Source organism: Notothenia rossii, assembly GCF_949606895.1.
Source record: "Notothenia rossii genome assembly, chromosome: 2".
Taxonomy (NCBI): Eukaryota; Metazoa; Chordata; class Actinopteri; order Perciformes; family Nototheniidae; genus Notothenia; species Notothenia rossii.
Genome location: NC_136904.1, coordinates 32869010 through 32987892, shown reverse-complemented (window position 1 = coordinate 32987892; position 118883 = coordinate 32869010). Strand labels below are relative to the sequence as shown.

The following is a 118883-nucleotide window of genomic DNA, read 5'->3' as shown; positions in this document are numbered from 1 at the left end:
TCAGAACTTTGCATGTCTTATATTATTGGTCTGCATTCTGTTTATTAATCAATACTTTCAGATATATTCAACTGGTGGGATTATGTTGACTGTATATGTATTACTAGACTCAACTAAATATTTTCTTTCCCTCCCTGCTGTTCTGTTCTTATGTATTGCATCACATTTTTACTTTAATGTTTTGTGTTTCTTTGATTTCTTGTTTGTATATTGTGTCTGTGTCGTGCTATGTGTCTCTGTGTTTGTGTGGCAGTTTGAATGTTTGGGTCCTTGTCAAATGTTCATCAGCTCTGCATCTGAGGTTGTACAGCCTCTGTTTCACTCGTTGTAATCACAGTCTTCAGCCTCTATGTTGTTTTTGGTTTGCTGTGCCAGTGCGCCGCCTCCACTCTGCTGTATGCATGCTAAACCCGGGGCAACATTTCTGGCACCATATGGGTGATCTCATCCTGTTGGAATTTGAATACTATACTTCTGCTGCAACTAACTACAGATTCAAACATAAACTTACTGCAGATATAATAATTATAATGTATTGTCTTGGAAGAGATCAAAACATATGTTGGATATATTTCAGCATGTTTCATCATTTGGTAACCTGAAAATAGAATTTATCAAAAACAGAGGAACATGGATTATAATTTTGTTTGCAGTAAGTAGTTTGCATCAGAGGTTGCAGCTGCCTACAGTATTGTTCAATAACTTGTCAGTCCTGAGGTGTGATATTCCTTTTATCACTGCTTTTACTCCCTTACCTTGCTGGGCAACTTCCCATCCCCACCCTACGCTTAAACAGTAGTTTCACCAGCCCCCTTTTTTGCAGAGGTAGATGTGTGCCATCCCAACCCTTGTGCCAATGGAGCAACCTGTGTGGAGAGTGCAGAATCTTACAAATGCTTATGCCTGCCAAGCTACGGAGGGGAAAGATGTGAGATCGGTATGAGATCAGCTTCTGCTTATAACTAAACTAACAACAGCCCCTCAAAAACAACTGAAGAAAGAGAGATACTAATCATCACCAGCATCATTACTGGCTGGGGCTCTATGAGGAGTCCTGGTGTCCAGAAGTCGAAAATGCCAACCTGCTGCAATGTCCTAAATTTGCCAGGAGACAGTGTTTTCTAAAGGGCAAAAAGCTATAAAAGAAACTAAAGGGTTGGTTCATCCAAATCCCAAAAAACCTGAGAAGCGTCTACTAATGCAGTATTAGTTACTGAACCATTGAGTCTTTGGGAAACCATTTTCTTGATTGTCATGCAGTAGCTACACACCTTTAAAGGAATGGCAGGTCTGTCAAGTTTGTCATCATTTGAATTTGCAAAAAATATAAACATGTGGTTCTAGTAAGAGCTAAACTTGAAATGGATTGTAGTGTTAATTCATTTAAAAAAAAAAAAATCAGGTGTAAAAAATTGATTGTTTGTCGAAAGAAAGAGGCTAACGATAGCATGTCTGGCTAACTAGTGCTAATGTCTACAGTAGTATCCAAGCATTACATCCAGTGGCGGAATGGCCATCGGGACGTTCGGGAGGAACGTACCCAAGTACCACTTGGCCCACTCCGATCAGGCCACTAGGTCCACCGTTTCCCCGCAGCGAGGTTTATCCATTAAATCTAAAATAGTCCACTGTAACAGACAAGCATGACATCTTTAAATAATGACATTTTGAGATGCAGATCTGCCTCTGTCGAAAAATTACCAAGTTTGAATGAAGAGAGACAATTACTTTTTAAAACCCAACTGCATGATGTATTTTATTAAAGAATGTCCTACCCACCATAAAACATTATACATGCTGTAAAACTGTAACAGGGATAATTTATTTGATATAAAATACTCCCTATGAAAACTGCTGTCAAGGTGTTCGGACAAAAGGTGGAAATATATCTTGTAATTTGGTTGAACTGATCCTTTAAGTAATTACGGCAAGAGAATGAATGAAGCCTTTGAATGCTACTGTAATAATAAAAACTCACTCCTGATTTACTGTTGGGCGGGGCTCCGCTTATGAATAAGTTTCCATTCTGCATTGAGACGTTTGTTCTGTCAGAATGGAAAACGCTGCCCATCGTCAGACTTGCACTGGATGCCAAAAGAAACTGAGGACATCATAATGGGAAAATATGCTTCTCACTGAACACAATTTCTGAATATGTATAACTGAAACACTACATGGGTTATGAAAAATATCAAGCACTTCATCAGCTGCTCCAATACTAATACCGCTTACATAGCAGAAATAATGATAAGAATACATAAGAGCTTCTCATCATCTGATACTGTGCTTTAGTTTTAAAACCCATTTGTGGATGTTAGTCTCGGCAGCCTACAAATTGAAAACATGTACTAAACTATACTGAATATTGAAATGAATATGCCATACATTAAATGAATGATGACTCTTGCGGCTGCAGATGAGCAGCAGTGTGAAGACCGTTGGACTAAGTTTCAGGGGAACTGCTACCGACACTTCTCTGACAGAAAGTTATGGCTGGATGCAGAGCAGCAGTGCAGGGACATGAACGCCCACCTGGCCAGCATCATCACCCCAGAGGAGCAGGACTTTGTCAACTGTGAGTGCACAATGTGCTGTGGTTTGTTTGTGTTCACAGAGATGTAGACAATTTAAAACCAAGATCTCAATATACTTTTTTCTCCCGCAGCAAACGGACAGGACTACCAGTGGATCGGGCTGAATGACAAGACCGTAGTGAATGACTTCCGCTGGACGGATGGCACTCCACTGGTGAGTGAGGACTAGATATAGTCAGAGCCAAATATAGTATAGTTTGGTGTTTAACCCCTTAAATGAAAGTCTACTTGTGACCTCTACTCTACATGACTCTACTTTGGTAGGAAATTCAATCAAAACAGCTAAAAAGAGACGTAACATGACCATGGATGCAAAACAACTACAGACAAGCAAAACAACTACAATAAGAAGTAAAACAACAAACATGCAAAACAACCAAGAAAGACAAGCTAACAACATTTTGTGTATCTTTTAGCATCTTGAAAATGGTGTCTCATAGTAATGTTTCAGCCTGAGCCTCTTGTCTACATTTCTTTCACAAAGGGCCCATTTTCTTAATAATATGTCTCTGCTTCAATGACTTAAATATGTTAAATGATCCAGTAATTATTTTTTATTTGCTTTACTTTCCTGTTAATTAAATCATATTCCTTATATACGTATTATTATTTATGCATTAATCCAACTTTAGAGTCTACATTTGAATTTCTGTTTGGTTCTATATTGACTTGCATTTGACTGTGTATTAGTTTAATAGAGACGTGCGTTTAAAATGAACAAAGCACTTGTGATAACATTTCTGAGCATTTGAATGCAAATTCACACACTTCATCATCAGGTCTGAAATAGAAACAACAGCTGCACCACGCTACCCACCTCACCTCAAGGTTTATCTGAAGGCACAAAATTACCAAACCAGTGCAAGCACAAAAACTAATTACTAATGTGTTCGGATATAACTCGGCACTGTTATTAAAACATGTTGCTGTGATGGTGGAAGCCTGTTGCTTCAGGACCAGTGGGATGATCTACAAACTGTTTGTATCACCATGAGCCAGGTTTTCCTTTGCTGCTGGCAACCTTGTATTTTTTTGCTGTAGCCCTCTGTATCAGAACACCTGTTTCCTCATCGAAATCAATTATAGATGATGCGTTGTAGCACAGTGTTACTGCGCCTTAAGGATAGAGGATCATGGAGAAGGAGAGAGATGCAACAATAGGGAAGAAGGGAAAGTCATGCACATATTTGGGACATTTTCTCTCTAAAGGCGTTGAAGTAGATTGGACATGTGGAACGTGAGAGAACAATGAAAAACAAGATCATATCCTGCTTACGTACAGAGTACAGTACAGAATATTTTTTCAAATTAAACGTTGTGGTCCTTCTTACCTATTCTCTGTGTCCGAGTTCACCTTGTAGTAATGGTTTCCTTCTCTTCTTAAGCAATACGAGAATTGGAAGCTGAACCAACCTGATAATTACTTCAACTCAGGAGAAGACTGTGTGGTGATGATCTGGCATCAGAACGGCCAGTGGAATGACGTGCCGTGCAACTACCGCCTGCCGTTCACCTGCAAGAAAGGCCCGGGTATGTTGGTTAGAGAAAAAAATAACATCTTTAATGAAGTTTTTTAAGCTGTTTTACTTTATTTTGTGCCATCAATAAATCAATCAATCAATCAATGTTTATTTATAGCCCAATATCACAAATGTTACATTTGTCTCAGTGGACTTCACAGTTTGTACAGAATATCAGTGACAATACGACACCCTCTGTCCTTAGACCCTCCCATCATACAAGGAAACACTTCCAAAGAAACCCCACAGTTTAACGGGGAAAATGGGAGAAACCTGCCCATACAGTATGCATTCATTTCATCTTTGTATAGAGTTTCTTTGGTACATTTGGTGGCATACTCTGTTTATCAAAGCGTGTTAGTTAGTTATCAAAGCGTGTTAGTTGAAAAAATTCCTTCTGGAAATGTGAGGTAAAACTAAAGAAAAAAGCTAAAAAAGGCTAAAGAAGTCCCAGAGCTCAAGAGTTGGTAATTCTCCATCATTTCAGCAGAGGTATGAGGGAACTCCTTCACACAGAGCACACAGAGTGGCGCAGGAATGAAAAACGTATAATTACTTGGCATTTAACAACTTCCTGTTCCCTAAATTTATAAGTTTTTTTAACTTGTTCTTGTGTACCTGCCTGAAATAAGGTCTGTGGTTAACACAAGCTAAAGGTATATTTTATTTTGTTATTGGACCTAAAAGATAAAATACCCCACTTGTAAATGTCCAAAGCTTTATATGGCATAAAAACATAAAAAGACAGTTGCGAAAAAGTGACAAAATGAGTCAACTATACTACTATCATCACGCTGAACATTAGCCGCTTTTAGCTTAAGGTTGCTGATGTGAAGTTATGCGAGACTGATATACTTCGCTTATAGCCTAATGTTGGCTTTAATTCTTGCATTTGCAGTTACGCTTCAAAATCAAAAAGTGTTGTCAATATGTAAAGACTATGCTTCTGAACAAAACGTTTTAAGTATCATAAATGTGTGTTATCTTATTTTGCGTTATATTCGTAAATTAAATGGCAAAAACCCATTGGATTTTGTTAAGCCCCAAGCCTGTTTTTCAGGTTTCAGGCTCGAAAATGACATGCCCAGAACAAATGACTATATCTCCACTTCTAAAAGGGGTAAATTAATAATTTATTTTCTCAAAGCAATGCTACACCTGTGAGTTGGATGAAGAAAAGTCAGAATCAATATAAATGTTTTAATTTTAAAGTAAATTCAGATTGAACATAGTAAAACAAATCAAATTATAGTTTCCGTCCAAAAAAACCCCATTACTTATAGTGCAAACCACCGTTGAATGATGGGATAGTAGACTAAAAGCTTTAGGAATCCAAACTATAATAATTACCCTGTATCAAGATTGATGCAAAACAAGTGAAATTTGACCTTATAAGAGAGGTTTAGAAAAAAACAAAACACTTCTGGGGTCACTTGGGTGTATTTGCCATAACTCTGGAACCCATCGGTAAACCGGAAGCTGGGTTACAGCTCTCATACACTCTATATGAAAACTACTCTTGTTGACAAAATGTTATGATGGATTATCAGTAATCATTTCAAAGTGACACAGAGACATTGGATTAACCTTCATTAGCGTTTATATGCGTTTTAATGCCATTGAACACAACTTTTGATCAGAAAACAGCAAATGTAAAACGTATTTGCCGTTTTGGCTCCGTAAAGTGAAGTTGTGTGTTTTCTTATCTTGCCTTCGCTGCCGCGAAGGTCGCACAGTGATGATACAGTGATGATACTTATACCATTGGAATTTGTGGAATCTCAGCTTTCATATGATATCTTGTTTGTGCAGATCTTTCGCTTAGTGCTAATTCAGAGGGTCGGCGTTAGAGTTGTGTTTTGTTTTGGTAATAATTGTTCATGTCGTCAGTTAGCTGAGTTTCTTGCCGTTAAGTGGGTATGACACATTAATAGCTTGTTAAATGTTAAGAAGCCCTAAGACACAGTTTCGTGAATATTGTTGTGTTTTGCCCCCGAGGGCGGGGGCATGGGGTTTAACAGATTTTAAGGGAGCTCATGTGTTGCTTTATGCCAAGGTCTGCCTACAATAATAGATTGTCCGTATTGATTGATATTGGTCTGATTACAACAGTATTGCCTACTATACTGAAAAAACTATTATACTGAAAAATACAAGATATACATCGCACAGGGTGTGACACCGTTACCTCTCACTCTGTCCTCAGTATCCTGTGGCGCCCCACCTGAGGTGGAGAATTCCCATATGTTTGGTAACAAGAGGGAAGAATACCCTGTCAACTCCATCATCCGCTATCAGTGCAACCCAGGGTTTTTACAGCGCCACCCTCCGGTGGTCCGATGTAAGGCTGACGGTCAGTGGGAGGAGCCCCAAGTGGAATGTACTGATGGTGAGTGCAGTCTGAGTTGATTCCCCTTTGTTCACCTTGGGACTAAATTGTAAGAAAACCTCTCCACAGGTAACGCAACTGTGTTGAATTATGTGAACTCACTCTTGTTGTTTTTCTCCTTCGCCACAGTTAAAGCCAGAAAACGAACACAGCCGAGCACCAACAGGATGGCAGCTGGTGGCAAGCTTCACTAGAAAAAAGAAAAAAGAGGACTTCATTATTTAAGAACGTTTGCAGCACAAATCCATTTTTTATTTTAGTGAAGATGACTTTAAAGGGTATAATAGTTGGAAGGCTACATCATTTTTTGATCCCCTGTCCCTCATAATATATTTTAATTATATATAATATTTTGATTGCTCTGAGTTTATTTGCATTGTGTGTTGTGATTTAGTTTTGTTTAGTGAATCTATTGCATACCCAGTTAGAGATTGTTGGTTCTAAATACATTCAGAGAATGATACCATTCATTGTTCTAGGAATGTTTTCAGCGGGAAGTTTTATTTTGGTTCCCAGAATGTTTTTCTGAAAGGTAGGATAACGTTCTCTAAAAACAATCTTAAAATGTTTGGTGATAACCTTCTTAAGATGTTTTTCATAAGCTTCTTAAGATGTTTTTGATAACATTGTTAGAACATTATGCCCTACTATTCTTAAAACATTTTCAGCTGGAAGTTTTATTTTTGGTTCCCAGAATGTTGTTCTGAAAGGTAGGATAACGTTCCCTAAAAACATTCTAAAAATGTTTTGTGATGACATTCTTCAAATGTTTTTGATAACATTGTTCGAACATTATGCCCTAATATTCTTAAAATGTTTTCAGCTGCAAGTGCTTTTGTGGTTCCCAGAATGTTCTTCTGAAAGGTAGGATAACGTTCTCTAAAAACATTCTTAAAATGCTTGGTAATAACCTTTTATAAATATTTTTGATAAAATTGTTAGAACATTATGCCCTACTATTCTTAAAACACTTTCAGCTGCAAGTTAGATTTGTTTATGTTGCCAGAATGTTATTATTTTAGAGTAGGATAACGTGCTTTATCGTTATGATTCATCAGCAGCTAGCACAAGTCACTGTCGGTGTCTCATGTATTGGAGGGGACCCAGAATCAGACTAGGAATCAGCTGGTGAGCGTAACATTTGTTTTTTAGAAAAGGGGAGCTGGGAGTGGAGGTTGGTTATGGCAGCAGTGGGAAACAGAGCAGTCCAGCAGGCAGGGGGGGGGGGGGGGGGGGGGGGTAGACACACAGTAGAAACAAACACATACAAACACTAACAGGGGTCTCAGGGACGGGCAGTGATAGTCGGTCCGTTCTTCTATATGTCTGTCGGTCTCAAATCTAAAGGGTGCAATAACGATTTTCATCCACTATGCATAAACAGCAGACACTGCTTATATGCAGCCCTAACAAACCACACACGGCCGGATAGCTTATCTAATGCCTCTTTCACACCAACGCGGTTCCAGGGCTGGTTCGGAGCTAGAGCCTGAGAAGCACTGTTTTTTCCTGTTCACACCGCAGCGGAGCCGGGTCTTTTCCCTGAAAACCGGTTCTTACCAAGCTCCAAAAAATTGTCGGTTTAGAAGCAAGAACCGCACATGTCACGCTTACGTCGGAGGCGGGGGCTGGGGCGGGATTAACCTGAGTAACAGTTTATGGCGAGTATGGCAAATAAAAGTTGTAACAAGCAGTAGTGCTGAGCAAAATGACTAGAACGCAACCACACACTTATAAAAAAACACACTTTATAAAGTCAGGCAACACTAACTTAGTGTGATTTTGTTTATGGGTACCCTTATTTGACCATCCATTCGCTGTTTTTGATCATTGTGGAGAGCAGGCAGATGTTTTGTTTTGTATTATAGCAGCTATCGGATGGAATCAATACATGGGCTGCACAGGTTGTCCTGTTCCGACTGTCACAAGTAGAATCATAATGAAAAATAAGCCGGTAAAATGTGCCTGTAGAAAACGGCTTATGCCACAATAGGATAGCAACAACAAGTAGTCAAGATAGTCAGTTTAGCTTCGGTTGCTATGCTAACATCCCCCATTTTATACCAGAGAAACTTTCATAACAGCGTCGTGATGCCAAACAGCGGGCAGCACTGCAGCGGTCGGTAAATGCCGCTAAAACACATTGATAAACAATGAACCACGGCACTCTGGAGAAAAGTATAAGCTACCAAGTTACGAACTTGGCTGCCGGAAGAGAGTACCAACGTTAATCGGCGATACTCCTGGCAACTAAAAGTGGCTTTTGTCATGATAAAAATAAACCTATTTGTTTTTTTAAGTATTATTCTATCAATATGACAATAGAGACTTGTTCATAAACAACAAAAACACTTGCAGCTGAAAACATTTTAAGAATAGTAGGGCATAATGTTCTAACAATGTTATCAAAAACATCTTAAGAAGTTTTAAGAATGTTTTTAGAGAGCGTTATCCTACCTTTCAGAAGAACATTCTGGGAACCAAAATAAAATCGCGCTGAAAAGGTTTTAAGAATAGTAGGGCACAATGTTCTAACAATGTTATCAAAAACATCTTAAGAAAGTTATCATCAAACATTTAAGAATGTTTTTAGAGAACATTATCCTACCTTTCAGAAGAACATTCTGGGAACCTAAATACAATGTCCAGCTGAATACATTCCTAGAACAATGAATGTTAACATTCTCAGAATGTTTTTAGAACCAAGAATGTCTAGCTAAGAACTCACACATGCCACCGCAAACATGCAATATCTGCTTACAGCTTATCATGAATTACGTGCTTGTTTGTTTTTTTATAAGAGGAAAATGTGGTGACATCAGATTTTTTTAAAACATCCTTTTCAAACAAATGCAACAACTTGTGTATTACGACAACTTCTGCTCAATTCGGTTTGTTGTAAAGCACTTTGGCACAAACCTGGATTGCTTTTTAAAGCGCTCTACAAATAAATCTGACCGTGTTAATATTTCGCATCACAGGAACGTTTTATAAAAAAATAATAACCTCCTGAAAACCTATAAAAAAAGGTCTGTCATCTTAGGCCTCAATAACCTCCTGAACACATTTTCTGAATGTTGCTTTGAAAATGTTCTTCTATTGTTATCATGTAACATTGAGGGAATGTTTTATAAAAGAATATCTTTAATGTGTTACCCCAACAACGTCCAAAAAACATCCTCAGAATGTTGCAGGCAAAACATTCCACCTTTGTTAACATATCACATTAAAGGAACGTTTTATAAAAAAACTTTCTGTCATCTCAGGCCTTAATAACATCCTCAAAACATCCTCTGAATGTTGCAGTTAAAACGTCATGTCTTAGCTAACCTTAAACCACATAGGAACATTATTTAAAATGATAAACATCCTCAAAAGGTTCTTTGAACATCAGATTAAAACGTTTTCTTTAAAACATTATTAGAACCTGTAGGTAACGTTAGCCAAAGTTGTGAGAACATTCCCTAGCTAGCTTGCTGGGTACTTTGTTCCATATAAGTTTGATTGAAGACAACATCTGTCTTGTCCAATGTCTGTCTGTTGGTTGGTGAAGCGTCAAGATTTGCTTTACAACTTGTTTATGGTGTGAGACATCAAAAAATAGATATATGTTTGTGTATCTCCTTGATACTCCTTGGGCAGAGTAAAGAAACACTGTACATGTGCTTTTAAAGTTTCCCAACGATTTCTGTCAGTCGTGCTCGTTCTTAAACAGAGAGAACTTGATCATCTAAAATTGCGCAGAGGTATACATTTTCAAGATGGATGCTATTGGGATTGTTAAACACTGCTAAAGTGTTTAAAATATCTGGTCAAAGTCAACCTATATAAATTGAAATAGAAAAAGAACATTATGATATTAAGACTGATATTAGCCAAACTAAATATAGCAAACTATTCCCACAAACCGTATAGTAAAACATTTGTTTAGAGCAGAGACTTGTGAATATGAACACGTGACCTTTTATTTATTGACTTCACACAGTGACTGAGTCTCTGCTGGACCGAGCCAGTGTTTGTTATTCATCTTATGAGACTACAGCAGCATCAGCAACACACAGAAAGGCTGTATGCACTACTGCTCATATTTAGTTGGCTGTTTTGAGTATTTTGTTTTCTGTATTTTTAGAGTTCATCATCTCCCACGATGCTGTGCAGTGCATAGTGTTGTGGAACAATTGTCAGTATAATGAACCTGCTATCTATTTCATGTTTGTAACCTCAGAGGAAATAACTTCAATGTAAACATCGCAGTGTGAAATGCCTGCTTTTTTCCACCTTTGACTGCTTCCATTTGCGTGCTTGTTTTGTGTCATTATTGCTGTATTTTGGGGGCTGTGCCTCTTGCAAACATACTGTCACCTGCTACCTGATGAACCAAAGACTGAGAATTCCATTTACAATCTGTACATGCGTCTGCTGTAGTGCGTTATATTCACTAATTTAAAAGATAACTGTTTATATTTTATGTTTTTCATGACAACAAATCACAATAAAACTCCAAAACCAACAGTGAATTTATCTACTAACACAAGTAATGTGTCTGTTTCAAGGTATACTTTATCTTCTTGTTTAGTGCCATAGAGCTCCATCAAAAACTATTGAAAACACATTAATGAGCAACAATGTTGAACTGGGTATTTAACTTTGGTTTATATTTCACACATGGTCAACTAACACCAGTAATATCAATTAAATTCTGCCTGTCAGTTTCAAATTCAAAAATAATGTTGCTTTGAGGACAATGCAGGTAAAACTGCAGCTGTGAAAACTGGTTCTCTGCACGAGGAACTGATATAGAAAATAGAAAAAGAATAGAAGAGAACTCAAATGTCTGAATATTTGTACTCACATGTATCAATTACAAATGAAAACTCTGTGGGTGGTACCTTCTGTAAATGATTCATGTTTTAATCACTCTGCTCCTACCTGAGGATGTTAGGTTTACAAGAGTTCAACTTATATAATTAACAGACTGTGGGGATCAGTCAGGCCTCCTTCATTCCAGAGGGGTCACCGCCCAGATATTCAGGTACAGACAACAAACACATCTTTCACCTGGCTCTCAGTGAGCGAAGTGTTTCTGTGGCAGCAGCCGAGGGCAAATAGAACATGGCGCTGACTCATAGGAATAATAAAATTACGGTACATTTCTATTTGCCCAACAGGGTTGGTTGCGCATGGCGTCAGCGTTCCCTTGTGACTGAATAGGGTTCTTTTAAGGATCTCTTGCACCCCACCCATAACACACACCGGTTCACCTCTCCGCCCCGGGCCTCAGGATGAATCGTTTCTCTCTGCTCTCAACATGTTTTGCACTTGCTAATTATTGGAAAACAGACAAATGTTGTAGCCTAAAACATATTGCTAAGTGTTTCCTGCTGTGAGCAGCAACATTAGAAAGACTAACATTATTGTCAAACTATGAGACTGAAGCACCTGAATCTCAACCCTTAAATAATTCAGAAAAAGGTTTATTCAAATAACTGAAATAAAAATTATAGCAATATGTCATACAGTATAATAACATGTACTGTATAGGGCAAAACTGCTGAATTTGTTATGATGATGAGAGAATCACTAGTCTGTCTGTTCACTAAATATGAACTATCGGTTCGCTTACCATCATTTTAAATGTAATTTTCTCCTCTCTGGAAACATATTTGTCTGACAGAAATGGCAGAAGTAATGTCACAGTGAAACAGCAGGTTGGAAATCTTCAACTTCATTAATGGCACATATTTGTATCATAATCTCTGATGTCCTGTCCATTGCAAATATCTTGCCATAAATACGCTTTACTACAAAAAAGCCGGAGCAAGCAAGTTTTTCTGAGAGTAAACCACACTCTAATTTTGTAGTTTCGCTATCTTAATTCAAATGAAACCCTTCCAAAAACTTTTGAATACATGTGAGCAATAGCACACATGCCAGAGGATAATTTAAAACCAACACCTTATTGTGATACAAAAAACATCGAATTTGAGTTTAGGAGTTACGTTTTGTGGGTTATATTTCTGTGTTAGTTATTTCATGGGAAGCAGGTTAGAAACAATTGTGTACTATATTTTCAATTTGTGGTGTTTATTTTGAGATTTTCTGAAACAAAAATTAAAACTATATCCCCAATTTTCACTGTACACACAAATAACTCACCAATGTCATCTTAATCCTCATGCTCTTCCTTCACAGTGATGAAGCTGGTCAAAGAGTCCACTATTCCTCCTTTTGTTGTTCCTTGGTTTGTGGCAGTGCTTGTTATAGGCATTTGTTTTATTATCCAAATGGATAGTAATTCTTACCCTCAACCTTTAAGAGAAAACAAAGCAGATTTATATTGTGTTTTTCGAATGGCAGATTGCCAGTGTCTGAATTGGCCCAACATACAATAATTTATATAGTTTACTTCAACTGAACTGAAACCTAATACTAAGATGTTATCCCACATGTTTTGGGGACAGCAGTGTGGTTTCTTTTAGCTTATTTCTCAGTAATTTGTCAATGCATTGATCTTGTTGACTGCTTGTATTTTTGCATGTATAACTCCATCTTATTCTCATATTATGTTTTTCCCGCTTTTATTAATGCTGTTTTACCTGTGTCATATTCTACTATATCACCAACGAAGAATTCTGCGACTGTGTGCGGAACCAAAATACACCATAACGCTGTTTCCGGTCGGACGATACACAAAGCAGGACAACCGTTGGACCTTTTTTCGCTGATGGCTTTCCCAGAGTTTACCTCGGATTGATTCAAGTGGTAGGCTAACATATAATCAATTCAAAACAACTGACTGGGCACGTCGGGAGCACAAAGTTACTATGATTAATAAAGCTACTGTCTTTAAGAACCAGAGCAAGTTAGCTTACCAATGCTAACTTAAACGTTGTTCGTAAAACATTATAAAACACTTATGTTAATGTTATGATACAACATGCTAGCGCAAATGTGTTGTCTGATGTTGGCCAGAAAAGCATTGCCCTGCGTTAGCTTACGTTAGACCTGAGACTGCCAGAAGACAGCTTCTTACACATGATGATATATTAATATGAGAGCTTATACCCTGCCTACTCAGAAATAGTGTCCTAACTTGACTTTCAAACTGTTGTAATACAACCGAACGTTAGCTAAATTAAACTGCATTTAAACATCAAGAAGTAGCACTAATATAAAACAATATTAATAATGTGATTTAGCTAGAGAAGGCCAGCCGTGTGCACAATATTGTATTTGATGTATTCAACAATGATGCACCCTAACTACTTACCTCTTTTACAGATAATGTATTCCCTCTGATGTTGTTGAAAGCAGGCTCTTTCATACATTAACTTACAAAACTTTTGAGAACACTGTTGCTTTTTTCTCTTTCATTTTGTAAATGACCTGCATTTGAGAGGTTAACTTTTCTTCTTCTTCTTCTTCTTCTTCTTCTTCTTCTTCTTCTTCTTCTTTTTCTTCATGCACTGGGTGATTTATGAATCAGTATAATAAATTCTTAATTCGTCCCACAGCGGCGTTACAGCGAAGGGCACATTGCAGATAAAAAATAAAATTAGTAGACTTGCAAACAGCAGCATTCAAAATAAGTAAGTCAACATATAAAGTACTAATAACATTAATAACTTGCAACAAAAAACGTAAAGCTGTTTAAGTATGGCTCAGACCTTGTGGTAGTGTATGGCACACGTGCTGAGCATAGTAGTTGAAAGTAATCATGTAACTCATGTTGTACTTCTGCCTGTAACCTGCTTTTTATTTTTCTGTACAGGTCGATGGACTATCCCGCTCCGTCTGCTCTCGCCACACTTCTTTCCACGTTGCTCCCCTGCGGCTTTGCTGTGGGGCCCTCGCGGCTCTGTGGAAGCAGCATGGGGCTGTGGTGGGTCGGCCGCTCGCTGGAGGCTGGGTCCCTGCTGGGAAGGGAGGGGGACACAGAGTGGGCCTCCAGCTATCACACTGACCTGATGACTCACAGGCAGGAGGGTGAACTCGTGATGAACTCCAAAACATGTCAGACCATCGGCAAGGAGGCAGACAAGGTATATTGAATGCATATTCCTTAAAACAAAGACTATTAATAAAGGTGTTAAATCTATTGTATATTATATCTATATTCTTTCATCACATTTTTAATATTAATATGTGTTTGTTTTGTGAATTTCCTCAGTATAAAAAAACATAAACCCAATCTAAAAAAAACATAAAAGGACAATTGAACACTAGTTTTCTTCTAGATTAATGATACATCGTTATGCCTATAACCCTTTCTAAAACATCTAAAAGTGTCCAATGTGATATAGTTGTCTTGTTTTGTCAGTCCAATACCTCAAGATATTCCCTTTTTAATATGAAAAAAACACAGACAAACGGAAACTGTAACAATAATAATAAGAAAAATATTAAATAGCCCTATTATGCTTTTGGGGATTTTCCCTTTCCTGCAGTGTGTTATATAGGTTTTTGTAAATATCCTGTAAATGCGGAAATCCCAAAGTTTCCTCCAGCGGGAGTTTCTCTCTCAGACAGAGGGTGAAAAGAGGTTCTGCAGCACAGGCAGCATGAGGAAAAAATACCTTTTTTGAACATTAAAGCATGTCAACATGTCACATTAGAGGCACAATATACAGCTATGGAGCTGAAAGTGAGCAGAATATAGCCCCTTTAAGTGTCATTGTGTGCAAACTTGTTTGCAATGTTTGGGCCTGATTCATGGCTGCATTTAAGCAAGAAAATCAGTGGTGCATTACAAAAACACACGGTAAATAAGCACTCTGCCACAAAAATATGAATACAAGTGTGACTGTGAAAATACATTTATTTAAGTTCATCCTGTTATGATCTGTTTTTCTGTCCTATTTGCATTCAAAATGTCTCTTAACTTTACATTCACCAGTACCTGAACTGTTGAAGCTAAATCTGTTAAACACCTGAACTGTTGAAACAACATCCCTAATATTCATCTGGCTGCTACTTAAAAATTATTTTAAAATTATTTATCTATTTACCTAATATATCATATTTCAATGACTTGCATATAGACTCTTATTGCACTATTTCACTTTTTAAAACTATTTTTGTATTACTATTTACTATTTACTTATACCACTATATTTTTTCTGTTTATCTGTGTTTTGTGTTGCTCTGTTGGAGAAGCCTGTGACACAAGATTTTCATCGTCATAACTACACTGTAGCTATGAACATAGGTGTAGGTTCAAGGTTATTCATTTATGACTAAATAAAGAATCTTGAACCAGTACTTTGGTCTAGTTTTAAACCATTGTATCTCAGTTGCTGACAGAAAGGTAGAGTGAGGATAAATGCATGCCTTTATTCTCAATTTATGCTGACCTCCGTGGGAAGGTAATGAATCAGACCTTTCAAAAACAAGAGGAGGAAGAGCAGCTTCAAAGATAAAAAGATCAAACCATGCTAACTTGCAAGGGCACAGAATTCAATACATATTCAAATCACGACCTACCTATCCTTTTCTTTTTCTTTATACTACTGTAAGTGGGGCTGAGTCAGACATGGCAGTAATCACCACCATTATGAACATGAGTGTAACTTACCTGTCAGCTGTCAAACAATAACTGTTAGCCGGTGGGGTCATGTTCATTCATGAAGCGTGATGTAATCCAAAGCAATTGAGTGTCAGCTCAGGACGAGTCTCAGTTCATTATTGAAAGTTGCCTTCAGGGGTTTTGTCTTAAGGCTTCGCTTGGACATCTAGGCTAGGAACTTTAAGCTTCATTTACAGAGACTCCTAGCAAATAATAAAATTATTTGTCAATGAAAACCTCATAATATACTGCAGCGAATATGAATTGTTTCCATCAAATTTTAGATACAGGCTCCCAGGGTTTAATAAGGTTAGACTAAATCTCTTTTGTGCATCAGTCAATCCTAAATCAAATCCCAGATCAACTGTATATTTAAGTCTTTTCCACATATGTTCTTAAGTTATTGTTATGTTAAATGTTTTGTTTCCTTGATTCTTGTCTTAAATATTAGTCCTTGTGGATGTTGAAATGGACATGCTGTGATGCAAGAAAGATTTCAGACTTGATTTGACAACAAAGTATTATTCTATGATGTTATCGTATAAGTGTTCTCTTTATTTAAGTACAATAATTTACACAAAATAAATGTATGTTTTGTAGGAACTGATGGAGAAAGCTGCAAATAAAGATGAAAGTATGCTACAAACAGGCGTCTGGATCAAGTAAGTTGACACACTGCTTCACAAGAAGTTAACTTAGGCTTTTTATCCTCATAACCTGATTGTTTTGATATATTTGTATTCATTTTTTAGCGAGAATCAACCGATAATTTATTTGATTTGTTTGAAACTCATACATCTCTATATCAACTCTGGACTTTCCGTTGGAATCTAAAGCGAAATATAGTCTCACAGGCTTTGTGAGCCTCTTGTGCCTTGAACTCACTGTTAATATCAGTTTGCTTACAATGATAATGCTAACATGCTAAGGTTTCGCTGATATAATGTTAACCAGTTCTTCATCCTGGTTAAGATGTTTGTTGTTTATTTTTTCAAATCGGGGCAACAGCCTACAATACATAAGAAAATCCAAAAAATGTAAGAATCATTTGATTATATTTAGTTTAAATATTTATTTCTAATATGAATATTATAATTGCTCATCTCAGAATTCAAAGCTGACTTACTGAAGAGCTTTCTATTACCTGTTCTTCTCGCTCTCCCTTCATATTTGAGGTTTAGCTATATTGATTTAGTGTTCTGTGGTTTCTGTGTCTTCTGCTTCTGGCTGTGTACACAGTATAGTGGCAACAATTTCTCCTGCCTCTGGCTGTGTGCTGGGTCCTGATTAAACATTGCCATATTTTTCTCCCCCAGGGAGCTGAACTAGATCATCATTGCACAATCCTCCGCTGCAACCAAGTTACCTGTGACGGGTCACAGACAGTGGATAGATTTAACTGTACCACCCATACTGATATTACAAATAAGCGTATATGAAGTTTTATTATTATTCCAAATATCTGTATCTCAGACTGTGTTCCATACATACCGTTGCTGAGACACCCACAGGGGTAAAACGGCATCCTTCCCTTCATATCCTTCCCTATTCAATGAAATACAAACACTCAATCCTGATTAAATCCAACTAAGCATGTAAATCCACATTGAGGTTTTGTTTAACATATTTTTGTTTGCATTCATTTGTTGTTTAATTTCCCACAGATTTGTCTGCCAGGCGCAGAGCAGAAGACAGCAGAACGTGTCGGTGCAGTGTGCCTGTGGAGAGGTGTGTTCAGGCGAGTGTGTGGACGTGTGTCTGCGTGTGTGTCGGGATATCCAGCCAGGAACAGAGCTGCTGTTGGGCGGAGAAACCCTAGGAAAATGTCAGACCACGAAAAACTCCATGGCACAGGACAACCTCCCAGGTAGTGGATACAGACCAACAGTTGATTATAAGTCAATCAGACAAAAACATCCATTCATTTTGTTTGTTTTCGTTTTTAGGATAAATGAGGTCATAACCAGCCTTATTCTCCAGGAAGGTGTAGGGTTGGCTTTATCTTACTCCCTTTGGTTATTCAAATCTGTCATGCAGCTTGATTAAACTAAAATCAAAATATCGACTAATCAATTTGTTCCATATCTCTAGCAGGTGCAAATGTATTCAAATGTAAATGAGAGGCCACAGTTTTAATTTGTTGTTGTATATCATCTACCTAAGTTACATCTCTATTAAGCTGGCACTCAGGTCCAATTTGCCTCCATTTTAGCTCTGTTTTTGGTTTCCACCACCTCCATTTTCTTTTGATGCTTCTTTATACTTTTACTCCACCACATTTTGGAAGCCAACATTGTAATTTTTACCAAGTAATAAATAAACATTGAAACATAGTCATAGGTTATAAATATTAATCACCTTTACCAGCTATGACATAATTTCATATGTATGATTTTGAAACACGCCATTATGCTTAACAAGTACTTTCAATTTCGCTTCTTAAGTATATTATCATGCAAATACTCACACTTACTCACTGAGCTTTCTAATTCAGAAATGATTATTTTGTAGAATTGCTACTTTTACTTAAGTAAACAATCTTATTACTTCTTCTACCACTGCATATTATCCCTTTTTAGGTCAACAAAGACAATGTGCAATATAATTATTACAGTTAAGTGGTACCAAACAGCATTAAATGGCCTTGATTAATGTAATCAGAATGAATATTCATTCACTGTGTCCACCTGAAGGAGCTAGAGGGACATTTAACTCCAGAGCTAAGTGGACAACACCATTGACCCTTGAAAAAACCTCACTTACCAACACATAATCATAATCACATTCTGGGTTAAATTAAATAACCTTTGTAATCACAAAGGTCTTAGTAGATGAATTAGCATCAACTCCACTGATGAAAGCAGAATTTCCACAAAATCATTATTTAACAGCCATTGTTTTCATTTGAGTGCTTTGTGAAAAAAAGACTAAAAGCTGAATATTATTATATTGGAATTAATGATTACTGCAGCAAGAAAACCAAGTAATTAAAGCGCATTTGTTTTGTAGTAATAAACCCTGGCTCTTCTCAGCCTTTAGCAGCATCCGTGTGCAGTGATTGATTCGACATCAAGGAGGGCCTCGATGCAGAAAGCCCCCAGCAGGCTGTGGCTCCACTGGGGTTATCTTATTAAAACTCTGGCTCTTACAGCACTGATGGAAACAGAGCGAGCCTGTGAATCAGGAATACATCTCCAAAATAATTATGAATACTAAATAAAAGGCAGCGGGAAAAGAAACAATTCATCTCTCTGCAGGGAAATAACATTGTAGTGGTAGAACATATTGATTTGATTGTTGGGGAGAAAGAAAGGTGTTATATCTGTTGGCTGGATGTAGAGTTACGAGTTAATGAGGAAACTTATTGAAGAAAATATATTGAAGAAATAAATTAAAAGCTAATTAATTTTAATGGGAATAAGTAAAAAATGAACAGAAGTACATTTATAATAAATATTGTACATACATGTGAATATACAGGTACAAGGTGTACATACCGAACATGTTCTGTACATATTTATAAGTCACTCAGAGATGGTAACTTAAAGGGGCCCTATTATTCTTTTGGTGGGTTTTCCCTTCCTGTAGTGTGTTGTATACGTTTTTGTGCATGTAACATAATGACATCATTATGTAACACTCCCACTTCTATTGGCTAGCGCTTCAACACATTGTACGTGACTCTAGTTTCAGACAGAGGGTGAAAAAAGGTGCTGCAGCACATGTAATCTAAGCAAAATGAAGTCCTTTTTGAAAGTAAACACGTCACAGTAGAGGCACAAAATATATTTATGTAAATAAGAATGAGCACAATAGGGCTCCTTTAATACGTTCACTTACTCTATACTTGACTATAATTTAGAGAGAGGAATTTGATTAATTTGTATAAAAATGTCACTTCATATTTCACGCATACAGTCACTAGATAGTTTTTAGATGGACATTACAAAATGTAAATAAAAATTTGTAAAAGTAGCAAAATGCATTGCATTGTTTTTTCCATACAGTACTAACCTGTAAGTATGCAAAGTCTTTACATTACCAGCAAAAAACTTTACACAGCGGCTTACAACGTCATCAGTGCTGATAATCCAGTAGTGCAATAGATACAACTTTAACAGTGATGCTGTTCTGCAAAGCTAGTGTTTTGCATTTTGCAGCTAACTTGCTGGCACTTTTATCCAAGAAATAGTTTGATAAACAGGAAAATGTACTGATTGAAATGGAATTATGTTTTTTGTTGTTGATGATTCACATCAAATCCTATTTGAATCATCAAACACATCTACAGAGCAGTGCAATGTTAAAATGTAACCCATCCAAGTTTTAGGAGGGATTATATATCATTGTTTCAGACACATTTTCTCCCAACCGAGTCACCATTTACAATGTTTACTGTCTTTTTTTCCGTACAGATAACAAAGTAGAAGACAGAAAAGATGCAGAGACTGTTGTACCCGACATACAGATCATTCAAGAGAAAACAGAGGAGAAAGAGGACAAGCAGGAGGAAGTGCTGCTCAGAGTCCCGCGCAGGTGCATCAAGAGGAGTCAGACAACCGTTCCACTGAGGAAGAGGAGAGTCCAGAAAACCCTTGAGAGTTTCACTGATGCTCACATAGAGAACAACAACGTCCCAACAGCAGGAGGAAACACAGACAGCACATGTAGTGAGGACAGACAGTCACACAGTAAACATACAGATGGTGGGACAGACTCTGGAGGCTTCTATCAACCTCCTCTGGTCCGCTGCAGCTCCCGCCTGGCAGCTAAACCGCGACGCGTTCACTGTCCGATCGGCCGTGGGAAGCACCCTCCCGGAGGCCCTGTTCAATCCAAACAGACGGAGGAACAGAGCTCCAATAAAGACACCACCCCCGTCACAGAGAAGGAGCTTTCGGAAAGTATCTCGCTCCCTGATGTCGAGGCCGCTGCAGCAGCATCGTGTGTTGCCAAGGCGACCCCTTCGTGGCCTGCAGGGATCAGAGAGAGGCGGTACAGGTGCTCCAGCTGCGGGAAGAAGTTCTACCAGATCGGTCACTTGAAGAAACACCAGTTCATCCACACAGAGGAGAAACCCTTCAGCTGCCAGGAGTGTGGGAAGAACTACACCTCTGCAGAGAGCTTCAGAGCCCATCAGGTGTGGAGGGGATACAACTCTTTATTTTCTTAGTCTGCAAGTCCTGTTATGCTTTTGGGGGTTTTCTTTTTCCTGCCTGAAAGGACTCATTTGTTAACTTCTTTTCTTCAGAGCAGACTGGGCTCTGGTTTCAGACAGAGGGTGAAAAGAGGTGCTGGTGCTACAGGCAGTGTTAAAAGTATGAAGACCTTTTTGAACATTAAGGCATGTAAAAATGTCACATGAGAGGCACGATATACAAATATAAACTTGAAAATGTGAATAATATGTCATCTTTAAGCACTAAAACAGGTTTTGTTTTTTTCGTTATTCAAGAGTTGCGATCAATTACGAACAATATTAAAAATGCAACACAATGTATTTGAAGACAAAACAAATATGTCAGGTCCCTGATAAACTATGCTGAATGTATTTCATATATACAAATTGATTTGGAGTAACTTATTATGTCTAAAAGCAACTTTTTGCTCCTTCCCCTAGTTGAAAGTTTTAAGTCTGTAAATTGACTGCATTTATTTGGCGCTTTTCATGGCTTGCTTTGCCTTCTGTATCCACCCATTTGTACAGAAGCTTACAATAGGGCTATCATTCACACACATTAACGCACAGTTGGCCATGATATCTGGTGTAAGGTTAAGTATCTTGTGTTGTATCAAAATGTTTAATGCAGAGGCTGGGGATTAAACCACCAACCTTCTAATTGGTGTATGACCATCTGCTAAAACCAATCTTGTTCGCCTCTGCCCACAGCCAGCGTCACTGATACATGGGTGGGTGGTGGCCTAAGTGTGCAGAGTTATATTTACCTAATTTAACAGTGGTTTGTTAGACTTAAATGACTCAAAATGCTCTGAATGTCTTCACGCTTTCCAGGAAACTATGCACCATTTAACGCATTTGAACTCTCCAATCTGAATATAATTTATGGTGAAATCAACTTAAATGCAGCTTTGTTCTGGCTCTATTCATAAACGGTCCCTTTATAAATAGAGCCGGATTTAGACTGTTGGGAATAAGGATCTCTTAAATGTGGTACAATAAGCAAGACATTTCAGAAAAAGAAATTGTCAAAACAACACAGTAAAATAAATGTCTCTATAGTAATAGGAACATTATCTTTTGCATTTTTTACTAACATTCCTTTTTATTAATGAAAGAAATGAACAGCAAACATACTAATATATGCAATAGATAGATAATAACACTTTCTTCCTTCCTCACATACTTCCTTCCCTCTGTATTTCTTTATTGTTTTCTAAGGATGTCTTCCTGTAGCCTATTATTTATTCCTCTTTGCTCGGTTATCCATTGAACAAACACTTGACAGCTAAATGGCCTCAGAAAAACAAGCACCGTCACCTGTGGATGTATTTTAATCGGCGTGCGTGTGTGTGGGGGTTTTGGGGAGAAATATTCAATGCTTCCTTGATAGGGATGAGCTCATCAAGCAAGGTAGCAATTTCCTCCTGTCAGTGAAGAGTAACAATAGCAGCAGTAATAATACATTTCCTTAGAAATAATGACGGTATTATTTGCAGATGAGTCATCGCGGGGAGCGTCCCTTCTCCTGCCCTCACTGTGAGAAGAGCTACGGGCTGAAGCGGGACCTGAAGGAGCACATGGTGCTGCACACCGGGGAGAAGCCCTACGCCTGCGAGCACTGTGGCAAGGCGTTCGCTCGCCGGCCCTCTCTACGCATCCACCGCCTCCTCCACTGCAGCAAAAAGGTTTACGCACAGCCTCCGAAGGTAAGGAGGCGTGATTCTCTTAAACTGCTCTGTGAAGGTTCCCTGATGAGATTTAGAACTAGTGTGTTTTTGTTTATCTTGGAAGCACGTCAAGATAAGATAAGATACACCTTTATGATCCTTTGGAGTGTTACAGCACCACAAGGGAAGACCAAAGTACAGAAACATACAGAAAACTCAAATAAATAAATACAAGATAAATGTATATTTTTTCAGATTCTTATTCTTATTATCCATCTCTTTTCTTTTTTATTCAAGAGCTTTTAGAGACAATACATATGAGGTAAAGTCAGTATGTCTGTATCAATATTGAGATAATTCTAAATATATTCACAATAGATCAAAAATACATTATTCTTGATGATACAGTTTATATACAGTTCAAGGTAAAAGATGGTCAAACAGCATAATATATTATATAGAAATTGTACAAAAGAACAAAGAATAGAAAACATGGTTGTATCAAAGCATAGAGTATTATTATAATTAAACATGGATGTAAACAATGCTACTTTTCAGATACTTTTAAAATCAGCTTTATACAAGGAACATGTTCAACACAAAGCTGGAGGATCTACACAATCAGTACTGCGACAAGTACACTCCACAGATTCCCCCGTTAAGCACTTCTTCACTTGTGTTGTGAAATTTTCAGATGTTTCTGTTTTTAATAAGGACAGTGAGCATCTTTCTCTCGTGTATGGAATGTTTCTTGAAATCTGCAAAGACCAAGGAGGAGCATCATTTTTGCATAATAATTGCTGTTTCTTGCTGCTTCACCTTCCCCTCAAACAAAAGTTGTATTCCTGCACCACTAGGCCACATTTTTGTATCTGTCCAGTAATATCTTAAAATGTCCATGCATGCCGTGTTTTTCCTCCTGAGCTTTTATTATTGAAAAGTAGGATAAATCATGCAGCGTTTGTGTTTTCATTCTCCCTCAGGTGCAGTGCACAGTGTGCCACAAGCTGCTGGCTAACTCTGGCTCTCTGAGGAACCACATGAAGCTCCACACTGGGGAGAAACCTCACGTGTGTCAGCACTGCGGGAGGTGCTTCAGTCAGAAAGGTGAGGTCAGAGTCCGGTGCTGGAGGTCCAGCTGGCTGCTTTACAGTCAGCTGGGCTCGGTTAAAAAATGCTGCTGTGGTCGATGTTCTCTTCTTCCTGCAGATCTCAGCACAGACTGTCTGACTTGAAGAGGCCCTATTCTTATTTTTGAGGTTTTCCCTTTCCTGTGGTGTGTTATATAGGGTTGTGTGCATGTAATGCATTGCGAAAGCCAAAATGAAAAGCTTCCCCCCCCCCAGCCTGAAAAAACGCGATTGGACTACTTTGTTTAATTCTGTTACATAATGACATCAACGTAACAGTCGTCATTATATTCGCTAAGGCTCCATCACATTTTACAAGTTAAGAGGCGGGACATCTCTAAGCGGTTTATCAATCACAAAACAATCAAAGCAGACTTGGCTCTGGTTTCAGACAGAGGGTGAGAGAGAACGCAATCTTGACCCTTGGGACACATTAAGTCACAAAGTGCTTGCAAGTCTTTCATATTTAATACATTCAAAAGGTTTGACTTCACTTTTAAGATTCATCTGCACTTAGATTGCATTCTGTCAAATAAAAGTCTACTCTGCTGCAGAGACTTTATTTAACTGTAGATAAATATAACTGTGGGACTGACTGAAAAGTTTTATTAGTCATCATTATTATTTATTTACTGTTTGTACGACTTTATGATCTTCTCTGCTAGCACTACACAGTGGCAGCTGCTCATAAGAAGCTACGTGGTCTGGTATCATTTTGGATAAACACGTTTGTTTTCCTACCTGCCAGGTGGAACGTGATGGAGTCGAGGACCTGTTTATCTTAGCTGAACAGCTGAGAAGACAACATGCTGACGTTCTCACTAGATTTGATGACTTTTGAGACCTGTTAAGAAAGCTGTATTTAAAAAAAAAAGAGCCTAGCCAATCAGCTTGTAGAGAAAATTGTGGACCAAACTGTGTTTACGGTCAATAACTACTTGCTCTTCTTATCTGACCTTCAGAAAGAAAGGAACACATTGTGTCAAATGTCAACGTATTCCTCTAATTGTGAAAGACAGGAAACAGGATATTTTGTGATCACATTAAGGAATGAACTTGCCTTGAATAAAGTGCCAACATACATTTTTGATGAGAGAACATAACTCCCACAGATGTTTGGAAAATACATGCCCAAATGACCTGCTCCCCCCACCCACTATATATAACAAAATGTCTCTCTGACTGTGTGTCTGTCTCTCAGGGAACCTCGAGTCTCATTTGAGAATTCACAACGGAGAGAAGCCGTATCCGTGCTCCGAGTGTGACCAGAGCTTCTCCCAGAAACCAGACCTGCGCCGGCACATGTTTTCCCACACCGGAGGAGGCTTCCTCTGCAGCTACTGTGGGAAATCTCTGAGGGACCCGCACAGCCTGAGGTCCCATGAGAGGCTGCACACGGGAGAAAGGCCCCACCGCTGCCCTGTCTGTGGAAAAGGTCGGAACATGTTGGCAACATTATAGAATCAAACAACACTCTGGGGGGGAATCAAATGTGAACAGATGGTGGCTTTGAACCTGCACTAACTGGTTTTGTGAATATTATCATCTTAATAAGTTGTTTTGATTAATTTGTTGGCAAAATGTGGCTTTTTTACTGACCCAGAAAACCGAATTATCCTCTTTCGGTTTGGTTTGCCAGCAGGAATATGGGTAGTTTTTTCTATACTAAATGGAAGATTGTAGCATGGGCCCTGAAAGAACACATTCATGTTTGGAGCGGAACAAAATCATAATGTCCCACTCATCAGATATATATAACGTAATGTAGATAAATGATGGATTTACTCAAATGTATTTAATACCATATTTATTGATTACCCTTTTGTATAAATATCATGACTGCATTGCCTTACAGTGACTGTGCTAGGCTGTTTTAGGAAATAACTGAAACCATAAAAAATGAAAACATTTAAAGATGTACTGTATATCTTCAGGAGCCAGTGGGCTTGATAACCAAAGTCAAAAAATGTCATAGAACAAAACTAGCTTTATCCTTTTTATACAAATAATATATATCAATATTTTTTTTACTGTAAACAGCATTGGTTTAACAATCCTTGTAACCTAATTATTAAATTAAATTGCAAACATGAGGTGAAGTAAACCGTTAATTTAGAAACAAATATTTTTATGATGGTTTGGTCATATTTAGTTTTAGAAGTGTCCTTCAACAGAATAATGTTTTATCAGTTGTTGATTTTTTGTGCTTAAGATTAGATGTTATTGTTTTCCCTCAGGCTACACTTTGGCCACTAAGCTGCGGAGACACATAAAGTCGTCCCACGTGTTGGAGAAACCATACATCTGCCACTGTGGCGCTTCGTACACGGTGCGACAAAGTCTGTTGAGGCACCAAGCCCAGCACCGGGCAGAGGGGGTGGCTCAGGGGGAGGAGGGGGAGGAGTCGCAGTCAGGTGGAGTACATGGAGAGCAGACGGAGAGCAGCGGCAAGACGGAGGTTGCACAAGCAGCTTCAGGCTCCAGCCACCTGCAGCCAATCAGAGGCAGACCCAAGAAGAACTCGCTTGAGGAAGGGTACATAAATCGGAAAAGGGCAAGAGGAAAAGTGGAGGAGAAGGAGGCGAGGAACTTTCAAGGCACTAAGACCTCAAGAGCAGAAGACGGAGGAGATGAGGAACATTCAGGTAACATCCAACATGTCGTCTACGTCCACACAAGCGACCTCTCCACCCCCAGCTCCAACCCTCTGACCCTCGCCTCGGAGAGCCCGCTGCCTGAGAGGGCGGGGCAGGATCTGGTGGAGGTGGTGATATCAGAGGGAGCAGAGCACGGCATTGTGGTCCCAGGGCAGCAGGCAGTAGGAGAGCTGCTGATCTTACAGGAGGAGGGGGGCGGGCTCTATGTGGCGCAGACTGTGGAGATAAACACAGGGTAGAGGAAAATCTTCTGGCTCTCAAACATCGATAATGCTTTGCTAGTGGTGCACAAACCACCCCCTTGGCCTATTCAGGGATTCTTATTGTTGTTGAACATCAGCACTCTCTTTGATTCTGAGTGGCTGACATCTACTCTTGATTTTTAAAGATGTTGACAAAACTTGAGCTGTCAAAGTCCATTTGAAGTTGTACTGAAAGTACTCCTATGATGTGTTCTGCATTTAGCCAGTTTATTCTCTTGAGTTGAACAAAATAAAGCATCAAAACAAACCCACGTTTTTTTTTCAGTATCCACAAAGTATTCACAGCTCCTGCTCACTGTCAGCACTTTATGGTGAATGTATTCAATAGCAATGAAACACCTTGAATGGGGGTTCACAGGGGGAAGAAGTACTCAGATCTGCATTACTAAAGTGTAAAAAAAAACAGTGTTGCAAGTAAAAGACCTGCATTCAATTTTATACAAAAATAAAAAAATATATATATATTAACATTTCAGAAAAAATGTAAAGGCATATTATATCAATGGATATTACTTATTGATGCATTATCATGACTTTATTGTTGATAACATTTGAATGGATTTATATACTGTTGGGTAGATTTTTAATGTATTCCCAGGGATCAATACGCTTTTATCTTAACATTAGAAGAAGTATAAAGTTCCCTAAAATACAATCGCTCAAGTCCTTCATAAATGTACTTAAAGACAGAACCATCAGTGATGCACACTGTACACACAGCACTGACATATAGCATAATCAGGTTATTAAGTTGATATGTTTATGTTTTATTATATGGATCAACATTAGCATTAGTTTGGAGTTGTCCTATATAATCTCCTTTTAGCTCTGGTTTGATCTAGTCTACTATTTCAAAATAACTTAAAGTGGACCTATCATGCTATTTTTAGGCAATAGCATAGGTCTTGGATATATAAAAATATATAAAAAACATGTTTATGAAGTGTTTTGCTCAAAATACCAAACAGATCACCCATTCTAGCCATGCCTCATATCTCTCTATTTCACTTCCTATTTCAAAAGTGCTGATTTGGGGTAAAAAGCTTTAAAAAAAAAAGAGAGAAGAGAAATTGATTTTTTTAAAAGGAGGGGGCTGAGCTCATGCGGGATATTCTACCGGCAGATTCTGCGGTGATGAAACCCCATATCATGGATTATCAAGGATTATTTCTGAAACAGTATGGAGCTCAAAGGCTTTCTCTCTTGCCGGTTTTACCACAAGGTGAGTTCCTTTTTATTTCCTGCTTCTTCACAGACATGGGCTGAAGTCGAATAGTCCATTTAGCTTAGGAACCTTCCTAACGGAGTGAAATGACCCGGAAGTACGTCAGTGGCAGCCATCATAAGTGCCGTTCGAATTCTCTAGATCAGGGGTTCTCAAAGTGCGGCCATATTCCTGCTTTTTTTTTTTAACAGACATTGCTCCAGATAACAAACCGTACATCAAAACATGTAACAACAAACAACTAAACAAAACGTAATGGGGGAGGGAGGGAGGGGTGGATGCAAGGATGACTTCCTAAGACAGCTGATTGTGACATACACAGGACATTACATACACAATACATTATACATTACACAGGAGATGCCATATTGACGGGGTTAGATAGGAGAGCTGCGGACAGTGAACCGCAATCCTCCTGTCTCCCCTTAAAATCCCCCAGCAGAGAAGCTGCACGCTCCATGTTCAGTAGGTCCAGATACTCCCTCAGCCATGAGTCCCTAGTAAAGCAGGCTGGTTTGCGTTCCTTACAGTTTAATAGGATGAGTCTTTTTGTGGCTAAACAGGCCAATGTCCAGAGCCGATCAGTAGTCCTTGCAGGATTGCCATCTGGCTTGAGACCCAGTAGACATGCAATGGGACATGTAGGGAAATTAACTTTTAAAGATTCAGACAATAAGGATATTACTTCTGACCAAAGTTTTTTTTACCGCTGGGCATTCCCAGAGTAGGTGCAACAATGTACCTCGCTTGCCACATTCATGCCAGCATAAATCTCTGTGTTTATTGTCCGTCTTGGATTTTGTAACAGGGGTGATGTAAGCTCTATTGAGAATTTTGAACTGTATGATCCTGAATCTTACACATTTAGAAGAGAACATAGCTGACTGCCAAATGGAGTTCCATTGCAAAGCAGACAGAGAGATATTCAAGGTATGCTCCCAGGACAGTTGGACAGGAGAATAGGTATTCGGGGCAGCCCTAGATAATAATTTATAAATGTTAGAGACCACACCTGATGATATGATTGCTTTCTTGAGGCGCTGGTCCTCTTCCATACATGAAGCAGGCATGGCTTATTTATTGATGGTCCATCAATCCATTTTTGTGCAAAAATCGGAGAAACTAAATGATAGCATTATGGTAGCCACCGGAGGCTAGCGCAGCTTCCGGTTCCTCTACGCGTCACTCTCACTCCTTATTTGGTAACCTGAATCTCGCAAATCTCGCAAATCTCGCGAGTTGCAGTTAAGCGGAAAATCTGTTGTAAGCTATCAGAAACGGGAGTTAGCTAGCGATTTTAACTAGTCACTGTCTGTAGATAACCCAACTTTGTGTCCTGAGACTGAAGGAGATGTTGCATTGTTTTTGTTGCCTTCGTTGTAGTTTTATGTGTATTTTGGATTTAATTTAGGTTAACTTCCAGTTCCGTTTGCATGCTTTTATTTTGAAGGCGAGATAACGTGTTTGACAGGAAGTTGTGGTGGCATCGGAGACAACTTGACAGATAAAGTAGTGTCTGCTATGTAACGGCAGAGAAAGAGTGTGTGTGTTTGCGTGTGTGGTTAAGTATATGAACGCACACAAAAGTCCGGTTATACAATAATAAAACAACAAGCTGTCTCTCCCAACGTCCACACTCAGGCACACTGTTATTTCCACTGAATACCCCCAGCGCGAGCATCCCCAAACTCACTCCCTGATTGGATGCACGTCCCAAAGGCGGCAAAGTGTTCACGTGAACATCGGAAACAAAATTTGTTGGAAGTTTTCGTTGTGTAAGCGAGATGGAGGAGCCAGGGCCGTCGCGTAAAAAACGTTTTGTCAGTGAGGAGAAAAGGAAGTTCCAGGAGAAATGGAGCAACGCTTACTTCGTTTTACCTCAGGGGTCGGATAAAGTGATATGCCTCATCTGCAAGCAGGTGAATGCAATGCTCAAGGAGTATAACATAAAACGCCATTATGATACCAATCATAAAATGTATGACAAGTTCATGGGCAAGGAGCGCAGAACTAAACTTGAACAACTTCAAAGAGGTTTAACTGCCCAGCAGTCAGTTTTCACAAATCTTGCAAAATCCGGTGAAGCTGTAACACAGGCTAGCTATGTGGTAGCTCACGAAATTGCCAGGCGGAGCAAGCCGTTCAGTGATGGAGAATTCGTGCGAGACTGCATTTTGAAAGTGGCTGACATTGTATGCCCTGAACAAAAGTCAAAGTTCCGTGACATAAGTTTATCGAATGACACAGTGACACGACGAATCGAAGATCTGGCCAATGATCTCAAAGAGCAATTGGGACTACGTGTGGAAGGCCTAGGCAAGGGGTCCTTTTCTATAGCACTGGATGAGAGTACAGACATTTCTGATACTGCACAACTGCTGATTTTCATTCGAACGGTCACGGAGGACTTTGAAATAGGCGAGGAACTGCTAAGCATGGAGAGTATCAAAGACAGAACAAGGGGAATCTACATTTGTGATGCTGTGTGTCGTAGTCTCGATGCATACAATGTGGAGCTGACATCCATGGTCGGTGTCACAACAGATGGAGCACCAGCCATGGTCGGGAGAAAGGCGGGCGCTGTCTCTTTGCTCAGCGACAAAGTGGCCAATAATGGAGGTGAGAACCTAATCAAATATCACTGCATAATTCACCAAGAAGCCCTTGCTGCTCATACGCTTGAAATGAAACATGTCATGGACATTGTTGTCAAGACAGTGAATTTCATAAAGTCCAGAGGTCTGAATCACCGTCAATTCAAAACTTTTTTGGTGCAATCAGAGGCTGAATTTGGTGACGTCATATACTTCACTGCTGTCAGGTGGCTGAGCAGAGGTGCCACACTGAAGCGTTTTTTTAATTTGAGGAAAGAAATCGCTGAGTTCATGCAATCAAAAGGACAAGATCTGCCACAGTTAAGTGACACTGAATGGCTTTGTGACCTAGCGTTCCTTGTTGACCTGAACACCTTTCTCAGCGATCTCAATGTGAAGCTGCAGGGCCATGGGAAGCTCATTTCCACATTGTTTGAAAGCGTCAAAGCTTTCCAGCGAAAACTTCAACTAGTGCAGGGACAGCTCAGAGAGGGGGATCTAACCCATTTCCCCACCTGCAAGGTGCTCGCAGGTGAATGTGACGTTTTACATCACCTGTGTTCAGACAAGAACCACAACCTCATGGAAAAACTCCAAGAGGAATTCCACCACCGCTTCTCGGACTTCAGTGACCACGAGAAGTCATTCAACCTATTCCAAGATCCCTTCACATGTGCACCCGAAGAAGAGCCTGCAGAAATGCAGTTCGAGCTCATCGACCTGCAGGAGAGCTCTGAGGCCAGAGCAGCATATCGAGACAAGAATCTCATCGAGTTCTACAAAGGACTTTCCCCATCTACGTACCCTGCACTTCGCCAACATGCCATCAGAATGGCCTCTCTGTTCGGAAGCACATACATTTGTGAGAAAACCTTCTCCACCATGGCCATCAACAAATCCCAGCTGAGATCCAGGCTGACGGATGCCCATCTACATGCTGTCCTTCGTATAGCAACAACGGAGATGGAACCGGACATCAAAGGAATAGTAGCCAACAGACGACAGCACCATAAATCCCATTCAAAGTAGGAAAAGGTATGTTGATGACAGGCAATAATAGCCGATTTGTGTTACAAATACAACAACAATAATAATAACAATGATGATGATGAATACTGTGTTATTGTGGTCTTTGGTAAGCTTCTATTTTAAAAGTCTCTTTCTCTCCCTCCCCCTCTCTGTCTCTCTGTATTTGTCTTGCAGAGACTATCCTGTGGTGCTTGAGTCGCTGGAATTGGTTCTGAAACAGGGCCCTGCTGATAAGACAGGAAATCCACAGCATATCACTAACTCCAGCGCAATACTCTCTGTGTGTGTGTGTGTGTGTGTGTGTGTGTGTGTGTGTGTGTGTGTGTGTGTGTGTGTGTGTGTGTGTGTGTGTGTGTGTGTGTGTGTGTGTGTGTGTGTGTGTGTGTGTGTGTGTGTGTGTGTGTGTGTGTGTGTGTGTGTGTGTGTGTGTGTGTGTGTGTGTGTGTGTGTGTGTGTGTGTAATAAAGAAAAGCTTTGTTTTGGAATTTTGTGTTCCGTTTTTTCTTGGGTGGCCCTCAATCCAATATTTGGTACCTAAATTGGCCCTCACTCATCAAAACTTTGAGAACCCCTGCTCTAGATGAAAGGAAAGGAAGTTTCAAACTTCCTTTATAACCTCCTTTAGTTTAGGAACCACTGGACCTCCCTTGACGAAAGGAGAGGGGAAAATGCTGCCCCACAATGCCTTGCAGCCGCAGCATTTGCCGTCACACAACATTCGGCCGTTCACGGAAACAACCGATTATGACCGAGAAATTATATCATGAAAGTTACGGTGATTTTTAAGCATTTAAAAACGTATGTGGTAAGTTGCCAAAGTACTTTGTTTTGAACGTTCATCAGTATTATAATCAAAAAGAGAAATTTGAACGTTAATTTTTACTGAAATGATCAAATAAAGTCAACATTTCAGTGTTTATTGCGGTCGGATAATCCAAAAATCAGCTCCTAACGTCTAACCCTATCGTCTATTCCTTGACCTCTGAGTGAAACGTCATGCATGGGGTTAAGGGATAGTGGATAGGAGAATTCAAAAGGACTTAGGAGAAGAGACTGCGGTACTTTAGAGAATCCGACTGCACTTTCACTATCCGATGTGTTTATGATGCGCCAGCGGACGTCATGAATGTGCGTCTGCTGGTGTGGGGAAACTATGGAAACTACAGTTTTCTATACAGCGGACTACAACATGGATGTATAATAAGAACGAGGGACTACTGTAAACTCATCTAGAGACTCTGCACCGTATTCTGATGCTGTTGCTTTATGCTTTATGAACGTGGACAACAGAGAAACATATTCTTCGTGACCAAAGTTGGAATTGAAATAAAAAAGGAAAGTGAAACTTATGCTCGTCACCCTCTCCCTCCGGTCCACATTAATACAAATGATCCCAATACGTATGATTGTATGAACTATGAAAAGATCTTAAAATCAATACAAATGTATTTATTATAAACGTTAGTGCTTAACATCTATCAGTGTGTATATCACCATTCAAACATCTTTTAAAAGTTGAACAAATCCTACACAGCTCAGTGCTCTCCAGTACAGGTTAGCTCTGAGTGTTAGCGATGCTAATGTAAACATGCACCGACCATATTACGTCCAAAACAGTCGGGTTATGTTTCTGATAGCAACTTTTCTGACAGGGCCGTGGGTGTAAAGCCAGCCTACATGTCCGATATTACGTCATATCGGACGCAAATCTGCATCAGCTCCGATGTAGCCCCGTTTTTAGAGATTTGGGTACTGAGGAAAAGAGAGAGGGTTTTATTTTCTGACGTTGCGTGAGTTCCCTGACACACCGGGGACACATATTTCCTTTCCTAAAACCAGGTGTTTCTGAATAACCCGTATTTCACAGTTGATTCCTCTATTAGCACTGATGAAAACATTTGAGAAGAAAACCCACTGAAGTAGACAAGCAATTAACTTGCAGAATCTAGTCTTCATCCACAGCCGGGATATTTAACAGAACCGCACAGAGCCCCTCAGGCTAATTGTACATTTTCATTAACAAGCTAAAAAGAACAAAAGCTAACTTTACTAAACTGTGTTGCCTTATTAACTACGTATCTTGAAGAGGCCCTATTAGGCTTTTTGTGTTTTCCCTTTCCTGTAGTGTATCAGGTTTGTGCCTTAAACACCTCCATTGGACTACTTCTGTAACATAATGACATCACTATGTAACACTTGCGCTGTTATTGGCTAGCCCTTAAACACATGTGATAGGCTAAGGGGCACGACATCTTCTAATTTGAACATTAAAGCATGGAGACATGTCACAGTAGAGGCACAAAATACAAATATAAACCTGAAAATGAGCGAGAATGTCCTCATTAAAAAAATGCTTCTCTGTTCAGTTAATGTAAAAACAGGGTGAAATGAATGAAGAACTTAAGCTGATCTGAATCAAAGATGTCTTACTGTACACTTTTTATAATACGCTGCTCAAAACTTTAAAGAGAATGCAATATTGACCTCGGGGACACATTAAGTCATAAAGTGATTAGAGGCTTTATATTATATATATTTAAAACATTTAAAAGAATGACCCCTATATCACTGTCAAAGCATCAAATCAGGGTTGATTTATACTACAAATATGAGCCTGTAAATTTGCATAATAACAATTCAAACTTGGAAAACTTTTTAAGCGTTTTCTTTTAGCACAGCAATCAATAGGAACCGACAAGAAGTTTGGGGAAGAAATCTACAGTATTGATACAATCCTAATAATACGCATCCCTACATGCCTTATTCAATTTCTGTTACAAGAAATTTGTTATTAAAAGGTTAGACAGATTTCATGGCGTGCTGACCGTGTAATTGCAATGTCTCCAGCTTGATTCTTTCCTACGGTCTTTGTTGCATGTCATCATCCAATTCTCTCATTTCCTGTCATCTCCGCTCCCTGAATATAACATTCATTAAATATTTAGGCCTTTTTTATATATTGGTGTAGACATCATGCTTGATCTTTTTTTTTGTTTTACTTTGTGGGTTATTTGTTCTGCCTGAGCACAAGCATCGCCATATGGCAGAGAAGTTTAACATCAGACGGTTTCTCTGCTTTTTTTATATAATGTTATTAAAACAGAGATAATGGAAAGGCTTCCCATGCCACATGAGAGCTACATGATAATAGGGATCAGCATCTGTAAAGGACCCTCCATACAAGTCGTTTTTCTAAAGCCTGACGTACACAGAGAAGAAAAAATGCAGAGGGGGAAAAAATCAGTTCATATGATTGTACCAATAGAAGAGAGCTACTCAGCTTCAACATGTCTTTGAGGCTTTTATTGGTCTATGAGAGTAGAGGTTTATTTTATGTGCTTCTCCAGTGATTACTTTTTACATGTAATTGCAGGAAAGTACTTCTTAGATGTGATTTGTTCACACCAGAGTTTGGTAACAGTTAGGGGGAGTCTTCATTCTGCAAAGTACACTGATATTTTAGACAGCAGTGTCCTTTGCATTGGCTTCCCAAATTAGTTTCCAACCAGGGCCTTGAATTAACATAAAAACACTAACAACGCCATACATAAATAAGAGCAGGTGTTCAAATCTGCAGGAAGAAGTATTGGCAGTCTATCCGGCAGAGTTTAATATGGTTATATCGGAGGGGATTAAATTGTTTATGTAAGTTCTCTTTTGGCCCCGAAGTGCTCTGGAGCAGATGCCTGATGGGAGTAGCTGAGTGGAGTGAAGGTCGTGTCAAGGGTCCTTAGTATTCAAGTCTGCCTTTCTTATTACTGCAAGTCTATACATGTTGTGAGAGTTGTTTTTTAAGTGGTGCTAGTGATATTGGGAGTATATTTGATGCTTTTTCTTTTGAATTATGAGCAGATTTCAGGCGTCAGTTTGGAGTCTGGAACCTCATAACCTTTGGTGCAGAGAGAGTAGGCACAATTCTTTACTTAACTTATATCATTACTTTTTATTTACAAGACAATTGCATTAACATTAGTGCCTTGGAGTGCATGCACTTTACCACATTTGAACGATTACCACATCATGCCTCTCTCCCTTCTGACTGCAGACTTTCACCTGGGCCATTCAGAACAGATTTAAATAAACACTATGGGCAGTTCTTGCTGGGGAGTGGGCAAACAGGGTACAGTGGCCCCGTGACACTGAGCTAGGGCTCCCCTGTAAAATTGATCTAGAACCACCACTGTTTCACAACAGTTTGACATGTTAAAACAAGTTTGTTTAAAATATATATATATTTCATACTCTGCTGATTCAAAAATCACCATCAAACATTGTATATTTGACATATAGTGAATCTCTAATGGTTTAACCCATTAAAAACACCTATTCAGTATATGTGTAAGTAAAAAGTAGGGAGTCAACCAGCAAAACAGATTTGTTTCCCCTTCCAAATAACGTGAAGGCTCATGAGAATACACCACCCCACATCTGAGAACCTCCACCTTGAGAGCTATTGTACCATTTGAAACCTTGTTCACAACCAATTAGAGAAAGTTTCTTTTCGGGAGGCGGACTTAAAGAGACAGGTGCTAAAATGGAGCGTTTCAGACCGAGGATGATAACAGGTCTATTCAGAGTGACAGTTTCGGAAAAACTATGTGTTATTTGAAAACAAGAGAATGTGAACATGTTGTAGTAGAAATGCAAAATGAAAGTATGAATCTTAAAAAGGCATAATATTTCCCCTTTAAATACATTTGCAACAGTTGTTTTTATGGTCATTTCGTGGCGAGTTAACAATGGAGCGTTTGTGTAAAAAAAATGTGGCCAGAAGTAAACAATCGGGAAATTGCATGTCATTCATTTGTGTAACCTCAGACCCAGCCTCAGTGCAGCAATGTCAAACATCTGACTCTGTTTACACTTTCAGTACTCCAGCTGCTCTCAGCTTCCTCCATTCACCAATGTTCACTCTGCTGTGTGTTTCTGTCCCTCCAGGTACCACCTCCTGTCCGACTCATTTGCAGAATTTCCAAAGACATGAAAAAGTAAATAACCTTATGGACATGTACGTAGGCATGTTCAGATGGTCTGCCCCTCTCTTTCTGTTTACTCCTCTGTGTTTATTCTTTGTGATTATCTCTCCTCTGTATTGTCTGCATCTTTCTCTCTCCATCACAGCTGGAGATGTGACTCACCCAGAAGGGACCATTTTTAAGTATTTGCTGCAGAGCTGTCAAACAGGATTCAGGCTGTTTTCCTAAACCTCTGCTGCAGAGTCTCAGTGAAACTTCAGAGTGATTTAGCGGTGCAGTGGTTACACGCTTTCCAATGTAATGCATCACCAAAGTTACTTCCTGTGAAACATTTGACGTCCACAGGGCCAAGATAGATCAAATACATGAATGTTTTTCTTAAAAAATGTGCTTCTTAAAATGTCTGGTGCAGCCTTTTTTTATTCATAGATCAATTATTATGTATCCATTGATTTAAAATTCCATATCTGCTTACACTGTCACTAATCTATCTTTTCATTTCAGTCCTATTTATTCCTCGTAACCAAATACAATTTCACACATTTCACTCTGCACATAATATCAAGCAATTGTTATTCAAAGACAATACTCACATCATGCTGTGGTAGATTCAGGAGTCTCTCTCTGAATACCAAATCACTTAACGAGGGGGAAAAGAACATAATTTATTGAGTTTTATTTTTCCTTTAGGTCTGATTTATATTGCAGTGATCAGTAGCTAAAGAGACACTTCAACTCAAGGTGCAAAATGATTTATTGAGTTTGGATACAGTGCAGACTCTACAGCACTTGTATTCGAACGATGGATCATATGTGGACTGTGAGGGCTGGTTTATAAACCACATTGTTGAGTGATGGTCTGTGGGCACAACAGTCTATATACTGTGTACTCCTGGTGTTGGGCTGTTTTTCATCACAATAGAAGGAACATATTACTACTACAAGAACCATATTTAAGACCAGCTGCGTAAAACATCACACAATAATTGAATCATATCAATTCATCTTTTGTTGTTGTCGACTTAAAATATACAATTGATTTTGACTTATAAAACCAGGCCTTTTATGTGATAGAAGTCAGGCAGCAGGGTTGAATGATGCTGAATTCTGTTTTTTTTTTATGCTCAGACTTAAATACTGGAATACATTTGGTAGACCTTTCTAAGGAGTGCTCAAAGTGTCAAAGACAACATCTTATATAAGAATGGTTCCAAAATACATTGTAAAAGTAAAGATATAATAATAGGTGCTGGGGCAATTTGACGAATCAACTCAAGATGCAAGAAAAAATGATCAGTGACTGGGAATTTGAATCAAATTGCCCCAGCTATTGATTATTATTATTAACTTTTACAATGTCTTTTGGAACCATTATTATACACACAATGAGTCTCAACCAAAATACACTTATAGTTGTAAAAGACGCTGGAGTAGCCAGCCAAGTGGTCTTTGTCTGGTACAAAATGGCCGCACTAGCCACAGCAATAGCCAATCTTGTGATTTCAAAATGTCAACAGTTTGGAAAGGTCATTCTCCTGTTTCCATGCCATTTTGTATTTAAGGGCTCTTTCAGAAAATCATTCAGTTATTTCAGTGTCTCAAAACTTAATAATGCTTTTACCAGTTTAAAGATGGGGTAGGCAGCTTTTAAAAGTCCTGTAAAGCCCTTTGAGATGACATGCTATGATTCAAAGCATTAGCTACAATATCAGCAAAGTAGGAGATTGGCTGATAGATTAGCAGCTATGGCTAAGCGGTTAGCAAAAGGTTAAACTCATTTAGAGATGGAGAGAAAATGCTGCTTTATTATTTGGCATTCTGTTGACTTTAGCCCAAGGCTGACAGCTGTGGCTAGCAGAAGGCTACACCATTTTCTCTCCATCTCTGAAATGCTTGCAGATCATTTCAGAATGTTTTTGTTAAAAGTCTGTGTAACGACGAGACGCCGTTACAAGAACTCTCGTGAACATGTTTATATAATTTATTGATGTAGTATTTATTTAATGGTATAAGTGTTCACCCCCATCTTGTCTGTTGTTTCCGGTCGTCTCTGTGTTCCCTCCTGCTGATTATCCGATTGTGTTCACCTGGTGCCCTGTGTTTGCTCCTCCCCTCACCTGTGTCTTCTTAGTGTGTGTATTTAGGTGCTGTTTTCTTGAGGCTGGTAGGGTGTGTGTGTGAGATCTTTGTGGCTGCAGGATGTGTTTACGGAGAACAGCAGGATTGAGGCTGTGAACTTTGTGCACATTATTTTAATAAATGCCCACGTCGGGTTATGTTTTTGGACGTTCTGCCTTTGCCTCCTTGCTTGGTCGGGCCGCTCAACGGTCAGTCTCACAGTCTGTCTTCCTTTTTTGGGTTGCTTTGTAGTTTAGGTAAGTTTTCCTGTAGGATATTCTGCTGTGAAACAGGCTCTCAACATCTGAATTGACGTGCATGCACATCCGCATGAGTCAAACAGCCAATAGGGTTAGGGTTAGAAAGACCTCCGGATGGAATGACCAGTGTGTGAAGTCTTCTCCAAAGGCTAGATTTTCTAAAGCCATACAAATGAACTGGGAGCGGCAGGAGTCTTGTTTTGTATTAGACAACTTTGAATGAAAATGCGTCGAAAGCTTAATATGGAATTTTGCCCATAAACTGCTTACTCCACGTTTAAAGGGCAAGAAGAGGCTTCTGTTTTAAGACTATAACAATTGTCTGAGTCTTTCTCTTACATTATTCTTCCAAATGTCAGGCCTTGTTGGCTGTTGTGTGTGCTGTATTTCAGCTGTTGGTATCATCATTTTCCACATAGAAATGCAGGATGAAACTAACCCACCCACCTCAGTAAAAGAGCTGCATTAGAGAACCACAAATTACTGTATTTTTGTTTTTTTGACACCACACATAAAGATGGGGGCTCTCTGGATTCAACTACTGTAACGTACTTTGTATAAACATTCAATCAATTCTATTGGGCAATAAATAAAATCATAAAATTCACGATAGACAAAATAGTCCGTGTACATCAGATGTATGCAAGTTTTCCCAAACAGCTGTACTCAATAAGTCTATTATCGTGAATGCAAATCAAAGAGTGCTGTCAGATCTCGTCTGGCTTGGAGAGTCTGCAGAGATAAAGGAGGATCAACCCTCAAAAAGTAAGACTTATGTACCCTTGAGCAAGACCCTTTTCTCCACACCGCTCAGTACTCTGAGCATTTCATGGTGGTATGAGCAACCTAAAATCTAGAGGTTTGTGATGTAACCCAGAGGAAATATATCCCAGCACAGTTATAGCAATACAGTTGTTGTGAGCTGGTACCAGGTACACCGTAGCCTCTGGCACCACCCACACACATGGGTTTTCAGCCTGTAAGTAGCCAACTGTGCAAACATGGCAGTTTGAGTTTCAAATGGCAGACAGACGTTAGTTAAAGAGACATATTTCCTCTCCAGTTAAAGGAGACAGGAACAGGGGATTGAAGATTGGATTGTGATAGATCATGTAGTGACTAGTGAGACGTACCTCTTAATGAATGCTCATGGTGCCTAGTGTCTGTTTAAATAGGCAATTGTTTGCTTACACATTCGCCCTATTAATGCAATGATGAATCAGAGCAGTGTTCCTTTTTGGTGAAAACAACATTAACAGATTACACAGTTACGTTTTAAGACTGGAGACGTGATTCACATTTTACAGCCTGATATAACTTCTTCTGTGCCACAGACTCCAATTATTGTCAAATAGCTAATACAACCCTTCAATCAGCCACACTGCGTGACATGTTTCTTCATTGCCATGAGCACACACACAGCAGCTTATGTCCCACATACACTGTCCTGCTTCCACAAATACTAACGAGAGCACCAAATGCATCATTTCCTTCTGTTTGTTTGCCTAAAAACTATAGTGACCAGCTATCTTCGGGAAATACGAACATTTCAAATTAAACTTTCACAACGTTATGAGATGTTTTTAAAGAAATGATGCGCTTGGGGCGGATAGCAGACTCATTGAATAACACTGATGTGCCTCAGGTGAAAAGCCTGCAGTCAGAAAAGAGGGGGAGGCGTGATAACTGTTCAAATGGGAAACAGTGTGCACACTTTATTCCAAGGCAATAATGGTGCATTCTCCATTTCGCTTATGGAAGTAGTGTCAAAGTAGTAGAGACATTTAATGAGTTGATAGTACATTGTATTAATTACCTAAATCTGCAAAGTTACTCTGTCATATTACTGTAGTTGAGTGAAAAGTACAATATTTGCCTTTGAGATATAATGGAGTAGAAGTATAGCGTAACATAAAATGGTAATAATTAAGGTGCAAGTACCTCCACATTGTACTTAAAGGGTCAGTGTTCTATGATTTGCAGATTGCAACCAACTGAATACCCCTCCTCTGAGCCTGTACAAGAAAATATTGTACGCTTTTGTTAAATACAAACATTCCAGGCTTCTTTCCTCAAAACACGTTAAAAAAAAACATTGACTTCAAGACGAGGAAACTGGAAGTGTTAAAATGCTAGGTCTTCTCCGGGTTTAACTTATTACTGCACCACTTTTTACATTCATTCTGAGACTAAATGTTACGGTGTGTGTAGGAAGCAGGACCCAAATGCAGATTAAAGTGACAAAATAACTCCTTTATTTCAAGGCTAAACTCTTAACAAAGACTGAACAGAACACTCACCGAGGAACAATATCACAAGACGAACCGACAAAGACAAACAGAAAAACCAGAACTTAAATACACACAAGACTAATCATACAAACAAGACACAGCTGAGGAGGGAGGAGAAAACACAGGGACACCAGGTGAACACAATCGGGTAAATTAGACACACCAGGGAAACTAACGACAGGGAACCAGACAGATCTAAACAAGACAAAACACAATGCAGACAGAAAACCAAAGACAGATCTAGACAAGAAACAACACAACACAGCACAGACAGATCGTGACATTACCCCTCCCTCAAGGGACGGATCCCAGACGTCGCAAAACAAAACCACAAAAGTCCAAAACCTCAAGCAGGGTGGGTGGAGGGGGTCCGGAGGAGGGACGCATCACTAGGCCACCAGGGTGGGTGGAGGGGGTCAGGAGGACGGGACTGAGCTGACCGCCCAGGGGCACAGCAGAGGACCAGGAACGGATCTCGGGCGGACGGCCCGGGGGCAAGGCAGAGTTCAAAAAGGGGAACTCTGGCGGACGGCCCGGGGGCAAGGCAGAGTTCAAAAGGGGGATTTGGGCGGACGGCCTGGGGGCAAGGCAGAGTCTAAGGTGGGGGACTCGGGCGGCCGAGCATGAGGGCGAAGGCAGCGGCAGGAAGAGTCAGGGGGCCTGGCCCGAGGGCGAAGACCGCGGCAGGAAGAGTCAGGGGGCCGGGATCGAGGGCAAAGACCGCGGCTCACAGAGGGCCGGGATTGAGGGTGAAGACTGCGACTCTCAGGGGGCCAGGATTGAGGGCGAAGACCAGACAGCTCCAGAGGCCGAGCAGAGCCCGGTGTCGGCCGGACAGGAACCGGAGCCGGTGGGATAGGCCTCAGCAGGATCCCCCACGGAAGAGGACCAGGTGTTGGTAGGACCCCCGGCGAGACAGATGATGGCGGGGCCTCCAATGGCACGGGACATAGAGTTGGCAGGACCCCCGGTAGAAGAGTAGTCGGCGGGACCTCCAACGGAACAGGACAAGGGATTGGCAGGACCCCCAGCAGAAGAGTAGACGGCGGGACCCCCAACGGAACCTCCAACGGAACAGGACAAGGGATTGGCAGGACCCCCGGCAGGAGAGTAGTTGGCGGGTCCCCCAACGGGACAGGACATGGGATTGGCAGGACCCCCGGCAGGAGAGTAGTCGGCGGGACCTCCAACGGGACAGGTCACGGAGCCGGCAGGACCCCCAGCGGAACCTCCATCGGCACAGGACATAGGGTTGGCAGGACCCCCGGTAGAAGAGTAGTCGGCGGGACCTCCAACGGCACAGGACATAGGGTTGGCAGGACCCCCAGCGGAACCTCCAACGGCACAGGACATGGGACTTGAGTGGAGACTCGAGGAAACTTGAGAGTTGACTTGAGAGGGATCTTGAGAGGGAACTTGAACGGAGACTTGAGATGGGACTCGAGAGGAGACTCGAAAGAGAGGGCTTGAGAGGGACCTCGGGAGGTGACTTGAGAGTTGACTTGAGAGGTATCTCGAGAGGGAACTTGAAAGGGAACTCGAGAGGAGACTTGAGAGGGGACTCGAGAAGAGACTCGAGAAGAGACTCGAGAGGGGACCAGAGAGGGAACTCGAGAGGTGTCTTGAAAGGGGACTCGAGATGGGACTCGAGAGGGGACTCGAGAGGTAGCTCGAGAGGAGACTCGAGAGGGCTCTCGAGAGGTGACTCGAGAGGGAACTCGAGAGGAGACCCGAGAGGTGACTTGAAAGGGGACTCGAGAGGGAACTCGAGAGGAGACTTGAGAGGGAACTGGAGAGGAGACCCGAGAGGTGACTTGAAAGGGGACTCGAGAGGGAACTCGAGGAGACTTGAGAGGGAACTGGAGAGGAGACTTGAGAGATGACTCGAGAGGGGACTCGAGAGGGAACTGGAGAGGAGACTTGAGAGATGACTCGAGAGGGGACTCGAGAGGGAACTGGAGGGGTAACGACAGGACACAGGGAGCTAGCTTCGGGCGGATAGACAACAGGAGACGAGGTGCTGGAGTCGGCCGGTACGCCGACAGGACGCGGGGAGCTGGCGTCGGACGGACAGCCAACAGGAGACGAGGTGCTGGAGTCGGCCGGTACGCCGACAGGACACAGGGAGCTGGCGTCGGCCGGAGACGAGGGGCTGGAGTCGAAACCATGGCTGCTGGGGCCAGAACTGGGGCCGGAACCATGGCTGCTGGGGCCAGAACTGGGGCCGGAATCATGGCTGCTGGGGCCAGAACTGGGGCCGGAACCATGGTTGCTGGGGCCAGAACTGGGGCCGGAACCATGGCTGCTGGGGCCAGAACTGGGGCTGGAACCATGGCTGCAGGGGCCTGTACTGGAGCCGGAACCATGGCTGCTGGGGCCAGAACTGGGTCTTGAACCATGGCTGCTGGGGCCAGAACTGGGGCCGGAACCATGGCTGTGTGGGCCGGTTCTGTAGCCAGAACCATGGCTGCTGGGGCTCGGGCTGCTAGCCTGGCCTTGCGACTCCTTCTCTTAGCAGTCGTGGACCTTCATAAGCCAGACGAGTTCCGGAATACGACTCCTGGACAGGAGCAGGAACTGGGGCAGAAGCACGGGTTGACTTCAGACGGAACCCACCGAGGCGTGTGGTGCCAGGTTGGGAATTGGGAGACAGGGAGCTAGCATGCCTGGGGCTAGCAGGCCGGGAATCATATGTTGAAAGGAAGTCCAAAATCCAGTCAGGTAAGAACTCAACAAAACATGGTTTCTCTGCTGCCAACCGGTGCGCCTCTTCCAGAGCGGCCCTCTTCTGCCGAACACTGGACGCTCCCTTCCACCAATCGAAGCAGCAAGCCAGATAGAAGGTAAAATGCTGTAATTCTACCTCCCATGGATCATCTGCTGGGTCCATTTGTTGGTCGGTTCGTAATGTTACAGTGTGTGTAGGAAGCAGGACCCAAAGGCAGATTAAAGTGACAAAATAACTCCTTTATTTCAAGACTAAACTCTTAACAAAGACTGACCAGAACACTCACCGAGGAACAAGCCATATCACAAGACGAACCGACAAAGACAGACAGAAAAACCAGAACTTAAATACACACAAGACTAATCATACAAACAAGTCACAGGTGAGGAGGGAGGAGAAAACACAGGGACACCAGGTGAACACAATCGGGTAAATTAGACACACCAGGGAAACTAACGACAGGGAACCACAGACAGATCAAAACAAGACAAAACACAACGCAGACAGAAAACCAAAGACTGATCTAGACAAGATACAACGCAGACAGAAAACCAAAGACAGATCTAGACAAAACAAAACACAACACAGACAGATCGTGACACTAAACATCATTTTTTTTGTATACTAACGCCTGTTCAGCCCTTAGATATGACAAACTGTGGTTCTAGGCCGTTACTAGCTACAATATCAGAGATGGAGAGAACATTTTGAAAATAGTTTAGCCTACTGCTAACAACTAAGCTTTGAGCTCACAACAGTGGCGTAGCAAAATAGAAGAGTAAAGTACCATGAAATTATAATGATCAATGTACAAGTACCTCTAAATTGTACTGAAGGGACAGGGTTCTAGGATTTGGCGCCATGAAGCATTGCAGTTGCAGATTTTAACCAACTGAATACCCCTCCTCTGAGCCTGTACAAGACTGTGGAGACTAGCCACTGAATGCAAAACAATAGGGGTGTTATCCTGCAGATCTTTCTGCTCTTTTTAGCTGCCTTCCTTACTTAAGGAGAAACTACATTAGTTGGCAACTGGCATTGCCAGGAATTTGCAGTTTTATTGTTAGAAAACAGTGGACTTCCAGTAATGAAGAGTTGTGTTTATCCTTTCTTGGCTACTGTACAAATGTCACGGATTCAGACTCTGTGGAAGGGGACCTGCTCCCGATGAAGATATATTCCTTCTAAGCTAACATAAGACATGATTCGTTTCAGTTATTTACAAAAATAAAACCATTGTTATGATTTTCTTATTCCATGTCTGCTGTTACATCCACGTACATTCTCACACACTGTCCCTTTAAGTACTGTACTTGGGTACTGCTTTGTTATTGCCACCACACTGATGTGTCCATATGTTTACATGGCTCTATACTGTAAATATATAGAATAGTATAACGTTTCTGAGAATTGCGCCCCTATTTGTTTACGTGAAGAGTTTGAGGATCATTGATTTAACTCTGTCTTTTACTCTGTTATTCAGCTCTTCATCATCATCACCACCTCACAACCCCCTAATTTAATCGGTGGTGACGTGTGTGCTGCCATTGTGCTATTCCTGCCAACCTAAAGCCCTGAATGCTCTTTAGTCTGAATATACAGCTCTGAACACCCTCGGTGTGGAAACACTGCCTGGGGAAGCTTGTTGATGTTTATCCAGCAAGCGTCACAGTGCTGGGAAAATAAAACTGTATATATGTACCCTCATCCCTCATCTTGTTGTTAAGTAAGCCTGCCTGCTGTGGCATCATGGGATTGCCTCCTGGTCTGCATTCACGTCACGCTGGCTTTTGTGATGTGTGATCTGAGAGGTCTTCACCCTCTGAAGCTGATTTAAACGGTGTGTGAGTGTCACAATTTGTTCAGAACCAGGAGAAATTCATGTCGTCGCTCAGCCCCAGGAGGCTAAATTAAGAGCATCAAACGCTGATTAAATAAAGGCCTGCTCACTCTCTCTCCACTCCTTTCCGGATAAATAGGAATTGATTTATGACCACTGAAAAGTTGATTGTGCCTCATTTAGCAGCTTTCTCAAATGTTCTTTCCCTCACCTCTTTTATATCCAGTGTCTTCTCCTCTGCTCCTCCAATGTCCTTTTTTCCTCTTCTCATGTTCCTTGTTTCTCCTTTTTCCTTTCCTTTCCTCTTTTGTCTCTCTTCAGTTATCTTTCCTCTCCTTTCCTTTTCTCTACCCTTGCTTCATCCGCTTTACTTATCGTTTCTTGTTTGTGTCCTCTCCTGTCTTTCTTCTTCTGGCTTTTACTGGCCATTCTGCTATTCTCCCTTGTCCTTTCCTCTATCCTAGTTTCCTCTCCTTTGCCTATTATCCTCTCCTCTACTTCTCCTTTCCTCTATCCTAGTTTCCTCTCCTCATCTTCATCCTTACACCCTCCCCTCTATCTCTCTTCTACACTATTCCTGTCCATGTCTCATTTTACCTTCCTTTTCTCCCTCTCCCTCTTGTCTTCTTATTTTTTACTCTTTCTCTTCTCATCATCTCCCCTTTTTATTTTTGTCTCCCCTCTCCTTCCCTCACATCAGCATATCAAGGCTTTCCTCTTTCTTCCTGTTGTCCCTGTATCTCTCCTCTTTCCTTTCTTCCACTTTCTTTCTAAAGCCCTCTTCTTCACCAACATTTCTCCTGTCTCCCCTCCCCTCCTTGCCTCACCCATGTGTGCCTCCTTATTCATCTCATCTTCTATATTTCTCTTTCCTTTCCTCTTCCTCACCCTCTTACTCAAAGAGCGCTCATCTCCTTACTAATTCCTTCCTCTGATCTCCCACTTCATCCAGCTCTCCTCCTTCTTTCTTTACTTTCTCATTGCCTTTTTTTTTACTCTCTCCCTCTCTCCTCTCACTGCATCTCCTACTCGTCCCTTTCATCTCCCCCCTCTGATACTCACTCTCTCTCCTCCTCCTCCTCCTCCTCTCTTCTCTTTCCAGCAGCAGCCAGTGAACAGCAGCAGCAGCAGAGTCACTCAGCACGGAAACAACTTGCATGAAAGTGAGGAGCTCTGCTTTTCTTCTTCTTACCTCCTTCGGTTTGTTTTTGTTACTGCACCTCTTCCTCATCTTCTCCACACTCTTCGTCCCATTCACTCTTTTATTTCCAGTTATTTCTTATCTACTTTTCAATCTTTCTTTCTCCACAGTGGTCTCTCGGGGAGTGCGGCAGTATGAGGGTACCATGTATTTTAAATGGGGTTTCTGTCCTTGACTCTAGTAGAGCATGTTGCTCTTTATATTTATTTATATGTTCTCATTTCGTTGCATCTCACTGGAAATAAGTAGGCCAGTCTAGTTACATGCAGCATGTCATCCTCTGGGCTCAGATGTGCTTATAAATGGATATTTTCAAAGGTATGACTTTTATTTTAATCCTAACTTAAAACATGCAAATCCTTTTTTTTCGGGGAAAGATGTGCAGCAGGAGATCTGAGATGAAGCTTTATGTTTTTAAATACAAATATGACAACATATTGACCAAAGCTGCAGTGCTGTGAGGATTTAGAGACATGGATGTCTTTCATTTTTAAATATTAAATATCAAACATTTTTGAAAAGGAGGGGAGATTATTCTCTTACCAAAGATACAGCTTAATTATTCTTTCTTCCACCGGCTTTAGTCTCCCCGGTTTCTCTCATTCCATTTCTCGTTTCGTCTTTTCTGTTATTTCCACGCTGGCTGGCATCAAGACAATCCATCTGCAGTGAATCCGCTGGAGTTGAAAAATGGGGATCATACTGTCAGACATTTAACCAAGATGGACCTACAGGATGTGTTCACTGAAATGGCTATGATGCCGTCCAATTTACCACCAAACTCTTCTTTGGTGGATGTCAATCAGACCTCCTCTTCTCTGGACAGATCTCCTCCTCTACCTCCTCACTCGCAGGTGGCGTCAGTGTTCATCGTGCTGGTGGTCACGGTCATCATACTGGGGACTGTGGTGGGTAACGTGCTGGTCGTGGTGGCAGTTTTCACCAGCCGTGCCTTGAGGCCACCCCAAAACCTCTTCCTGGTGTCTCTGGCTTCAGCGGACATACTGGTGGCGACGCTGGTCATCCCCTTCTCCTTGGCTAATGAGGTGAGGGAAAACACTCTGCTCTAAGACTCTATTTCTAGCTGGTGCATGTGAGTCATTGTTAAGAAAACTAACTTTTATATAACCAAAGAATGGAGAAATCCAAAAAGTTGACACAATGAAGACGCTGTATAAAGATAAAAGATGACCATAGTTCACGAGACAATGATTGTCTGAACCAAATGTCATATTGATGGTGGCCCTACATGAAAAGTGAATATGTTCAAGAAATGTCTTGCCAGTCCATCAAATTATTGTTGAAACATTTTGCTTAAAAATAACAAAAACAGTCAACACTTTTTTGGTGCCAGATAAAGTCTGTAGTGTTCATCTTCTGGGGACAATAGATGTCTGACCATAATTTCCCTCCAATAGTTTAGAATTTCAGTGTGGACCAACATGTTGGACTGACTGATGTTTCAATCCCTTAAAAGCCATGCAGCTATAGTATACCTAAAAATCCATCAAACACGTTGAAACTTCATCAAACTCCTCCTCTTCCTGCCGCTACTTTACCAACCCCAGCACTTGCTCTCCAACGGAAAAATAAGTTGGACACACAAAGTGACAAACTTTGCACGACAGTTGGGATTAACAAAATACACGAGAATTAGAAAATCAGGAGATACCACTTCAATCATTTTTTGGCTTCAAGTGTTCCTTTTTGTCCAAACCACATTGTGTTTCTTTCCTTCTGTGATGAGTTACTGGTAGCTACGACTGTGGTTAAGGTGTGTGTCGCAACACAAAAAGGCAACTGTAACTCGGAACAACAATGTGGGATCATGAAGAGTAAAATGTAGATGCTGCCATATTATAAACTATATCATAATAACTGAAGAGGATTTCTTCATTTGAAAAAGAGCAAAGAAAGGCACTCAAGGCTTTTCTTGATGGTAAAGATCATTTCGATCTTCTCCTGTCTGGCTTGATTGACAGATGGATCATTTAGACTTCATGTAAATTGATCTTAAGTCACCAACCTTTCACAACAGCTTGAATCAGAACAATTACAAATATTTTAACATGAGAAAAAAAACACCTGAAATCATCAAATGCGTTCTCGCAATGTCTGCAAGAAACATAGTTGATCAATAATTGCTCATCAATGATGAACGTTGTAGTACATACATAATTTAACTGGAAGGGAACATATAATCAAAGGTCTTTGGGGAAATGTTCATATTTCAATATCAATCATGAACACAATTAACAATGGATTGCTCTACTTGTCACTGCTGCGGTAAACAGCCATGTGTCTAATCTATAAACGTCTTTAATTGCTAACCTTATATTTCTGAGTAATTGTTGACAATTTATTTATTTTTACTTCCTCATATTGAGGCATGGCACGTGTCTCCTCTCTGATGTTCTCTGCACCCAGTAACAACTTCACTGATTATTGTCCCTGCTTTTCATCAGCCTTTAATACTTGAAGTAGCTTCTTCTGTGTTACATTATACATCAGCCACTTCTCATGACTGTCTAAAGTAGGCTCTTTACTTTGATCTACCACAGTTATATTTCCTTTCCTTTCCCTTCCAGACAGAAATATCTTAACAACTATTGTATGTATTGCCAATACATTTTGTCCAGACATTCAAGTTCCTCTCAAGATGAATACTAGCCTAATGACTTTGGTGATAAACTGACTTTGAATCGACCAACCATGATGAGGTCAACTTTTTCTATTTGTCCATCACTCTGGCTTATGCCCAAATACCTGAAACTAAAATAAAATCATCAGCCTCCGCTGTAATTTATGTTTATTGCTAACATGTTTGAATGCTCAACTAAGATGGTAACATCAACATGTTACTGTGACCATTTTAGCATGCCGTTAGCAGAAAACTCTACGAACCCTAGGTATAGATCATGGATGTATAAAGAGAACTAGCGCTGGAGACGTGGCCTTGTTTGTTCCTAAAAAGGTTGCTCTGTCACATTAAACCCCAGAAAACACAAAACTACTTGGATCATGTGTGTTGTGCCAGGGTGGCGGACCTTTTTTTGATTTATGGCTTAAGCCACACCTCCAAACCGCTTCGTAACGTCCGGTTTCGGTTCAGTGAAATGAATGGAGAAGGAAAATACATTTAATAAATGTATTATAAATAAATAATTTAGGGACAAGAGGGTGAGATTAAACAAGTTATACTTCTTCTCACTCCTTTTCGAACACTAGATGTGGGACTGTTTTTGTTGCTATTGCTGCTGTTGTTGTTGTTGTTGTTGTTGTAAATGTCACTTTGTTTTGTTTTCTCTTACATGACTATGCATTGCAAAACATTTTATTTTGCAAATTATTTATTTTACTTGTTAGAAATAAAATGTATCAATCAATCAATCAAAATGACTGCTTTTACAGTAGCTTTTCAGACCTAATTATTTCAATTTTGTATTTAAAGTATTCAGGTGTTTCTAATGGGGTATTTGATTTAGCTACTCAGCTGATTTCCAGACATCTCTTTCCCAATGTAAAGGTCTATATGAGTTCATCTGACATGGCTGTGGGGGAACGTCAGGTTGGGAACATCTGCTCTAGAAAATGTCAAAAATGTCAAAAGCATCCATCACAAGTTCCCAGAGCACAAAGACAAGTTCAGATTGTTTGTTAGGGCATTCCAAGAGCAAGCCATAAACATATTCAATGTACAATACCGCAAACCGAGAAATCATCAGAGTCAATATATCGGCCAATATTAACTCATTTCAGCTGTATTGTTGTCAGTGTACTGTATATATCAGCTGATGAGTAATGAGCTGATGAGCGTCTCGCCAGAGTATATCTGGGTCACGTGAATAATCCTTATAGCAAATGATTTCTTATGGAATAAAGAAGTTAGTGTAAAAGAGTTAAAAACAATATTTGGCTATATGTATGATATAAACTGAAAGAATGCATAACTTTTTGAGATATAACGAATATTTGATGATCAGAATTGTTGTAGAATATATCATTTTGTGAATTCATAAAGTCTCAGTGGCGAAAAAACAAAATTCTCAGTATAACCAAAGACTACAGTTTCTTCTCTTTCCTTTTTTAGATCCTTATTTCACGTCTCCAAAACCTTTAACTGATAATAAATGACCCAAAAAAGCTTATGCAGCATGATCCAAACATTGCAATTCAGCTAAGAAGGTTATTCTATCACCTATATGAACATCTACAAAGTAGAGGCCAACTGATTGTTCATTTGACTGCAGAGCATGCTCTTTGCCATTGATATATACAGTTTCTTCCAGCTGGGACAAGATTGTCGGCTTACGTTTTTTTCGAGAGCACTTTCATGAAACCACAGGGGCAAACACACAGAGAGGTTTTACCTCAAACTAAACAGTAACCATAGCAGTAATGAGGTATTGACTGTATTGTTTCTTTAGGCGCAATGATCCTTAAGGTGCCTCGCTCGAGATTTTTTTTTACCTCCTTTACTGGGGCTTAAATTCGTCATTAACATATTGTTATTGGTTTCTTTTATTTCCAGGTCATGGGCTACTGGTACTTTGGCTCCATCTGGTGCTCCTTCTACCTGGCTCTAGACGTCCTCTTTTGCACGTCCTCCATCGTCCACCTTTGCGCCATCAGCCTCGACCGCTACTGGTCCGTCACTAAAGCCGTCAGCTACAACCGCAAAAGGACGCCCAAAAGAATTAAAGTTATGATCAGCATTGTGTGGCTTATATCTATTATCATCTCTTCGCCGCCGCTCCTCATGACGCAGAATGAGGAGTTCTTGGAGTTGGAGGAGGCCGGTGAGACGCAAAGGCAGGAGTGTCTTCTCAACAACCAGACGTGGTACATCCTCTCCTCCTGCCTCGTGTCCTTCTTCGCCCCAGGAGTCATCATGATACTGGTGTACTGTAAGATCTACCGTGTTGCCAAGCAGCGAGCTTCTACCGTGTTTGTGGCAAAGAACGTGGTGGAGCGGCAGCCATCGCAGTCTGAGACCTGCTTTGATGTTACCCCCAGGATGGGTCAAAGGAAGGGAGTGGGCTGCGGTAAATCCCAGTATGAGCTCGACAGTCCTCGGCCTGCCAACCATCACAGCTCTTCCAACATGGACAGCAACAGCAGCAGCCAAAAGAGAGGGGAGCTGGACGATATTGACCTGGAGGAGAGGAGCTGTGAGGCAGACATTAAAACGACATCTTCGTTCTCCTCGGCTCTTCGCTTCTCCAGGAGAGCCTGCGGAAACGTGAAAACAGAAGAGAGGAAGGACACAGAGGGATCGTCTAACAGGTTGATGCCTCCTCCTCATCCACCTTCATCCTGCGCCTCCATATCATGGGCATCATCCGAGAACTGCTCCCACAACTTTCTCCTCCCATCTCCAGGGCCTCACCGCAGCCGGCAGATGTCTCTGTCCAAAAACAAAGTGGCACAAATGAGGGAGAAGCGGTTCACGTTTGTTCTGGCGGTGGTCATGGGGGTTTTTGTCCTCTGCTGGTTCCCGTTCTTCTTCACTTACAGCCTCCATGCAGTCTGCAGAGAGAAGTGCACGATCCCCGATACACTCTTTAACCTCTTTTTCTGGATTGGATACTGCAACAGCTGCCTGAACCCCATCATATACACCATCTTTAACCGAGACTTCAGGAAGGCCTTCAAGAAGATTTTATTCCAGACTAATAAACGCACATAAACTGTGTGTGTGTGTATGTGTGTGTGTGTGTGTGTGTGTGTGTGTGTGTGTGTGTGTGTGTGTGTGTGTGTGTGTGTGTGTGTGAGTTTTAATCCTGTTTTCCACTGTGCTGTCATACCGACATTAAAGGGCTTGCCATACAGCGTGCGTTTTTATTTATTATTCAATTTCAATTTCACTTTGTAACGAACAGGAGAGAGATTATTATTTAAGACACATGGAAACATTTGAGAATTTACTTATTTGATGCAAAAACAGTTCAACATTACAATGTGGGTTTTGCCTGAATCTGAATGTTAATTAGAGAGGTGGCCGCAGGGCTGTAAACTACATTCTAGCAGAGCGCCGAGATGTGCACCGTCGGAATCCAGCTGTCAGTCTCTGCAAGCCTTATATTGACACAATAGCACATTTATAGGGATTTGGAAAAAATGACTGTTGTACACGATTATGTTTTTATGGCTTTCTGCGCCGGGGAGTGATAAACCCCATCAGCACCCAGAGCTTAAACTTTAACTTCAAGTAGACATACAGTAAAGGACGGAAAGCTGAATGAAAGTTAGCAGTTTTCACGGAGCAGCGATGTTCTGTTGACGGCTTGACGCTGCACAGCTTAGGGGAGAGACATTAAATATTCATGTGCAGCGAGCAGATGGGCTATGCCTCTAGTCTACAGAGAAAGACACAAGACAAAAGAGAAATAATAGAAAAGAGAGTGCCACAACTGAGCTTCTGAATACATCTAAGGAACCTTGGTGTGCAGAACAATAGATAATAATGCTCTGAAGCTCAGGATGAAACAACAGGACTGGCTTTTATGAGCTCTGCTCTCTGCTGTCTACAACAGTCAGACCTGACAGGGCAGCGTGTTGAACCCTGACACGACCCGGAAAAACATTTACGTTGAAGCATTAATCATTATTAAATCCTTCACTTCATGCAGACTGTGGAAAACATTTTCTGATTTGGACGCTATTATCTTTTAAAGCACAAAGCTATGGCTGAAGTGACATAAAGTTCACGGCCAAACGCGTTACATAATTCCAGTTGCCATGCAACACCTCAGCAATTGCATAATTAACTATCTCCAGTGAAGACACACAGATTACATTTTTGTATATAAAACATGATAAAGTTCCCTATTATTCAACCAAAGTGCAAGAAAGTTGCTGCAGTGATATAAGCCTCCATACATTCTACAAAACGTTGCATGCAACTGCCTCACTGCATGCTTCTGAATTCTTCAACTTTTGCCTGAATCCAACAATGCTCTGCTTTTATATTGGATGCATATGAGACACTCAAATAAATGACATCGCCTGAGGTAGGGCAACACGAGGTCTAACTAAATAATGTTTTTCAAAATTCCAATCCAACCGGATATACTCTCTATATTCTGCAGTAATAAATCATTTTTAAGGGATAGGAGGATCGGTAAGTAACAGAACCTCTTCTCCGTTCTTCTCTTCTTCTTCTTCCACCTCCAGTTAATGCCAGCATATGAAGGGAAGGGCAGCATATTTGGTGTCAAAGTTAGATTAATTGAACTTTTGCAGCACAAACTGGCGGAACATTGAAGTTATAGCTTACATAAATAAAGAAAATATTTGTCTTTCTATCTCAGCACATTGTCAATAAGTTCAATTCAATGGATCTTGTTAAATCTTGGCTGCCGTTTCTCAGACTAAAGGATCAGTTTTGAGGATGCCAAATGGTGTAATGAAAGCCTTCTAAATCATGGTACTACAATGTGAACAGTATAGAAACAAATACAAGCAGAGACATGTCATCAACGTATACAAAACGACCAGTTTGGGCACCTTTCCAAATGCATCCGAAATCCTTAATAGCAGAGTAATGTGCAGGGAAAAGAGGCGAAACTGCAGTGTGAGTTCAAGGTCAATGTGTCCATTGGTCTCATTATTTGTGTATCAGTGTTGTAGTAACGGTAACATCGTGGGATTTCCTAAATATATGACACTGTCAGAATTTCAAGCATCCTGCCCGCAGTCACTGAAGCTCTAAATGAGACTTAATGACAACCATTAGTTAATTTATTTTTATTTTTGGGGGTTATAACAATGGTTTGCAACCAGCATATGGGAGCTCACTTTTATAACCTTTCACCTTCCCTTTAAATATACATGTGGAGGAAACTATACAACTTGAAATACTGTGTTAAATGTGACTGGAAATCACTTGTAATACTTTAAATTAAAGGGAATGGAACGCAGCTATATTTATATTTTTCAAATTCAAGTGTTAAACATAGGCAACAAAATACAAATGACCTTAAAAAACTATTGCACACCACAAAACAGAATTACATCTATTAAAATTGAATTCAAAATATATATTTTTTTTTTATTCAACCTTTATTAAACCAGATAAAAGTATTTAGAGATAACATTTTATTTTCAATGCTGACCTGGCCAAGAAGACAGCAACGTTACACATAAAACATAACACAAACATAAAATACAGAGAACATAACTAATAAAACAAAAGACGAAAAATAAAAAAATAGATTGCTTAAATTCCTTTCATTTGCCATCTGCCATTGCCACCTCAAAAAAGCACACCCTCATCAGCTGTTTGCTAAAATGTATACTTAACAATGATTGGCTCACTCAAAACTGAGTGGTATTCATGGTTGTCAATGAGCCATCAATTCAGAAGGTGCAGGACAGAGGGCCAGTTTGAATGTGTTTGCTGTCCGATGGAAATTAACATTTTCCATAAGCTAAGTATCTTAGGATCTGAAAAGCTGTCAAATAAATATTGGGTCAAGACAGGTCACGTCAATTACTCCACTACTGTAAGGAGTGAAAAGTAGGCTTCAATAATTGCCTTTGAGATGTTGTGGAGTAGAAATATAAAGTAGTATGAAATGGAAATAATTAAATGAAGTAGAGCCTGCAATTACCTCAAAATCATTCTGAAGTACACTACCTGAGAAAATGTACTTAGGTACAAGAGATTAATTATGGGCATGTATGGCCCCTTCATGGTTGCAATATCATAAGGCAATCCAGTTATGGAATACTTGCTACAATGTCACTATTAAATATAATTATACTAGAAACTGTCAGGGGTATGTGAAGCAGTTAGACCTAAACACTGAACAAAAATAACACAGGCATAAATACATGACAAAAGGAGAGCTTTGTTCAAAGTAAAGCTAATACAAAAAAATAGCAAACACAAAACAAGAGAGTAGGCAAAACAAAGCTAAATTATCCCAACTCAAATAAACTGAGACGGCATCAAGAACAGAAACATCAAATCTACAGGGAACAGTTATATGCCAGGCAACATGATGATGAGAGAAGAAACACACCACAGGAAACATCGATTACAACCTGAAAAAGAAAACAGGCACATTGACTGATGGGCCTTAGCTTCCAAACTCTAATAGTTATAATGCCTGTGTGTTTATCTGCCTGTTTAGAAGAGGCAATGTCCACATTGTACATTTTACATTTATGTAATCTGTTCTATATTTAATATTAATATTCCTTCTGTCATATATTTATGTATATATATTTATATATATAATACCTTGTTAAATTTAACATGTATAATTTCTACTTTCTTGTTTATTTCTAGTCTTTGAATTTGTATTGTACAATGCCTTGTCTTTTTATGCTGCTGCAACACAAAACAATTCCCAAATTGGGAGCAATAAAGTACCTTCTTATCTTATCTTAAAGAGCAGCCTGGGCCTCCTTAATGCGTGTGTAACCAGTCTGATAGGTGTGTGAAACTGGACCAGTATTCCAGGTTCTTAAAGGATGGGTAATAAATCAATGAATGGAGTGAATACTGAGATTTTATAAACAGTAAACGGCAGTAAATATTTTCAATTGTTTTTAAAGCGCTTGACGCTCGGGGGCACCCCAAATAAAATAAAATACCCCCCCCAAAATTTTTTATCTTTGTTCAGTTCCTTTAGGGTGCCCTAAGCGGCTAAACGAACCCTGGTGCGTTTAGCCGCTTGGTGCGGTTCATTTGGGTCGGTGTGAACATAGTCCGAGACCTCTGAAGTGAACTAAACAACCGGACTCTGGTCCGCTAAAATAGGTGGTCTCGGAGCGCTTGCTTGCGTACTCTGGAGCGGTTCATCGCTGGTGTGAACGCAGTCCGCACCAAAACATGGGAAGCGTAGTATTTACGTGTCACAAGAACGCGGATATCTTCAAAATCTTTAGCGAAAGAGTCTTTCAATCAAGACATGCGCGGTTGTTTAGTTAAAGAGTGAAGCAGAATTAAGTGTTGAACAGTGCCGTGTAAAGTAAAGATTCTCAGTCAGCTACATACAAGTAAGAACACCTGTCGTCGGTGAAACGCCCCTCCTTACTGCAGAACGTCTCTCATTATATGTGTAATAATGTTTTTTAACGGACGTTGTCTGATTATATAATCATATGCGCGGGCCGCTAGTGTCTGTTGATCTCCAGATTAACAGCAGCATGAGAATAACCTGCCGAAAGTGCCGATGCTCCTTGGCAGAGGCTCCGGTAGAAATTGCCGGGATTTGCGTTTTTACCACCTTAAAGTCTTACCAATGGTTTAACAGCATTTCCGTGCACATGACTTGTCTTTAAAGTTTATAGTCCGTTTGAGTTTTGCCCGTGTGAACACAAACCGAACCTTCTGAAAAATGAAACAATTCAACAAACGGTCGTCTGGTGCGCACCAGAGAAGCGGACTAGAATGACAAATAACATTAGTTCGCCTATTCTGTCAGCCAAGAAATCGTTTAATCATAAACTTTTCATTTTCAGGGGAGCAACAGGGGGGTCCAAAGTCAGTGTTACAGGGCACTGGGCTTTGAGAGTCGGTTCAAGTCCCCGACCAGACCTACTTTTGGAGTGTGGACTTCTACTTGGAAAGGTCCCAGTTCACCTCCTGCCCTCCCGTGGTGCCCTTAAGCAAGGCACCGGACATCCCCCCTTCCCCCTCACTCCCATTGCTCCCTGGGTGCTGAACAATAGCTGCCCACTGCTCCTAGTACTAGACTCCTGGTACTAGGATGGGTTAAAAGTAGAGAACACATTTCACTGTGTGTGCTGTGTGCTCTGCATGTGTGACCATTAAAGAGGGTTTCATCCCTCCCAATTATTCTTCTTCTTCTTCAACACCCATATAAAACAGAACTGTAAACAGATTTACTTTTTCTTTCAACATTTATTTGAACAGCGAGTGGAGGCAAAAGTGACTGCACCCAAAACAATAAACCTGCTAGCTAACTAGCCTAAACTCAGTAACAGAATGTGGGCAACACGTTCTTCTCCACAGCCGCACAACCTCTGCGACAGACGTTACTTCCCCCTTTTCTATCCTACGGGTACAGCCGTACAGCTACTCCCCCTGAACCCCGTTTCCCTGCCAACCCCCCCCCCCCCTCCCGTATACAAACCCCTCCCTCTGAACCCAGGGCTCGCTACAATACTGTATACTGTATACACAAACTATACAAAAACGCCTTTACGCTTTGGAGCTTGTTTATCCATCTGTAAGCAACTGCCAGCTAGGTCTCTCAGTCACTCACTCCTGATCGTTCACTGCGCAGTGATAGCTGCTACGCGCCTGATGTGTGAAATTGAAACTGATAGATAGAACAAAGGTAGCCTATCAAAACGGCCCAGCCCAGCGCAGCACCCCACTGAGCTGGGCTGGGCTGGGACACTTATGGCGCATTCACACTGCAGCGCGGAGCTCGCTTTAAGCGTGCGGAGCAGTGCAGGGCCTGTTTTTGGTTGCGCTTCCACTTGGCCTAGTTCCGGCCCGGAGGTACTTTTTCACCTTTTTAATGGCCCGACTAAATCGTGGTTCTATCGAGGCCAACAAACAGGGCTGAGTCGGGCTGAGTTTGCTAAAGTAGAGAGAGAATCGCTGTCAAGGGGGCTACAACTACAACAAGATGAACATATTTGACCATGATTTAATTGTAATACACGTTTCAAAATGATGCCGAAGTAACAACATACTGATACCGATTAGTAAAAACCATGAATTAATGCTTTGACAAGTCTGCAGACAGACGGCAGGCGAAAAACCTTTTAAAATGCGTGTTTTCTAAATGGAGCTTGGCTAAGCTAACGTTCTATATGCTACAGACATATACAGACATAAATAAACCAGCGACTGTATTCGCCATGACACAGGCAGTCTGTGGTTTGTACTGGTTTAACTTTTGTCTAGTTTCTGAACAGATATGAAGATAAGGTGACCAGATTTTCAAAATTAAAACCGGGGACCTTTTGAGTTTTGCGGTCAATATATCATTAACATATCCAATTTTCTTCACTGTTAAAGAAAAAAGGGGGACAATTCTGGTTAAATGTAATTCGAACATTTGAACTGTTGGATACAAACAGAAGGACGATAGATCATATATGAGACTTCAAAGGTCTTTTATTTTGAAACTGTACATCAGATTGTCCAGATTCTCTCTGAGTGACTAGATGGGGTGACCTGCTATCACCCTGGAGTGAAATAAGTCTTTGGTGAATTGACAGTTTTTTATTTATTCTTGTATAAACAGAAGGACGATATCACCCTGAAGTGAAATAAGTATTTGATTGACTTCGAATGACTCTTTGATTATGGACGGTTTCCATTAAATAATAATCAAAATATAGATGGACAATAGATCTAATTTGAGATTTTAAACAGCATACATTTTAAATTGTGCTTCAGAAAGTAATGTTATTTTAGGAGTTTTGTGAGATGGTGTCAACATCATTTGAAATTAGTCACCCAGTGGAAATGTCCGATATGTCTTCATAACTGTATCCTTACATTTTACATTCACTCAGTTATAATGTGGTAGTTACGTAGTTTGTTTTAAATTATTATTGATCACATTACATACAGTACATATTTCTTAATTTAAGCTCCAGTATATATGAAATGAATATGTTTGGTGTGTTTTTTAAACAGTAAACGCTTTTATTTTGAAGGCAGTTTTTACAGGCCTCTATCTATCTATTCGCGCACCGCAATACAATGTGCGGGCTGGCTTGACTGTGTTTTCCGAAGTTGGGGCTGGCTAGACCACAGTCTGTTTACCCAGTGTTTCCTGACATGAAACGTTTTATTTCACTTTGCTATGTGTTTTTAACGTATATTAAAAAACGGGGACATTTCCGGGGGCAAGTTTCAACCGGGGACAGGCCAATACAAACGGGGACTGTCCCCGGAAAACGGGGACGTCTGGTCACCCTATATGAAGTGCTGTGAGCTCTCAGTGCCAAGAGCTAACGGCTGCGTTGTTTTTCTGGGGCGCTCATTGAAGATGACGTCCCGGCTCCGCCTACCAGTGACGTGCGGTGAGGTTCATGGCTGGTGAGGCGACTCTTTCAGAGTCAGATTTACAAATATTATATTTTGACCTTGATCGAAATATTCGGCTATTTTCAAAAGCTTTTTTAGTCTGATGCTTCGATTCATTTTAAACAGACCGTTCAACAAAAGGATACTCAACATCTAAATATTGGATTGTTCTTTCTTAGTAAGATCCCATTTTCATTACAATTGTGGTCTTACCTTGACTTGAAGATGAAGTCCATGCTAACCTTCTGGACAACAATCTCTATTACTTTTTTGTAAAAGTCCTCCTTACCTTCCTCTAATTTGAAAAGTCTAGCTTGTTGTTCGTGTCTACTGTCTCTGCGTAGAATAACAGTAGCAACGAGAACCTGTGGGCTCATGTGCGCCCCCTTCAGTGCGGCAGAGGTTATGGCTGCCTCACCTGGTGCTTTTTTCATTGCCGTTGTAATGATGAGACCAGCGAGCCCAAATATCATATATACGTGAAAAAAGTTATTTAGAGACTATGGATGGCGAGGACAAATGTAATAAAGGGATCTACAAACATTACATTGGTGACATACAGTGAGATGGTAACAGGCATGCGCTTAGTGCCCGCGCTCCAGCCAGTTTCTGTGGGGTGACCCATTCTGAGGTGAGGCAGAGCTCATCTGTGCCTCACCCCACAGTAACTGGATTGAGCGCGCTCACAAAATAAGTGCACGCGTTAAATTAGTGCCCGCGCTCCAGCAAATTACTATGGGCTTACGAGAGGCAGAGCTCGTCCCTGCCTCACTTCTCATCGCTTCCCGTAGTTGTAGCGGAGCTCGGCAAATTTGCTGATTTTGACTTTAAAAAGCGATTGGAATCATACATAAAGCACATTTACAACACAGATCAGTGGAGACATTTTATTATTACTATTTAGTTTTTCTTTAGTTGTTTTTCCGTTACATGCTCTGCCTCCCCTGACCGCACGTCGCTGCCGCCTACACTGCGTTACTATAGATCAGTGGTCACCAACCTTTTTAAGCCCAAGATCACCGACCTCTGCCTAGGTGAAAGGCGAGATCTACCTATTGCAAAATTGAGTGGAAAAGACGGCCCAGACAATGCTTCCAATTTGAGGCCTTTTATATAGGCTAATTGCATCTGAATTACTGTTACAATGAAGGCTCCATAATCAGCTCACGGCATATAGGCAGGGGTAAAGTGCTATTGGGGGGCGGACCTCACCTCCTCAAGGGGGGTCCGGGGGGATGCTCCCCCGGGAAGATTTTTTTTTAAATATTGAAGTTCAAAGCATCAATCTGGTGCACTTTGAGAGCAACATGAAGAGATCTATGGATACCTCTCTCAGCACCCAGATGAAACAGAACTGTAAACAGATTTACTTTATCTTTATGGATATTTTACAAATCACATTAAACTGTATTCTTGTTTTACTGCCATATAGTAGGCTATGTCATACCTGTTTTTCATTTATTCTCTTATTGTTTGTATAACTATAATGATCATATGAAGGTGTGCCGCGGAAATAATCTTTTGAATAATTTGTGACAAAACTGTTCTAAACACTCAAGAGTCCTTTAGCTCACCTGAGCCCCTCAGTCTGACAGGAGAGGACTCTCTTCCAGCTTGTTGTGGAAACAGCTCCTTATGTCCGTTAGTGCAGCTAGCTAACCAGATGCTAACATCACGGTCCCCGCTAGCACCGGTCCCTCTCTCTCCCTCACTCCCTCTCTATCACACTAAATGCGCTATCGCCACAAACACACAGAGCCGAGTTTGAATGACACAAGCACACGTGTATTTCCATGCAACTCTCTGATTGGTCTGGTGTGTTGCCTCTGTTGCGTTCACTGAACACGGGAAATTACAGTCCTGCCGTCGTCTCTTGTGTCATGATGAGGTTCACGTAAAGCACGGTTAATGTGTTATATTATTGAGGTGTCTCAAATATACGTCAATCAAGTGGCACCTGCTAACGGGGTGGTGGAGGTGGAGGTGGAGTTGCAGCAATCTTTGACTCAAGTTTACTTATCAATACTAAACAAAAATTAAATTATACCTCCTTTGAAAGCCTCATTTTCAGTCTTACGCATCCGACCTGGAAAACTTTGCAGCCAATCTTATTTGTTACAGTGTACCGTGCACCAGGTCCTTATTCAGAATTCTTATCAGAATTCTCTGAGTTTTTATCAGCTTTGGTACTTAAAACAGATAAAGTAATTATCGTAGGTGACTTTAATATTCATGTTGACGATGATAAAAATAGCCTTACTGTTGCATTTAACTCTATATTAGATTCTGTTGGTTTCTGTCAGAGTGTAAATAAACCAACCCACTGCTATAATCACACTCTTGACCTTGTTCTGACTTATGGTATTGAAATTGAGCAACTATTAGTCGAACCGCATAATCCTGCTTTATCCGACCATTTCTTAGTAACTTTTGAAGTACTGTTACTAGACTACAAAGCATTAGCCAAAAGCTCCTGCAGCAGAAACCTATCTGTTAGTGCTATAGCCAAATTTAAGGAAGAGATTCCACCAATACTTAACTCGATAGCATGTCTGCATGTAGGGGAGGAAACTTATACAAAATGTACACCACCCCAAATTGATCATGTTGTTGATAGTGCTACAGATGCGCTGCGAATAAAATTAGACTCTGTTGCTCCTTTGAAAAAGAAGAAAATAAAACAACATAGATTAGCTCCATGGCATAATGCCGAAACCCGCAAAATAAAGCAAAAGTCGAGACAACTTGAAAGGATATGGCGTTCCACTAAACTTGAAGAATCTCGTTTAATTTGGCATATTACTCTCAATGAATATAAGAAAGCACTGCGTAAAGCGAGAGCAGCATACTACTCTTCATTAATAGATGAGAATAAGAATAATGCAAGATTTCTTTTCAGCACTGTAGCCAGGCTGACAGAGAGCCACAGCTCGACTGAGCCTTCTATTCCCATAGCACTCAGTAGTAATGATTTTATGTGCTTTTTTAACGATAAAATTGTTACTCTTAGAAACAAAATCAATGACCTCTTGCCTTTGACCAGTATAGTGTTATCAACAGCTCCCGGAAACGTAAGTTCTAATAATATTACACTAGATAGTAAACTAGAATGCTTTTCAGCCATAAACCTTGAACAATTAAATTCAATGATTCTCTCTTCTAAACCATCAACGTGTATCTTAGACCCGATTCCAACTAAGCTGTTAAAAGAAGTTTTTCCATTAATTAGCACTTCTTTATTAAATATTATGAATATGTCTTTATTATCAGGCTATGTTCCAAAATCATTCAAAGTAGCAGTGATAAAACCGCTTCTTAAAAAGCACAACCTCGATCCAGAGGTTTTAGCCAACTATAGACCTATTTCTAATCTTCCGTTCCTCTCAAAAATTCTTGAGAAAGCAGTCGCAAAACAGCTGTGTGATTACTTAAGAAACTATGATTTATTTGAAGATTTTCAGTCTGGCTTTAGAACACAACATAGCACAGAGACAGCTCTGGTTAAAGTCACAAATGACATTCTAATAGCTTCTGACAAGGGACTTGTCTCTATTCTTGTCTTACTCGATCTTAGTGCTGCATTTGATACTATCGACCATGATATCCTATTGCAAAGACTAGAGCACTTAGTTGGCATACAGGGAACTGCTTTAGGCTGGTTTAGGTCTTATCTATCTGAACGCTCTCAGTTTGTGCGTGTCAACGATGAATCTTCCATGCAAACCAAAGTTAGCCATGGAGTGCCACAGGGCTCAGTGCTTGGACCTATTTTGTTCACCCTATATATGCTTCCGTTAGGCAATATTATAAGGAATCATTCTGTAAACTTTCATTGTTATGCGGATGATACTCAACTATATTTATCAATCAAGCCTGATGAAATTAATCATCTAAATAAAATTCAAGACTGCCTCAAGGACTTAAAAACGTGGATGACCTTACATTTTTTGATGTTAAACACGACCAAAACTGAAGTTATTGTACTTGGCCCGAAGAATCTACGAAACAAATTATCTAAAGATATATTAACTATGGATGGCATTAATTTGGCCTCCAGTGAGACTGTAAGGAATCTTGGTGTTATATTTGATCAGGATTTATCCTTTAACGCCCACATAAAATCAATTTCAAGGACCGCCTACTTCCATCTACGTAACATTGCAAAAATCAGGCATATCTTGCCTCAAAACGATGCAGAGAAACTAGTCCATGCATTTGTTACTTCAAGGCTGGATTATTGTAACTCCTTATTATCAGGGTGTACCAAGAAGTCAGTCAAGTCGCTTCAGCTGATTCAAAATGCTGCAGCTCGTGTACTAACCAGAGTTAGGAAAAGGGACCACATTACTCCTGTTCTGGCTGCCTTACACTGGCTCCCTATAGAACACAGGATAGAATTTAAAATTCTTCTTCTCGCCTACAAAGCCCTTAATGGGCAGGCGCCATCTTACCTTAAAGAACTCATTATACCCTATTGTCCTACTAGGGCATTGCGTTCCAAGAATGCAGGGTTGTTGGTTGTTCCTAGAGTCTCTAAAAGTACAATGGGAGCCAGAGCCTTTTCTTATCAAGCTCCACTTTTGTGGAATCAGCTTCCAGTTTGTGTTCGGACGGCAGACACCCTATCCGTTTTTAAGAGTGCGCTTAAGACTTTCCTTTTTGATAAAGCTTATAGTTAGGGCTGATTAGATTCAGCCCCTAGTTTTGCTGATATAGGCTTAGTTTGTCGGGGGACATCTTACTTCTTCCTTCTCTCTGTCTATACCTGTGTACTCTCATGTTCCGATTAACCCAGCTTCCCCAAATTTCTTTCTTTTTGGTGTCTATATACGCCGGGATCCGGAGTCATGGATGATCCTGCGGTCCTGTGTCATGGATTGCGAGTCCTGGATCTTGAGTCGTGGCTGCGGTCCTGGATCATAAGTCCTGGATGGATATCCTCGTGGATTCATCTTCTTATTATACACACATGCATTTCAAAACATTTGGACTACCTATGTTGCAAATGTATTATCTTTTCAATTTACACACGGCATCTATTGCACGTCTGTCCGTCCTGGGAGAGGGATCCCTCCTCTGTTGCTCTCCCTGAGGTTTCTCCCATTTTTCCCTTTAAACTGTGGGGTTTTCTCTGGAAGTTTTTCCTTGTACGATGTGAGGGTCTAAGGACAGAGGGTGTCGTATTGTCATACTGATATTCTGTACAAACTGTGAAGTCCACTGAGACAAATGTAACATTTGTGATATTGGGCTATATAAATAAACATTGATTGATTGATTGATTGATGGATGATAGGTTTACATCTAAAAACGTATTTTTCGAACATTATTATTTTAATTTTCTTTTTCTTTCTTTTGTTACTTTTTTTTTTACGGTCAACGATCTACCCGCAGCACACTCGCGATCGACCGGTCGATCGCGATCGACTGGTTGGCGACCACTGCTATAGATACTACCCCAGTTCCTAAACTGTAATGTGAGCGCAGCATTAAAGTGAGCCGGGCCTAATAAGGCCTAACCAAACCGAGCGGGGCCTGCAGTTTAAATGCGCCATTACAAATGTGGGCCGGTAGGATTTAGTTAAGAAAAAAAAAAAAAGTATTGGCCGGAACACTTACAAATGTGGGCCGGTAGGATTCAGGCAAAAAAGATATATACAGTATATATATATTTTTTTTCTTTGGCCCACACACAGCACCGGCCCACCGGGGAAACTCCCGGTATTCCCAATGGCCAGTCCGCCCCTGTACCTACCTGATGATCATCAATCTGCTGTCGTTCCAACCGATATTGCAAAAACACAGGCCCTAATCTATTCTTTTTACACCCTCACAAAACCTAACAACAGATGATCTATTATCAAGCTGTTTGATAATATGAAATTATAAAATGTGCTTCAATAATCTCGGTATTTATATTGTTCAAATAAAACATTCATTTACTATCTGTAATCAAACTACCTGCTAACATCTGGACATTTATTGAGTTATACATTATATAAATACAATGATGTTTGTTTTCTTAGTTGTGCTCAAGAGGGAGATGAAGAAGTTGTCATGCAGGAGGACAAAGTTTGCAGCTTTGCATGAATACAAATAAGTACCCAAAGTGAGGAAGAGAAGAGATGTGATGCTCCCTCAGGGCGAAAGCAAAAATAAATATCAATTCCCAGACCTCTGTCTCCATCACAAAGACCAGCTCTCTGTCCCTGGGCATCACTGGTGGAATAACATAAAAGCAAGAGACAATGTTTGCAAAAATGCGAACAGGCTTGAGTTGTGAACCTACAAACATTGACCAAGGAAAGAGCATGGGAAACAGAATGTTTACCAGTCGCCACTACGACAATGTTTGCATTGCTTTCACCTTGTGTTTTTACTACTTTAGAAGTAAAGCTTTTTCAAGACCCAAAAGGAGGTTGCTTATGTACAAACCAATTGTACACACGTTTTACCCTAAATTGGAGCAGTGCTCTTTAAAGGGAAATGAACATGGCATTCCCAACAGTGTGTATGCCTGGAAATAAAGTGTAGATTAGATTGGATTAGATAGATTACCTCCCATGTATTTTTGGTTCCCTTCCAACCTAGACATTACCTCATAGGTGTCCAGGAGGCATCCTCACCTGAGATCCAAATCACGTTAGCTGTTTTCTTTCAACTTGCTCTTATATTCTGAGTTCATTCCAGGTAACTGAGCTCATGGGTAACTCAAACATATTTTAAGTAACTAAAGAAAGCTCTATTGAGCTGTTTATCGGGCTGCTCCAAAACAAAGTTCAATTATATATTAAAAATAATATACACAAGGGCAGCAGTTAAAAATTGTTTTGTGTTTTCATGTTTACCTGCTGTTTATTTTCTAGATTAATTATTTAATTGTAGGTCTGGAAAATGTCAGAAACATGAAGAATGTTAATCCTATTTTCTAAAAATTCAATTAGATGTTTTCAAATGTTTTGTTAACTCACTCCAAAACCCAAAGATATTTAGTTTAATATGATATGGAACAGACAAAGCAGTACGTCCCTATGAAAGTAGATATGGTGCAAAATGCGAGAGCGTGTAAAACCTGATGTGAGCATTTGCTGAAAAAAGATCTGAGCTTGTGTGCATACATTTACACTTGTATAACATATCCACGGAACTGTGAACCAAATTTGAAGTCACAGAAGAAAAAAAAAGTTTTGTAGCTTGTAGAAAAAAAATGAACTTAGTGATGAAATGTTCACTTGCAGAAAAATACATATTTTTAAAATATATTTTCCATTGCAACTGCAACTTGGTTATTATAACCTCTCAAATCAGTCATTACAACTTGACGAATCTGTTCTGTGGCAATATAAATCGACGAATCTGCGGTCTTGACTTTTGCTACACTTCTTGCGATAAATTTGTCGCAAAACTAATTTTCACCTGTAGATCAGCTGTAGATGAGGGGGGAGGGAGGGGGGTTGGAGCGAAGGGGCGGAACTATCAGAACGACGAGGCTTGACTGCGGGGCTAACGGTTGTGTCGCTACCAGTCCGCTGACATGGCGCGTCAATCAACGGTAAGTTTTGCCCATTACTTGCCCAGTATTACTTTGAATATTATTATTGTGATTGAGGATTAAATCCGCTTTGAAGACGACCGTTTTATATCGTGCAGTTTAGCGGCAAAATAACGTCAGTTAGCCAGCTAACGCTAGCTTTGTTGAGTTTATGCTAGCTAAACCAGTAGTGGTTGTAGTCTACACAGCAGTAATTAATATATTGTAGCCTACTGCTTTGGCACTAACGGTTGATAACTGTTTATGAAAATAAAACCAATTGAACTGTACTGAAATAATGACACGTTTTATAATTGTCTTGGGCTCCTGCTGTGTTTAAAGCCTTTGTAAATTACCCATGCTATTTTCTATTTAGAACGAACACTTCAGAATCTTAAAATCCCTTGACGTTTGTATGCAATTGTGCTAAATTCAACTCTGGAATCAAGCAAATATTAATATGTTTGCATGACATTAGTTATTTATATTTTGCCATCACTTAATTATACGTTTAATACATTTAAGTCAAGCTAAGGTACATTTGATGGTAGCTAGTTAGTACTCTTACCTGCTAGGCCTCCTCCAAACAGCATAATAACCAGACTGTATCATTAAAACTAAGTACCAGTTCTAGATCCTTGACTTTAGACAAACAATTCAAGAGACAACATGTATTTAAAGACCAATCTTTATTTGAAGGTGCCTCTTAACCTGATATATTAGTTATACAGTAATAGTATTGACAATCTAAAAAAACTGAACAACTCAACTATCGACTTTATATTTCTTATTGTCTAAAGCATTTATTATTTGCTTATTATTTTTTCCCCTCATATTCAGTGTGGACGGATTGAGATAGCGTGGTATCCATAGAGCTGCAGAGACTTCAGCGAGAAACCTCTGTGTGATGGACGTCCTGTTGTCTGTTGGTTTGGAGAGGTGAAAACTGGGGGGGGTTGAGGAGCTTGACGCTCGTGAACTATCAGCCGGAGGGCGGGGGAAGCAGTGTGTGGACCTGTCAACGAAACATACACATTTACCACATTTAAATAATTGGTTTAAACGGCATAATAATAAGGACAATCGTCCATTCTGTGATTCTCCAGAACACACGTTATGATATTAGGGTCATGCAGAGTGAGAGAGAGAGAGGGGTGTGGCTTGTGCATGTGTGTGTGTGGATGGCAGAGCGACAGTGAGGGGGGGACGTGTGTATGTTTCTGGAAGTGAAACGAGGCAGCAGAAAAACAGGTCTGTGATGTATTTTGTTAAACAGAAGAACATCTAAATAAATGCAATGGCCTCCCAAGAAGAGCTCGCCTCTCTCCAGTCATTTAAGCTAAAGTGGGTTATTGAACCTGAAGCCTGTTGCTGCTGCCCTCCTCGACTACGGTCTGGGAGCCGACAGATGAGCAGGGGGCACTGACCCCCCCCCCTAGAACCGCCCCTGCTCTGTGGTGAAACGATCAGCACTGCACCACGGAGGAAAGCGGCAGAAAGTCAGCGGGGCTGCGTTGCGTGCATGGCTTCCTTCTGCAGGTAGACGCGCTCTGGCGGCGGTCTCGTTCAGGATCCGAAAATACAATTTAAATATTATTGCACACTTATTCCACTTATTCCTAGTGTGCCACTTGTTACGGTGCCGCGTGCCAGTGCTGGCACGCGTGCCAGGGGTTGCCGACCCATGCTTTACACCTTCTTTCCATATGTGCTTTTTATTTAAAACAGTTTTGATTAACTTTTGGTTCACATTTCAATAAATTGTATTTGTATTTGCACTCCTTTCGTCCATTATTCTTACTGAAAATAGATTACACATTCACATCTGACTGAAGATTGGCCCCATTTATTTGTGACGTTGCAAACTCTGCGGTACAAGGCACAAGTGTTGTGAAGCTCATAAAGTGAGGCAAATAGAAATAATCAGCTGATGGAGTGTAGATGTGGAATTAGATGCATCCCATCAGCTGACTATGTTTTTCGCCACACTTTATAACCCTGACTATAACCACCCCTTCTCTGAGGTGCAGGCAGCGTCACAAACAAATGATGGTCCTGATAGACTACAAAAATATTCGGTGTGCAGATCTTTGTTTTCACAATAAAATAAGTTTCTTAGTGAATGTCCTGTACTGGTCTTAAAATCTCATAAAATCAGCTTTTAATTTTCCTCTTGGATGTTCTTCTTGACCCTCAGAGAAGGAGAACATGTCATGTCTTTCAGGCATGTCCTTTCCTAACAAAAATGACAGGAAACATAAAACATATTATTGCAGAACAAGTGTGTTATTTATGAAAGCGGTGTGTTTGTGTGTTTAGGGGCTGTAGATATAATTATTTTGTAATTGTAATCAGATTATGAATGAAGAGTATGAAATTCATCAACATTGAAATATATTTTATTATCAAAATAATATTTAACTGTTACAAAACGTAGTGCAACTGTAGAAGCTTGCTCTGTTGTCTCACTGAAAGAATAACTTTTACCACGTTTTTACAGACAATATTGAGAGATAAATAGTAGCAGTTCTCACTATGTGTTAAATATCTTTGCCTTCAATACATTAAATTAGAAAGCTGACAAAATCATATTGCTTGTTAACATCTAAATGTAACTTTTTGCATCAAAAAAACCCTCAACTTCACTGATGTGTAGGTGATCTACTATTGTTTAATGGAATGTATATCAGTGTATTAAAGTCAATACTTCATTCATTTAAACCAATATCTTTCTTGATTCTTTGTACAGTATGAAAAATTAGTATTTGTACCTGAGCTGAAGTTCACTGCTGTGAGGAGTCCAGTTCTGTCTCTCACTCTTTGGTCCAGCCTGTCTGCATCACCTGGACACCTTAAACAAACAGATATACTGTATATTTTCATACACTACTTCGACGTTAGCTAAATAGAAAATAGCATGGATAATTTACAATGGCTTTAAAAACACCACCGTTAGTGCCAAAGCAGTAGGCTATAATATATTAATTACTGCTGTAGACGACAACCACTACTTGTTTAGCTAGCATAAACTCAACAAAGCTAGCGTTAGCTGGCTAACTGACGTTATTTTGCCGCTAAACTGCACCGGTGGTCTTCAAAGCGGATTTAATCCTCAATCACAATAATAATATTCAAAGTAATACTGGGCAAGTAATGGGCAAAACTTACCGTTGATTGACGCGCCATGTCAGCGGACTGGTAGCGACACAACTGTTAGCCCCGCAGTCAAGCCTCGTCGTTTTGATAGCTCCGCCCCTTCCCTCCAACCCCCCTCCCTCCCCCCAAATCTACAGCTGATCTACAGGTGAAAATTACTTTTGCGACACATTTATCGCAAGAAGTGTAGCAAAAGTCAAGACCGCAGATTCGTTGATTTATACTGTCACAGAGCAGATTCGTCAAGTTGTAATGACTGATTTGAGAGGTTGTAATAACCAAGTTGCAGTTGTAATGGAAAATATATTTTAAAAATGTATTTTTCTGCAAGTGAATATTTCATCACTAAGTTCATTTTTTTTCTACAAGCTACAAAACTTTTTTTCTTCTTCTGTGACTTCAAATTTGGTTCACAGTTACGTGGATATTTTATACAAGTGTACATTTGGTTCACAGTTACGTGGATATTTTGTACAAGTGTAAATGTGTGCACACAAGCTCAGATCTTTTTTCTGCAAGTGCTCACATCAGGTTTTACACGCTCTCGCATTTTGCACCATATCTACCTTCATAGTCCCCATATTTATTTTTTAAAAATGATTCTCAAAATGATTATATTATCCAAATAGCTGTGTCAATGGACTAATTTATGATCGTCAAACCACTGCAGTTCTAAAATACATGAAATAACTGAAACCTTTTAAATATGTTTTGTGTAAGCATCTTATAAGGGTAACAACTTGGAAGTACTTTTTTACTACATATTTAAGTCCTCTATCTGAGGAAAGTACTTTTACAAACTTTAGGGACCCAGCAAATGCTGGGGCTCACTATCTGTCCAGTGAAAAGCCATTTATTTGAACATGACTTGTCAATCACAAATGCTGAATTCCTGTGGTTAAGTTTTGTATGATTGACAGCCTGTCCTCCTTCTCTTGTTGTGAAAAAGCATTATGCGGTATGCATTTGCCTTCTTGACACTTTTTTTCTAGGGAAGCCTTAAGGAGGTTTTTTCTGTGCAAATTACACAATAAGTAGGACTTTTGGTCCTGCGGTCTCCAGAAACGCTGCCTCTCACTTTGCTCTAGACAGGTAATTATATTCTGTACCTTTTGTTTCAGTGAGGGTACTTCAGAATTCAGCTTCATCAGTCAGCTAAATACTTTACATAACATATTTACATAACTTTTTGTGTTATTATTATGTAACTTAAATAGAAATTGCCGAACCAGACTGATTTTGTATGCATAATCATTCTGAGTGCAGAGACCATTGACCATTATCTAAGCATAACCAAGGTTTTATGATTGATCTTCCAGGAAGAGAACCTCCAGGAGTGCAGAAAATCATGTCAGTACAGGCAATCGATCACACTCGATGGGCTTTAGACGAAATTCAAATGGGGAGAAATCTCAGTACTGTTGTTGCTGTTATCTTAACCTGTAAAGTAAAACATCTCAGGTGTCCAGCTTTCTTGGATGCACCCCAATGACGTTTTAAAAATATTTGTATTACAGTAAAACAGTTTTTAGGAGTCTGAGCCATTACAAGAATACTAACAATACTATTTATATTTATATTTATATATTGTTCATGTTCAAATTATACGTTTTCTCTCTATTGTAACTTTAGGAAATGATATTAAAACATGTCTTCATGGCCAAGTCACAGCAGCATTTAAAACCGTGACATTTTGCGGGGAAAATCGTTTTCTCCTTATATAATAGAGCTGCAAACAATGAAGTTAATACGAGGAATTTCAGCTTTGGTGAGCATTGACTAGTTAACTTTTTGTGGGAATGTAGGGCTGCAGAATCCAGCATGGAGGATGCTTTTGTAGCTTCTTGTACTGGCGTTGGTGGAAAGAGGTGCCCTTTTTTTCTTTGCACCATTCATTATCATTTGACCTCCTGTGTGTGAATACTGTACATTCAAGCAGGAATGTTTTGTTGACATTTGTAAGGCATGACTCAACGGTACAAATAACTTCTGTACCATTGAGTCAATGTTGCAAACCAACTTTTGAATAGCATGTGTGAATATATTGACCCGGTAGTGAGTAGTACCGAACACCTCAACACAGCTCTCAAGTTTTGAACAGAGTTCAGAGTGAGATTTTGGCAGCGGTGTTTGGTACTCCAACTTCTGGCTCCCCTCAAAGTTCCCATGAAGCCCTCTGAACCGCGAATGTCAACGAGGGGGGGGGGGTTGCTAGTGGAGTATGAAGCCCTCTGTATCGCGAATGCCAACTGTGGGGGGGGGGGGGGGGGGGGGGGGAAATGGAGTGAATGGAGTGAAATGCGTGTGTCTCACGCCAAATGCGTTAGACTTGAGAGCTCTGCCTCAACAACTCACCGCGCTAAATATAAAAAGGAAACAGTTCCTGGAGCTCCCGGCCTGCTAGCATGTTAGCAGTTAGCTTAGCAACTAGCCCAGAAAGGAATTTCGAAAATACAGAGTGACAAAAACCAAATATCCAACCCAGTCTCACGGCATATCGTGTTATAGTCACGACATTTAATCTATTGATTCGTGTTCACCAACACGATTTTCCCCTTTTTTTCGTGTCACACAGAACGATTTTAAAAGCAATTTTCGTGCCTGCACATGGGCGCGGGAAGGGGGGTGCTGAGGGCGCTGCAGCACCCCCTAGCGGCAGGCAGGGGGTGCGGAGCTCACCTGTCTGAATTATTATTTGACGGTTATTGCTGCTCCCGCTGTGCATAATCTGTGTAATATGTAGCCAATAAATTCCACATTGTTGGTAAAATAATATTTTGGCCTGCCCCGAATGTTTTTTCTGTAGCCCCGGACAATTCTACCTCAATAATATAATACATTAACCGTGCGTTACGTAAACCTCATAAAGACACTAGAAAGGACGGCAGGAATGTAATTTCCCGTGTTCAGTGAATGCAACAGAGGCAAGACACCAGACCAATCAGAGAGTTGCATGGAAATAAAAGTGTGCTTGTGTCATTCAAGCTCCCGGCTCTGTGTGTGTGCGGAAATAGCGCATTTAGTGTGTGTGAGAGAGGGGGAGAGAGAGAGGGACCGGTGCCAGCAGCAGGGACCGTGTTGTTAGCATCTGGTTAGCTAGCTGCACTAACGGACATACCGAGCTGTTTGTTCCACAACAAGCTGGAAGAGAGCTCTCCTCTCAGACTGAGAGGCTCAGGTGAGCTAAAGGACTCTCTGAGTGTTTAGATAGTTAACTTTAGTCTAAGTTATCTCAGTGGGTCTCAAACGGTTTGGTCAAAAATTATTCAAAAGATTATTTCCGCGGCACACCTTCATATGATCATTATAGTTATAACAAAAATAAGAGAATAAAAGAAAAACAGTTATGAAATACAATATGGCAGTAAAACAAGAATACAGTTTGAAAGGGGAGTGATTTGTAAAATATCCATAAAGAAAAAGAACATCTGCTTACAGTTGTGTTTCATCTGGGTGTTGAGAGATGTATCCATAGATCTCTTAATGTTGCTCTCAAAGTGCACCAGATTGATGCTTTTAACTTCAATATTTAAAAAAAATCTTCCCGGGGGAGCATCCCCCCGGACCCAACGAGAGGAGGTGAGGTCCGCTCCCCACTCGTAAAAAATAGCACTTTACCCCTGACTATATGCCGTGAGCTGATTATCGAGCCTTCATTGTAACAGTCGCGGGTTTACTGTGTGTTTGCGTGGGGAGTTTTTTTGTGCCTGCTCTATAGTGCCCGTGTTCACTGGAGTCCAGCACCTCAGCACCCCCACTCAAAATACCTTCCCGCGCCTCTGTGCCTGCACCACGTCTTTTTGTCCGTTCGGTTCTTGGAAGACCGGAAGCTGTGGGGTTCATAAAAACATGTTCTTACTCAATATCAAGCCACGATTATTGTTTTTTTTTCAGTGGCTGTGTATTGCAATGATGCTCGAGATGTCCCTTATAGGCCTACGTCTGTTTCCGGTTATTTTTATTTTGAAATTCAGTTCGCCAAAAAAGCCAGAGATTATGGAATTAAACAAATAAAAATAAAAAAGGATAATTGTGTGTTATTGCTGAGTAAATAACAGTGTGTTATTTAGAAAAGAATAACAAATATTAAAAAAAAAGATTTCAGTATTCTGAAGGCACGAAAAATACTACCAATAGAAATACATTGCTTTTAAAATCGTTCTGTGTGACACGAAATGCCGTGAGACTGGGTTGAAATATCATAGCATCACGCAAAATGAACATATTTAGTTGAAGCAAAACACTTTACACAATTAGAGTTAATATACATATTACCTGGAAAAATCATGCTATATATTTGACTAACTTCTATTAGCTGTTAAACTATCACATCTGTCCACAACCAGTCCTCATTTCAAATACCGACTTACTACATACTGTCTTAGTTTTATACAGTAGTTTTGGGGCAGTTTTATATTTCATTTTCAGTTTTATTTCTATTTTGTGTCATGACCCTCACTGAGAACTGTTTCTGTGTCTCAGGAGGATATGCAGGACTTGAGATTTGTAACAAAAAAACATGAACAAATGTGCGTAGGTCTCTGATGTCGGCAGCAGATATCATCAAACTTCACAATAGAAGCACATATGGACAGTTAAAAGGATTAGTAAGAAAACATTGTTAAATGATAATAATTTTTGATTTTCACAGCTTCATCATGACAGTACAACTCTTCTTAGTGAGTCCTGTACAGATATTACTCCATGAATTTGAGGAGAAAGCTGACTTCCAGTCCTTTGTAACTCTGTTTCCCTTGGATGTCTGAACAGGAGACACATATCAGATCCCACACAGTTTCAGGCCTTGACAGCCTTGCTGGTTACAGGTTAAAAGTCAGGGGTTAGTGTTTGTGTCGGATGTGCAGAGTCGCACTGTAAGCACAAAGGAGAACCAAGATAAAAAGCAAAACAAGACATGCACACATATAAACAGAAATGACAAACTCAGTGATAGTAACTTGCACATCTTCCTGCTTTTGTCTGTTGGCTCTTATTCTCTTCTTTGACGTTCTTTCCACCTTTGATCCTTTGGTCTTCTTTGTGTCTTTTGTTGTCCCTGCATTCTTTAAATTATTTCCTTCTTTCCTTTTAAAAGGTTTTAAACTTCAACCAGTTTTACTAATTGTCACATTGCGTCAGATCGATGTTTTTGTGTTTCTAAGAAGAATTATCACTTTCCCTTTGTTGGGTTTGGATTTGTTCTGGATGCTGAACAAAAATAAAAAAAACATTAAAGAACTTAATGGGAATAATAGGCGAAACTGATATTTTTAGAAGATGATGAGATGCAAAAAGCCTCCACATCTTTTCCTGTTCACTTTTATCTCTTTTTCGTCCCCTCTCAAATGAATCTCCCACCATTCATAACGCTCTGTACGGCTTGTTTTTGTTTCCCTGCCAGCTTTACTCTCAGTTGCCTCGTTCTCCTCCTCCGTCTTTAATTCAATTACGCATCAAATTAGTTTCTCAAATCCAATCTGTGTATTTGTTTTTTAACCAGGTTGGATTTCTGTATTCAAGTATTGTTTACCCAACAGCTTTAACAATAAATAATGTGGCCTCGATGGTGGTTTATTCGTTTTTTGTGTCGAGCTGTTGGCTGGATGATATATTTTGTGTGTCTCTCTGAGGTTTAAATGTGATTTGAGACCGAGACACCCTCAAGAAATATGAATTAGATTTTAAACCACATATGAATATGATCTAAATGTGATTTGCATACATCATAAAAACATCCACCTGCCTGCAAAATCTAAGCACTACATGAATGGTAGAATAAACGTTATAGGTTGTGTATTTATCCATATTTTAATAACAATAAGACACATTGGTATACTGAGCACACGCGCCCAACCACATAGATATGCATTACAACGCAGATCAAGACCTTTCAATAGACATTCAAGAAGCCCTATCATGCAAATGTTCAGGTTTAATATTTGTATTTTGTGCTTCTACCGTGACATTTTAAAAGTGAACATAAAACTGCAAACAGTTGATCATTAACACGTCTAACTGTTAGAGTTATGTTGAACAACCTCATTTGCTATCTCTTCTGCTCAGTTGTTGGTCTTCACCAACTGCTTTGGGAAATGTTTGTCTCATAGCTGCTGAATACTTTATTTTCACCGGCTAGTCTTTTACTTTGTCTGTCTGCTGCTGAGCATGTAGTTTACTGAGAGGTCTTATAGCTTTTTCTCTAATAACTATGCTATAAGAGAACAAGTGCTGACTTAAAAAAGCTCCGTAAAGCAGCGAGGAGCTGCAGAAAATTTGCTTTCATCCCGGGTTTGTGTTTACATTTATTTGTTTGTCTTTAAGCAGTAATACGGGAAACCTACTGGCTCGATTTCTTTAAACGTGGTGGAAAGGTGTTGCATAGGCCAAGGAGGACATGGAAAACGAGAGATGAATGAGTTTGGAAGATTCAAGTAAGCACCCCCTCTTATCTGAACTACAATTCATTGTAGCGTCCATATTCTTTCAAATAATGTCTCAACTCTCATGAATAAATCAAAGTTGGAAGAACAGTTTCCCAACTAAAATATTAAAGAGCGCTTACATGCACCTATTGACTTGGCAGAGGTCTGCACTCTCTAATTTCCAATCCGATTTCACTATAGTTTTCTCACTATGAAAACAAACTGTTCTGTTTGCTGCCGTATGGCAGGTGGTACCGCAGCACCAGGACAAAAACCACCAGAGTCAGGGACAGTTTCATCCCACAAACCCATATGACTATTAAACACCTGAGCTTGCATTATTTATTAATTTTATTGTTGTTTTTTATAGATATTTGTTGTCTGTCTTGTAAATTGCACTGCTGAGGAACCTGCGATCTAAGCTTTTCATACATTACGTAACTACGCCGTTATTTGTATATTTTATGTCTTTGAATCTTGAATCTTGAATGAATGAGCTTTTCACATTGAAACCGCTTTAAGGTCAGGGAAATATTGTGACTATAGAAAACAAATAATGGACTGGAAAAAGTTGGGTGACTGAAAATGTTATGCTCCTCGTAAAGAGACACAAAACTAGAACCCGCTATGCAAGAAAACTGGGACGGAGACTTAGGTGAAGTGTCAAAAAGACTGGATTTAATAAGTCCACCAAAACCAGGCAGGGGACAAAGCAAACTCTCAACAGAGTGGGGAGAACGTGGAGCAGGGCCGAGACGGAGTTTGGGCTGGACGTGGCAGGCAGGACGGAATGGAATGTGGAGCTTCTGGAACAGGCAAAAAACAAAACAGGATTAGCATACGAAAAAATCCAACAGGAAGAGTATGCAAAAGTACTAGAAAATCTAGTCAGCCGGAACTGGAGTTTACCACTGTGAGTATACGAAGAACTGGGGAAGTCTGATGATCGAACCAGGGTTTTAAGCAGCAGCAGGTGAGTGGTGGTAATCAGTGATGATGAGAAACAGGAGCGGAGGTGAGTTGGTGGAAAACGGAAAGTAGGTCAACCACGCCCAGCCAGGAAGACAGACAAACAGATAGACAAACAAACAGAAAAAAGGAGAAGGAGGTATCGCAAATCCTCACAGAAAAAATGGGACTACTCATCTTCCATTAGAAACTTTAGTGCTTAACAAACTGCCCAGTATTTGTGTTGAGGCGGTATAGCGACTGTTTTGATGACAAGTAATAGAGTCTTCACCGAAGTCCTTGTCAAGGCAGATAACTGATGGATGAATGGAAGCATCAACAGGCAGACAGCAAGAGCGATACACAAAGTGCCTTTCGATTTTCAAGCCTCTTTTTCTACAACAAAGCACAGCGAATAGCAAGCTTTCAATTTATGCTGTCTCTCATGTGTCATGTAGCCGGTGTACTGATGCATCAGAGTTTTCAGAATCAATTTTCTCACATTTCACCAACAAATCATTGGAAAAGCTTCACTCAAATGATGGCAGTTTTAAAAATATTGAACATGGTACAGTATGCCTCCCTCAGTGTGCTGCCTCTTACAATCGATTTGAAACCATTTTTGACAGCAAACACCCACTTTCATTATCTTTTATCTAGCCACTGCAAGATACATTGACACCCATGCCTTCAAAACTTACTTCGGACCACACACATCTTCAAATTAAGCCTTCTTTTTGTTCTCAATTATGCATCTGGGGAGTTTAGTGACTGCTTCTTTCACTGTTGCACCACAACCCTTTCACAGATTCTCAAGGTGAAAACAATGCCAGTTTCACTGTCACCGCTATAGTCACAGCCCACTTTTTACCCGACTGTTCCTTGCACAGCGACTTCAGACAGCTTCTACAAAACCAACAATTTAAAGGAAAGTAGATCTGTCAGAGAGAAAGTAGGTCAGAAAGAAGAGAGGACACAGAGTGATGTTCAATAAAGTGAAAAAAACATAAAATACTCCCGGTTGGCATCTCAACTAAATCCTGCTGCAAAATCAATGACTTAGAAAAGCATCAATATATACATTGATATGTGAAAAAAACAAGTCACAGCAGTAAATCCAGGTCATGTTATAAAACAGTACCATTATAATAGAGGCCATGATGTCTTTGGTGAAGAAATTGATTTGAAATTGGAAGAAATTATAGCCAAGCCTAATGCCCTTGGAGAGATACAGCCATGACAGAAACTGCTTTCCAAATGCTTTAAAATAATAATTTTCCCAACCTGTGTCCTCAAGTTCCATTCATATGCGAATACATACTTACATTAATTGGATTGTGTCCACTAGATACATCCAGAAAGAGTTGCAATCTTGTGCCACATCACAGGAGTGTAATGCAGGATTTCCCCCTTAGACTAAAGTCTTAAATCCCTCTAGACTATTCTGCACAATGTTATTTATGCATGTTTTTGTTCCTTGCATGCAGGCATTGTGAACAATGTGTTTGTCCCAGACAAAGACTATAACACCTTCCTTTGAATACTTATCCAGCAGAGAGTTGTTTTGATCATTAGCAAGGGAGCAGAAAAAAATTCCTGCAATTGTGCCAGCATCAACACTCAAATCAATATTACACGATTTATAATCAAAAGATGTTCCTCCTGCTGAGCAGGATCTAATTAGCTTGACATTTTAATCAATGATTATTCATTTCGTTTTCCTGCATTTTGCTGCTTTTGAAATGTTTGTAATTTTGAGAGCTAAAAGAGATATGATTATGTTATTATTACAGTATAGCTCAGTATTGTTTTAACAGTTAGAATACATTTGTCAAGATACTTTTTGGGTTTTCCTCTCTTGTGGTACATTTCTGGCTGCAGCCCACCACTGCTGATGTATCCAGGAGAAACTCTGGCTCCTGGCCATCCTAAACCTCCACCTCCTCATCTGTCAGAGGCGGTGTTGGTGGAGGTGGTGAGGGGGGGTGCTCACTAACTCGTAAACAGCTCAGTAAAATAAAGGGAGCGATACAGATAACCCCCCTCCCCCCTTAAAATAATGATGATGAAGAGCAGATCAATGAGCAGACAGTGATGAGGAAGCACAGACAGTGTCCTTGCTCTGGTAAACATTTTGGAAAGGCTGAACCAACACGTTGCTAAATGCACGTAGAGAGCCTCGTTGTCTGCACTTGAATTGGTTGCTATGGAAACACGTTGGAGAGGGGTTTTACTGCGTAGTATATGATATAGATAATATTATAGAATACTTCATCCATCCACCCACCCATAATTCTATACAGTATACACCAGTCAAAAGTTTGGACACATCTTCTCATTCAATGGTTTTTGTCTATTTTAATTTGTGTATACTTTGTAGATTAATACTGAAGACATCAAAACTATGAAAGAACACATATAGAATTCTAGTTAACAAAAAAGTGTTAAAAATAGCTTTGCAAACTCTTGGCTTCTCTCAGTCAGCTTCATGAGGTCATCACCTGGAATGGTTTTCTATTAACACGTGTGCCTTGTCAGGAGTCAATTTGTGGAATTACTTGCCTTCTTAATTTGTTTGAGACCATCAGTTGTTTGCAGAGGCAGGGTTAGTGCACAGTGGAAAGCTCTATTTGACTACTGTTGTTATCCATATTATGGCAAGAACCACTCAACTCAGTAAAGAGAAACGACCGTCCATCATCACTTTAAGAAATTAAGGCCAGTCGATCCGGAAAATGTCAAGAACTTTGAATGTATCCTCAAGTGCAGTCGCAAAAACCATCGAACGCTATGATGAAACTGGCTCCCCCCCCCCCCCCCCTGGGAAAGGAAGAGCAAGAGTTACCTGCAAACCGCAAATTAAAGCACCTCAAATTAGAGCCCACATAAATGATCACAGAGCTCAAGTAGCAGACAAATCTCAACATCAACTGTTCAGAGGAGACTGCGTGAATCAGGCCACGCGCCTCCCTTTATATTATTTTGTGTGGTGTCCTGTCAAAGCAAAACATCTCTTTACAAGTGTAACTCACCTGCTAAATGTCACTAAGATACACCAAAACAACCGTTTTTGAAACCCTAAGCAGTTTTGCTTGCTTTACTGACCATGTTCCAAGGTTATAAACTTAAACTGCTGAAGCAAATTTATATTTTGGCCCTGCAGTTGTGTTTACATGGAGCGCGACATTGTTTTTGACAGCTGTCATTGAAGGAGCGAACATCCGGATGCATAAAACTTAATTGGTTGATTCATGACTAAAACTCGGTCGACACACAAGATGGAAATATGCATTCATATTATCTAAACTGTGTGCACTGCTCTGAAATGTGTGCGAGGTGACACATTCTCACCGCAAACTCTGTGTTTATAAATACCAGTTTATGCAAATTGGATCCAGTATGCTCATTTTGAGCTTTCATAGGGTTTATACATCTGGCCGTATCTGGATTCAAGTTGAGAGTGTACCTGCGCACAGAACATGCACAGTATCCAAGATAGGTGTGAAGTGCGGTGTTAGCAGTGGGGTATCTTAATAATTGAATGTAAGAATGGAACTCAGTGGGGCAGACTTTCACAAGCAGCTTATGACATTGTCAACCAGTGACATTTCCAGCCGACTTATCTCAGAAACAGCATTTTTTTTTGTTGATGTTGCTCTCGTAAAGCTCACTCTACAGATTAAGTAATACAATATCAGCTTTATTTTAGCATGTGAATGACATGTGCGCATAAAATGTTCTACCAGTGTGTAGAACATCGTTATCATTCACATGGTTGCTCACTAATAAACATACGGTATTATGGTATTATGGTGGGAAAGGAGCAGCGATTCTGGCACTGTACTACAGAGTGCTAAAGTCCAATTAGGAAGCAAACATGACTTTCAACCTAGTTTGTGTAAGGCGTTGTCAACGTTTACTTATTTTAAGTGTACGTCATTCACATAGTGTTACCAAAGACAAGAGATAATATATGGACATATTCCCTTCTGAATCATTAAAGTGGTAGTTACAACAACTGATAAGGGTTTTCAAATGGGCTGATACAATTCAAAATGGGTGAACAGTGTTGACTGTTAAGAGGAAACAATTAATTATGCAGCATCACCCCTTTTAAATAATACACAGAGAAAATGACAATGTTTTTGCTGTTTTGTGGTTTCAGGATAGATCATGTCATTTTACAGCCCAGAGACTGCACATCAGATTTAGCTATTTCATGTTTTTGTGAGCACTCAGGATCAGAAACATTTCACAGCAGCTGACTTTGTTAAGAAGTGTTGATGATGAAGAGCAATATTTTTCTTCTACGTCTTGCTTTTATCTATATGCTTGTCCTTGCTTTTATTGTTGTCTGCCTCTGCAGACCAACTCCACTTTTAACTGTCACCTCACTGTTGTTTTATCATTCTTATCTTTTTCATCCTTTTCCCCAATAAATTATTTCCTGAGCAAACATCTGGGAAATGTGCTTTATGTAGAGAAAAGCTGCATATTACAGTTTTTCTCGATTGCTAACACACGTTTTTTTTATAAATTGCTCAGTTTCTCAGAACACTAAACACAATTCACAAAACCACACACCCAAAGTGCAAAACACTTAATTTCTCCTGCTAAATGAAGAACTGCACTCAAAACGACATAAACACTTACCAAATGCAAACTTTTGCACCAAATACAACACACTTCATTCATAATACTAGATTGTTTGACCACCCAACTACACACTGCTGAGCATAATCTAAAGCACTTTCATCTTTTATGGGCTATGATCTGTACATAGAGGTTTCTGCAGAGAAAGATTGCTTGAGTATACAGAAATATAGTAAGTGAAGAAATACAAATGAGTTGTTGAAAAAAAATCACATTTTATTCCAAAATAACATTGTGCAGCATGCATCTCAGCACTGTTACTATAGCTTCGGATCTCTCTAAGTGTGATGCATTGTTTGCCAAAACCAAGTTTGTAACTTCTGCTTCCTGTGCCTCATAAAATATCCTTAGCCTTCCACCTGCACCTCTTTTTTTCTCAGTCCTTCAGAAAAACAACAAAGATATAGTGGTTGGTCAGTGTGTCTGTGTTGCATAAAAGTAAGTCTACCACAGTAAAGTGTGCAGGATTTCTGTACAGTTATAGTATGCAACATGCCAACAACTCAATTACAGTAATGAAATAAATAAGTTTCACACAACAGACATAAACACTGATATGTCATGAATTACGCAGAGCTACAAACTGGTAACTAACCTGTTTTCAAGTCTAAGTGTCCGGATTACAGAGGCGACAGTAAATCGGCTTAGATTAGGCTGAACCCTCTGTCCAGCCTCTCTCATCGTCAAACCATGGTTGATAACATTTCATTTCATGAGAGAATTCTTTTTTGTCCACGTCCTCACCCTCCAGCTCTACCTCTACCTCTAATGCTTCCTCCTCACACTCCCACCCCACCTCTTCTTCCTCCTCTCACTCTCAGCCCAGCTCTTCCTCTTCCTCTTGCTTCCATGTTGGCTTCCATTGTTGCTGTAAGAAAGTACTCACCTGGTCTTTTTATAGTGCTAACATCCTGATTGATGAGCCAACAATTATGCTCTCAGGTGTTTGGTCAGGTGGAACATGTTTCTTGATCATTGGTCCATGTGTGAGGCATTTTGAATATCAGTGTTCTAAACCAGCTAACACGTGACTTTATCTCAGATTCATGTGTCTTACGTGGAGAAACGTGTGCAGTGGTTTGCAAAAAGTACCATGTTGATTTGCAAATTGTGTGAAAAGCTGAAAACGTGTTTAGAGTTTTGGAGATTTGAGCCGATGTTTTGCTCTTTGAGTGTCAGTTAAAATAATTGTGCTTTATGTATAATTTTAGTGTGTTAGCAATCGAGAAAAACTGTAACAAAACATAAATAAAAAGAAGAAGGAATGAACAGTATACTAAAACCACCTGAAATCAAGAAATGCTTCAATTAGTGAAACAAAGTAACATAAATGTGTCACTTCTGCCTTCTCATTCAACCGTTGGGAAAAGTCTTCGTCTCTCCCATTTTTTACAGAGGTTAAATACGTTTGGAAACGTACATAAAGCAATCACCAAAAGGCAGGCCTCATCACACCTTGCTCTATTTTCTAGAATGATTTGGCAGAATCTGATTTTAATATAGATACATTATTCACATTCACACTGGGGGGAAGATGTCAGAGATTGGGACAAATGCATGAATCTCGTGATCACACTGAAATGGAAATGTTGTAGACTCTGTTATTTTCATTCGTATCACACAGCTTAGCAATAAGGTCAGTTCTCAGTGTTCAACATATGTTGTGTGACAGATAAACAGATACATATAAATCACGTGAGCATCGGTAGTTTGCATTGTGCAAGTAGAAATTGGCATGAGGCATATTTTATCTTTGAAAATCACATCACCAAAGTGTAGTTATGGATTGAACTGTTTCTGTTTATCTAATTCATTGTTGTAATCCTAAAGCTCACTAAACTACGTTATTTACAGAGTTAGTTTACCAATAAAAGTTGCTCTGACTGAGTACGATTTTACTTCAGAGCAAATCCCATAAAGCATTTACAGTTGTAAAAGTCAAATAAATTGTTTTTGAAATACTCAGAACAGAGCACTATCATACTGTAAGCACTTTTTTATTTTCTGCATCTAAACTTATATCAACAAACACTCTTTATAAATCCAAAGGCCTTGAGGTGTATGGATGTCGTAGAATTTAACCAACCCGGTATCACGGCAAGACGTGAACATGTGACGATTTACCATGCTGGGAGACGTGAAGTACCAGACCTTCCTGCCTCTGCCTCGCTATGCTGCTGCGGCCATTGCTGCTGCGTTCAAGTTGCTGCTGCTCGCCTTCCCCACCACCACCCCAGCTTCCACCTGTAGGTTCGAGGGATAGTTATCTAATCATCACTCAATGTTCTATGTAAATCTGTGGACTGATGAGGCCCGAGCCTAGACGCCAAACTCAAACCATATGCTGCTTCTAATAAACATGTCAAAGAAACACATGAGTTGTCTGACTGAACTATGAGTATTTTAATTTGTGGGGTGAACTTTGGGATTTTTGCCTTTGCAGATCATTTTCATACACAAAAACCTAAATAACACATATAAATCAGAATGGGCCTGTTCAAAACAACAGCTTTTCTCATACGCAAGTTGAGTTATACACCTGTCTTGCTGGAAGTGCATCAGCCAGTTTTGGCTCGTAGCTGTTTTGGACAGTAATGATGATTGTGTTGGAAGATGGAGCCAGGATTTACTCTTCACTTGTGTGGGGGATTTCATAGTTGATTTATTTTTCATTTTGTGTTCAGTCTGTCAAATATCTTCCCATGACGCTTCAGAACTTCCCACTTTCATCACTTCTGAAAGGCAAATCAATTTTGGGGTCAATCAAATCTCCAGCTGCTCTACTGCCCGGGCCTCTGCTCCAACACCTATTTTACTCTGACTTCACACTTAATCCTCACTGAGTTATGACCAGAATAGTCATCATTGACTACCACTCTAATTTATAGAAGCTGCGCTATGGCGTCGAAGTCAGATCATTAAGTATTTTTCTTTGTAGAGTTAATTCGCAGGAATATTAATTGGCCGTGCATGCTATTGGAGTGAGGAGAGGCGATTCTAATGAGCTATTCAGCCATGAGGCTAAATCTGACACAGAACAGCATCCCACCTGACCTGCAGGTGATCCACGCACCACATCACTCTTCACTCTGTGGACACGTTCACACATACAGTTAGTTTTCTTTCAGTTTTTCTAATCCAATATGGGTTGTACAGAATGTGCAGAAATAAGAAATATAACACATTTGCCTCCCCATGTTGACATAGTATGATACAGCCACAACCAGGCTGTGATGGAAAAACTATCATGTTGTTTATGTACAGCCAAAGAAGCAATGCCAATTAGGAATACAACTTTTTAGGGAGTTGTATTATTATATATATCATATTTTTGGAACATTTTACTTATGTGTAAACTAAGAAGAATAATTGTAATTTTACAGCTGGAGCTATACCATTTATGTGTACTGTTAGATGGTTCAATTCTAAGGAGTATTGTGTTTTATTAATTCATCACATTTGTATCCATTGATTAAAAAATGTCTATTTCTATCTGTCGGAAAGAAAAAAAACGGGAAAGTACAATACTTACCTGGAGCTTTTTTTATGGTTTACATTCTATATAAAGTTGTGTCTAATGCCCTAAAAACTCAACAACAACAAGAAGACCAGGGGACAGGTAGTTTAATTAAGAATGTAATATATTTTTGGGATATTTTGAACTAGCTCCAACTGTATTAACCCCTGATCCTCTTCTAAGTACAATTATTGTGAGTCTGTTATTTTGTGACAATCCTAAGGCTTTTTCTTTGAAGATGCTGAGGCAGAATAAACACAAACACGCCACTTCAATCCATTTTGACCCATTAATTACAAGCAGGTTCAATAAATGGATAGAGATTTGATTGGATTTTGAATCCAGTGATATTATCCGTATGCAAATAATACAAACAATTACACAAACAAATGCTATTCCCTCTCCAAAATACTAAGCTAACCATTGCTATCACACAATTCAATGAAAGGACACTCGTAATAAATATCTCTTTTTATTTAATTTACTTTATTAATGAAATCAGCACCTTAATTCTACAGTCACGACTTCATATTTCACCATGAATCAAGCCAGCTGGCCCAGATTTAATGGAATTTACAATTTAAGGCTATTTTTCAAGGCAGTAATGGATGCCGTCTGAGGAATCACAGCCTCATTAGTAAGACACATTACGCAGCTGAGAGCCACCACTGTCAAGGTGAGTTACAGAAGCTTAGGCTCTGAGCACTGGCATCGAAATTATTCTGAAATCCACCTGGAACCTGTCAGTACGAGCCTCAGCTGTTAATGCTGTATTTACACTAATTTATCTTGTTGCTGTGCACTTTTTATTTTTACTCCACATGCTCAAATTGAAGATTTTACACCAGTGAAATCAATTTGTTCCAGTGAAGATTAAACAGGATGGTTGTGAACAGCAGTCTGCGTCAGAAAAACATTATCAGATCCAACTTAATACATTTACTTAATTATTCAACTTGAGTACAAATCTGAAATTGTACGTAAATATTTCTGTTTTATGAAACGTTACACTTCTCCACCACATATCAGAGGTATTAGGTACTTTTCATGGTACCATATCTGACAACTTAAGTTTCTTTGCAGATCATTTATGTATAACCAATAAAATGCATTTAATTTCTGATTTTGTCCTTGTCATGTTTCTGTGTTTATTTTATCTTATCTATTTAAACAGATTTTTAGACTGATTAAATTATTGTTTGGGGACCATTTAGTAACTAGAGAATGCAATTCCTGAAGAATGGCTAGTGGGAATGCTTTATGCTGACGCTGAATTGCTATGCTGAAATGTAATGTGTAAGAAGAAAGTGAAGAATTTAGATTGAAATTATACATGAACACTGGGGGCTTGAATGTGTGATAAGAGAAGAAAAGAAAGGCTTGGAAAAGCAGCAGAATATTTGAACTGCAAACTATTGAGCTAACTTGATGGCGAATGATCTGTCGCCATGGCAACGGTATTTGATGACACCCCATAATACGCTTAGATATGTTGATGGCTACATCGTTACCAAACCTGTGAAGTTTTGGGCCCTTTGGAGCATTTTCAATGAAGTTATGAGAAAACCGTGTTTCATGGCGAGCATTGTGTTGCCTTGGTAACGGAATTTGAAGAAATCTCAAAACTGTCCCGCAGATGTCTTCACGGCTGGACTGTTAGCACACATGTGAAGTTTGAGCACTTTTTGAAAATGTTCATAGGAGTTATAGCGACATCGTCTTTTATGGCGAGGGAAGCGTTTCCATGGAAACGGCATATGGTGAGATCTCAGATTTGGCGTAGAGCTGTTGAGGCATGGACCGGTGATATACAAGTGAAGATTGGGGGACGATTGGACCGTGTCCATTGGACTTACAGCGACATCGTGTTTCATGGCGAGTGGTCTGTCGCCGTGGCAACGGCATTTGATGACAACCCATAATACGCTTAGATGCGTTGATGGCTGCATCGTTACCAAACCTGTGAAGTTTTGGGCCGTTTGGAGCATTTTCACTGAAGTTATGAGAAAACCTTGTTTCATGGCATTGTGTTGCCATGGCAACGGCATTTGAAGAAATCTCAAAACTGTCCCGTAGATGTCTTCACGACTGGACTGTTAGCACACATGTGAAGTTTGAGCACTTTTTGAACATTTTCATAGGAGTTAATGTATAGCAAAATCGTCTTTTATGGCGAGGGATGCGTATCCCTCGCCATAAAAGACGATGGAAACGGCATATGATGACACCCCATAATTGAGGTAGAGCTGTTGAGGACAGGACCATTAACCATTATCTGAAGTCTGCTGCTCTGAGCAAGTCAGTTGGAGTTATGACATCATCCTGTTCCAGGAAACAGGTGTTTATATTTGAGCTAACGAGGTGTCCAGAGATCAAAGGTTTCCATTGTTCTGAATGAGAGATAAACCTCTTACATGTGAACGTTTTGTTGACGAACCGAAACAGATATCGGTGACATTTCAAAGCGTGAAGCATCTCAAGGACCTTGAGTATCTGAAGTGTGCTTTTTGTGTACTTTCGGGTCAATAATGTGGCCTTTTTGGCAGATTAACTAAAGGTGTGCGGCTGCTGCTGTGAGGAAATATCAGCCTGAAATTACAATGGGCTTTAATGGAGACATGTTGAAAGTTTTTGTCACTTCATGCCCTCAAGAGGCATTTTATTTAATTATTTTTTGCTTAATTATTTGTCATTTTTCAAGCTACGAGATGTTTTCCTACGTTTTTCATAAACAATTATGTCTCAGGAATGTAGGGTTTGGGAATCATGGCAGTTTTTAAAAAAAATATGAAGGCAAATGTCAAGATTTCCTACACTTAGCTGTATCACGCACTCTACACTGTAAAAAATGGCTGTGAAATCCACAGATATTTACAGTGTTTATGCACAGTAAATGACTGTATACCATTTTATAGTATAATACCGTGTTTCCAACCAAAAATTACAGCAACTCTGGAATTACTGTAGAAATAGCTGTAGTAACGTCCCAACTGTATAAAATCACAGTAACCAACAATGTACTGTAGAAGATCAAAGTAACCAACAATGTACTGTAGATATTCACAGTAACCAACAATGTACTGTAGAACATCACAGTAACCAACAATGCACTGTAGATATTCACAGTAACCAACAATGTACTGTAGAAGATCACAGTAACCAACAATGTACTGTAGATATTCACAGTAACCAACAATGCACTGTAGAAGATCACAGTAACCAACAATGTACTGTAGAACATCACAGTAACCAACAATGCACTGTAGAACATCACAGTAACCAACAATGTACTGTAGAACATCACAGTAACCAACAATGCACTGTAGATATTCACAGTAACCAACAATGTACTGTAGAAGATCACAGTAACCAACAATGTACTGTAGATATTCACAGTAATGTACTGTAGATAATCACAGTAACCATCAATGTACTGTAGATATTCACAGTAACCAACAATGTACTGTAGAACATCACAGTAACCAACAATGTACTGTAGAACATCACAGTAACCAACAATGCACTGTAGAACATCACAGTAACCAACAATGTACTGTAGAACATCACAGTAACCAACAATGCACTGTAGATATTCACAGTAACCAACAATGTACTGTAGAAGATCACAGTAACCAACAATGTACTGTAGATATTCACAGTAATGTACTGTAGATAATCACAGTAACCATCAATGTACTGTAGATATTCACAGTAACCAACAATGCACTGTAGATATTCACAGTAACCAACAATGTACTGTAGAACATCACAGTAACCAACAATGCACTGTAGATATTCACAGTAACCAACAATGTACTGTAGAAGATCACAGTAACCATCAATGTACTGTAGATAATCACAGTAACCATCAATGTACTGTAGATATTCACAGTAAACAACAATGTACTGTAGATAATCACAGTAACCAACAATGTACTGTAGAAGATCACAGTAACCAACAATGTACTGTAGAACATCACAGTAACCAACAATGCACTGTAGAACATCACAGTAACCAACAATGTACTGTAGAAGATCACAGTAACCAACAATGTACTGTAGATAATCACAGTAACCAACAATGCACTGTAGAAGATCACAGTAACCAACAATGTACTGTAGAACATCACAGTAACCAACAATGCACTGTAGAACATCACAGTAACCAACAATGTACTGTAGAAGATCACAGTAACCAACAATGCACTGTAGAACATCACAGTAACCAACAATGTACTGTAGAAGATCACAGTAACCAACAATGTACTGTAGATAATCACAGTAACCAACAATGTACTGTAGAAGATCACAGTAACCAACAATGTACTGTAGATAATCACAGCAACCAACAATGCACTGTAGAAGATCACATTAACCAACAATGTACTGTAGATATTCACAGTAACCAACAATGACCTGTAGATAATCACAGTAACCAACAATGTACTGTAGAAGATCACAGTAACCAACAATGTACTGTAGATAATCACAGTAACCAACAATGCACTGTAGAAGATCACAGTAACCAACAATGTACTGTAGATAATCACTGTAACCAACAATGTACTGTAGATATTGACAGTAACCAACAATGTACCGTAGAAGATCACAGTAACCAAAAAAGAAAGAACCAACCGAAAAAACCCATTTCTAAAATATCTTAAATAAACCAACATATTTTTCTTAATATACATAATGTTGATGCAGTGTAATTACTAGTTGGGCTATACTAGATATATATTTGTAAGACCCTATGTCTTTGCAAACCGGAAGAACTACAAATGTGGTGCTGATTTATACAAAGAATATGACTTGGCATTACACCTTAAAAACGCAACACAGAGGAATACAAATAGACAAAAGTAAGGTAATAATCATCATTTTTATTATTATTGTGGCAGCTCGAAAGTAGACGAGAATAGCCGATTGCAGCTGGGGGAGGTTCCAAAAAGCTTGCCTGAAGTAGGATAGCTCGGAGTCGGCTTGACTCGGTTTGCAATGGCGGAATTTGCGTTGGCGTTCTTCGTTGCAGATGAACAATTATTATATCACTACAAATGAATGACTCAAGTGTCTGTTCATTTTTAAAACAAATCAATACAAGGGGGGTTGAATCTTACATGTAAAAGACAGAACCACTACTTTGCAAAACTACTTCCGTCAGTGGTCTTGACCAGTTTGTATTTATAAAGAATTCCCAACTGTGTTTAATCGTTAATGTCAGAAGATTAGATTCAACTTTATTGTTATTGCACAGATTACAGGTACTGAGACAACAAAATGCAGTTTAGCTTCTAACCAGGGGTGCAACAAGCAGTAAAGTGAAAAGTAATGTACACAATCTACAGAATAAAATATAGAATTAATTGAATGATGAATAATCAGTGAGGGGTATGAACAACAGGACACAGGAGTGGTTTAAATAAACTGGTTTTTTTTATTTACCCAAAGGTCCACAGAAAACATCATAAATCAATCATTTCTAATAACTAGTCCTATGAAAGAGGTCAACAGAAAATACCTCAAAGAACCATGGCATCAACTTAACACTTCGGTGTTAGCTCAACAAACTGACCTGCTACAATGAAAACCAAAGGAACCTATATAGTGGCTTGACCAAACCAAGTTGAAACCAAGGGATAATTAATAGTAACAGAATACACAAAGGACACCGACAAAACCCAAATCCCCCCTTTGACATGGAAGCAGGTGGTTTGTCCCAATCTAGCTCCTTGCAGTATTTATGGGTCCTCAGTGCTTGGCTATGCCCTTTGCTGAACCAGGAAGTAAACTCCCCCAATGGACACGGTAACTCAAGAGACAAAGAAAGTAATGAATACAAACAATTTTGTCAGTTAATTTATGTAACCCTAGCCAAAGTTTGACAGTCCGACATCAGACCACTTAGTGAAAAAGCAAGTTAAGCTAACTGTACTCGGCAAGCTTATAAAAATGTCTTACACGTCTAAGGTTTGTAAGTTCAGTACAGGGTCCATTCCTGCATGCATTTGGTTGTTTGTATTCAAAGTGTTTTCAAATATTGTGTATTATCTAAGAATAGTGATAATGTATTTGCCGAACAGTGCCTTTTGTTGTGTCTCGTCAAATGTGTTAGTTATGTTTATGTATTATGTCTGTCATTTCATGTTTAGTATAAGGTTTTCATGTTTATTCATGTCATGACAGCTCTGTCTATTTATGTCATTCATCTCTAGTTAAGTCCCCGGTTGCGTTCGGATAGTTTAAAAATCAGCTCCTAAGTTCTAACCCTATCTCCTATTCCTTGACCTCTGAGTGAAACGTCACGGGGTTAAGGGATAGTGGATAGGAGAATTCAAAAGGATTTAGGAGAAGAGACTGCGGTACTTTAGAGAAACCGAATGCACTTCACTATCCGACGTGTTTATGATGCGCCAGCGGACGTCATTTTGTGCGTCTGCTGCTGTGGGGAAACTATGGAAACTACAGTTTTCTATACAGCGGACTACAACATGGATGTATAATAAGACGACGGACTCATCTAGAGACTGCACCGACACCGTGCTTTGATGCTGTTGCTTTAAGCTTTATGAACAACAGAGAAACATATTCTTCATGACCAAAGTTGGAATTGAAATAAAAAAGTGAAACTTATGCTCATCACCCTCTCCCTCCAGTCTACATTAATACAAATGATCCCAATACGTATGATTGTATGAACTATGAAAATATCTTAAAATCAATACAAATGTATTTCTTATAAACGTTAGTCTTTAACACCTAAATCACCATTCAAACATCTTTTTAAAAGTTGAACAAACCCCACACAGCTCAGTGAAATGTTGACTTTATTTGATCATTTCAGTAAAAACTAACGTTCATATTTCTGTTTTTGATTATAATACTGATTAACGTTAAAAAAAAAGCGCTTTGGCAAATTACCACATACGTTTTAAAATGCTTAATAAGCACCGTAACTTTCATGATATAATTTCTCCGTCATAATCGTTTGTCCGTGAACGGCCGACTGTTGTGTGACGTCAAATGCTGCGGCTGCAAAGCATTGTGGGGCAGCATTTTCTCCTCTCCTTTTGGTTAGGGAGGTCCAGTGGTTCCTAAGCTAAAGGAAGTTTGAAACCTCCTTTCCTATCATTCTAGAGAATTTGAACGGCACTTATCATGGCTGCCACTGAGGGACTTCCGGGTCATTTCACTCCGTTAGGAAGGTTCCTAAGCTAAATGGACTATTCGACTGCAGCCCCCGTGTTTCATGTCGTGTCTGTTTTCCATTTCCTGTTTCATTTTCTACTTACCTCTTGTCTCTCATTTCAGGCCCTGTTACTTCCTCCCTTTGTGTGTTTTCCCGCCATCGTCAGCGTCTGCCCTACCCCTGATTGTTTCCACCTGTTCCCACTCACCTCATGTTTAAATAGTCCTGTCTCCCCCTGTTCTGTGTCAGTTCATGTTTGTTTCCGCGTGTGGTCGTGCCAGGCCTCAGCAAAGAGAGGATCGTTTCCAGTCTTGTCAGGTTTTGTTGTTTTGTTAGTTTAAGTTTATTTTAGAGGGATTTTCTGTTCAATGACATTAAAAAGAAAATGTTTGTTACATTCAAGACTGTCTCTGGGTCGTGCATTTGGGTTCTCCAGTTTGTGTTGAGGTCGTGACACCTTTTCAACTACAGCACATCTCTAAAATGGCTTGGCAGAAGAAATGGTTTCATATTCTTTGTTTTGTTATCGTTACTGTTTTAAAAATGCAATCTCCATGTTTTTGGATATTGATATCGATTGTTTTATGGATGAAAATATTTATCATTTAGCACAAGAAAATACATGGTCTTGATACCATTCAACAATTAAGAATACATTGTTAAAATGTATTGTTTGCTGTCTCCCTGCAGTTATTGGTGAGCTTTAAAATTGTGTCAAGAATTTTGGGTAATCTGTAAATTACCAGCATGACATGAAGTATACTATAATAAATTGTTTTACAGTTTATAGCATTAAAGTTAATATTTTACAATTGAAACACTATTACTGTAAACAAAAATACAGTACTTATTAAATGGCAGTGTTTTATTTTATAGTTAAATACTATTACCTTAAACAAAAATACAATGCTTGGAAATGAACGTTTTATTTTACAGCTATAACACTACTGCTGTAACCAAAACTAAAGTAATTAAATATTACTGTTTCATTTTACTGTTAAAACACTATTACCGTAAACACAAAATACAGTATTTGGAAGTTACTGTGTTTCATTTTACAGCTATAATACTACTACTGTAATACCAAATCAAGTAAATGCTATTTACTGTGTTTCATTTTACAGTTAAAACACCATTACCGTAAACACAAATACAGTACTTGGAAGTTACTGTGTTTCATTTTACATTGTTACTGTAAATAAAAACTTTTAAATACTGGGATTACCTTTAGTATTTAACTGGCAGCAATTGACAAGTTACTTACTGTAATTCATTTTACAGTATTTAACTGGCAGCAATTGACAAGTTACTTACTGTTATTCATTTTACAGTATTTAACTGGCAGCAATTGACAAGTTACTTACTGTTATTCATTTTACAGTATTTAACTGGCAACAATTGACAAGTTACTTACTGTAATTCATTTTACAGTATTTAACTGGCAGCAATTGACAAGTTACTTAATGTTATTCATTTTACAGTATTTAACTGGCAGCAATTGACAAGTTACTTACTGTTATTCATTTTACAGTATTTAACTGGCAACAATTGACAAGTTACTTACTGTAATTCATTTTTACAGTATTTAACTGGCAGCAATTGACAAGTTACTTAATGTTATTCATTTTACAGTATTTAACTGGCAACAATTGACAAGTTACTTACTGTAATTCATTTTACAGTATTTAACTGGCAGCAATTGACAAGTTACATACTGTAAAATGAATTACAGTAAGTAACTTGTCAATTACTGCCAGTTAAATACTGTGAATTTCACGGTACGTTTCTTACAGTGTAGTTAATGTTAAAATCTGAAGAAGGCCTCTGTACCATGTTTAATATCTCTAAAAATGAGAATCCAATTTAAAAGTTGTGTTACACGAATAATGTCAGAAAGATGTGTAACATTTTAAAGTTGGAATGAGGTTTCTGAGTGAAAGTATGAATGAACAGTTAGCAGTTGAAGTCGCATGAAGATTTGTTGAAGTCTGAAGAATTTATCCATTGACTTCAATGGTTACAAATGTGATGAATTATGGGATGTATCTCTGGAATTATGAAAGTTATGAATGATAATAGTAATAGCAATCGAAACAATTTATTCCAAAATAACATTGTGCAGCATGCATCTCAGCACTGTTACTATAGCTTCGGATCTCTCTAAGTGTGATGCATTGTTTGCCAAAACCCAGTTTGTAACTTCTGCCTCCTGTGCCTCATTGAACATCCTTAGCCTTCCACCTGCACCTCTTTTTTTCTCAGTCCTTCAGAAAAACAACAAAGATATAGTGGATGGTCAGTGTCTGTGTTGCATAAAAGTATACCACAGTAAAGTGTGCAGGATTGTTGTACATTTATAGTATGCAACATGCCAACAATTCAATTACAGTTATGAAGTAAATACGTTTCACACAACAGATATAAGCACTGATATATCATGAGTTATGCAGAGTTGAAAACTGGTAACTAACCTGTTTTCAATTCTAAGTGTCCGGATTAAAGAGGCAACAGCAAATCGGCTTAGATTAGGCTGAACCCTCTGAACGTCCTCTCCCTCCAGCTCTACCTCTACCTCTCATTCTTCCTCCTCTCACTCTCACCCCACCTCTTCCTCCTCCTCTCACTCTCAGCTCTTCCTCTTGCTCTTACTTTTGCTTCCATGTTGGCTTCCATTGTTGCTGTAAGAAAGTACTGATGAGCCAACAATTATGCTATCAGGTGTTTGGTCAGGTGGAACGTGTTTCTTGATTATTGGTCCATGTGTGAGGCATTTTGAATATCAGTGTTATGTATGTGCTAACACGTGGCTTTATCTCAGATTCCTGTGTCTTACGTGGAGAAACGTGTGCAGTGGTTTGCAAAAAGTGCCATGTTGATTTGCAAATTGTGTGAAAAGCTGGAAACGTGTTTTGGAGATTTGAGCCGATGCTATGGTCTTTGAGTGTCAGTTAAAATAATTGTGCTTTATGTATAATTTTAGTGTGTTAGCAATCGAGAAAAACTGTAATGTTTAAAAAGTTCTTTATTGTTCTCATACTGCCTGTGCTGCAGCACCTCTTTTCACCCTCTGTCTGAAACCAGAGCCCTGTCTGCTCTGATTGGTTAACTGGTCGTCTATGTTGTGATTGGTCAAACGCTTAGAGATGTCCCGCCCCTTAGCCTATTACTTACAATGTGATTGAGCGCTAGCCAATAGAAGCGCAAGTGTTACATAGTGATGTCGTCATGCTAAGGAAGTATACAAAGGAGTCCAATGGAGGCGTTTCAGGCAGGGGGGGAGTGTGTGGGAGAGAATCTCCCACTAAAACCTATAACACACCACAGGAAAGGGAACCCCCCCACACAAACATTTATATTTGATACTTGTAACTTCGTACTTTTGTAAATTGTTGAATGCATAGGACTTTTACTTGTTGAAGTATTACTAATGGTCTTTCTCCCTTTTCTGTATTATTGGATCTGCGTACTTCTTCCACCACTGAAGGTAACACAATCTTACATCACCCGCGTTGGTACCTTGAATATTAATACAGCCTTTCTAAGTCGTGTAGCCACTCTGGATGAACAGACCGAGATTCCATCATCTTTAAATCCTCGCAGATAAAAATCTGCTAAATTAAATTCTCTTCAGACGTGAAGAGTTTTACTTTTTGGAGCTGCGTTCATCCTTTGTGAATCTCGTGGGTGGAATTCAAAGAACTAGACGTGCGTGCACACACACACACACACACACACACACACACACACACACACACACACACACTTCCATTTGTGAGGAGCTGACTGGTTTGGACTGGAAAAGGATTTGATCTTGACAAGAATTCCTGTTCACTTGGTCACCATGGAAACAAGATGTGGATGTATGAGTGTCTACCTATCCGTCTACAGCCAAGTGTATGCATGCATTATCTGTGTGTATCTGTGTGCGTGTGTGTGTTAGTGTCTTTCTACATGCTAATCACTTTCAAAAAATAATGTATTTGCCTGTTGCTGAATCTGTCCATTGATCCACAATGCTGATCACTCGTGTCTCACTGACCCCCCTCCTGCCTCCACTGTGTCCCTGTCAGTTTTATTTCCCTGTCTGCGTCTTCTCGTGAAGCAAAGTTGAAGGGTTTTCACACTTTACTCAACACCTCGTGAGAAGATGAGACCTGGCACTGGAGGGGCGAAGGTGAGAATTTAGTTCAAAGGCAAAGATGCTGAAAAGCTTGAATTTGTTATTACGAAGTGAACGAGGCACGGCTAAGCTTTTCTGTTGAATCTTTAATATTTAAGTTTTTTGTTGTTCTTTTGTTTGTTTGCATGTTAAAATGTAGCCTACTTAAGGAATGAGTATCACTAGCCTATAGTTGTCTGATGTATTGCTTGGGCACAAATGTCCTACCCTAGTTGGCTGGTCATCTGCCATTGTTATTTGATAATTAAGCCTACTGCAAGTTGAATTAATGTAGAAAAGTAGGCAGTAGCCTAAGTAGGTACTTACACACACAATACATAGGCTACATAAATAGGACTATATAGGCTATAGGTTTGCATTTAAAATGTATGCATAACTGCCATTTAGTTGTCTGATACACTGCTTAATCACAAATGCCATTCTTGGCCACGTCATCTGTCATTGTGAATGAATAAATGAAGCAATGAATGAAGCAATGGATTAATTAATTAATTAATGTAGATAGATAGATAGATAAATAAATATATAGATATATACATAAATACACACACACACACACACACACACACACACACACACACACACACATACTACAAACACACCTACATACATACAAACAAAATGTGATTTTTCTGTCATTGCAGGTATTGGCAAGGATCGTGTGTCTCGAGTGGCAAGGTATTATGCACTCAACGCTACAGCCAGACCAGAACTCAGGGGTGCTGCTCGTAAGGGCAAAAAATGATGCCAAGAAGCAGCACGTGATGGATCACATCAAAACGTTTACATGTAGGGCTAGCCATTATGGAAGAAGGAGAGCACCTGGCCGGAAATACCTACCCTTGACCTCAGTGTGAAAAGAATGCACAAACTATTCGACCAACACAACCATGCGTCTGGTGTCGTTTTTCTCACACTGATATTCTGAATAATCTGTGCTGTTGTATTAGCTGTAAAGTGTCTCTACTGTAGGCTATTTTTGATTATATGTACAGCACTTTGGCTCGACCAAACATAGTTTATAAATGTGCTATATAAATAAAACTTGATTTGATTTGATTTGATGATGTAGTCAGCTACTCCCTGTATTACACTGTTTTTCGACAGCAATTCAACCTTGGATTCTGGCATCCTGCCACAGATGCCTGTTCTTCATGTGCCAGGTTTCAACTGAGAGTCAAGGACCCCAGCTTGACTGAAGAAGAGAAATGCAGTGAGTCTGCATCCTACATCCTACACAGGAGAAGAGCACGGGTGTTCTATGATTTGCTGGGGGGGGCAGGTAGATCATGATGCAGTGACCCTTTGCTTTGACATGATGCAGAATTTGATACTCCCTAAAACCGCCATACAGTAGGTCAGGCATACTATTCAAGACAGCTATACATGTATCTCTTTGGTGTCGTTATTCACCATGGGACGGGAAGTAAGCAAGCGGTGGATGATGTTCATCTGTACACATGGATGGAGCATGAGAATAGAAAAGGTAGCAATGTGACTGCTTCAGCTCTGGACCACTGTTTACGTCAACAGTTCACCGCGCTCAGAGGCTGCGATTGTTCAGCGATTCATGTTTTGGTCAGAACAAAAATATTAAGCTGCTGTCCATGCTGTTTTCCTTTATGAAGGAGGCCTTTCCAAGAATCAGTGCTGAGTATGTGTTTCCTATAAGGGGGCACAGTTTTCTGCCCGTGGATCGTGTGTTTGGGAGGATTGAGCAACAGGTTCGAAAGAAGGATACCATTCTTATGCCAGAGGAATACTATCAGCTTTTGCGCAGTCATGGAAATGTACACGTCTATGGGCAAGACTGGGAGGCTTATGATTTCAAGACAGAAACACAGGCTTTTGTAAAGTCACAGAAGTCATTTAAGCTAAGTGAAGCAAGAATGCTTGAATTCAGGAAGAAGACACTGGGATTCAAGGCTGTGTATAGTGGTGAATACTGCTACCACTCAGTGCTGAAGAGAGGAAAGAAGTGGGCAAACTTCAAGCCAAGTCAGCTTCCCAAAGAAAGCACAGTGAAAGAAGCAAAAAGGAAGGATGTCCTGAACTTGCTCTCTGAAATTGGTGTGAGTGACAATGTGCGTGCCTTCTATGATGATGCACTCTCTCAGTCACAGATGAATGAGGTTGACTGTGACAGTCATGAGGAGTAGCTGCCCATTGTGCCAGCCTTTTGAGAGTGGTCATTCCACTCTTAATGAAGTATAAGTTGTTGAATGTTTTACACAGAAATATAGTTATATGAATGCAATGGATTTATAGTATGCACAATACAACGTACATCACTAATATGAATGTAACATGGCAAAGATGAATGTGATTTTGGAATTTCTGTGGTCTAATGTGATATTGTTGTTCATGTTCTTGTTCATGATGACATTTTCCTCACATGTAATGTTTTATTGTTGTAATGAATGTGTAGCATTAACAAGACGACCCGTTAAATACATTTTGGGAGCGATGATTGATATATTTTTGGCCCAGTGCCCATATATAAGTTTAGTATTGACCAAGTTCAGAGGTTTTCATATGTATCAACTTACTTACTGTTATGTATTTCTGCACAGTTTCAATATGAAACATTATTTTTATATTGATAAAATGGATCTACTGCATTTTGGAGGGAAAAAAACATGTCATGGATTTATTGCATTTTGGGGAAAAAATTGTCAGTTTTTAAAATAAATCTTTGAAAATCAAAATCTGGATTTTAATTTGCAATGTTATTATAACCTCAAGATGCTATGTGAAAGTTTGAAACAGAAAATAGTGGTTTTCACTTGCCACTTTTCTTGGTAAAGAAAACACATTTGTACTCAAATTAATCAAAATGGATTTATAGTGTTTTGGAACCAAACTCTTCAGATGTATGCGCTTGTTGGTCCCCAGCTGACAGCAATCAGTCAGTCCTCAGCCCATCTGGATTACAAGATGTGATGTCTCACTCTGATGATCAGAGTTATGACACAACAATCTTCAGTTGCAAAGTGATTCTCTAAACTGATGTGTGCTATGTGAATAAGTGTATGTTCGTGTGTGTCAATCTGTCATCTGCATGAATCAATTACTATTTGGCCTGAGACTTGGGGTATTGGCATGGAGACCAATTAGCTTTAATTGTTGACGCTCAGCTGCCATATTGTTGCTGCCATTGCTGGAAAATACCAATTCAGTTATGACACTCACAATGTGCTTTTAGTTTCCAAAATGTCATATTCAATTAAAGTCAGTGAAGAAAAGATACCTTTATCTCAAATACAAATCTGCTGCAGGCTAGGACTCATACATTGTGGATGAAAGAGGAAATAATTTTTGTTGATTTATCTCTGTCTCCAAGATGACATTGCTGAGAAAAGGACAATGCATGCTTCAGTCTGTCTTTCCATCTGTCCGTATGCGATGGCCCATAATATGAAAACCCCTGATTGGATTTTAATCTCCAATTTTCAGATACATTCATTTTGAATCCAGGATCCATTGAGCTGTAGCGCTTTCTAGAAATATTGGTTGAGAAACAGGCAACATGCGAGTTCATCTAAGAGCTTTGACAAAATACAAAGCAGTGGAAAAGCATTCAGATTTTTTTTAAATAAAAATACTTATACCACACAGAAAATAGTCGAAATACATCTGCAATGAAAGACTGCTTTGAATGTGCAAATGCTAATTATTTAACAGAGGCATGCATTCTTTTGTTATGGCCACAAAAACATTAAGGTATTGCTCAATAATAAATTACACCTGGGACTCGTGAAATGAAGAAATATTTCAGAGAGAAAATGGACGCCTTTGTTCGAGGATACATGCCATCATTTATAGGAAATGTGGCTAAATCGAGGGGGGACTATTAAAAAAGAAATCCAGCTAAGAACGCATTGAGTAGTCTTGAAACAGTGATCTGCAAAGAGGCTAAACCACTTCTATAGGTTTATGAAGGCTTGTTTTTCACAAATGTAATCATTCATTATTCTCATATATTCAAATCCATGGCAGAGGACATTTCTGTGAAGTTTTTTCCTTATGTATGTTTAGCTAAATACATGTTTTAATGCGAGTGGACAGTTATGTCTCTTATTCTGCATGTTATTCAAAAAGTTCTTCTTTATAAACCTAAATTAAGTAAAAGTATTAAAGAATGATCAGCAAAATGTACTTCAAGAAAAGTATTCATGCTGTTTCCTCCAAGTGTTTAACTATTATATGTTGGTTTAATTGAATTATTATCACTACTGCTTCAATGTGTAGGATGTAAATGTAGATGAGGTAATGCAGTAGTAATGTTGAATCCAGATAACTAAGCTGAGCTTTGTGTTTACCGCTAATAAGCACACATTTACATGACATGCTAACAAGCCAGGATGGTGAACATGGTAAGCAGTAGACCAGATAAATCTGTGCGTTCTGCTCTTTTCATAATAACAAACAACTATTTTATACATATACAAACATACTTCAATGTCACAAAATAAAGCAGGAAATGACTCCTTGCTTGGTTAGCTACATTTAAGAGGCTTGGTGCGAGGCTTTTTCAAATCTTTACATGCAGGTTCCTTGATAAACAAGTGCAACACAGCATGCACTCGCTTGCTGATTTCCTTACATGTAACAAGTAGGTCAATTAACCTTTCAACAGTGAATAAGCCTTTAAGTAGACGCTGATTTTTTTTGCAGCGGTATAGTGGTGGTGGTGGAATATTCAATAAAGGAAAATGAGGGCCATTAAAAAGAAAACTTTCATCATGCGAATGAAAAGATTGCATCTTCAAAATCGGAGGCACGGTATTGAAAATCTCATCATTTTACTTGTAGATTTTGAAAGAACGGGATTCATGCTTTCTGTTGATATTTAGTTCAGTTTGTTTTGGGGCTTTCAGTGTAAATAAAAGTACCATGACTCACAGTTTAAGTAACAGCTCAGGGACGGGACTGAGAAAGTGAACAGAAATTGAGGCAATAAATACAAAATGATAGAGCACAATAGAGCGAGGAAGAAAGAGCACTTTCAGATAATGACACATCCACCACCTTCACAAACCAATGCATTTTAAATGAGTTAGGACACACTTGGTCGGGCTATAGAGGCTCAAATGTTTCTCTTACATGTGGGTCAGAACTGAAAATTGGTGTCACTCGATCTCCTCATGAGTGAGATAGTACTTCACACAACAGCGACGCAAGGCAGATGTATTTCTTAGCATCTAAAACAGACATGGTACTTCTCTACAAGTTATTCAGAAAGAGAATTAGTGAAGAGATGAAGATTTCCAACCTTTTATAATGGATTTTTAATGAGATGTTTGGCGGGGTAATTACCACAAAGCCTCTGCTCTGTTTCATGTAATAGAACTCAGTGTATAAGGTGGCAGTTTATATGTATGACTTTTTCTCAAGAGGCTTTTTTCAACTAACAAGGAGTTGTGGAGGGGGATTTTAGGTGCTTTGATTTCCCAGAGCAATTCAGTGGCAAACGCTGCGAGATGTAGAGAAACTGCAATTTACGGCGTCATTATCATCAGCACATAAGAGTAATGTTGGGCTGATTATGTGTCAGTGTACTTGAGAGAAATACACAAGAGAGGACATGTGTTGGACAAAAGAAGTGTCTTTCACTGTCATGGAACGTGGTGAGATTTTGAGCATAAAAGGGGAACTTTGTCAACGCTAGATTTATTATTCATCAGTTTTGACAAGACGACAGAACTTTCGCATTCGAGGCCATTTTTAAACCTAAAATAAAACTTGCTTTGAACTATTTGTGGCGCAGGTGGTCTTTTTATATCCATACACACAGCCTGAAGTCACACAAATTCTGCGTTCTATTTTCTATAAAAAGATCAATACCGGGTAAGGTTAAATCTAATTTCAGCACATGAATGATCCCCTGCTCTCATGTTTGTGCTCGAAGCCCGATCAATGGCGCCACACGTTGGACCATCTGTTATCGTTTCCCAGTCAATCCACACAAGATGCTTCAGCAGCTGCTTCCTGGCAAATCACAACACTGTGGAAGGGTTAATGCTGTCAACAAAGCTCTAGATGAAGAGACTCTGTGTATGACGTGAATGTATGAATCATGATGCGCTGTAACACAAGAAGAAAAACAGGTTGATGTCATTATTGCATCATGTTTGCCTTGTCAAAAAGATACACCGGAACTATAGAATACACAAGAGAGACATTTCCATCAGTATTCTTTTTTTAAAAGGGCAGTGAAACACGTTGGAGAAATATTCTTTTTTGACATTTTGCAGAGTGGTAGCTGGACATATTATTCAATAACCATCTCTCTGCTGGTTTCAGGAACTGGCTCCTCTTCAGCCACAAGAACATTAAAGTAAGCCTCCAACAAAGTGCATGTTGGATCACAGAGGGGAGAAAGTAAGCAGGATTGTATAAGTAGACGCTGATGTGTTGGGTGGCTATTTCTTTGCTTTTATTTCAGACAAAATAGAGAGGGATCAAATTTTATGATACAGAAAGAAACGCAATAAAAGTCCCAGGCCAAACTCAAAATGGAGACGTTGCGATTCATCATGGTTGCCTTCTCAATCCCCAAACTGCAGGAGAACCCTGTAGGCATGTTCTCTTTTGTATTACTCACACAGCTACTTATGTAACCAAGTGCAACACCAGGAATGCCTTTGAGGAAAAACTGTCAAAAACGTATTCTATTTAAAAGAAAACTATGTTTCACTATACTCTAGAGAAAAAGCTTTTGAGACAACATTTCATACAAACCAGTTGTTTTGAATCACACTGGACTCTTTGGCAAGGTCAAAACGCGTTCGTCTGGCTCTTACAGTTCATGTAAAAGTTGTTGGTTCGAGTTGAGCTCAGCATCAATTGAAGGACAGTCAAGTTCTTCCATCCCAAACTGGGATGTCTTCTTGCAGTTAAAGGTATAGCTGAGGTTTGTGTGATGGAGATGGGGGAATGTTTGTTCACAACAACAATTGTGGCTACTAAAGAGAGTTCATAGATGCCAATAGCATCACTGAAACCAAAGCTATGAGTATTAATTCATATCAAGAAAAGCAAAGAAAGGCATTCATGGTTCTTCTCCTAGGAAAATATGTTTTCGCTCTTTTCCTGATTAACATCAAGAGTTTGATTGACGGATGGTTTATCAAATCACCTTGCAAGTATTTTTTGAATGTGCATGCCCGTTATAAGAAGTTTTCAATGACAGCTTCTCAAATGGTTCCTGCACTGGTTGACAACATTGATGATAGGTTTTCTTATGGTGTACTTAATTCTGTGTTCTTCCTTAATTACAGTGTTAATTCATGTTTAATTTCGTTTTTAGTTACCATAGAGCAGCCATCAAAGGGACTCTAGTCAAGGTGTTAAAATGACACCCACAGATCAGGAGAAGTGATGATCAGCAAGAGATTCACTTCTGTAATCGGTATTCCTGTTTTGTCACATCTCTGTCAGTAAGTTTTACCTTGTGACCCATGTTCCTCTTTGTTTGCAAACTGTTCTCATGATTTTCTCTAACTTTCACATCAGCACAATGCAGAAAAAGTAACTTTTTTGTTTTACTTTTGCAAATCTGGGTGCTGCACTTGCAGTTTAGGCCCATGTGATTAGCTGTTTTTGCTGCTCTGTTGTCTCATGCTGCTTTATAAAATCACATCAAAATGCTGATTGTTGCTGACAATTACCAGTCACCCTCAGCTCATAAGGAATGACACAGCTTTGTTGAAACGTTGCAATGAAGATTAAGTTGAGTTTGCACTTTGCCTTTTGGTTTTTAAATCATTGTATCTGCCTCTTGTGAATTTCATAATGGACAATATAATAAACTAATTTCAATGTAGTGCCTTGCTTTTATTGCACATGCTTATGGCTGATGGAAAAGGAGGTTCATGTGGGACCAAGTGTGTGTATGTGTGTATTTGAGTGTGTGTACGTAAGACAAATACATGATTAAAGCCCTTTCTGGAAGTTAATTAGCCAAAACACAGGATGTCACTGCATGATGTGGCTCTAATGCAGCTGTGTTTAGTGTTATCTCTTGCCTCTAACCATGACTTGCTCATTTTTGAGTAAAAGAGTGAAACATGTGACATGGCTGTCATGAGGCACCACCACCACACTATGTCAATCCTAAATGAGTCAGAAGCAACATTTCCATAATATTATTGCGCCTTAGACATGCTCAGTAATACGAGTGATAATAGCAAGAATAACCTGTGGTACTGTGCATGTTTTGTAACCATGTAGTAACAAATGGAAGCGATTTAATGTGTTATATTCAATGAAGATATTATTTCAAACAAACATGAAATAGGATCAAAATCAAGCTCACCTACTGAATCTTCAAGATACGTTTTTTCTAAATGCGCTGCCTTTTAGGGATTTGTGTAATAAAAATAAATAAGGTATGACATCAAACTCTGCAATATGGACCCTTTGGGACCCCAAATTAGATAATAAATGATGAGATAAATGTATTGCGATTCTTTATCTGAAAGGTTAACCTGAAAGTAATTGTCTTTTTAGTTGTATTTGGGGACATTTAATTATATTTAGCATTTTCATTTGGTATAATTATAACTTTATTGCAGAGGGTTTAATGAGGGAATCAATAATCACATATATTTGGGTTTGTTCTAAGTCTCCTATTTTTTCTTCTAGTCCTTTTGTCATTGGTATTGCCTTAAACCTATAGTTTTTAGATTTCTTGGAGAGTTTGATGGTATTATTCAAACCCCTTTTTATGTAAGTCAATATCCATGGTGCAAGTGAAGCTTAGCGTCGTATTAACACTGCAGGAATGAATCCTAAAACTTGGAAATGTGAGTGCATTCTTCGCACCTTTGTTGCCCAGTCTCATGAAATAAAGGTCCATGTTTAACTCAAGCTTCAGACATGTTCACGCTTTGTCCTTCAACTTAAAATGTGTTAATAAATCCCCATATCGATTTTTTTGAAGCATTTATGTGTCCTTATTAAAGGCAGTTACAAAAAGATGTTTAGTTGGTTAGCACACAAAATCAAATTGCAACTGGAAATGTTGTGACAAAAATTCAATTCTTTATTTTTTTCATTTTCATTTAATCGCTTATTTAGCAGGGACAATGCACAGTGATGAACACTTAAAATGTGTGAAGCGTAACAGTGCCAGATTTAGCTTTGAGCTAATTTCCATCCGCAGTCCCCTCACATAAAACATTTGAGAAAATTATTTTTCAAGGATGGTACAGTGGTGTTATGAATTTGGCTTTCTGTCAAACACCTTGATTGCTCTCTTATACAGCTGTTCTATGGGTTTCAGGTTTGTGGCACAAGCAAATGACCAGTTTGTCAAACAGTATTCAATGTGGGATAGAATCATACAGTGGAGGTATGACTTTGCAGCATTGACAGTTAAGAAAGGTCTGATTTGTTTAAAATGTTGCAAGTTGAATTTATTGGTATTGGATACTTTCTTAATATGTTTGTTAAAAGTCAAGTTCGAGTCCAGTATGACTCCAAGATACTTGAAGTGGGGGACTAGTTATATTTCTGCTGTGTTAAAAACACCTTGGATCCTTCGATTTTGACTGGTCGTTTACTGAACATCATGCATACTGTTTTTTTTTACATTTAACTGTAAGCAAATGTTGTTCAGCCAGTGTTGAACCTTGTCCAATGCATTTGAGAGACAGGATGAGATCATTTCAGTGTTCTTCCCGTGTACAAAGATGACTGCATCATCGGCATATATTTGCACATTCAACTCAGGACATACATTAGGCAAGTCATTAATGTACAGAGAAAACAGTAATGGTCGTAGAATGGAACCTTGTGGAACCCCAACAGGGTTGACCAAACACACTGTTTTCTGTTAGATAAGTAAGACTTAAACCAATGTATCGAAACTGCCGAAAAATGAGTCAGCTTTGTAAGGAGCACTTGGTGGTCAACAGTGTCAAAAGCCTTCCTGAGATCAAGGAAGACGGCACCCACTGTACATGTTGACTCGTGTCCAACATACATTTAACCTTTTCCAAAGACACAGTTAGCTGTCTCAGATTAGTTTTGACACCCATTTCTCAGCTATCTTAGAGACACAGGGGAGGAGGCTGATTGGTCTGTAATGGGACATCATTGCCTTATCGCCAGATTTAAAGATTGGTGTCACCGTGGCCACCTTCCAGGATGATGGAACTTCCCTCGTGCTAATAGATGATTCACTAGCATAGTAATTGGTTTTATTAGACTGTCGATATGTGTTTTTATAAAGTTGGTGTCTAAATCATCTGCAACCCTAGCCTTAGAACCTCTTAACCCTAAGATTATATTTTTTACCTCCACCTCTGTGGTTTCCTCCAGGTCAAAAACGGGGTGTGTATCCAGTCGGGTTAGGTGACTGTCAGTGGATAGTCTGGATTTCAAGCTCTGCTTTAGAAGTTGGTCTCTAGATTTCATAAAATTCCTGCATTGTAGATTCAGCCAGGGAAGATGATGTTCCTTCCTGTCCCTAAGGCACCATCTCTTTGAGAAGGAAGACATTGTATCATTAATTTTAGATATAAACAGATCACTGTTTTCACCAATATCTCCAGAGGACAGTCCCCCCAATCAATCATTTTCACTGCATCCATAAAACGTTGATAGAGATGTTTGGGGATGAAGCGAGAACCCAAGGCAGGGGTTTTAGGTGTGGCCATGAACCTTTTTTTTCTGAGTTTCCTGGTAAAAAGAATTACATTATGGTCAGAAAGACCAGTCAGGAAGTTGTAGGTTTTAAACTGTTTGCAAAAATATCAATCATTTTCATGGACAATACATCACAGTTTATCATTTTACGCCGAGACATGCTGCAGCTGCTCAAATGCCATTATTTCCAAAACTCACTCACTGCAGATTTAAGTAAAACAGGAGATAGAGGAAGTGACAGAACATTTATTTAAGGATGAATGTGTACATGGTATTGCATTAGTCATATTTGTTTGCTGTGATGCTGTTTTCAAGCCCATTCCCATTATGTGTAAATGTTTATTCCCGGTATATAACTTTGATGTGACAGGAAGGATATTGTCTTTATTTAGTTGTGCTGTCTGGATAGCTCAGAGTTTCCACCATGAGGTTTTTTAAGAACATGGTAAGAATATTATTTGTAAACCCTGGAGGGTGGTTGCTATCCAATTTGTGGGAAAAGGACGCCACTAGCTGTTCAGTTTTTGTCACTGCAATCATAATCAGAAACAGGTTTATTACCAGGTAGGTTGACATGTACGAGGAATTTGACTTGATGTCATGGTGCACACATAAAAGTAAAACAAACATTTAAAAATACAGGTGGAGAACTATTTTAAGAAAACTATAATAACATTAAAAAATACTTAAAATAAAAAAAGATATAGTAAAATATAGCAGTATTTACAGAGAAATAGAACTGAATAAAATATGGAATAAAATTCGGCAGTAATAAAAAAAGAAAACAAGGCGAAATGTATTATATATTACTTCAAGGATTCCAACGTGTTATGGTCATATACACAAAGCTACAGTGTATAAATGGCAATGAAATTATTCTGACCTGAGGTCCTCCAAAAATGCAACATATATAATAAAATACAAAAATACAAAATTGTGCAAAAAGTCTATAAGTCAATAGAACTTACTTCAACTTCAACTATGGCTTGTTAGAACAACAGCAACCTTTAGTAGAGATGGTTTTAATTAAACATATAAACTGAATCTTAAACTGCCCAACCGTTGGAACGAAAAGCTGAAACAAGTATTCGCTTCATACAAATGAATTGGTCAATATTTTGACATTTTTTGTATTATTTTTGTTATAAATGCGTTCAAGATCCAGTGAAAAAAATGCAGATTTTTTTGGGACATAATTTCTCTCTAAATTACTGTTTTTACAAAAACAAACAATCAATAAATGAAAGAAATATCTAAAATCATCCATAGCAAAACATATTAGTTAATAGTTATAAAGGTCATCCTCAAACAATTACCACAATACAACCCTGCTTTTACATCTAATTATGATAACAAACTTGTGATAAGATAAAGGCTATAATGTATAAATCACAGGGGATATTTGTACTACTTTAAATACCGTTCATGTTCCTGATCACAAAAGTTTAATGTCCGACAACACAATATATGAAAATAAACATTTTGAAATCGATCTCATTATGTTCTGATAAATGTACATTTGCTTAATTCAAACGTTAAAACGAGCGTACAATTTCCTTCCAAGAACTAAACTAAAAGCTAGTAAAATGTCCGTGATTAAAATGAAGTATCAGATTTTGTTTTAAATACCGGAAGTGACGTCACCGGAGCGGATTGAGGATCACGTGACGAAGCCTGCCCCATGCAGTCAGCTGATAGAAATCGGCAGTTGTCGACAACAAGTCTGAACTGCTCAGTCATTGTTGTGTCTCTGCGTTTCTGATTCTTCCCACTGTTACAATGAAGATGTTATTGCTGTGTGTGTTCGCTGTCTTAGCCCTGACCAACGACGCGCTTGTTCGGTAAGAAAGTACAATTGTTATATATCACTAGTACAAGTATTTTTAAGTCAAGGTTTATGGGATTTCATGTGAGCTAACGTGCAACCTACACAATTTCAACTCGTATTGCCTAACGTTTCACGACAGAAGATTGTCTGTTTGCACATTTTACACCTGACATATATATAATGTAGAAGTTTGGTGTGTTAGCTTACAGATTCTGTTAGCTAGTTTCTATCTCGTCTGTCTCTCTGTGATCCTGTGCTCAGCAGAGGACAGCGTGTGACTTCTAAACCTGTTCAGTGTTGCTTGCTGTGAACTATCACCTCTCTGTAGGCTGATCATAGAGAGGCTTCCAGAAACCAGTTCATCATACTGGTGGAGTAACCTTATATGCAATTTGAGAGTATTTTTTTGTTTTACTTAACCAGCAGCCTATATATGTTTAGCATTGTTTGCAAGGGGTTTGGCCCACTTTTTCTGATGGGTACTCAGGACTAATAAGGCTGTCTTCGAGAATAGAAATGATTAGTCGACTTAAGACCATATCCCTTTGTCGACTAATCAATTAGTTGAATGAATCGCCTGATCTGTAAAACGGATTTTCTCCACAAAGCATCAAGGGATTATAGGGCTGAACCATTATTCAATGTTTTATGGAAATAGCCAAATGAACCTCGCCTTAAAATCGTATTTTATAGACTATAGATAGAAAAAGCTTTGTTTGGTACCTATCCCTGCAAAAATACAATAATTAGAATGTTATTCTTACTACAATCTAATCGTGTTTGCAAAAGCTTTTACTACCGTCAATAAAGTAAATCACATTGCAATTGCAACATCAGTGCTCATTATCTTCTTTCTAAAATAAGTTACTGGGCATGAATACAACAAATGTAATACATAAATATTTGTGTAGAGATAGAGTGCTGGACTTCGAATCAGAGGGTAGCAAGTTCGAGTCCCACTGCAGTCAGCATGTCGTTGTGTCCCTGGGCAAGACACTTCACCCCAAATTGCCCCTGTGGGGGATTTTCCACAGTATGTAAGTCGCTTTTGATAAAAGCGTCTAATAAATGACATGTAATGTACTAAGAAATAATCCATGGATTAGTTTACTGGGGGCTGCTGTTCTTGAATATGAAAACACTGTTAATAAATGTAGTAAAAACGTTTCCCTCTGAAATGTAGAAACATTGAAGTGCACTTAAAACAGAAGTTTTAGTTTTTTTTATGACATTAACAATGCAAAGGGAAGGATAGTACACTGCTGCAGTTCTCACTGAGCCAGTCAAACCTTGATCATGGAGCACAGCTAATGAACTCATTTCCACCTTTTCCTCCCGTTGGTTGTTATGGAGCTGATTGCATGGCCAGGTGCAATGCCAGTTATCTTAACATAGCTCACCTGTGTGTTTGTTCATTCAAAGATATCTAATCTATGCCACCGCTGAAGGCTGGATGTGACTATCTGTCATTGAGATTTCTCACATTCTGACATTATTTTAGGTTCTTTAAAATGTGGAGGTCTCTTAATTGTGTACAAATATTCAAACTTCATGCTTGAAAGCTTGCACAGAAGTCATGGCATGTGCTAAAAATAGAAAGCGTCCTCTCTGTGGTGTGAATAGGATTGCAAAGGGGCGGAAAGTTTCCATGGGAAGTTCAGCCGGGACATTTTTGAAATATTCAATGCAAAAAAACATGACATTTCAACATTTAGTTTTTAAAATATATTTTTTTAAAGTAGAACAGAACAAGTTTTAATTATTTTATTGAACAATTATTTGTTTAATTGAAGAACGAAAACAGGAATGTTGAGTTAAATGTTACTCATCCCCCCCAACCCCACTCACCCTTCTCCCTCCAAAAAGTCCCATTTAAACATGCAAATCTTCCTTCAAGCAATCCTCTGCATTTTGGCTAAACCCTTTCAGTCAATGGGCTCTTCCTGGGCCTAATCAACATCCAACTCTGAGTCTTCCTCTTCTGTGTCACTGTCCAGCCTTGTTGAGGATGGCTCTGTGTCCGGCCTGTTGCGAACCTTTGTTTGGTCTCAATAGCCATGCAGTAAGCAGTGCGCTATGGCCTGGATATTCAAGTGTACTTGAATGGCATCTGTTTGTTTTAGTCAAGATTATGCTAAAATATACTTTCCCCAACTATATTTAAGTTCCCTATGAAGAGCCAACCTTCAATTTAGAAAATTCCCAGTTTATTCCCATAAATTCCCGTTAATTCCCGTGGAAAGTTTCCATCTTTGAAAATTCCCGTAATTTTGCAACCCTAGGTGTGACTGTCTTATACATCCTGCTTTCTTTCTTTTTTTAAACCCACATGTCAGCAATATGGTGCTTTAGTCGTTAAGGAAAAAGAGAAGTGTTTCAGTCAGACACTGAAGTTAATGGTATTGGCAATATGACTCCATGAAGTTGCTCTTGGTTTCATATTTAATTTTGACTGTGCTAAAGTCACAAGTTGATGACTGGTTAAAGGAACACTGTGTGGCTGGTTTATCAGTCAACCCTACCTATAAAACACTTGCAGCCTAATGTCAAAATCCCCCTTCATGAAGATTGAAATGCTCAGTTTGGATTGAAAGTGTTTTGTAGAATTATTTAACATGTTTAGGTAGTTTTTGTTTTCCTTTTAATCTGTATTTTTGTTTTCTCTTTTTGTTTTGGCATACCCTTCTTAAATTAAACTGGGTGATAAGGAGGAAGTATGTAGTCCAAATCTTATCTGCGACACCACCAGTTGTGTAAGCATTTCTACAAATGAAGTAGCCTAATGATAACTCTTAATTTCCACTGCATTTAAACTTAAATTATGTTGTTCAAAGCACAGTCAACAGTCTTTAATGTTTCTTCCCATACAGAATTCCCTTAAAAAAATTCCGTTCCATCAGACGTCAGCTGACCGACTCGGGGAAGAGAGCAGAGGAGCTCCTGGCCGACCATCACTCCCTGAAGTACAACTTTGGCTTCCCCGCCAGTAATGCACCCACTCCAGAAACCCTGAAGAACTACTTGGACGTAAGCGTTTTTCTCAAAACCACTGACCTGTGGACCCTTAAGTCTTCCCTTTCCCCTAATGCACTGCTCAAAAGCTGAAAAGCCAAGTGGGGGGTGGTGGGGTGGTGGGGTGGGGGGCAACAAAGGTCCTGTTGTGTTGTGACGCCTCTGCCTTTTTCCCAGCTCAATGGGAAATTAGACTTTGCCTCTCCAGACCAGTAAATCCTTTGCAAACACAGCTTTTTAAGAAAAGCTGATTCATTCTGCTGTAGACTAATATCAGCTTTTCTGTGAGAAAACTGAATGTGACAGAAGAGGAAATGTTTACCACATGACCACTGACTCAGTTGTTTATCTGTAAGCCTCATAATCAGCTGACTGAACGTTTGTTTGTTTGCTCTCGGTTTTTCTTTACATATGAAACTCCATCAACCTTTCAATACAAGAAAAGGTAAAATGTAAAGGAGTATAATATTCAAGCGATTGTCAATTTTTGATGTTTTACATAAATTAAGTATTTACGATTGTGATTATATCTAGACTGATAATATTTGTTAACAGATATCAGTTTATCTGTTGATGAATAGGTCTGCAGAATATTTAATTTTGACATACTAGAAAAGCCAACAAGTCGGACTTAAGCTATGTAACATTTAAATAAATAATACAGGCCTATTTTCAATCCTGCAAAGCAAAATAGTAAATAAATCATTATTTATCATAAAAATATTTCAATACATTTTATTTACTAAATACATATAAAAAAGTGAGAAAACAAAGCTTTCCCTAACGCGATGCAAACCTCGGGAACTCCTGCTGTATATCATCCGGAGTATCGAGGACACTGCTAAAATCAATTGTTTGTACATGTCAAATATAGGCACCACAAATACAATTATCTCCATTACAGTCAGAGGTGTCAAAGACCATGTCACCTAAATATAAAATAATCCAATACTATGCATGGCTTAATGGTATGGGAAACATCTGTAGCTTGGGCAAATCGGAGTGTAAATCAGATAAATGCGGGTTTAAAACGTATCTCAGAATAAAAGGAAGTGCTTTGAGGGTGGAATGAATTGACAAAACTCCCCCAGGCTGAATGGTTGGGCCCTTTTCAATTTCAGTCACATTTGTCGAGACATCGTGTGTTGAGTCACATTTTAAATTGTGAAACATTAAGTGATTTATTGACACGACTTGGTAGTTATGTAACCTGTGTCCTTCTAACACTTGCTGACACCAACAGCTGCGAGGACTCAGCGAAGGCAAACAAACAGTGTGTCACTGTTAAAGGAGACTAGAGCCTGAACATAACATTAATTTCCCTTTATCTAATTGCTATTTGCCATTTATCAAAACATATCAAATTAACTGAAAATGACCCTAATTCGCTGATAAATGGTTCATGCGATCTCAAGATCAACATACAGCTAATCATGGCTCAGCCGGCCAATTCATTCTGCCTAATTTCAAATTAAGAGTTTGCGGTATTTCTAAATAAGTGTTGGGGTTACTTTTATAAAAGCATATGCCTGCAAACTGCTGTTAAAGAACCACATTTGCTGGGGGTGACTAGGATTATATTTTCCTCATAACATTACAATTATGACATGCTCAGTTTCTCTGCTGTTGGTAGAAATGATGAGTGTTTTGTTATCTTAATCTCTATTATGGAAAATTTAAGATCAGCTCTAGGATTAAGTGTTTAGACGTAGATTTATTTCCTGCTGGTTTTTTTTAAGTTCTTGAAAGCCCACTAAATCTCAAAAGGCTTGTTCTTGATAATCAAATGTTTTCTTCCCCCCCCCCCCCCCCCCCCCCTCCAGGCCCAGTATTACGGGGAGATCGGCCTGGGTACCCCCCCTCAGCCCTTCACTGTCGTCTTCGACACGGGTTCCTCCAACCTGTGGGTGCCCTCGATTCACTGCTCCCTCTTGGACATCGCTTGCTGTAAGTCCACCTGTAGTCATCGCAAACACCGTGCTGTGAAGTTACATTTTCTCTGTAAAATGTTGGAACTTTCAATTAAATATCTCTTTTCTTTCTCACAGTGCTTCATCACAAATATAATTCTGGCAAGTCCAGCACATACGTGAAGAACGGCACCGCCTTCGCCATCCAGTATGGAACCGGCAGTCTGTCGGGATACCTCAGTCAGGACACATGCACAGTAAGGTTCTTGCATCAAAGTAAACTTCGGTTTAGATTTCAGTGGAGATTTATGTGACTGACCCGTTCTTTCTCTTCATTTCCTAGATCGGAGACTTGGCAATTGATAGCCAGCTTTTCGGTGAAGCCATCAAGCAGCCCGGGGTTGCCTTCATCGCGGCCAAGTTTGACGGGATCCTCGGCATGGCCTACCCCCGCATCTCTGTGGACGGGGTGGCTCCGGTCTTTGACAACATCATGAGCCAGAAGAAGGTGGAACAGAACGTCTTCTCCTTCTACCTGAACAGGTGAGGAACTGAAAGGATTCAGCGTGTTGCCACTCTAAAATCCAGACCCTTTGACATTTAATAGGTTATTCTTGTTTTCACTGTTGGCACAAACCAGTCAGTTGCCTGAAATCTTGCCCACTTCATAGTTGTTTGAATTTGCTTGACTGTGTGCATTTTCATTCTTTTTGTTCTCACAACCTGCACTGTTTGCCTCCCTCTGAAATACTAATGACATACGATTGGAAAAACTGGTTTTTTTATTTATTATTTGAAGCTGCCCTTTTGATGTAACAAATATGAAATCTGGGTTACTCTTCCCATGCTGCTGTTGAAGGTAACAACAGGTGTGTGTGTGTGTGTGTGTGTGTGTGTGTGTGTGTGTGTGTGTGTGTGTGTGTGTGTGTGTGTGTGTGTGTGTGTGTGTGTGTGTGTGTGTGTGTGTGTGTGTGTGTGTGTGTGTGTGTGTGTGTGTGTGTGTGTGTGTGTGTGTGTGTGTGTGTGTGTGTGTGTGTGTGTGTGTGTGTGTGTGTGTGTGTGTGTGTGTGTGTGTGTGTGTGTGTGTGTGTGTGTGTGTGTCTGATAACTGTAGATAAAGATGATGTACAGATGGATCATTCTCACGACAGGTTTATAAAAGTGTATTAAAAGACAAAATGTCTAGTCTTTGTCAGATGTGAGTGGAATAAATATTGAACAGAACCACGGCTGCAAATAAATGCTAATGTTGCGTTAAGTCTTCTGGATGTAGAAACAGGAAGCTGGTAACTTCACTAAATACTTTACTTTATACTGAATTAATTTAGCTGATATACATTTTATTTTAATCTTTAAATATCTTTTTATGACACTTGTTTAACAACCATAACACTGAGTGATATTTTCTTTAGTTGTTATTGACACAAACAAAACTTCATTCAACTGTGTAGCAAGCAAATGGATACTCAAACTATACCAAACCAAAATATCTGCCTGTCTTTATACTTGGTTAAATGTGAAATCAAACGTTTTTGTTGCCGTCTCTCGTTAGGAACCCCGACACAGAACCCGGCGGAGAGCTGCTGCTGGGAGGAACCGACCCCAAATACTACACCGGGGACTTCAACTACGTCAACGTCACCCGCCAGGCCTACTGGCAGATCAGGGTGGACAAGTGAGTCCTCCGGTATTCAGATTCAAAACCAAGAGATGACGATGATCGACTATACTTTCCAACTTTAAGCTTTGAGAAGCATCTTGCAACACAAGAGGAACTAATACTGAAATACTTTGTCAAAATAATTGTTACTTAATCTTCAGTCAGTTGACAGAAAATATATAGACATCATGCTTCGTAGAGAAGAGTTCTCTCTTTTTTTTGGCCAAGGTACAGTTGAAACGGTGCGTTTTCAGTTTTACATTTTTGTCTATTTAACAATAGATTACTAGATGAGAAGATAATTGTTGCAGCCTCAATGACATGGTCACTTTATTTCATAATTTCCAAACCATGTGGGAACCGTCAGGCTGTGAGTGAGCTCTGATTACTGAATCATGTGTGTAACAGTATGGCAGTGGGCGACCAGCTGAGTCTGTGTAAGGGGGGCTGCGAGGCCATCGTGGACTCCGGGACATCTCTGATCACCGGCCCCTCTGTGGAGGTCAAGGCCCTGCAGAAGGCCATCGGGGCCCTTCCACTCATCCAGGGAGAGGTGAGGAACAGACAGAGGTGGAAGATGTACTTTTACTTTAGTAAAAGTAGCAATGCTAAATAGAAAAATGTGTGAAGAAACTTCCTGGAGTGAACTTTTAGCCTTAGACCATTAACATGCACATAAATCTACATGAAGGGAAAACTCCAAAAAGCATAATAATCTGTGATAATAGGTCAATGTTTAATTGTGGTTCCTATTTAGTATTATCTAATTACCTGAATCTGAAAAGTAACTAAAGCTGTCAAATATTTGTATTGAGTATAATATAAATGATTTACTTCCAAAATATTGTGAAGTAGCTTAAAATTACAATAATCAGGTAAAGTATATAGTTTTACTCGATAACATTCCACCAGTGAAAAGTCTTCATTTTGACGCTCTGAATAAGCAAACTTTATTTTTAAAAGATAACATTTTAATGTTTGTATACAAATCTGGGGAAAGAATGCAGTTTGATGACTTTTTTTTTTATATTCCACTTTTGTCTGTTTGTAAAGACAATGAATGCACTGATTGAACAGTCTAATAAACAGTGAATTCTTGTTGTTTCAGTACATGGTGAACTGCGACAAGGTCCCATCGCTGCCCGTCATCAGCTTCACAGTGGGGGGCCAGGTCTACACACTCACCGGAGAGCAGTACATCCTTAAGGTGAGGATGTTGGAATGTTTACAACCAGCAGGGGGGGGACAGTCAGCTCCTGCCGCAACAAAACAACACTGACTGTGTGTTGCGTCATGATAAACTAAACAAATGCCGCTTTGTTTCACTTGGCAAAGGAGGAGGCTGGTTTGTTGTCCGAGCAGTGGTTGCACACATTTGTCATCAACACATTCTCACATGTATTTTGTATTATGTCTTCATCTTTAACTATATTCTTTCCTTGTAATTGTCCAGGTAACTCAGGCTGGAAAGACGATGTGTCTGAGCGGCTTCATGGGTCTGGACATCCCTGCCCCCGCCGGACCGCTGTGGATTCTGGGAGATGTTTTCATGGGGCAGTACTACACCGTGTTTGATCGAGACGCCAACAGAGTGGGCTTTGCCAAGGCCAAGTAAACGCATCCCGTGCTAGAGCAACACGTTTTTTTAAATTCTGAGTTTTGTGAGACGAAAATCTGATCTGCACACTCTTTCCGTTGCTTTGGATCCAAACCGTGTATAGCAATAGATTTTGCCTAGAGTCTAAATGCACTGATCTGAAATAATTTGTACGATTTTCAGTGTGATACGGATTGGAGGTTTGATATGATGCGTGTATATAATCAGGGATCAGTTGACTAATGGTATTTCCCTTTTTTAAACATTAAAGTTATCTAATTCTTTTTTTTAAATCAGGGATTTGTTTTTCAAAGAGAACAATTTTAATTTGCATTTAAGGAGGAACTTGTTCCTCTACTACTGAC

The 118883-nt window shown here is 39.5% G+C and overlaps 6 protein-coding genes and 2 long non-coding RNA genes across 10 annotated transcripts in view; 6 read left to right on the top strand and 2 right to left on the bottom strand.

Moving 5' to 3' along the window:
* Nucleotides 1-630: 630 nt before the first annotated feature.
* LOC307029581 (aggrecan core protein-like) lies at nt 631-7668 on the top strand (the record flags this gene model as incomplete). The annotated part of the gene is made up of 7 exons (XM_079665662.1): nt 631-652; nt 824-937; nt 2417-2575; nt 2666-2748; nt 3980-4124; nt 6321-6503; nt 6633-7668. 7 exons carry the CDS (start codon nt 631-633, stop codon nt 6695-6697), a joined length of 771 nt encoding a protein of 256 aa, XP_079521788.1. The 3' UTR covers nt 6698-7668.
* A 5440-nt stretch (nt 7669-13108) lies between these two features.
* Nucleotides 13109-27214, top strand: znf408 (zinc finger protein 408). Of its 2 annotated transcripts, none has more exons than XM_079666446.1 (9): nt 13109-13265; nt 14275-14545; nt 16669-16730; nt 17733-17935; nt 20484-21208; nt 22747-22956; nt 23901-24024; nt 25249-25482; nt 26285-27214. In XM_079666446.1, the coding sequence occupies exons 2-9, from the start codon at nt 14279-14281 to the stop codon at nt 26941-26943; spliced, it is 2484 nt and encodes an 827-aa protein (XP_079522572.1). In that variant the 5' UTR covers nt 13109-13265; nt 14275-14278; the 3' UTR covers nt 26944-27214. The 2 variants fall into 2 exon arrangements, with proteins under 2 accessions (XP_079522572.1, XP_079522573.1); XM_079666447.1 differs by lacking the exon at nt 13109-13265 and adding an exon at nt 13835-14092.
* A 130-nt stretch (nt 27215-27344) lies between these two features.
* On the top strand, nt 27345-53118 carry LOC307030173 (alpha-2Db adrenergic receptor-like). 2 transcript variants are annotated; one of them, XM_079666450.1, is made up of 2 exons: nt 27345-28189; nt 51761-53118. In XM_079666450.1, the coding sequence occupies exons 1-2, from the start codon at nt 28148-28150 to the stop codon at nt 52916-52918; spliced, it is 1200 nt and encodes a 399-aa protein (XP_079522576.1). In that variant the 5' UTR covers nt 27345-28147; the 3' UTR covers nt 52919-53118. The 2 variants fall into 2 exon arrangements, with proteins under 2 accessions (XP_079522576.1, XP_079522575.1); XM_079666449.1 differs by lacking the exon at nt 27345-28189 and adding an exon at nt 47898-48275.
* Nucleotides 29513-32198, top strand: LOC307030172 (general transcription factor II-I repeat domain-containing protein 2A-like). Its single transcript, XM_079666448.1, has 2 exons — nt 29513-31821; nt 31990-32198. Exon 1 carries the CDS (start codon nt 29977-29979, stop codon nt 31813-31815), a length of 1839 nt encoding a protein of 612 aa, XP_079522574.1. The 5' UTR covers nt 29513-29976; the 3' UTR covers nt 31816-31821; nt 31990-32198.
* Nucleotides 53119-67745: 14627 nt separating the features above from the next.
* LOC307030175 lies at nt 67746-68776 on the top strand. The gene is made up of 2 exons (XR_013805570.1): nt 67746-67811; nt 68631-68776. It is a non-coding gene; the product is annotated as an uncharacterized lncRNA (long non-coding RNA).
* An 844-nt stretch (nt 68777-69620) lies between these two features.
* On the bottom strand, nt 69621-71025 carry LOC307030174. Its single transcript, XR_013805569.1, has 3 exons — nt 70959-71025; nt 70562-70641; nt 69621-70026 (listed from the first exon to the last, which is right to left on the bottom strand). It is a non-coding gene; the product is annotated as an uncharacterized lncRNA (long non-coding RNA).
* Nucleotides 71026-110192: 39167 nt separating this feature from the next.
* ctsd (cathepsin D) lies at nt 110193-118811 on the top strand. Its single transcript, XM_079663227.1, has 9 exons — nt 110193-110352; nt 113210-113366; nt 115175-115298; nt 115400-115518; nt 115605-115804; nt 116814-116936; nt 117330-117474; nt 118030-118128; nt 118375-118811. The coding sequence occupies exons 1-9, from the start codon at nt 110291-110293 to the stop codon at nt 118534-118536; spliced, it is 1191 nt and encodes a 396-aa protein (XP_079519353.1). The 5' UTR covers nt 110193-110290; the 3' UTR covers nt 118537-118811.
* cdhr5a (cadherin-related family member 5a) overlaps nt 118656-118883 on the bottom strand; it is a gene marked incomplete at its 3' end in the record, with an annotated part of 7992 nt that continues 7764 nt past the window's right edge. The window contains exon 9 of the mRNA XM_079665661.1: nt 118656-118676. Within this exon, the coding sequence (XP_079521787.1) occupies nt 118656-118676 (21 nt within the window). The remainder of the gene's footprint in view (nt 118677-118883) is intronic.

Bases quoted from the DNA above. Each gene is read 5' to 3' on its own strand.
- znf408 (XM_079666446.1), top strand. From the start codon at position 14,279: ATGGACTATCCCGCTCCGTCTGCTCTCGCCACACTTCTTTCCACGTTG. The intron at 22,957-23,900 runs GTAAGGAGGCGT...ATTCTCCCTCAG, and splicing joins TTTACGCACAGCCTCCGAAG to GTGCAGTGCACAGTGTGCCA. The intron at 24,025-25,248 runs GTGAGGTCAGAG...TCTGTCTCTCAG, and splicing joins GAGGTGCTTCAGTCAGAAAG to GGAACCTCGAGTCTCATTTG.
- LOC307030172 (XM_079666448.1), top strand. From the start codon at position 29,977: ATGGAGGAGCCAGGGCCGTCGCGTAAAAAACGTTTTGTCAGTGAGGAG.
- LOC307030173 (XM_079666449.1), top strand. From the start codon at position 47,952: ATGGACCTACAGGATGTGTTCACTGAAATGGCTATGATGCCGTCCAAT. The intron at 48,276-51,760 runs GTGAGGGAAAAC...TTTTATTTCCAG, and splicing joins CCTTCTCCTTGGCTAATGAG to GTCATGGGCTACTGGTACTT.
- ctsd (XM_079663227.1), top strand. From the start codon at position 110,291: ATGAAGATGTTATTGCTGTGTGTGTTCGCTGTCTTAGCCCTGACCAAC. The intron at 113,367-115,174 runs GTAAGCGTTTTT...CCCCCCCTCCAG, and splicing joins CCCTGAAGAACTACTTGGAC to GCCCAGTATTACGGGGAGAT. The intron at 116,937-117,329 runs GTGAGTCCTCCG...TGTGTGTAACAG, and splicing joins TGGCAGATCAGGGTGGACAA to TATGGCAGTGGGCGACCAGC.